Source organism: Cavia porcellus, unplaced genomic scaffold (genome assembly GCF_034190915.1).
Source record: "Cavia porcellus strain 051 isolate PalLab524CR breed Dunkin Hartley unplaced genomic scaffold, mCavPor4.1 scaffold_4, whole genome shotgun sequence".
In the NCBI taxonomy this organism is placed as follows: Eukaryota; Metazoa; Chordata; class Mammalia; order Rodentia; family Caviidae; genus Cavia; species Cavia porcellus.
The window spans coordinates 98,747,908-98,855,082 of record NW_026947487.1 but is presented as its reverse complement, the minus strand read 5'-3'; the positions used below and the strand labels follow the sequence as shown (position 1 = coordinate 98,855,082).

Genomic DNA, 107,175 nt, shown 5'->3' with positions numbered 1-107,175 from the left:
CTAACACACACACACACACACACACACACACACACACACACACACACAAGGCGTCAAGTTGCACCCTGTCAAGTCCCCGCCCCGCACTTAATCCACGGCGGGTGCCCCCACCCCTTGTGATCCAGAAATGCAGGAGTTGGCCTTCCTCTCCCTTCACGGTCTGTCCATCGCCAAGGCCAACGCCGGCCCGTCTTTCTCTCCTTTCCTTAAAACTTTCTGAGGTCTCTGATCACTTCGTACCAGCCCTGGGCCTCCGCTCGCCTCCTTGAAGTGCCCTGAGGGCCTTTTAAGAGCCCTCTAGGCTTCCACCTTGGCAGCCAGGAGTGTGCTTAAATCATCCCGCTCACTTTCACTCTCTTTCAAACAAAACCAAATCAAACCTCAGGCATCCCTTTTGCTCTGGCTCTGGTATAGTCAAAACAAAACCTCTTGTGCCCTTTCCTCCTCTGTCCCTCCTACTACTCCAGCTTTAGATTTTTTTTTTTTTAAACAATCCACGCTCCTTCCTGCCACAGGGCATTTGTACAGACTCTTCTACCTGCTTTGTTTACCTTCTTATCTGATGAAGTCCTCCTGATTCCTCAGTGACTGTGATGCAGGCCTATTTGCTCAGAGAAGCCTTTCCTAACGTTCAGTGTTCATTGGCCAGCAGAGCTAGAGGTCTAAGGTGCATGGAAAATCTCAGCTGTTCCTGGAGGGGGCGGCTAAAGGGAGCAGGCACTGAGTCGTCCAAGGAGTCTTCAGTGCAATGATTCCCGGTGAGGATCTGACTGTTTTTGGGACAGCCAGACAGGCAGTATCCGAGGAAGGAGGAGGGGAGAGGGGCACTGATCTAAAATGGGTGGGCTGGGGTGGGGGGAGACCCTGGCGTTTGGATTTGACTCCCAGGCCCCTGGGAGCAGGCTAGGTCAGCGTTCTAAGAGTGCAAGATTTATGAAAACTATGGTTCTGAACTGCAACTCAGTAACAAGGAAACACCTCGGGTTTACAAATGGGCTCATTTGTAACTGCCTTTGAACAGGCAGTTCATGAAAGGAGATACATAAGTGTCTGATATAAACATAAAAAGAGACTCAGCACCTTTAGGCACTGAGGCGTGCATTAGAGGTTCCTGGAGCCTGTAAAATCGGCTTGATAGCACAAAGGGCTGGGGGTGCTGGTGTGGACGCAGTGTGAGAACTCTCCCAGATTTAGGGCTTTTCTTCACAAGTTCCCTAAGCTTGCTGTATAACCCAGCCCCAGATTATTTATCTAGTAGAAATAAAAACACCTGCCTCTACAAAGACCCATTTCATAGCAGCTCTTCCTTTAGTAACCCAGACTGGAAACCACAACGTGTCCATCAGCAGATTATTAAGGAATAAAGCAGGAGAGAGCCACACGATGGAATAGTACTCAGCAGGGAAAAGGGATGGACCACCGATAAACACCACAGGACAGATGGATTCTGATGAATGAAGGAAGCCACATTGAAGGGTACATACCCTTTCCTCCACTTTAATGAAATGCAGAGCAGGCAGAAATAAACAAGAGTGACAGGAGTCAGATTGGCAACTGCTGGGGCGGGGGAAGGAGACAACAGTCTGGGGTGCTAGGCGTGTTCCCTGCTTTGATAGAGGTTGTGGTTACACAGGGACAGAAAGAGGCGTGCATAAGTCAAAACACATCAGACTGTATATTGAAAGCGGATCATTTTATTTCATGTAAATTATACCTCAGTTTGCAAAAAGGGTTATGAAAGAAAGCAAAACAGGATGTCATAACTAGGGGGGCTGGGAGAGAAGAAGGAAATACTCCCACATGGTGCCTGCATCCCCAGGGTGTCACTGTCCCTGCCTCCTGCAGGATATGACGTCCCCAGGGGCTCATCAGCCAGGCTCCAGCCCAGGGTTTGGCAGCCAGGGTGAAATCTGGAATGAAGCAACGTTGCTGGTTTTTGTTTTGTTTGTTTGTTTATGTTTTGGTTTTTTTTTTTTTTTTTTTTTTGAGACAGGGTCTTGCTAAGTGTCGTAATTGCCCAGGCTGGGCTCAAACTTGTGATTCTCCTGCCTCAGCTTCCCAGAGTCCTGGGATTATAGTCCTGGTTGGCTCTATTTAAAAAAAAAAAAAAGTTCCTTTAAGGAAGATTTCTTCTTCTCTTCCATTTATTACTTTATTCTTTGGATTGTAGTTAAATACTATCCTACTATTTTGTTGGTGAAGTCGTTCCACTTTGACCATTAGGAGCCTCTTCACTTGGAGCTCCTACCTACTTGAGTTGGTGAGAACAGGACTAATTTTCGCTATGGTCATTTCCTCCATCTCCTTATTTGGTGACATTATGAGGTTTGTTTTGTAGTCTCCCCATCCTAGCCCTAGAATCAGCTGTTCTCCCTTGAAGCTTTAGTTCATTGTATTGGACAATATATTTAGAAACCAGGATGCCCCATGGAAATCTGCAATAGAAAATTTGCATTTCTCTAGTTATGAGTGGATCCGTTTGTTCACATGTGTGAGAATCATTTGTATTTCCTTTCCTGAGAACTATTCATATTCTTTGTATATTTTTTGTTGATTTGTTCGTCTTTAAAAACGGATACGTGAGGGGTGTTGTGCTGCATGTCTGTAAATCCCAGTTGCTTTGTAGGCTGAAGCAAGAACATTTCAAATTTCAGGCAAGCCTGGGGAACTTAGCAAGACCCTATCGGAAGATAAAAAACACCGGGGCTGTAGCTCAGTGGTGGGGCACTTGGCTAACATGTACAAGACCCTGGGTTCCCTTTCCAGGATTGCATATGTATTAATTACCTGTATGTTTAATTCTTGCTCTTTGTTTTTCTTTGTTGTTGTTTATTTGTTTTGAGACAGAGTCTCACTGTGTAGTATAGACTGGCCTTGAACTCACTTACATAACCCAGGCTGACCTTGAACTCATGACTATCCTCCTGCCTCAGCCTCCTGAGTGCTGTGATTACAGGTGTGAGCCACCACGCCCGACCTCCTCTGCTTATTTACAAAGGTTTGTTTCTATTTTATCTTTCTTTTTTCATTGTTTGTTACTTTTCCTTTACTTCTTTTTTGTCTCACCCTTCCTAGTTCCCCTTTCCTTTTGAACAATTTCTTCCTATTTCACAATTTCTATTTTAATTTTAGTTCTTATTTACACTTTTAGTTTCTCACACCAGAGAAACAATGTGATATTTAATTTAATAAAATTTATTTCACTTAACAGTATGGTCTTGGGGTCCATCCATTTATAACGATCTCAAGTCTATTCTTCTTTATTGCTAAATAGTACTCCTTTGTATAAAAAACTCCACATCTTTTTTATTCATTCATTGATTGATGGCATTTGGGTTGTTTCCAGGATTTAGCTATTATGAAATGTGCTGCTATGAACATGGCTGGACATATATTGTGGTTTATGCCTAGATGTCCCCCTAACCCTCATGCAGTCTTAGGCTTTTTCAAAGGTGATTGGATCTAGATGTGTGATGCTGGGATAAAGGGTGTGTGGCAGCAGAAGCAGTCCACTGATTGGTTTGGCACTGCCCTAATCCCAGCAGTCTAGACACAGTAGAAAAGGGGCAGAAAGATGCTGATAAGGCCCCCTTGTTGCCTTTGCTGTCTTCCACCAGCGTGAGAGATTGTCCCCTAATCATGAGCCACCCTGCCTTGGAGCCAGCCGATTATGGGCTAAGACCTCTACAAACTGTGAGCTAAATAATCCTTTCTTCAGGTATTTTGTCTCAGTAACAAGTGAAAAGAAACTAAGACAGTATATATTGCTGTGGCATGTGCTTTTAATTCTTTTGGGAAGATACCAAGAGGGAAAATGGGATTATTAATCCTAGTTTTTGGAGGAATCTCCACACTGATTTCCACAGTGTTTGCAGCAATCCACATTCCCAACAACAGTGGAGAAGGGTTCCTTTCCCCCCACAGCCCTACCAGCATCTGTTATTGGTTGATTTCTTTATAATAGCCATTCTTTCTGGAGTGAGATGGAATTTCAGCATTGTTTTAACTTGCATCTGAATTACCTATGATATTGAACAGTTTTTCATATATTTATTTTCCATTTGTACTTCTTCATTTGAGAAGTATGTATTCATCTCAGATGCCCATTTTTGGATTGGGTGTTTAAATTTGGGGGATCTGATTCTTTCAGTTCTTATTACATTCTAGATATTAGTCCTTTGAGGAACAAATGGCTAACATTTTTTTCTCCCTCTGTGGGTTGTCTCTTCACTCTGATGATGGTTTCTTTTGCTGTCCAAAAATTTTTTAATAAAATGAGATCCCTGCTGTTGATTCTTTGTAGTATTTCCCTTGTAACTGATGTTTTGTTTATAAAGTCTTTGCCTATACCAATGTCTTAAGGAGTTCTACCTGTTCTTTCTTTCAGCAGATTTAGTGCTTCTGTTTTAATATTTAGATCTTTGATCCATTTTTATTTTAGTTTAGTGCATAATGAGAAGTATGGGTCTAGTGTTAGTGTTTGGTATGTAGAAAGCCAGTTTTCCAGCACCATTTATTAAAGAGGCTGTCTTTCTCCCAGTGAACATGTCTGGCCCCCTTACCAAAGACAAGGTGATCCAGTGTGTTTGGAGTTTTTTTTTAAATTGGTACTGGGGATCGAACTCCACAACTGCACGCTTGCTAGGCAGGCGCCTATGCTGCTGAGCTAAATCCCCAGCCCTAGAGTTGTTCTTGCATCTTCTAATCTGTTCCATTGATCTTTGAGTTTGTTTTCTTTCTTTTTTTCCCGCTTTCTCTTTTCTTTTCTTTTCGCCACCCCCCTCTTTCTTTCTCTTTTGTTGTTGTTATTGTAATACCATGCTGGATTGTTTGTTTGTTTAATCACAGTAGCTTTGTGGTATAGCTTCTACTCAGAGAAGCCATGTCTTCTGCCTTGATTGGTTGCTGACAATTGTTTTTGCTATTCTAGGTCTCTGGTCCCAAATGAATTTTAGGATGGTTTCCTATAATTCTACTAGCTACGCTGTTGGAATTTTGATTGAGATTGCATTAAATCTGTGTAAGCATTTTGGAAGTATAGCCATTTTCATTATTTTGGTTCTTGCTATCCAAAAAAAGTGATATTGTTCCATTTTCTAGTTTGTTTTTGTTTTGTTTGTTTTTTGTACTCGGAGTCAAACTCACAATCACAGTTGGCAGGCAGCTGCTGAGATATATCCCCAGTCCTCCATTTTCTGATATCTTCTTGAATCTCCTTCTTCAGAATAGTGTAATTTTCAGTATAAAGTTCTTTTACTTTGTTGGATTGATTCCTAGGTATTTCATTGCTTTTGGATGCTATGTAAGGGTGTGGTTTCTCTAATGTCTCTCTCAGTGAGTTTGTTATTCATGTATGGGAAGGCTATTGATTTTTTACTGTTTACTTTGTATCCATCTACACAACTTAATTTAGTTGTTAAATCTAGAAGTCCTTTGGTTGAGTTTTTGGGGTTTTCTATGTAGATTATCATGTCATCTGCAAATAATGACAAGTCTTTTGGTGGAGTTTTTGGAGTCTTAATGCATGTCATCTGTGAATAATGATCTTATCATTATTTCCTATCCTGATTCCTTTTATTTGTTTCCCTTGTTTAAATGCTGTGGCTAAAGTTTCCTGAACTGTAGTGAGTAAGAGTGGTGACAGTGGACATCACTACCTAGTTCCTGATTTTCGAGTGAAAGCTTTCAGATTTTGTCCATTTAGTATGATGTTGGCTATTGCATTGTCATAGATGGCTTTTATCAGATTGAGATAAAGAATATATATTCCAATTTTCTGTAGGTTTTTTAAAAATCATGAGTGGGTATTGGATAGTGTCAAAAACTTTTTCTGCATTTATTGAGATAATCATATGGTTTTTGTCCCTATCTCTGTTAACATGTATTACATTTATTGATTTGTGTATGTTGTACTATTCCTGTATTCCTAGGATGAATCTTACTTGGTCATGGTATATAATCTTGATGATTTGTTACTTTCTGTTTACTAGTATCTTGCTGAGGATTTTTGCATCCATGTTCATTAGGGAGATTGGTCAATAATTCTCTTTTCTGGTTAGACCCTTCTCTGATTTTCATATCAGGGTACTGATTACTTCTAGGAATGAATTTGGAGTATTTATCCCCTTTCAGTTTCATTAAAAAGTTTTAGAAGTAGCAGCATTAAGTCTCCTCTAAATTTCTTATAGAATTCAGCAGTGAATCTATCAGCATTTGGGCTTTTCTTTGTTGGTAGATTTTTAATTATGTCTTAAATTTTACTGACTGATTTAGGTTTACTTAGAATTTTATATCTTTTTGATTCTGTTTTGGTAATTGATATATATCCAGGAATCTGCTCATTTCTTCTGTGTTTTCCATCTTATTAGGTTCTGATACTAGTAGATATTGATGATCTTTTGGGTTTTTGCAGGATCTGTTGTGATTTCACCATTTTCATTCCTAATTGTATGGATTTGAATCTCTTCTTTCCTTTTTTTTTTTTTTAAATAACGTTGGTATCTTTGTTACTTTTCTCTTGTTGTTGGTACAAAATAACCAACACCCAACATGAAGGAAGGAAAGGTTGAGACAGACCCCAGCCTCTCCCCGTGAGTCAGTGTCATTCATGGACCGAAGATAGAGAGAACAAAGCCACACTAGCAAGCAAGCCCAGTCTGGGAACCAGTGTCATGTGCAGGCCACTGCCAGACTGGAACTGACAGACTTCAGCTTCTTCTGGTGCATGGACTGGAAAACAAGAAATCCCACCCCCTACTCCCATCTCCTGCACTTAAGTGATAGGCTGTGATGATAGCTATGGAGGTGAAATGCAATTGGATGCCTGTGGTGCTTTGGTGCTTCACCAACTGCAGATCTATGGCCAGTGGTCTGACCATAGGTTCAGAGGATAGCAGTACAAAGTGTAGCCTCTAGGGGGAGCTCCTTCTGAGGGTTGCAGCCATTGTTGATCCCTATGGTCTTATTCTGAGGCCCTAAATCATTTCCATTGTTTTGTTGGGTTGGGTTTTATTCTCTTTTATTTTGTTTATGTCAAATCTGATGGCTGGAGCAGCTATTTCAAAGAGCAAGATATATTATGGTAGCAATTTTGGATTTACTATAGGCTTGTTTTAAAGTCCTTTATTGCATTCATTGTTTTGTTTTTCTTGTTTCTATTCTATTCTGTTCTGTTTTATTTTTACTATGTCTGAAGTTATCGGCAGGTATTTTGAAGACATCAAAAGGCATTATGGTAACTATTGTTGATTTTGTAATGTTTTTAAGTCCTGTATCTTTCATACTGGTTTGTTTTGATTGGTCTTATTCTGTTTTATCCTCTTTAAAATAAAAAGAAGGGAGGAAAGGTTTGTTTAGCTCACTGTTTATGGAGGTTTCAGTCCATAATCAGCTGGCTCCAAGGCAGGGTGACATGGCACAGGGGCAAAACTTCAAGGCAGCAGCCAGCAAAAGCAGCCAGAGCAAAAACAGAGAAGAGCATGCATATTTTCCTCCCTTATATTGTACACAGGCCACACCGACAGCCCCAGAGCAATGTCGCACTCACAAAATCTCCTTGCCCTCCTTCTGCTCAGGAGGAGGATATTTTCAAAGTAAGAACCCTGGCTCTGAGCTTCTCTATTTGACACAATGTATCAACCATAACAGTAGGTTAAGGGTTTGTCAATTTTATTTAATCTTTCCAAGAACTATCTCTTTGATTCAATGATTCTTTGTATTTTTTTCTTGGTTTCCATTACATTAACTTCTGCTCTGATTTTTACAGTTCCCTATCTTGTATGAGTTTTGGGCTTGACTTTCTCTTGTTTTTCTAGAAACTTGAGGTTCAACATTAGGCTGCTCTTTTGACCTTGTTCTTTATGTAGGTGTTCACTGCTATAAATTTCCCTTGTAGGTCTGTTTTCATTGTGTCTCACGAGTTCTAGTAGGTTGTATTGGCATTATTGTTTAATTGTATGAACTGTCTAATTTCTTCTTTAATTTCATCTGTGACCCATTGGTTTGTTCAGTAGGCTGTTATTTGATTTCCATGTGTTTATGAATTTTTTCTGGTTTTTGTTTTTTTTGATACCAGGCACTTATGCCACTGAGCTAAATCTCTGGCAATGTTTCTGAAATTTTGGTGGTTTTCTTTGTTATTGATTTATAATTTCACTGCACTATGGTCTGATATTATGCATGGGGTAATTTTAATTCCTTTGCATTTACTTAATTAAGCATGTTCTGTGAACCAGCATGTGGTCTATTTTGGAGAATATCTTATGTGCAGCTGAGGAGAATGTGTATTCTGATGTTGTGGGTTGGAACACTCTGTAGACATTTACTAAGTCTATTTGTTCAAATGTTTGAGTTCTAATATTTGTTGATTTTTTTCTGTCTAGTTGATCTATTTATGACAGTGGAGTATTGAGGTTCCCTATTATAATTTTGTTAGTGCTTATTTAATTTTTTCATATTTGTAATATTTGTTTTACAACATTAGGTATTTGTTGCATATATATTTATGATATATCTTCTTGAATTGTTCATATTATAAGGATGTGGCAACCTTCTTTGTCTCTCTGAATCAGTCTTGGCTTGAAATCCACTTAATCTGCAAATGGATTAGCTACCCTGATTTTTTCTGGGTACCTGTTGCATGGATCATTGTTTTCCATCTTTTGACTTTTAGTCCATGAATTTTTTAAATTAAATATGTTTCTTGTATGCAGCACACTATTGGATCTCGCTTTTTTTTTTTTTTTAATCTTTTTGAGACAAGGTCTCGCTATGCAGTTCAGACAGGCCTTGAGCTCACTTTATAGCCCAGGCTGGTCTCAAACTCACAATAATCCTCCTGCCTCACTCAGTCTCCTGAGTGCTGGGATTACAGGTGTGAGTCACCATGCCTGGCTTGCATTTTGCTTCTTGACTGATTCTGCCAATTTGTTTATTTTGATTGGTGAATTGAGACTATCAGCATTGATGATTATAATTGATGGGAGAACTGTGGAGTTCTAAGCAAGCAGGCGGATGCCCACTTTTCCTGGAGCCCAGCTTGTTTGGGACCCTTGCACTTTCTGGGTGCCGTGGAACAACTAGGCGGGTCTGGGGTGCCTGCATCCGCCTCCCCGTGTGCTTGGAGGACTGTCGAGTTCTAAGCAAGCAGGCAAGCGCCACCGGTTCCAGGGGCCTGGCGTCCTGAGGTAAGTGCCCATGCACCCCCCCCCACCCAGCCCAGCTTGTTTGGGACCCTCAAGCCTTCCAGGTGCACTGGAACAGCTAGGCGGGTCTGAGGCACCTGCGTCCGCCTCCCTGTTCAGGCTGTGCTTGGAGAACTGTGGAGTTCTAAACAAGCAGGTAAGCGCCCACTTTCCCTGGAGCCCAGCTTGTTTCGGACTGTGGAGTTCTAAGCAAGCAGGTGAGCACCACGGGTTCCAGAGGCTCGGCGGCCTGGGAGAATTGGGTGCCAGAGTCCCAGGAGCTGCAGGCACAGAAGTGGATTTTCAACAGACCCTGAGGAAGCTTTTGAATAACACTTGAAACACAGAAATATAGGAAAATGACAAAACAAAAGACCAATTACAATCTCAAACCTTCAGCCCATCCAAAGAAACCTTAGAAGCGATGTATATAGAAGAAAATATATGCCCTATACCTCAGATATCGGACATAATAGCAACTGAAATAAACAAACAACTCTGGGAAGGTTTAAAGGAATTCAAACTAGAAATAATCAAAGAAGAAATAATACAAGAAATGAAAGAGATACTGAACATATCTAAAGAAAACACAGTTAAAAAATTGAAGAAACTAAACAAAAAGATAGAATCCCTAGGTGAGCAATATAAGAAACAAACAGAATACATAAAGCAGATGCACAGAGATATACAGGAAATCAAAAACTCCACTGAAAGCTGTAAAAGCTGCCTCAATGAAAGCGAAGATAGAATTTCAGACCTTGAAGATGAGATTGCAGCTAGTGAACAGGAAAGGAAAGATCTTTTAAAAATAACAAAGAATCAGGAAATAACAATTCAACAACTGCAAGATGACACAAAGAAAAAAACATAAGATTGATAGGGATTAATGAAAAAGAAGGAGACAACATAAAGGATGTCAAGAGGATATTTAAAGAAGTAATAGCTGAAACTTTCCCAAGCATGAGATGGGAAACCGACATCAGGCTCAGTGAAGCATATAGCACTCCAAATAGCGATAGCCAAAATAAAAAGACAGACGTATAATAATCACCATCCCAGAAATCCAACATAAGAATACAATATTAAAAGCTATCAGAGAGAAAAGACAGATCACCTATATAGGAAAACCTATCAGAATCACAGCAGACTTCTCAGCACAAACAATAAAGTCAAGAAGAGCATGGAGTGAAGTATTTCAGATCCTAAAGGAAAATGATTTCCAACCTAGAATGATGTACCCTGCAAAACTGTCCTTCAAAATCGATGGAGAAATAAGATAGTTCCATGACAAAAAAAAACTAGGAACTTCATGATCACCAAGCCAACCCTGCAAAGAATACTGAAAGACAGTTTAGATACACTTAGGAAAAAACCACTCAGCAAAGCAGACAATGAAACAGAATGGAAAGATAAAGATTCAACAGCAGAAAGACAACATGTCAATGATAAACCAACATATAACAGTTATAACCATTAATGTAAATGGTCTCAATGCACCAATTAAAAGAAACAGGCTGGCAGAGTGAATCAAGAAACAACATCCAACCATATGCTGTCTACAAGAAACCCATCTAACCCAAAAGGATACTCACAGAAAGTCAAAGCATGGAAAACAATACTTCATGCAGCAGGAACCCCTCCAAAAAAGTGGGGGTGGCTATTCTGTTTGCAGACAATGTGAGCTTCAAGCCAATAATGATCAGAAGAGATAAAGAAGGTCATTGCATACTGGTTAGGGGAAAACTTTAAGAGGAAGAGATAATTATCTTAAATATATATGCACCAAATTCCAGAGCACCCAGTTATATAAAGCAAGTACTAACAGAAATGAAAAACCAAATTAGCAGCAACAAAATTATAACAGGAGACCTTAACACACCATTGACACCAAGGGACAGATCAACCAGACAGAAAATCAGCAAAGAAATAATAGAACTGAATCACACCTGTGAACAAATGGACTTGATAGACATATACAGAGTGTTCCATCCAACATCAGAATATACATTCTACTCAGCAGTATGTGGGACATTCTCTAAAACAGACCATATACTAGCCCACAGAACATATTTAAATGCAAAAGAGTTGAAATTATCCCATGCATGTCATTGGATCCAAGTGCCATGAAATTAGAAATTAATGCTAAAAGATACCTCAAAAATCCCACAAACACATAGAAACTGAATAACACACTCTTGAGTAATCAGTGGGTCACAGGGGAAATTAAAGAAAAAATTAAACAATATCTACAAGCAAATAAAAATTCAAATACAACTTACCGGAATCTGTGGGATACAATGAAAGCTGTCCTGAGAGGAAAATTTATTGCACTGAGTTCCCACATCAGGAAAACAGAATGAATACAAAAAAATAACCTGATGCTACCCCTCAAACATCTAGAAAAAGAAGAGCAAGTCAAGCCCAAAGCCAAAAGAAGGGAGGAAATTATAAAAATCAGAGCAGAAATTAATGTAATAGAGACTAAGAAAACAATCCAAAGAATCAATGAATCAAAGAGTTAGTTCTTTGAAAAAATAAATAAAATTGATAAGCCCCTAGCCAACCTTATTTTAAAAAGGGAAGAAAAAGCTCAAATTCATGCAATAAGGAATGAAAAAGGTGAAATCACTACAGACTCTATAGAAATACAGAAGATCATCAACACCTATTTTGAAAACCTCTACTCTCATAAGTTTGATAACACAGAAGAAATAGATAGATTCTTAGAAACATTTGAAGTACCAAAGCTAGGTCAAGAAGATGTAAAACTGCTGAATAAACCCCATATCTATTAATGAAATCAATAATGTAATTAAGTCCTTACCTACAAAGAGGAGCCCAGGCCCAGATGGATTCACTTCAGAATTCTACAAGAAATATAAAGAAGACCTAATGCTGACACTCCTCAAACTATTCAATGAAATTGAAAGGGAAGCAAGCCTTCCTAAGTCATTCCTGGAAGCAAATATTACTCTAGTACCAAAACCTGAGAAAGACCCAACTAAAAAAGAGAACTATAGACCAATCTCCCTAATGAACACAGATGCAAAAATCCTCAATAAAATATTGGCAAATAGGATGCAGCAAATCATCAAGAAGATTATACACCATGACCAAGTGGGATTCATCCCAGTCATGCAGGGATGGTTCAACATAAGTAAATCAATAAATGTAATCCACCATATCAATAAAGCCAAAAGTAAGAATCACATGATCATTTCTATAGAGATGCAGAAAAAGCTTTTGATAAGGTCCAACATTCATTCATGATAAGATCTTTGCAGAAAATTGGAATAGATGGTCTTTACCTCAGTATAATAAAGGCCATCTATGACAAACCAACAGCCAGTATCATACTAAATGGCCAAAAATTGAAGGCCTTTACTTTAAAATCAGGCACAAGACAAGGATGTCCTTTATCACCACTCCTATTTAATATAGTACTGGAAATACTAGTCAGAGCAATTAGACAAGAAAGAGAAATAAAAGGGGTAAAAAGATAGGAAAAGAAGAGGTTTAATTATCATTGTTTGCAGATGACATGATACTCTACATAGAAGTCTCCCTAAACTCCATTGAAAGACTCTTAGATATAATAAATAAATTCAGTAATGTAGCTGGATACAAAATCAATACTCAAAAATCAATAGCATTCCTATACACTAACAGCAAAATCACAGAGAAATAAGAGAAGCCACACCCTTCACACTAACAACCAAAAAAATGAAATATTTAGGAATTATTCTTACAAAAGAAGTGAAAGATCTATACAGGGAAAATTATAATACACTGAAAAAAGAAATTGAAGAGGATCTCGGAAAATGGAAAGACATCCCTTGCTCATGGATAGGAAGAATAAATATTTCGAAAATGGCCATTCTCCCAAAACTGTTACACAGATTCAATGCAATCCCAATAAAAATACTATCAACATACCTCATAGATCTACAGAAATCACTCCTAAAATTCATCTGGAGTGAGAAGAGACCTAGAATAGCAAAGACAGTTCTAAGCGACAAAGGCAAGGCAGGAGGCATCACAATCCCTGACTTGAAGTTATACTACAAAAACAACCGTAGTAAAATCAACATGGTATTGGAATCAAAACAGAACCAAAGATCAATGGAATAGATTAGAAGATACAACCACAACTACAAACACACTCAACCACCTTATCTTTGATAAAGGGGCCAAACAGGTTCATTGGAAGAATGACAGTCTCTTTAATAAATGGTGTTGGAAAAACTGGCTCTCCTTTTGCCGAAAACTAAAACTAGACCCATGTCTATCACCATGTACTAAATTAAAATCTAAGTGGATCAAAGATCTGAATATTAAAACAGAAACACTAAATCTATTGAAAGACAAATTGGGTAGAAACCTTGAAGACATAAGGGTAGGTAGAGAATTCACAAACAGGACTCAAACCGCACAGGAAATACTTCCCAGAATCAGTAACTGGGACCACCTCTTATTAAAAAGTTTCTGCATGTCAAAAGAAATATCCATCATAGTGAAAAGAAAACCCACAAACTAGGGAAAAAAAATCTTAGTGAATTGTCCCTCAGACAAAGGACTTCTGTCTAAAACTTATAAAGAATTTAAAAAAATCAGACCCCCAAAATTCAAAGACCCAGTCCAAAAATGGGCATCTGAGATGAATACACAGTTCTCAGATGAAGAAATACAAATGGCAAATAAATACATGAAGAAATGTTCAGCATCTGGTGGGTGTGGACTTCCGGTGTCATGGCTGCCCTGACCACAACGTAGTGCTGAGAATTTCTGTCCCGGCTAGACTGCTTACTGAGACTTCTACGGCCTACAGGCCTCATGGAAGGACTCTTACAGACCGGAAAGACACACAGTGATCTTTTAATATATTATGGAGGATGTCAAAGATGTAAGATCTAGCCAATTGCTCAGTACACACAATTAAGTTGCCATTTGACTCTTCCGGGAGAACATGGCGGACAGATAACAGCAACTACCGGCGGCTCTCTGAAAGACTCGGCTCAGAAGCCAGGAATGGTGCGGACTAAGGAGACATAAGCAGGTGGAGATATGCTCTGCTGACTCAGGAACGAACTGGGCTGAGAGAAGCCAACTTGGAATGCAGTCCTGGTGCTAAAACAGGAACAGAAAAGACTCGGTGTGGAGGCTGGAACCGCGCCATTGTAAGCCGCGATTTGGGTTTCCCGCCGCGCAGCGGCTGGCTGCCTCTACAGCGGCTCGGCAAGGGGAGAGACGTGCAGAAGCTCTGAGAACGGCAATCTGCGAACGGCAGGGAGGCGTGCACTGACTTATGGTGAGGTGAGTGAGAGAAACTGACACTTTACCACAGTTTGACTCCAGCAGAGGACTTTCTGGGCCCGAGCAGTCCTGCGGGAGCAGGGCGCGGTGGCGACTCCAGCCACACATCCCCCTCTCGGGCGGGATTGGTGAAAAGTGCCTGGCCTGCGTGATGCTGCCGGCGGACCTGGTAGGCTGGCCCAAACCAGATCCCAGAGCCTGACGGTGGCCGGGAGGGGAGACGCGTAGGCTGCCTGGTCCGTAACTCCCTGGTGCACAGCGGTGAGCAGGAACACCTAACTGGCGCAATTCGATCAGGCTGTGGCTGACTGGGAGAGAAGCTGGGCCTCTTATATAAGCTTGCATATATAAGGAACAGAGAATATGGGAAGAGGCAGCATGGGAAGAGGCAGCAACAAGAAAGTCTCCTCGGCCCCCAATTCTGAGAAACAGGCAATAGCAGACACCGCACCAATACACATAAGGCACCATATAGAGAGCCTCATAGACCAATTCAGGAATGAAGTTATCAACGACCTGAAGCTAGAAGTATGCAGAATAGTTAGAGAAATGCTAAGCACCACCCAAGAAAAAACAGGTGATGGAATGGAAGAACAGAAAAAAAGGGGAGAATTGTTTGATGGAGAAAACAGAGAAAGCATAGAATACGTGAAGCAGGTTCAAAGGGACTACCAAGATACTAAGAAGTCTATCGAAGACTGGCATAACAGCTTGAAAGAAACTAAGGACAGACTATCTGAACTGGAGGGCAGACTTGTAATATGGGAGAATGAAATGAAAAACTTCTTAAAAATAACAAAGAAACAAACAGCAATAATACAAAGACAAGAAGATGATAAGAGGATCCATAACTTAAGGATTAAGAACATAAAAGAAGAAGTAGGGATGCAAACAAGTGAACTACAAAAGCTACTCACAGAAATAATCCAGGAGAATTTTCCTAATTTAGCAAAAGGTAAAGATACTCAGATGTATGAGGCATACAGGACCCCAGCTACCTACAACCCAAACAGAGCAACACCCAGGCATATAATAATAAAAATTCCAGAAATTCAATACAAGAACAGAATATTAAAAGCTGTAAGAGACAAGAAACAGACCACTTACAAGGGAACACCCATCAGAATTACAGCAGATTTCTCTGCACAAACCATCAAATCACGAAGAGCGTGGGGGGAAATAATTCAAGCATTGAAAGATAATAATCTCCAGCCAAGATTGAGATATCCTGCACAACTGTCCCTGGAAATTGATGGAAAAACAAGGTGCTTCCAGGATAAAGAGGAACTGGGGGAATTTGCAACCACCAATTCAACTCTACAGAAATTATTGCAGGATATTCTAAAAAAAGAAAAATACAAAGAACCCAGAAATAGTGGCGGGGAGGCCACAACAAATGGAGCAGAGAACAAAATGAAGAAGACAAACTGACAGCTACTGACAGAAAAAGAGCTTAACAGAAATGAGGCAGAGAAGATTGGATGATAGGAACAGCTATTTTGGAGAAAATGACATCTTAATAGGTAATACTGATTTAGTATCATCTTGTTTTGAAGTCTCATCTAGCTTTTGTCCTTCTGTCTCCAATGGTCTAAATAGGCTGTATCTTATTGGATTTTATTATGTACGATAGTATAAGCAAAAACCTTTTAAAGACAAGGAGATTATACAGAAACCATTGTTCATTTTCTGTTAGTCGATTCTAAATACTCTGTAATGCTGTCATTCTCTTGAATGGTTTTACATTGTTTTGATATACTTAATGCTACAGTATACGAAGTTGTACTCAAGGATTTCAAAGAAAGAAACAATATGGTAACTACTTTTAGGTTAGGATTATCTGGTGGTGAAACACTATTCTGCTTAAATGGTTATGTTTTGATCTGCGCTGTTTCGTTGTTATGCCCTCTTTTATCTCAATCTCCACTCCATTATTTACTTTTTTATCTTTATCCTTTTAATTAAAGGAAAAAAATAGCAGGATATATTATAGTAACCCATTTTGACTTTTCATTACCTTGATTTAAAGCCCTGTATTACTCTCACCATCTGGTTTTTAACTGATGTTCCCCTATTCTGTTTTGCTGGATAGTATCAGGTTCGAAAGTTTAGGCATCAGCTGTGAAGATAATGAGATTCATTATGACGCCCATTCTTGTTGACTTTTAGCTACTTTTGAAGACCTACAATGTCTCCAATGTTTTGGTTTTGTCGGTTTTATTCTTTACTGTTTTGTTCAATTGTATTATAACTAATGATATAGGCAATTCTATTAGAGATAGCGGGAGACATTATGGTAACCATTGTTGATCACCTGTATTATGTTTTTACATTATCTATTATGTCCACCCTTTTGACTTGACCGATTCTGTTCTGTTATGTCACATTTGGTTTTACTCTCTTCCAAAAAAGTAATAAGAACCGTGGGAGCAATGAAACCCAAAATGTGTAATAGTCATGGTACAAAAGAGAGGAAAAGAAAGTACTCTAAACTATATAACTGCATGTATATTTAAGTGTATAAGATAGAAAATGATATCACAGAGTTTTATTGGATCAATGAACAGAACTGTTTGCAGTATCATTGATGGAATGTCCACTTTACAAGCTTTAATTTTGTGACTTGAACAATTATTTCTAAGATGACAATATGTAATCCATTAACTAGTGATTTCCTACTGTTCATTTTTTTTCTGTAAATCTGTATAACTTGTACCCTTTCCCTGCTTTTTTTTTCTTTTTTCCTTAAATAAAATTAAAAAAAAAAAAAGAAATGTTCAGCATCATTAGTCATTAGAGAAATGCAAATTAAAACCACACTGAGATTCTGTTTCACTCCAGAAAGAATGGCCAGGATCAAGAAAACTACCAACAACAAATGCTGGAGAGGCTGTGGGGAAAAAGGAACTCTCCTGCACTGTTGGTGGGAGTGTAGACTGATACAACCTTTGTGGAAGTCAGTCTGGAGATTTCTCAAAAAGCTGGGATTGGAAGTCCCATTTGTTCCAGCTATTCCACTTCTAGGCATATTCCCAGAAGAACTGAAAGCATCATACCACAGTGATATATGTGCACCTATGTTTATAGCAGCACAATTTGTAATTGCCAGATCTTGGAAACAACCAAAGTGTCCATCAACTGAGGAATGGATAAAGAAGTTGTGGTATTTTTATACAATAGAGTACTACTCAGCTATAAAGAAGGATCACATTGACGTATTTATAAATAAATGGATGCAGCTTGAGACCATACTTATAAGTGGAATAAATCAAACTTACATGTATGAATACTGAATAGTTTTCTTATTGTAATAAATGATTCAAATATATAAAAGTATGTGGTAATCATGATTCCCCATTATGTGGCTTTGAAGCCTTATACAGTTTTCACTCATTAATGGAATGGCTTTATTCTGGGTTGTTTGATATTATTGCCTGTGATGAAATGAACAGCTATTTTGAAGAAAACAAGACATCATAATAGCTAGTGCTGATTTAATACTATCTTGTTTTGAAGTCCCACCAAACTGTTGGTCTTCTGTCTCCATTGATTTTATCATGTTGTATCTTACTGGATTTTATTATATGTGATAGTATAAACAAAAATTTTTATAGGCAAAGAGATAATATAGAAACCATTGTTCGTTTTCCATTAGCTGGTTCTAAATACCCTGCAATAGTTTCATCTACTTGAATGTTTTCACACTATCTTGATATGTTTGATGCTATAGTATATGAAGTTATATTCAAATATTTCAAGGAAAGAGCACTATGGTAACTACTATTAAGTCAGGTTATCTTGTGGTGAAGCACTAGGTTGCTGAAATTGTCATGCTCTGACCTGTATTGTTATGTTGTTATGTCTTCTTTTATCTCAATCTCCTCCTTATTCATAAAAAATTTATTTTTATTATTTTTTAATTAAGGGAAAAAATCAAAAAAATTAACAGGATATATTATAGTAACATTTTTGGTTTCCTATTAACTTGATTTGAAGCCCTATATTACTCCCACTATCTTGTTTTGACTGATTTTACTCTGTTCTGTTCTGTTTGATAATAATCAAGTTTGACGATATAGACAACTACTTTGAAGGCAATAAGATTCAGTATGATGCCCATTCTGGTTTGACTATTATCTTCTTTTGAAGTCCTGTAATGTTAGCAATGTTTAGGTTTTATTGGTCTTGTTTTGTTCAATTTTATTATACCTAATGATATAGGCAAATCTTTTTAAGGAAGCAAGAGGCATCATGGTAACCATTGTTGATAACCTTGTACTCTGCTTTTACATCATGTGCTATGTCTATCCTTTGTTTTGACTGACTGCTTTGTTTTGTCATATGTGGTTTTATTCTCTTCCAAAAAAAGTAATAAGAGCTATGGGAGTAATAAAACCCAAAATGTGTAAATTTTGTTGTAAAAAAGAGAGGATAAAAAGTGCTCTAAAGGATACAACTCCAAGTGTGTTTAGGTGTGTTAAGATAGATGACCATACTACTGACTTTTTGTTGGATCACTGAACACAACTGTTTGCACTCTCACTGTTTGAATGTCCACTTTGTATGCTTTAATCCTGTAACTTGAACAACTATTTTTAAGATGACAATATGTAATCTGTTAACTAGTGATTTCTTACTGTTTTTTTATAATTCTGTATTACTTGTACCCTTATACTGTTTTGTTTTTTTCCTTTAAATAAAAAAAATTGATATATATGACTTATCCTTACGAGGTTATTTTCCTCTTGTTGGCCACTCACCCGCCCCATTTAATCGTTTATCTTGTCTGATGGATTTTTTCTGTTGGGGTTCATGGAGTTGTATTCCTTATTATAAATGCCTTTCTATAATGTCCTTCAGAACATTTTGGAATGCTGGTTTGGTGTTCATTCATTTCCTCAAGTGTTCTTTGATATTGAAGTATCTTATTTCTCCATCAAATTTGAAACATCATTTTGTAAGTTACATCAATCTAGGTTAGAGGTTTTTTCTTTTAGGACTTGAAATACTTCACTTCAAGTTCTCCTTGAGGCTTTGTATTGAGAAGTCTGCTGTGATTCCAGTGGGCTTTTCTTTATGGGTGATTTGTTTTTTTCTGTAACAGGTTTTAATATTCTGTTCTTCTCTTGAATTTCTTGAATATTTACTATTATATGCCTTGGTGTAGTTTTTTTCAATCAGGGCTAACTGGAGTTCTGTGTGCCTCACTTATCTCATGTCAGATTCTTTTTGCCTGCTTGGGAAATTTTCTGACATGACTTCTGTGAACAGATTTTTTTATGTCATTTGCACTATCTCCTGCTTTTTCATTGACTCCAAACTATTTTATATTACTGTTCTTTGCATCTCCTAGTAGCTGCTGGATTTTTCATGGTCCCTGACTATTTTTAAGAAATTTTTCTTTTCATTGCTGTTAACTGCAACCCTGTCTTTTATACTTGAAAATTTGTCCTCACATCGGCTCATTCGACTGCATATACTTTCTATCGAATTTTTAATCTCCTGGATATTTTTTTAATATGTTTCATAGATTCTGTTTCTTCCCTATGTTGGGCGTTCATGATTTCCATCATTTTCCTAAGCTCTTCTATTTTTCTCTTACCTGTATGTGCTCTAGAGTCACTAAGCAGGTCTTTCATTGTGGTCATCATCTCTGTAGTTATTTGAGAAATTATTTCTGATTTTTTCCTAGAGCCTCATTCATCTGCTCTGTTGCTTCTGCTGTTACCTGTTGTTACCACTTTAGAGTGTTGGGTGGCTTTCAGATTGTTCCTCCTGATTGCCTTCTGGAGTTGGCTCTGGTGAGCTGAAAGTCTGGGGTTGCATCTTGTTAAAATGTCTTTTCATTTTGTATTTTTTTTAGTTTAATTCCTGGGTTGATTCTTATAAATTGCCTATGGTAAGTAGCTTTATTGCTAGTATTTAGAATCTTTAGGAAATGAGTACTTCTCAGAAGTGCCTTCCAGGTGTGGCTGGCTTTTGTGCTTTGAGGCTTTTGTAAGATCCGACCTCTTCAGTTTATTGGGAATGAGAAGTTGCTGCTTACTTGGCTCAGCCCGTGGTTCTGTGGTTCTTTGGTGCTGGTCTAGTATTTTTTATGACTGTTAGGCAATCTCAGTCTTGGTATACCAGGAAAAAAATTGATTAGAAACAATTATGTCTCCTTGACTAAAGTGTATAGTATAAAAGTGTAAATTATATAATTAGCCATACCAGTAGCATCAAGTACAACCTGAAAAATGATATCACATAATTTTTTTTTCTTTTTCCTTTTTATCGGTACCAGGGATCGAACTCACGACTGCCTGCTTGCACAGCAGGCGCTTATGCCGCTGAGCTAAACCTCCAGCCCCATATCAGATAAATTTTAATATTAACTAATAGAAGATGAATTTTAATCAATGGGAAATGAGAGAAAAGTAAGATATGGTTTCCTATTGAGGATTAAAATGAAATTAATAGTACTAGATAACAGAAAAGTGAAAAATGAAAGAAAAAGAAAAAACAGAACAAAGTAATTAGAAGAAGAAAAAGAAAAGGAGATAATAAAGATTGGGAGTTTAGCTCAGTGGCATAAGTGCTTGCTTGGCAAACACAAGGTTGTGAGTTCAATCTCTGGCACCAAAAATAAAAAAAAATAATAAAATAAAAAATAAAGATTAAAATCCTAACACCCCGGGATTACCACCCACGCTGGGCAGGGTGGTAAATGCTTATAACCCTGGCACACAGGAGGCTGAGGCAGGACGATCCTGTGAGTTGAAGGCCAGCCTGGGCTACGAAGTGAGTTTAAGGCCAGCTTCCACTGTGTAGTGAAACTCTGCCTCAAAAAGACCAAAAAACAAACAAACAAAAAACCCCAAGAAAACTCAACCCTAAAAGGAGCAATGGACAAAAAATAGGAAAAAAAAATGAGTCAATTAAAAACAAATTCCTCTGTGTTTTTGAAAGAGTGGTTTATTCCTAGGATCTACAAGTCTTTGAATCTAGTAAAGTCATGATTTTCTCTGCCTGGCTCCATTGTTTTTAGTACTGGGATTTGAACTCAAGCGTACCGCTCATGCTTGGCAGCATACTGCTGAGCCCTTGCTTGGATTCTTTAAGAAATGTAAAACCAAAAAATGTGAATGCAAATCAAATGCCTTCTGGTGTTTTCCAGTTTTTCATTTTCCTCTGGTCTGTTAGATTGGTTGGTGGCACCACCAGTGTCACCTGGGTTTCTGGTCCCTCAAACTGTTACAGGCAGCTGAGTTAGTTAGAAATACTATAGGCAGTGAGACAGGGCTGGGTCCTCAAAGGAGCAGGTACAGAAGCGCAGACACCTTGCAACTGTGGGGGAGACAGACACCTCCTGTCTTCATTGCTTTTGATTTTCCTTCCAGGCCTCGAGACAAAAGATCAAACAAATAAATTCGTATCCTAAGGACTGATGTTCTAAATAGTTCCCTGTCACCCTGAGGAAGTCCGGAGTCACCATTCCAACGCCCTAGGGAAGAGTCACAGCTGTCCAAGAATGTCTGCTTTCTACTTGACTTGCTTCCCCATTTGTCCCCAATTTAATCAATTTTACCTGAACTATTAATCTTACTGGTTAACCATACTCTGTCCCACCTTATGTCCATCTGCCTTGTGAGTTTCCTAGTTTCCCCACCTCAAACCCATCTCACCCCATGATTTTATTCTATAAAACTCCCTAGAAAAGGCAGAGTCCCTGGCAACCCCCTCGAGACCTCTCTGTCTCTCTCTCAGACAGAAGCTTTCTTTCTCTCAATAAATATATTCTGTTCTTAATCTCCATTGTTCCTAAAATCCATTCTTTGATTTTAGAAAACACAGACTCATACCGGACATAGTAGGTTGAGAGTTTCATTCTCCTGTTTCAAAAGTGTCTGTTCCCCGGGGCCTGTCAGGGCCCACCATTGGCCTCCGCATCACAACGTCCAGTAACTTATGTAGAATGGACCAGACAAGATTTATAAAATCAACCTTTCGGCTTTTGAGTCCATTTACAGAGACATTTCAGGGGCTGGGGATTTAGCTCAGTGGCATAAGCGCCTGCCTTGCAAGCAGGCAGTCATGAATTCGATCCCCGGTACCGATAAAAAGGAAAAAGACAAATAAATAGAGATTTCTCTTCCAAGAAAAGATAGTTATCAATATGGAAAAGAAAACCATTGTAGGAAGCAGACAAGGAAGACAGTGAAGATGTTTTATTGTAAAATACACTGCCATTTCTGACAACAGCGGTTGCATTTGAGTTACTTCTTTCCTGCTGGTGGTTACTTGGCTGCCGCTCCCGGGGCTCCCGCTCCCGGGGCTCCCGGGGCTCCTGGTACATTCTTTTTGGGCTTCTTGCCTTTGAAGTGTCTTCTTTGAAGACATACATCAATGAAACAAAGAAATGCAGCCACAGCCATAAGGATCTGAAAAACAAAAAGATCTTCATTACTTTTGCTTCTTCTTCCAAAGATAGCATATTTCCTTTCTAGTGTCTATTCATCCACGATGCTGCTTAACATATCGCTGCTCAACCCAAAAACTACCAGAGCCAGAGCCACCTGGGCCTTGTCCACCCCTGCTGCCCCTTGGCCACACTCCTCCCCTTCTCTCTTTGCATTCAGCCTTTGCTCCGGGCTCAGCCACTGTAAGAAGGGAACCACTAACTGAGGCTGGCTCCCCCGACATCGTCTTTATTCAAGTGGTTTCTCCACTGGAAACATTTGCCAACTTTTTTTTAAACTTTACTTTGAACTAGGCATGGAGGCACATGCCTGTAATCCCAGTACTCGGGGGGCTGAGGCAGGTGGATTGCTGTGAGTTGGAGGTCAGCGTGGGCTACAAAGTGAGCTCAAGGCCAGCCTGAACTGCATAGTGAGACCCTGACTCAAAAAGGCAAACATAAATAAAAGCAACAACAGCTTTACTGTGGACCTAAGCTATTTCTACAAACAATCCTTTTCCTTTAACAGGGGAAATTCATCTCCATAAGAGGTGAACTCAGAGCAAATCCACAGCCCAAAGGGCAAAGACTCACCATAGCGACAAAGTAGTTAAATGGCTTTTCTACTTTCCTCGAAGCAAAGAATGCGCCACCTCCAAGGAACACGCAAGCAGCCAGGTCATTGAGAAGGTCCTGAAAATAGTAATGAATAAGTTGTAGAAAGAGTCAAGTCCCCATCAACACACCGTGCAGCACAGCTTCCTCCAACAGACAGCTTCCAAACTTCTGTTTGATGTTTAATATATGTATGTCATTTGACAGGGAGGTGGGGTGGGAGTGCTAGCATGTCCCTCCCAAAGAGGGGACAAGTAACCCAACTTGCTCTGTGCAATAGGTTTTTGATTTATCAGCCTTTGAGGATGTTTCATCGTGAGGCCATAGGCAGTTTTATTACAGAGTTAGAAAGTAAGAGAAAATGGAAGAGGGGGGGCTGCAGGAGGCACAGCTCTGCTGTGGAGAATTACACTGGCTCCTTAACGAAGGGAAGGGACCAACTTTTAAGGAACTGGGGTTCCCTAAGTTCTGGTAGATCATTATCACAGTTCTGGTTTTACAAGATGACAAGATTCCTGGGAATAAGTTCATATTACTATAGACAACTAAGTTATTTAGAAATATCGTAGGGCAGCCAGACAGGGCTGAGCCCTTGAAAAGTCAGGGCAGAAGACCTGTGTCAGGAGGTGCATTCACCGAAGGCCAGGCTTCAAGAAAAAAAGAAACTGCGCACCCATACACTTCCCCTAGGGATGAAGACCAGTAACTGATACTCTAGATAGACATCAAAGCCTTGGGGAGGAGCCTTAACCCACCCTTCCAGGATGCTCCTTGTGGCTCCCATGTGCACGTGCTACACAGCTGGCTTCCTAATTTGATCCCCATTTAACCAATGTGACCCAAGCAACTGTACTTGTAATCTTACTGGTTGATCACAGTTTTGTCACACCTTACATCCATCTTGTGATCTGCCACTGGATCAGTATTACCTAAGCAAGTGTACTTGTAATCTTCTTGATTATAGCTCTGTCCCACCTTAAGCCCACTTCACCTTGTGGCTTTGTTCAGTGTTGGTGCACAACCTACTTTCTGGATCCCCTTCTGTCCCTCTTAGACAGAAGCTTTCTTTCTTTGAATAAATTCTTCCTACTTTTAGCCTCTGTTGTTACGATAGTTATTTCCTCAATTTTAGAGAATGCTTACTGAGTCCCCCCCCAACCTTTTATATTTATATTTACCTTTTATATTTTGGAGCCACATTGTTAGATGCTGCTCTGATCAGCTTTCTAGTTGCTGGGACAAAATACCTGACACCTATAGCTTAAAGGAGAGAGGTTTACTTGGCTCCTGGCTTCAGAGGTTTCATTCCATTGTCAGCTAGCCCCAAGACAGAAATATCATAGAAGTGTGTAGCAGAGAGGAGCTTCTTAGTTCCTGGTACTCAGGAGGCAGAGAGTGGAGGAAGAAACTTAGACAAAGAAACCAAGAAGCAGATAATAGATTCCAAGGTGCCTCCCACTTATATCCCCCACATAGGCATCACCCATTAATGAGAGTGGTGTCCTCATAATTCACCTCTCAAGAAGTCTTTGAATGTAAGCTGGGCATGGTGGTGCATTCCTGTAATCCCAGCACTCAGGAGGCTGAGGCAGGAGGATCGTTGCAAGTTCAAGACCAGACTGGGCTACAAAGTGAGCCCAAGGCCAGTCTGAACCTCATAGTGCCTCAAAAAGACAAAAAACAAACAACAACCAAAAAGAAGTCTTTTTAATGTAGTCAAGTTTACAATCAATACTAACAGGCAGAGGTGCATACAAGTTCAGAATTGCTATATGATGTGATTTTAAAAACTTTTTGAATTTTATTAGTACATGTTTTTAGTATACGTACATACTACAGTATTTTTAAAATCCACTTCCTCTTTCGCCCAGCCCTTCTTCCCTTTTCCTCTAATCCTCTATCCTGAATTTCATTTTTATTGATATTATTAACCTTAGCTCATGTTATGGCATATAATGTTTCTACTAATTGAGGTTATTAGGTTCTTATACATGGATATCTTTTTTTTTTTTTTTTTTTTTTTTTTTTTTGGTCTGTTTCCTTTTTATCGGTACGGGGGATCGAACTCATGACAGCCTGCTTGCAAGGCAGGCACTTATGCCGCTGAGCTAAATCCCCAGCCCCAAATTGTGTTGTTATAAACACTGGTATGCATGTATCACTGTAGCAGGATGTCTTAAGCTCTTTGGGGAAGATACTGAGGAGGATAGCTGGATCATATAGAATTTCAAATTTCAATTCTTTGATGTGTAAATTTTTTTTTTTTTTTTTTGTTACTGGGGATATAACTCACGACCTTGCACTTGTCAGGCAGGCAGTGTGCCAACTAAGATATATCCCCAGCTCCTTAAACATTTTTACTTATTTTATTTGTATCTTGGATCAAACTCATGACCTTGCACATGCCAGGCAGGTACTTGTGACTCTGAGCTAAATCCCCGGCCCAGATTTTCAGTTCTTTGAGAAATCTCCACACAGATTGTGCAATGGTTGTTCTAGTTTACAATCCCACCAACAATGCAGGAGGGTTTATTTCTCACCACAGCCAAGCCAGCATTTATTACTGTTTGCCATTCTCTCAGAAGTAAAATGGAATCTTAGCAGTGTTTTAATTTGCATTTCTCTAATGGGTCAGAAATATTGAACATTTTTTCATTTATTTGTTGACCATTTGTACTTCTCCTTCTGTAAAATGTCTGTTAGTTTCTCTTGCCCGCTTCTTGACTGGGTCTTTCATTTTAGGTGATTTCCTTTTGAGGCTGGGGATTTAGCTCAGCAGCATAAGCACCTGCCTGGCAGGCACAAGGTCATGAGTTTGATCCCCAGTCCCATAAAAGAAAAAAAAAACCTCTAATTTATTTTTTTTAGTACTTTATATATGCTAGCTATTCTCTTTGAAGAGTAGCTGGCAAAAATATTTTTACATTATGTAGGTTATCTCTTCACTCTAATAAATGATTCTTTTGCTATATAGAAGCTTCTTGGTTTGATATAATCCCGTTTACTATTTCTTATCAATTGAGGTTCTGTTTAGAAAATCCTTTCCCACATCTACACTGTCTAGTATTTTACTTGTTTGTCTTCCAGTGAGTTTAATGATTTGTTTTAATGTTTAGATCTTTGATCCATTTTGATTTTGATTTTAATCTTTTTATATCTTTTTTGGGGGTGATACTAGGAGTTGAAGTCAGAGCATTCATTCTAAGTTACTTCCCTAGCCCTTATTGATTGATTGATTGATTGGTACTGGGAATCGAACTTGGGATCTTGTACTTGTTAGGCAGGAGCTTGTGCCACTGAACTATATTCCTAGCTCCCTTTTTATTTCTTTACTTTTTGTTTTGAGACAGAGTTTTACTAAGTCATTAAATTGCTTGGACTGGGCCTAAACTTTCAATCCTCCTGCCTCAGTGTGTTGGGATTATGTGTGGGCCCACCATGGCAACTATATTTTTAATATATAAAATTGGTTTAAAGCTATACCAGCTTTAAACTGGTTTAATTGGCATTAAAGCTATACCAGCTTTCTTTTAGTTAGTATTGTCTTATGTTTTCTCAAACATAAGCCTTTATGTGTTCTTGAATTATCCTTATGATTTCCTTTAGTTTATGAATGTTTCAAAGATAGCTGATTTGTAGCCTTTTTTTAGCAAGTCTATATCTGGACTTTCTTAGGAACAGTTTCTACTGACTTCTCTGTTTCTTGTGTATGGACTGTACTTTTTTTTTTTTTCTTGTCTTTTTCCTTTTTATCGGTACCAGGGATCGAACTCACGACTGCCTGCTTGCAAGGCAGGCGCTTATGCCGCTGAGCTAAATCCCCAGCCCCAATATACATTTTTTTTTTTGTCTTTTTCCTTTTTTTTTTATCGGTACCGGGGATCGAACTCACGACTGCCTGCTTGCAAGGCAGGCGCTTATGCCGCTGAGCTAAATCTCCAGCCCAGCTAAATCCCCAGCCCTGCAGTACTCTTTGAACACTTAGGCAGGGTGTTTATACCTTTTTAAAATTTTCATTTTCTGCTTATCAGAAACCTAATGGTCATCCAGAAAGGAAAGCGTGGGGTCTCCTCAGGTCTTCTCTGAGTATGTGTCCAGCTCTGGTAATGTGTGTGGCCTAGATTCCCTAGTCTATATGAGAAATATTTCAAGGCCTCTGTTTCCCTATATCTCCTTTCTTGTCTATAGCTTGCATTTCCTCTTGCTACGGGTGTCTGAGACAGTGTATTTGCCTTCCAATACTTTCAATAAATGCTACCAGGAGACTGTTTCATCCCTAAGAAAGTTCTGAGGTAGGTGGAACAAAAGAAAATGCCTAGACAAATCTGTGATAGCTACCGGCCAGATCAAAACAAATACAGATTCAGCATTCTTTGAGATATGTCCGTATTGTTCTCTCTAACATCACGGAGCTTCTTCAGAATGTGGGCTGCTGTTTTTATCGCAGGTGCCAAACTGAGCATGAGGGAGGGCAGGTGGACCTTAGAATGCACAATGCTCTCTTAGGAACATTCAGCAGCTTCTTTTCTCATTTAGTATTCTCCTGGTTAAAGACTTCAAAACAAAACAAAACAAAAACAAAAGCACCAGATTTCAGAGTTCTGAAAAAGTTGTACTGACAGGGCTTTGGCTGTTCAGTTATTGTTATGTGGACAGACATAATTTCTGACTTTTCTACTCTGCCACATTCAGTGGTATTATTTTCATTAAATCTAGTAAGTTCTTAATCATTATCACCTTGAATATTTTCTCTTCTTTATTCCTTTTAAAGACTTTTTTTTTCCAGTACTGGGAATTGAACCTAATACCTTTGTATTGAGCTATGTTCTTACCTTTAAAAAAGTAAAAAAATAAAAATACAACCTATTTTTGAGATAGGGTCTTGTTAATTTGCCCAAGCTGGACTCAAGCTTGCAATCCTGCTGCTAAGATCTGGGTAACTCTTGAGCGCTCTTATTTCATATTTTATGTTCCAGCTTCTCTCATGTCTTTTCTCTTAGTACTATTCTATGGCAACTTTTCTATGCCTCCAGTTGAAACTCTTCAACTACATCTCTCTTCAAATACATCTGATTTACTTTTGAACTCATCTATTAACATTTTCATTTTAATAACTATATTTTCTATTATAAATTACTTTAGCAATCTATCCTGTCCCCAAAATGTTTGCTCTTAGAGCTTGTATTTTGCTCTATAGTAAGTTTTAAAATATTTATTGTTGTTTCTCTTATTTTTCACCTCTCCTATTACTGAATTCTTAGGGTTATAATTCTTTCATTTGTTATGTTTGCTGATTTTTAATAATTGATCTTGGGGTTTTTTTTATAATTCATGTGTATCATTATTGTGAATTGAGTTCATTTTGACAACTCTTCCTCCCTAGGAGAATCTCTTTAAGTTTGACTGAGGTTTTTGCATATGTTCTTTTTAGGGCTTCCGAGGATATCATCAGAATAGTCTCAGATATCAGTTTTTAGGCTCATTCCAAGGCATGATGGTTTCTAGGCTGCAGGGACCAAAAATTCAAACTCCAGTTCTACACAAAGGACAGGTATAAGATTTGTTTCCCAAAGAAGACCCTCCACCCCACCCCTGCCAGAGATCTGTGTCTTTTTTGTTCCTCTTTCCCTAAGAAGGCTGTCTTCCACAGTGCTAGATTTATATATGGTTTTCTGTTCTAAATCCCTACTTGGCTTGGGATCAAAGCTTCCTCTCTTGAGTTGAAAGTGCATGAAAGCCCACCCTCCAGATTCCTGAGACAATACCTCAAAGGCCATTACCATCTGCATGTCACAAAGTTTGCAATCATAGCTCCTGTCCTGGTTCAGCACCTATGCTTTTCCCCATCTTATTTCCCCCTCAACCATTCAATAGTTAATTAAAGCAATACTGGTTAAATTTCCATTAGGTGAGTAGGAATATTGTGGAAAAACCAGGACCAAATCGAATGGAAGATACGCAGGTACCAAGGAGTTGGAAGGCAACTCTTCATTATGCTAGTGAGCTGAGGGAGACTAAGTTCCAAATCATCAACCCCATCTTGGGGTTAAACAGACATTTATATATGTTTTAAGCATGAAGTACAAAAGGCTGATCGCAGGTTATTTTATATTGGTTACATAGACTGGGTCATATGCTCTCAGACAGATTGATCTGGGCTGAAAGGGGTTTCTTAAGGTCAGGGGCTTAGGCGATCAGGAAGAATCAATCATTGTCTTTAACTGAGCCAGTCTATCCTTGAAGCAAGTTAGCACAACAAGATATGCTTTCTGGATGAGTTATAGCTTGCATTGAAATCCCAAGGCTAGCTGAGTCTAAATGGGCTGGGCTTCCCTTTTCATCTCTTAATATACTGCCAGGTTATAAGTTTTAAAATTTTCCTTTATAGGAAGCTTCCAGGGTTTCATGGTTTTTTATCTGGTTGGAACTAAAAGTATCTTCTCAGATCCTCGCCTTGTGAAAGTGCTTCCTGCCTGTTTTTGTACCTTGTCCTCTGCTTCTCGGTGCTCTAAGAGTAAGTTGTCATCCATCACCTCTCACTTTTTTCTGTTCTGAAGTTCCTCTCTTATCCTACAAGGGTAGCTTATAACAATGAGGCAGGCAGGTTAAGTTAGAGATGTAGACTGTACTGATGAATCTATTTTCTAATGCTAACTAGCGGAATGACCTGGGGCAAATTATCTGGCCATTGAGTTCATTTTCTGAAGTGTAAACTGAGTGGAATTGGAAGTGGTGGGTTCTGGAGGCAGGCTGTGAGCGTGCAATGAACAAGGGGAGCTGGGACTTGGGGTTTTATCAGTTAGCTGGAAGGTAAATTGGATATGCTCTGTGGTTACACAAGTGAAGGCCAGAGGTTAGAGTACATCAGTCCTGAGGCACAATGTCACACACATTTTCCATTTAATCAGTCCCACAAGGGATTATTACTGTCTTCTTGCTCAGATGAGGAAACAGAGGCTGACAGTGACTGGGTAACTTGCCTAGTTCTGTTTCATTTTGTGTAGGTCTGTTTCAGGCTGAACATCCTTCTGAACCAAACATCCTTTATAGGATACTTATTGAAAGCCTAAGGCTGCTTTAGAGATGTATTTTAAAGTCTCCTTTGGCTGGGGATTTAGCTCAGCAGCATAAGCACCTGCCTTGCGAGCTCGCAGTCATGAGTTCGATCCCCAGTACCAAAAAAAAAAAAGTCTCCTTTGGTCTTACTTGATGGGCTCCATCCGTGTGAAGCTCTGCCAGGCTCAGCGTGGTGCCTGCCCAACCTAGAGTGACAGCCTATCCCTTCGATACTGATTTCTGCATTCTTCCAAACTGAAATTGAACATCCCCCTTCCACACGCAGGCCAACATTCCTCCAGACAGCTGTCAATCCGTCATTCTGCCCATGCCTTCAAACTGCACATCCCTGTCAAACCTAATCAAAGCACTGCGTGTCCATCTCTGAGGGATCTTGCATTCTCCTGCAGCCCTCCCTTGCTTGCAATAAAAGCCCCCCCTTTTCTGCTCTTGTGTCTCTAATGCACCAAGAAAAAACCTAAGAGGCGACTAATTGTCTTCTTTGAATTTTGGGATGATCTCCCCAGTGTGTGCTGGCAAAGAGAGCAGGAGGAACAGCTGGTTCACCTCTCTTCCCTCAAGGACAGCAAAACCTTAGGCTATCTTCTACAGTAAGAGACCAGCCCCCTGGGAGAGTCTCGCCACTCCCACGCACAGCTAGTTTTTTGGAGCATTTTTCATTACAGGTACCCCTCCCCTTCCTAGCTGCTTTTGCTTGGGTCCCACCTGAGCCCTGAGTGCAAAGTATGGGAGGTGAGATTGTTTCTCTGTCCGTTTGCTCTCCTGGTGCCAAGCCATATGAACAGCACACCAGGGTAATTCCCCAGGATCTTCACTTACAGCAACAGGCCACAGGATGAAGCGCAGGTATCTATTGAGGACAAAGGTGTAGATCAGAAAGAAGAAGGCGGTGATGGCTAGGTCCATGTAGATGATGATGATCAAAATGGGGTGCACTTTGGGGGTTGAATTGAACAGGTTCAGCGCTGCAATCAGTAAGCCCTGTATGGAAACATACCTTTGAGGCCTTCTGTGGACCTTGGGGATTCTTCAGGGACACCTGCTGCCCAGCCAGATTCCCTTTCCCACCAAGGAATACCAGCCCAGCTCACCAAAGTCAGGAATTTGACCACGCCATGCCCGTTGACCCAGAACTTTCTATTGCCCTCTTTGAGTTCCAACAAATAGTGGGCACATCCCTTCCCGGGACTTAGTTCTTCCGAGGATTCACTCTCGTCTCTGGCAGCTGGTGCCATTGGTGGCCTGATTCCTCAGCTTCCCACGGTCCCTGCACAGGCCTGGCATACGAGTGAGCCTGATGTCTATCGACCTGTTCAGAGATCGAGCTCCAGCTAACTGTCGGGGTGGCCAATGCCAACGCCTGTGCGCTCTCAGCACGCGCAAGCATCACCGCGTGGCGCCGGAGTGGTTGTTTCTACTCATCGCGGGGCATACCTGCTTTCTGTCCGGCTTAAGTGCGCGGATCCCCTCCTAGTTCTTCCGCCTAACAAGGTAGTCCTAGGCCTTTAACTGCGGCTCCTATGGCTGGGTCAGATCGGCAGTTCACTGAGGTTACACAGGGCAGTGCACAGGTTAGGATAATGCATGCTCACAGAAGAGAACCCGGGCAACCAGAAATGTTCCCTCCTCCACAGCCCTGATTTAATGGCCACACTATTTTGGAGTAAGAGCACGCCAGCTCAGGCGTGGCTCTGGACAGTGAGTATAGGGACTTGGGTATCTATCTGTATGGGTGTCAGGGTGGCTTCGGGACCCCGGCGCGTTGTCGTGGCGGGAGATGCTGTTTCCATTCCCAGGGCTCCTTTCTTGTTTGTCCTCATCCTAGGAAGCACCGAGAGACAAGAGACCACACACTCAGCTGCTGAGTAGCGACCTTCCCTGTCCCCACCCCAGGCCAGGCAGGAGCTGGGGAGGAGGCCCCTGGCACCTTCCCGAAGTCCCCTGCCCTCTCAGCCCAATTTTCCTTTGTAGGAAAGGATTTTGCTGGCTTGCCAGGGCCTTCAAGCATCAGGAAAAGACCTCTGAAAGTTGCGGCCCTTTTAGGTCCCCAGGTGGGATCCTAAGAAGGCTTCTTAGTTGAGGGGATCTCAGGCTGGGCTTGAAAGGGGGAGGGAAGTCTGCCCGAGGGGTCCATTTAGGGAGGAGGAGAACTCCAGACTCTGGACTGCAGCTCTGAAGGATCCCATGAGCCGGAGGCCTCTGGAGTGGTTGGGAGGGGACAGAGTTGTGGTTGTGGGTGGTCGGGCTGGGTCTGTCACTATCAAAAGAAGGGAGGAGGGCTGACGCGGTAATCAGTTGCTCAATTGCGGCATAAGCAAGAGCCTGGGTTCCATTCCCAGCGCGCAAACGAACTGCAAAACAAACCCAAACAAAAAAGGAAGAGGAGAGGAAAGGTTTTAGAGTCAGAAAACTCACTTGCAGCCACCAGATGATGAGTGGAAATGAACTGGCCCTGCAGTGGGCCTGAGGGGTTGGGGTGGCTGCTGTAATCCAGCTTGAACTGACGGCAACCTGGGAGCAGAAAGTCCTGGCAGCTGAGTCAGCAGATGGGAACCAGGGGCGACAGCACCTGACGTTTCAGGCTTGCATGTTTTTCTCTGTGCCCACTTAATCCCTATTTGCTTAAAAAACTTTTCCCAGGAAAGGCCTTGCACCAGCTAGTGTGAGCCCACCCCACAGAAAGAAGGGACGCTCCCCAACACTGAGCTCAAGCTTGGCACAACCCAGTGGGAGAAACAAGTGTTTACTCATTACGGAATGAATTCAAAGAATTTAAAATCTTTATTTTTCTGGATTAATTTCTGTCTCGTGGAATTTTAAACCAAAGGTTTTATCCCACCCCCATCTTCCAAGTATTTAATCTACAGTTCGTGGTGGTCTTCCATACGATGTGGGTTTGAATCCCAGTTTGTTCCATCCTTGCACCCAGGAAAAGGTATTTAACCTCAGTTCCTGTATCTATAAAAATGAGAGTTGTAAAAGGTAAGTCAGAGCAAGCCTACTGGGTGCTTCAACTAAAGCACGCTTCCTCCTTCCTGAATAGTCTGACTTACTTCCTTTTGCTAATGCACTTTAAAAAACAAAACAAAACTCTACAATGCCTCTTTTCTTCTGTTTTTAAAATAAAATTCTCTACTCCAGAAAAGTCAGTCCTGTTGGTAGGCAAAAATACTTTGTTCAATATTCCAAAAATAGTGTGCATGAGTCTTAGGAGTTCTGCAGACTTTCATTTTTTGTTTCTATTTAGAGAACTACAATTATGATTTTTACAAACTTAAGAGTTTATATAACTTCGCATCATCTGAAGAAGTCATTGCAAAAAGAGAAAGGATGGCAGTGGGGATTTCCCATTGTTAATGACAATAATGGTCTGCTGGTCTCTCCCTTTCTTATCTTACAATACTAATCTGAAGTGAGGTCACAGATGTCTCTACTTAACTGCTCCAACATAGAATAGATTCTCTCGTTGCCTGGGCAACAACTACTAAAGGAAATGTAGCTGAAATGAAACTGTTGGTAAGGCCCTGTAATACAGAGTTGAAAATTGTCAACTTTAGATGAAAATATAATTTTAGGGCTGTGGATTTTGCTCAGTGGCATAAGCACCTGTCTGGCAAGCACAAGATCATGAGTTCAATCCCTGATACCAAAAAAAAAAAAAAGTAACTTTATAAAATAAATTTGTCAACTACTCATCTAAGGATGGGGTGCATTTTAAACACTTTAAAATTAGGAGGTGCCTCAGAGGCATAATTCTTACCTTTTCCAGAGATATGAATTTATTCAATTTTTTTAGGGTATAGGAAAGTGTTATGGTTTGTATCTGGATGTCCCCTCAAAGCCTCATACAGTCATAGGTAGAGCTTTGTAGAGATGAGTGGATCTGTGATATTGCGATCAAGGATATGATGCTGGGATTGATTCATAGTTCAGTACTAGGATTAAAGCCGCCCTACCCTAAGTGTGAGTAGCCTGGATAGAATATAAGGAACAAAAGAGATCTGTTGCTTGCCACTTGTCACTCGCTGCTTTGGTTCTTCACTGCTTTGTGATGCCCTCCTGCCATGCCACCCTGCCTTGGAGCCAGCCAACTGTGGACTAAAACCTCTACAAACCATGAGCCAAATAAACCTTTTTTCCTTTAACTTTGGGTATTGGGTATTTTGTCTCAGCAATGAGAAAAGTAACTAAGACAAAAAGTGAACATGAAAAAACCTAGTGGTTTAGAGGCTACCCCACAGTGGTCCTTAGTAATAATGATTTTTTTTGAAGTCTTATATTTTGTTAATGTAAATTCTACATTGTATTTCATAACACATTTGTCTTAATGCAAAACTAATTTGAGGCAGGTAAAATTTTAGATTAACATTTTAAAAAATCTTTTTATTGGTACTGGGGACTGAACTCACAACTGTCTGCTTGCAAGGCAGGTGCTTATGCCGCTGAGCTAAATCCCCAGCCCCAAGATTAACATTTTATTGATTTAATTCCACTCCTAAATCTGTAACCAATGCATGGGAAGTTTGGTTACATTTCTGCCAAGTTCATATATCCCAAGGATGCATGAACTCATCTGAGAAGCAGGTCTGATTTACTAAAGTGAATGGTTATGCTGTTGATTTTTTTTACTAAGACATGGCCACAATTAAGTCTCTAACATCTCCAGATTCTTTGTGTCCTTTGTTGTAGATTTCAGTACTGGGTTAACTGCTAGCTCAGCCTGCTTCTTTATTCACGGAAATAAAGGGTCAAGATCAGTGGGTGGGGGTTCTCCTCCGAGTGAGCAGAGACCAGGCTTGCTGACGGAATGATAGTGGTGCTAATGTGTGGGTAGGGACAAAAGTCTGCGGCAACAGAATCATGATATGGCCCACATATTTATTTTGAACAAGTCCCACTCTGGGCAATTTAGATTCCTCCTCAAAATAAAAGATAAACAAAGGGCTCGGGATGCAGCTCATTGCGAAGGCACGGGTTCAATCCATACTACTCCCCACCTCCCAGAGTGCACAGATAATAAACTTCCTACAAGCTTGGGCAGGGTGGTGAGCATGGGGGTTCTTCCTGTTGAGGCTGGTGGACAAGGAGCCACCATGGAATGTGACTTGCCTGAGAAAGTAGTAATGTCTACCGCTTTGTCACCTGGTGGGTAACACTGGAATGGGGATGTGGAGTAGTGGAATGAGGGTTGGACATAAGGCCCAGCAGGATTTTGCAGAATGAACAAGATGTCTGTCTACAGCAGGCAGGCCTGATGCAGGCAGGGTGGTTTGCAGCTTTGCAGGAAGCTTAGCACTTGATTTTTGTGTAAACTGAGATATTTGAAGGTATGAATGAGGACTCTTACAACTAAGGAGCACAGTGTAAGCTTTTAAGCATTAGCTATGGTCTAGATTATTGAGAATTTGGGTGCAAACAATAATGATGCAACAATTATAAATCAAATGTAGACTAGGCTCAGCTAATCTTTTACTGTCATAATTTTATCTCCTCATTAGATCACTGGACAGCACATTTTGCTCTCTGATCATGCAGACATGCTGTCTTGCTAAGAGAGCACTGTCCCTTGCAGCTACAGTTTGCCTTGTACCGTTTTACTGTACTTCACATGTATCGCGCACTTATTTCATGTCACGTACCGTACTGAGGTGTTGGTATGTCATTTGATTATCACAACAGATTCTCCTTATCCCCGGTTTAAGGCAGGGTGAGCAAGTCGCCCAGAGATCACAGTCAGGAAGTAGTTAGACATGTGGCAGTCTGATGTGAGTGCCCAAGGCCTCCTTGATCATCTTCTTTTTACCCTAGACACAGACCTATTGACTCATCTGGACAGGCAGAGAAACATGTTCTCCCCAGTGGCTGAGCTAAAGTTGCAGTCAAGCCTGGCTATGTGAAATAAACATTGTGCTTTCCGTGAACGTCATTCTTACTCCTTAGCTTTTTCTCTGAGACTAAATATCCTACTAACTCAAATAGTGTCCTCTGACTAAAGTGAGAAACAGGTTTTCTACTTTATTATTTTCCATAAGGCTCCCAAATGATTCTTTGAGACATACAAAATTGTGTATAATTGTATCTAGAAAAAATATGCATTTATATCGTATGCTTTTGTTGTTGTTAGTTTGTTTGTTTTGAGACAGAGTTTTACTGTGCAGCTCCAGATGACCCTGAACTCACTGTGTAGTCCAGGCTGCTCTCTGACTCATAGAGAACGTGCTGCTTCAAGTATGCCACTGTGCCTGGGTTAAATGCTTACTTTTATTAAAATTTTGGTACTGGAGGATTGAACTCATGACCTCATGCTTGCCAGGTAGGTGCTTATGCTACTGAGCTAAATCCCCAGCCCCAAATGTTATTTTTAAAAGTCACTGGATTTTGGAAAATTTTGTGACATTTATAGTTTATTTCATACAATGTGTTATTTGAAACAGGGATTTACAAACAATAAACATTACCTGGTATTCAATTAATTGCAACTTTTTTTTGGCTTCATCTATGCCTAAGAGTTCTCCAAACACATGGCAGACAGAGCCTGATCAGAAATCACCAAAATTGTTTCTCATTAATCTTACATGAAGGAAACATTCTAAAGTGGATACTATTACTTAAACATCTGAAGACATTGCCTGCAGTATTGGAATTGTCACTTATGTAGAGTCTTAGGTTAAAATGTTCATTATGTTCTTTTTTAAAATTGCCTTCTAAATTGGGCATGTAGTGCACGCATTATAGTCTGAGCACTCTGGGAGGCTGAGGCAGGAGTGTGGCAAATTTGAACCTAGCCTAGACAACTTGGTGAATTAGTGAGACCCTGTCTCAAAATGAAAAATGAAAAAGGGCTGGAGATATAGCTCAGTGCAAAGGTTAATCCCCAGTACAGAATGCTGAGGAGATTCCCATTGGCAAAAGCATCTTGACCAGAACTCAGTATCTTGATAATGCTGGGTAATAGTTTTTATAACATAGAAGTATAATCTGTACTTTTCTTGGGTATATTGGCAGATGACATGAGACTATGGTACATAAAGTTGACAACCCTAAAAAAGAAGACAGTGACTTCATCACAGTGGGTGAGGAAAGTTGTATTCTCACTGGCTTTGATGCAGAATCAGCCCCTCTGCATCGGGTAGGGACTGAGAGCTGGACCAGCACTCTCCTGTGGTGTTGAGGGGGCACAGAGTTCAAGAAGTGAGCGGTTGTAACTTAGAGACTGAGGGTGGGTCTGTAAGACAGGCTCCATCACTGATCCAGAGAAGGAAACCCTGACAAAATACAGCCCCAGAGCCGATGGATCTCATCAGGTCATCAGGCTATATGTGAAGCCAGCACTCTCCGAGGCTGCCCTGCTGAGAGTCTGAAAGCCTGAAGTATTAGACTTTCTCTCCCTGGTGGAGGACTTTTATCCTCAGCCTTTTGTTAAAGAACAAGAAAGAGAAGTAAGAAATTCTATTTTTCTATGAACTTTTATGTTAGAAATCACCACTTATGCTAATCCAATACCCCTGAAACCAAGCCACACTGTCTGGAAAGAAAGACTGAAAAGAAGTGGCAGTGTGCCTGTTAGATACTCTGGGTGGGGAACAGAGCTTTAAGCCTCTGCAGAGCCCTCCAAACTGTTTCTGAATGAAACAGGACCTGTACTCTGTAGCTGCCAACACGGCTCTTGTGATAAGATCTCAAGTGACTCCTGCAGCTTAATGGCAACACATTTCTAAGTCCCTCTATACTCTGAAGTGCCAAGTCATTCCTCTTGGCACCAGCACTCATGATATCTACCCTCAAAACGTACACAGAAAAGTTGAGTGCCATGGCACATGCCTGTAATCCCAGCACTTTGTAGGGCTGAGGCAGAAAGTTTTCAAGTTTGAGTCCCATCTGGGTACATTTAGTCTGATTGGACCAGCACATTTCCTGTTGGGCCAGGCCTCTCTATTAGCACCTAGTAGTAGCCACCTGCCCTCTGAGAAATGGGACATGTCCTTCATCCCACAGGGTTTGAAAGAAAGAGACTAGAAAGGAGAAGAGAACACAATTTGAGTCCTATTTTGATAGGTCTTTTTCAAAAACTTCCAAGTCAATTTGGTCTCCCATCATCTGATTAACTGTGTGGTTGCTTAGTATGTGTACTACTAGTTAGTCGAGCATCAGAATAACTGGATGATTTTTGTGGTAAGAGAGCTTTTTCATTGTGAAGCTCCGTGGAGTTCACCAGATGTCCACGTGCTGTCCCAGACCCTGACCCACACCCTGGAGAACAGCCACAAGAAAAAGGCTGGGCCTTTGAATCACACTCTGGATTCCCAGAACCATCCTGAAAGAAGGATGCTGTCACTTAAAATATGTATGTAACCAGGGGATCTGAGTTTCTTGGAGCTGATCAAAGGCCTGTCGCTTTACAAGAGCTGGCTTGATCTTCCTTTGACACTGTAGAAGCGATCCTCTCATGGGATGCTTACTGTTCACACTCAGGAGGTTCTAGATCTACTCTTTCGTTTGGGGTACTTTTACACATTTCCCCTGGCCCTATGGCAAAATATGGTGTCTTGTGGCCTTCTTCAATTTTTTGTTTTTGAGATAGGATCTCGATACATTGTCTACGCTGACAATGAACAGATATCCAGCTTTTATGGCAGTTCAACCAGGCTGCATTAGTTCATTCCTCAAAGGCTCTGGACAACAGCTGGTGGCGTTGTGGGGCCTCTAGTCACTTGCCCTCGATGAGACTGTATGGAATATCAGATCACCTTTGGCTCCACATTTTAAGAAAACCATGAGGAAACTGGAGAAGATACAAGGAGGAAATTAAGGCAATCTAAGGAGGTTGTAGAGATGTAGTTCTCCTTGAGTTCCTTATCTAAGGAGGGCTTGGGCAGGATGAAGACAGCAACATCATCTGTTATGGCTTGTGTCTAGATGTCCCTAGTGCCTCGCGGGATGATAGGTGGGGCTTTTCAGAGGTGGCTTGACCTAGGATGTACAACACTGAATTGGTTCATGGTGTGACAGTAGGATTGAGGGCATTAGAATTAAGGGGGTGAGTGCTACCCAAGCTAAGGGTAGGAAGCCTGAATAAGATGAGACAGAAAGAGGCTTGTTGCTTGCTTGCTTTTGCTGTCTTTTGCCTGCCATGAACTGTTTCTTCTTTGTAATGCACATCTTGCCTTGGAACTGTGAACTGAAACTTTATATAAACTGTGAGCTGAAATAAACCTTTCCTCCTTTCACTTTGGGTGTCAGGTATTTTGTCTCAGCCCTGAGAAAAAAGTAACTAAGCTCTCATCTGCCAGTAGAGTATAACATCTGATCAGTCTGAACTTTAGAGTCTAACAGACCAGGGTTCAGACCAGAGTTTGACAGAATATGTGAACGATCATGGGCAACTCAATCACTTCAATCTAATTTTGTCATCTGTTAAGTGGGGATGGGGAGGATTACAATGTCACTGGGTTGTTGTAAAGATTATCTGGCACATGGTGTATGCTCAGAAAAGATAACTGATTTCCCCTTCTTGAAAATTTCCATGGAAAGAGATTTCAGTTTCCCCTCAGAAACTTCTCTATGGCTATAGCTCTCCGTAATTAAAAAGGATCTTCCATATGTCCAATTAAAGTTGCTCATATTTTTCTTTGTTTTCTGTTGCTAGGCCCTCTGAGGAACAGAGAGCTCAGCAGTTTTTTCAGAAAATCCCTCACACTTTTGAGGAAAATATTTGAGCTTCAGCTCCACAGCAAGTGGTCCTCCATCAAGGTCAGAAAACTGTACTATGGAAGTGAGATGTGGTGGAGTCCTGAGCTCTGAATAAGGACCTGTTCACAGAGCAAGACAGAATGGCAAAAGACCTCAGCCACCCTATGAGGTGTGGTAGATTTTCTCTTTTTAGACGCCTCATATTGGAAGTTTATTGTGTGCCAAGTACTAGCTGGTTTCATGCACTTTTAAATGTTTTAGTGGGTGACTGTGGGGTAGTTCCTATCATCCCACTTTTCCCTCCACATCACTTAGGTCAGGAAATGGAAGCTAGAGATCACACATAAGGTGGCAAGGCTGGGAACTGGGCCCATTCCTGCTCTGGGATAAAACTGCACTGCCTCTCTAGTCCCAGATCTGAAGAATTAACTTCAGGAACTTTTCAGCTGCTAAAGTATGTGTCTGGATAGAGCTGTTGAGAGGATGTGCAACAATGTTTTCTGGATCCCTACTGTTTCAGACTACGGGCCCTTGGCACACACAGAAAGGATGACTCCTATAAGCTTTCAGGGTTTTTGAACATTTTCCTACAATTCTGTTGTGTCAGCTCTGCTTTGGAGGGTGGTAGCTGAGCGCTGTTTGAGGAGTATGTAGAAGCAAGTCATGGGTGAGAATTGTGTTTACCCATTGAATATGCTAATTAAAATTTTCATTATGAAAAGCTGAAAAGTTCTACATGTTCAGTACTCTAATGAGATGGGCTTCATACTCCAGGGTTGTTCTCCATCTAAGGAGCCATTCTGGGCATTTAAGTAGTCTCTCCCCTGGGAACCAGGGCAACACCCTAACTCTCATAGCTCAGCCATGGCTTGGTCTGAAAAGATAGCTCTATTGTTGTCCACTTAGAATACTCTTGAGTCTGAGAGCAAGTCTTACATTCAAGTTATAAAAATGAACACTTTGAAGTAAAGGCCAATGTAAACAGGACCGAAAGTGTTGAAGGCTTAGGGTACACAGAGTGAAAAGAAACAGTGGGAAAAAATGATAGCCAGTTGCCCCACAGACAAAAGACTTTTATCTAGAACATATAAAGAATTGAAAAATATCAGATCTCCCAAAGCCAAATACCCAATCCAAAATGGGCATCTGAGATGAATACATACTTCTCAAGATGAAGAAATATAAATGGCAAATAAATATATGAAAAAAATGTTGAGAATCACTGGTCATTCGAGACATGCAAATTAAAACACTGAGATTCCATCTCACCCCGGAAACAATGGCTACTATCAAGAAATCAAGCAATAACAAATGCTGTAGGAGTTGTGGGGGAAAAGGAACTCATCTCCACTGTTGGTGGGAAATGTAGACTGATACAACCACTGTGGAAATCAGTGTAAAGATTCTTCAAAAAACTAGGATTAGAGGTCCCATTCAAACCAGCTATATTCATTCCCCTTCAGGGTATCTTCCCAGAGGAATTAAAAACATCACACCACAGTGATATATGTGCATCTATATTTACAGCAGCACAATTTGTAATAGCTAAATCTTGGAAATAATTTAAATGCCTATCAGGTGAGGAATGGATTAAAAAGGATGTGGTATTTTTATACAATGGAGTACCACTCAGCTATAAACAAGGATAAACTTGAGACTTTTATTATAAATGGATGCAACTTGAAACCACATTCATAAGTGAAATAAATCAGACTCATATGTGTAAACATCATATTCCCTTTTGTGTGAGAAACTGCGAGTAAATACGATCTAAAATGTACAATAGGTATTGTGAAATGGAAGGAATTGTTCAAAAGGAAAAAGAACTAGGATGTGTGAAAGGGGAAAGGACAATGGGAAAAATACGTGAGTTATACTATTAGTGTCTCTTAGATCATTAAAAAAGGTTTGTGCTAATATCAATTGGAAAAATTTTTATGTCCTTGTCATGTACCCTGAGAAACTATTGTTGTATTCTTATTTTGTTACGAATTTTGTTTTACTTTTTTTCCATTAAAAATAAATAACGATGAAGTCAGGTATGGACATACATGCCAGAAATCTCAGCTACTTTGGGGGCAGAAGCAGCACTGCAGTTTGAACTCAGCCTGGGCAGTTTATCAACTTGCTGGGACCTTGTCTCAAAGTAAGAAACACTGGGGACATAGCTCAGTGTGAAGACCCTGGGTTTACTCCCCAGTACCAACAACAAAACCCCCCAAATCAATGAACATTTTCTGTTAGCGTATTAATTTCCCCCCATGCTGGGGATCCAACCTAGGGCCTTAAGGACACCAAGCAAGTGCCCTACTATGGAGCTCATATATTATTTTTTTTCCTGAATTCTATCAGGTTTTCACATCTGTGTTACACTGAAATTAGTTCAGAAGTGTGTCATGCAAGCCAAGGATTTAGCTCAGTGGCATAAACAACTGCCTGGCAAGCATGAGGTGGAGTTCAAGCTCTGGTACAAAAAAAATAAGTGTTACATCATGGGTTTAGAGGTTCCTCCAAAGCCTCATTCCAGAAGTGACTGCATCTAGAATGTGTGACTCATTCATGGTGGAATGCTGGGATGAAGGGTACTAGGATGAGGGTGTGTGATTACTAAATCAGTCCACAGGTTGGTCTGGCACTGCCTTAATCCCAGTAGCCTAGATACAAAGTAAGGGACAGAGAGAGGCATGCCTTGTCCCTTGCTTGCTTTTGCTCTCTCCTTACAGAGGCCCTTTCCCCATCCTTGGTGCAGTCTAGGAAGCTTATATTTGTAATCCCATGGAAATGTTTTTGGAATTCTGGCAAGTTAATTTCAATCTATCACCTCTAGTGCAACCCATGGTGAGAATAGACACTTAAGACATATTAATAGTTAAGGGTAGCCAATGGGTCCTGAGTCCAGTTCAGAGAGGGTCCATAGAACAAAGGCCTTGACCCAGAGCCTAACCCAGATTTTGTTAATTTGGGAAGGGATTGGCTAGAGGAGGAGTGGTGGGAATTACGTAATGAGAGCTGAGCTGAGCTAGCTAGGAAGCCAGAAAACACCTCTGCAATATACAGAGAAGGATGTGCACAAAGACCAACCTGCATAACACAACTGAGAGAGCATTTAGTGTTTAGAAGGCTGGTGCATGTTCTGATGTGCAAACCTTTTCTGCCCTGAGAAGTCATAGCCTCTTATCTCGAGGATCAAACCCAATTGACAGCTCTAGAATATTGGTTGTGCCATCCTGCTGGGCTCAACCATTTAGAGGGAGACACTGAGGCAAAGGGCAACTGTTGCTTGGCTTCAAAGATCACACATTAATACTTCAGCTACCCCTATTTACATTGCTTAGAGCCAATTGAAGGGAAAAGGAAGTAGTTTAGCCTGCTCTGTATAAATCTGTACATGGAGACAGGGCCAAGTTTAGCTAAAGTGGAGGTAATTGCTCTTTATTCAAAGAGAGCTACCCAGGTGGTCTTCTACATTTCCTGTCTTCCATGAACTGCTTCTCCTCTGCAATACCTGGCTGCCATGCCATCCTCCCTTTGAGGCAGCAGACTATGGACTGAAAGCTCTACAAACTGTGAGCTAAGTAAACGTTTCCTCCTGTAACTTGGAGTGTTAGGTATTTTGTCTCGGCAATGAGAAAAACTGACACAACTTGTTTCTTCTTTATTCTTATATATATATATATTTTTTTTTTTTTGGTACCAGGGATTGAATTCACAACCTCATGCTTACCAAGCAGGTGTTCATGCTGCTGAGCTAAATCCCTGGCCCTTTTATATTTTTTTGTTGTTTTTATCAGTACCAGGGATTGAACTCACGACCGCCTGCTTGCGAGGCAGGTGCTTGTGCCACTGAGCTAAATCTCCAGCCCCCTCTTTTATATTCTTGAAAAAGTTTGAGTGGTATCAGAATTACATCCAATGAGGATCTGAAAGAGTTAACCTACAAAAAAATCTGGGCCTTATTCATTTTTGAAATATATTTGATATGTATTTTCTTCTGTGTTTCTGTTGATCTGTTTAGATTTTTCTCTGTATTCTGGGGTCAGTTTTGTTAATTTACATTTTCCTAGCAAATTAAATGTTTTACTCACACTTAGTGATCTTGCAAAGTGCTCTGGTAAATTCTTTTACTTTTATCCATGTTTCTCCCATCCTGCTAATTTTAAAATCATTTTTTTGTGGGGGTAGTGGGGATTGAACTCATGACTTTGCACTTGCCAGGAAGGCACTTGTGCCACTGAACTTAATCTCCGGCTGCATCCTGCTAATTTTAAATGTATTCTCCCTTCTTTCTAGATTATATCAGACAGGACTTACCAATTCATCAATTTAATATGTCTTTCAAATGCTAGCTCTTGATCAAATCTATTAAAGATGGTGGGGTGACAAATTTAGTTAAGGGTGAATGTGGCAGGGCCAGGCAGAGAGGAGTCAAGGCAGAAGTGCATGGTGAAAGGAAGTAGGGAAGCCTTCCCGAGGTGGCATTCCCGGGTACCTACCCAGGCCACACCAGCTCTACTCAGCCAGAGCATCTACTCTAAGCTCACCATCCTCAGGCTAACATCCCAGTAGGTGAGAAGAAAGTCTTGAGGCTATCTGATTTTGAATGGGACCTTGGCCTGACATACTGCACACTTTTTCTTTTTCCTTTTGATACAGTTTTTTTTTTTTTTTTGTCTTTTTTGTTTTTATTGGTATCAGGGATCGAACTCACAACTGCCTGCTTGCAAGGCAGGCGCTTATGCCACTGAGCTAAATCCCCAGCCCCTTGATACAGGTTCTTACCATGTAGTCCAGGCTGGCCTTGAACTCATTTAGGTAGCCTTGGCTGGCCTCAAACTCATAATGATCCTGAGTGCTGGGATCACAGGCCTGTGCCACTATATCCAGCAGTGCAGCAGTTTTTTTGCTTTTTTTTAGGTACCAGGAATTGAACTCATGACCTTACACTTGCCAGGCATGTGCTTTTGTTGGCTGTTTTCATCTGTTTTCCTGGACAGCCAGAGTACAGAGTGCATCTGCTGTGGGCGTCTCATGGGTGTCCTTGACAATGCACAGCTCTCACAGTATTCCTGATACACAGTTCCCAGAAGGCATGGAATGCACCAAACACACCATAGGACTGGAGCCCTGCAGTGTGTGGGGACTCAATCTCCAGGGGTTCCTCTGGTGTCCTGAGATCCCTGAACTGCTCCTGGCCACTACTGTTTGGCATCAGTTCCCCATGGCTGCTGGCCACTGAGCCCTAGTGTGTGCCCTGCTCTCTGCCCTGTGGACTAGCTGAGCCATTCAGCCACCTTTGGTGTCACGTGGGGCAGGGACCATGAGCTCGGCCACTGCCTAGCCTGGGAACTAAAAAATCTCTGCAGCCCACCCCTAGGGGCTGCCAGCCAGCGAGGGAGGAAGGGGATCCAGAGAACACATAGAACAGCACAGACCCTACAGTAAGGCTGTTCAGAAATTTCTTCCTCTAGATCACATATTCAGATTCAAATGAGAACTGTGGAAAATATATGAAAGAATAAAGAAATACATTTAATACTTAGTAACAACTAAAAAGAAATATAAAATTACAAAACTTCTTTTTCTTCTTGAACATTGCTTTTCTGGTAAGGACCACTTGGATGAAACAGAAGCTTCCGGTAAACCAGGAGGCCGTCAGCAATGCAGCACAGTGCTGTCACAAATCCAAAAACCTGGGAAGAAAGACATGCTGTCATTGGCATGGCGTTTTTTAAAGTGCTCTGCCCAGGGGATTCCTCTCCTGCTAGGTACCAAGATTGCTCCCTGCACTGTCACTCAATACCAAAATGGGAAAAGACTTTAGAGATCATCCTCTCCTCTTCAGTGCCAAGATTCCCCAATACCTGCTGACGGGAAAAGGATAATTTGAGAGAACAGAAATAACACAGAAGTAGTGTAGACTCTGTCTTTATCTCTTCATTTGCTCCTGCACATATTCTTTTAAGCCCCATGGACTATAGTTATTTCTATCTGCAATGATCAACTGTTGAATTTCCTGCTGTGAAATTTTACAGGAAAAGAGTTCAAAGCTAATACCATAATCTCAACACTCGAGAGGCTAAGGCAGGATGATCATTGCAAGTTTGAGACCAACCTGGGCTACAAAGTGAACACAAGGCCAGCCTGAACTGCATAGTGAGACCCTGTCTCAAAAAGACCAGAGAGAGAGAGAAAATGAAAGGTAATACCAATTCAAAGCTAAAATCTTTGGTGAACTAGAGTGCTAGGTAAACCAGATGATGAGTGGTGGCACATGCCTGTAATTCCAGCACTCAGGAGGCTAAGACAGGAGGACTGCTATGAGTTTGAGGCCAGCCTATGCTACACAGTGAATTCATTCACAGCCAGCCTAAACTACATAGTGAGACCCTGTCTGAAAAAAACAAAAACAAAAACCAGAAAACAATGATGATACAAAGTAAACTCTCTAATGTTAGGCTACAATATGAATGGGATTCTAAACAGGCCTTGGAAATAAAACTGAGGTAAAGGGAACAAACTAGAACACATGGGAACTTAGGCGGCCTGACAGCTACTGCAATTTGTACCTGGGCCGGGGAAGGGAGATGTCTTTCCTTTCTTGCCATTTGCGCAGCTTCATCCAGCTGTCAGGAAGTCTGGCTTCCTGGCTCAGTTTGGCTTCTTTACCTTCTGGTTTCAAGCCACTGCAGCCTGGTGTCAGATCACTGAATACCTCCTACTGATCTTTTTACACTGCCATTTCCCTGCTGGAACCTTTCTCCTATGAAATAAACTGGGCACAGTGGCTCACGTCCGTAATCCTAGAACTCTGAGAGGCTGTGGCAGGAGAATCCTAAGTACAAGCCTAGCCTGAGCAACTTGGCAATTTAATGAGACCCTGTCTCAAAAAATAAAAAAAGGGCTAAGTTTGTAGTTCAACATGAAGGCTCTGGGTTCAGTCCTCAGTCTTGCAAAATGAAACAAAGCAAATCAACAACCCAATGAAATTGACTTTAATAATATATTTTATGTAGTACAATGCATCCAAATTATCATTTAACATATCATTAGTATAAGAACTTATTAATGAAATATTCTATACCTTTTTTGGAGGTAGTAAATATTTGGAATTCAAGGTATAGTTTACACTTACAACTTGTCTCAATGGAGCCCGGCTACACTGCCAGTGCTCAGTAGCCCATGTGGTTAGTATTGGATAGCAGGGCTCTAGTTTGTCAGTATTTAAGGAATAATTATATGAACTAAAGAGTAAATAAATGAATGAACATAAATTCTATGCCTTTTCCTTAGGAAAAGAAAAAACTGTCTTTATAAAACCAGGATAGGCTGAAGATATAGCTCAGTGGCCCAGTGCCTGCCTGGCAAGTGTGAGGTCTTGAGTTTGATTACTGGTAACAAAAACAAAATAAAACAAAACATAATTGGGAGAAATGGCTGTCACAGTGTTGTCTCATTTCTAGAATTCTAACCCTTCATGAAGTTGCTGAGAGTCAAAAGGAGAAGGGTTCTGACACACAGGGTTCTCTGAACATGGTCAGTTCTCCTAAGTGGCTCATACTATGAAAAAGTAAGGAAGTAGGAGAGAAGAAAAAATGTCTAATTCAATCATCCAGATTAGAACCTAGAAAAATCAAGTGAATCTTGGCAGACTACCAGATGAAAGTTTAATTAAGTGATCTGACCTTTTTATTTTGGTTTGTTTTCCAGGATAAAGTGTGATTAAGTTGATTTGTTTTTCTTTAAGCACTGTTAAAAAAATAAACTTTCAGTTGCAAGGTTTCCTATTACATTCTTACATCAGAACATCTTCCATCTAAAGACAGAACAGTCTGTCTCACCTTAACAAGTGACATGTAACCTTTTCTTTAAAAGGAAAAGCTTCCAAGCATGGTGGCACAAGCCTGAGGTCCCAGCTCTTAGGAGGCAGAGGGAGGAGAACTTCTGTGAGTTAGAGGACAGCTTGGGCTACCTAGATATAAGTTCAAGGCCAGCCTGAACTACACTACCCAAAAGAAAAGAAAAGAAGAAAGAAAAGTAAAAGGGAAAGCTATGAAACTCATCCATCTCACTTTTGTATGGTACCAGGCTAATTCTAGCAGCTTTTCTCAATGTGGTATTACCCTATATAACTGTTAGAAATACGTAGGAACTTCTGTATTTGGGTTACTCCAGTTCTAGTACAAAATCATATTCTTTCATTTTAATCACAGTGTGCATTCACTTACACAAAATATTAAGGTAGAAAGCACTGTACTGGCCTAGGAGCCCCAAGGATGAATATAGTACAGCTTTCTGCATTTATGTATTTTCCAAATAAATATATATTCTGATGAAACCTGAAGAAACTAGAAAGACCCCTACTTACTCCTCCAATGATTATCAATGTTGTATTTTCTTTTATCAGTGCCAACAGAGATACAATGATCATGAATAATGTTGTTACCATCGAGTTGATAATATCCTAAAGACACAGAAAACGGAGTCAGTAAGTTTTACATAAAGACCACCAGTGGATGGAGAATATGGCTCAGTGGTACAGTAGTTCCCCAGCATGCACAAGACCTTGAGTTTGATTCCCAGAACTGCAAAAAAAAAAAAAAAAAAAAAAAAAAGAGGTGGCTACCTATAGTTTTTTTTTGCCATGCTAAGGATGGACCTGGGCCTTGTGCATGCTAGACAAGCACTCTGTTACTGAATCACATCCCTCACCCTCCCTAAAGGTTCTGAATGTTTCATTTTATTAAATATGTTATTCAGCAAACCCAAATGCCACAGTAAAGTGACACTTATAGAGTATTTGGTCTCCACTGACACCTAGTGGTTCCCTTTACTTATAATACACCAATTGTTTAATTGCTTAAGCACTTTTTACATACATATGTATGGGTGGAGTATTTATCTGGTTAGCAAAGAAAGGTAAATGATACATTATGTAGAAGATTTAGGGTACAGTGGATACCTCAGGAAGTCAGAATGCCCAATTTTAAAAATGTATGAGAAAATGTATGAAACTTTATGTTCCTCAAATGTAAAAAAACTCCTGAAAATAGTGTACCCTTAAGACAAAATGGTAAGCCTGGGATTTAGCTCAGTGACATAAGTGCCTGCCTGGCATGCATGAGGTTAGTTTGATCCCTGGTACCAAAAAAAAAAAAAGAGACAAAAATGGTAATTTCTAAAATAATTTCAGATATCATCTATACACAAATGCTGGTCAATTATGTTTATATAGCTCATTCATTTAATACTTCTCCAGAATGAAGCATTTTAGTCTGAGTTGTGGCTTTAAGCAGTGCAGTTTAGTTGCAGATGGTGGTGCACACCTATATCACACAAGAGGCTAGGAAGGAGGATCAAGTTCATACCATCCTGGGCAACTTGGTAAGACCCTGTCTCAAAATAAATTAAAAAGGGGCTGGTGACATAGCTCTGGCCTAGCATATGTGAAACCTGGGATTCAATCCTCAGTACTGAAATAAAAAGAAAGTGCAGTTTACATTGTTGCATGAATGTGCATTGTAGGAAAGTCTTTATTCTAAGATGGTTTGGCTTATGTACATTTTCAGGTAAGTAGGCAGGAAGGAATTAATAAAGAAATACTAACGTTTAAAACTCTGATAACTTAGAAAAGTAGTTATTAAATAGAAAGTAAAAAGGTTTAATGGGGGTGGGACAAGATTAAACATACTTAGAAGAAAAAAGGCTCATCTGCAGGAGATATTAAGACCAGCTATCCTAGAATAACTTTTCTCCATGCTAACTATTTTGCTGTGCTTCAAGGAAACAGACCATAGCACTCCTTACCCCTGGAGGCTCTGCCTCCTGTGAGCAATGCAGGCCATTAATTAATGACTTTGGATAGAGGTGGTATTGTAGGGAGTGTAGAGAATCACAATGAATCTTCCCAGGGACATTATTTAAAATACTGTTTTTATACAAAAACCAAACATCAATATGTCATGTAGTACAATGTAAATTTAATTGCAATGGAGATTTTGAGTCTCAGACCCCTGAGTTGCTCACTGTTTTCTGTCAAGGAACACTTGAAGTAACAGAGACAATCTACTCACACATTGTGTCAGGGACTATAATGTTGGGACAGTGATACAAATAATAAATCTAAGTGCAGATGACCAATCCCTCTCCTCATCAGCAAAGACAGTGGCCATCAGACAAAGTACCTTTTTCCTACCTGCAGATGAACTTGGGACTCTTCAGCCATCACTGTCCTTCATGTAAGTTGCAGTAAAAGCACCACTTGTCAACTTCTTCAGCTGGCTCCCATTTAACTTTACAGAATCTTTCTGCTTAGTACCTTTTCCTATCAGTGTTTGAGTTAAAGCTTGAGCTCCACAAAGCTGGGAAAGCCGGCTTTGACCCCCTATGGCTGCCTCAAGTCTTTACTTTTGACCCCCAGCTCCATACTCCAGCCATTCAGATCTACCTGCAGGTCCTGGAGGGCCATGCTCCTTCCCCACCCAGACTCACAGGACTTGCTACTTCTATGGAGTAAGCCTTCTGTTTCAGCAGGCAGTTGCTAACTACTTTTCTGCCTTCAGTCTTTGGCTCAGGCAGTTTTTCTTTACAAGCCTATTGTCATTTTGTCTCTTTTCTGGCTAGGTGCTTTTACACCATCTTGTGTGCACATCTTATAAATACCTTCGATGAATTCTTGTACTTCTTGCCATACTGAGAGCTTCTCAGGCACAAAAGATTTGCATTTTGTCTTATCAAAGAATAGATTACAAAATCCAGGACTAGCAGTTACTTTAAATTTGAACAATTTCACTAGATCAAGATCAGAAAATACTCTGGCATTCATAACAGTGTAACCACCTAATTTTTCAAGTACTAATTCCAAGAGGTTATAATACTGGCAAAGTGTGATGCCAAGAGATTTGAAGACTACTCCTTTCTGTATGCTGCATAGACTATGGAAAGTATTCTGTTGAATGGAAGCTTCAGTGTTATTACTGGCTCATCGAAGAAGTTTGGAGAATGATTTCAGTTTAAAGAAAAATATTAAAATGTATTCATTTTATTAACTCTGGAGACGGGGAGCATGTACAGGAATTATATACTTTTTGAGTAAAAGATCAAGAGAATGTGGGTGAGATTATCTCCCTGAAGAAATTCTTAGAATAATCTAACTTAGCCCACTCTGCCACTAAGTGAGGGCCAGCTGAAGAATGCCTTGTAATCTCTTTCCCTAGATCACCTCCAAACAGGTCACAAAATCTAAAGTTCAGATTTTGTAGGAATTTTGAGAGGTGAGAGACTCTATTTCCCAGCTTTGTCCTTGCCGAGTTTTTGAGCTTATGCTTAGCCTGAAATGCTCATCACTGGTCTCCAAAGATAGTCCCAAAAGGTCTCCCTTTAAGGCATGCCTGAAGTTTGAGAGTAGCTCTAAAATTCTCTCTTCTTAATAGGAATTATCACGTTGGATATAAGCACTTTGGAATTCGAGAGCGTAAGATCAGGGCAGAAGAGGAAAACATGGCAGCAGTCACCCCAACCAAAGAGAAGGAGGGCAGCAGGTGACATAGGAGGAAGACTTATGGAGGCAGGGCCTGGGTTATGCCTTGAAAGAGGGAACAAAAGGTGAAGTTGAGCAATTTTTGCTACACTTAGCCTCTACTCCAGGCAGAAGGGCCACATACATCTTAATTAATAGCTTCAAACTTCCCCTCTGACAGTTTCTTGAGCTACTTAGATATTCTATTGGGCAGTTATTTTTAATGTTATATCAGGCTAAAGTCCCTATGGCACAAAATAAGATTCAATAAGTTAAATTACTCAGTACTAACAACTGTAGACATTTCCCAGTAACATCGTACTTCATCTATCTTTCTCAACTATTCTGATTTTCCATTGGTGATAATGCAAAGATAGATACTTGTGTATCTGTTTCCATCTCTACTCCTCAATTCTGAGGCTACTTCAACATGCATTTAAAAAGAACGTAAGATTAAGATGTTCTGTGATTTTATTAATGTGATCCTTGTGCCACATCTATGGGCACAGAGAGGAGAATACATGTTTTGTGGCTGCCTTGGGACCCAGAGAATCCTCCAAAGACAATACCAAGTTCCTTCTTCATAATCCTATCAATGACTACCTTAAGGTTTAAGAGAACCAAAGGCTGGAGTTAATAAATGTTTCACTATGGTAGGAAAGAGTAGTTAAAGCTTAAGAATGAAACTGAAAACTTACAAGCAAAGGCCAAAATAACCATTTCATCGTTCGATCAAGTCTGAGGATATATAAAATTATGAAAAAGAAAATAATAGTGGCTTCAAATCCAGTGATAACAATATATGGTTCAGGGGCTTGTGCAATAATAAAAATGGTCATAGATGTCACAGTTAGTACCTAGAAGAAAAAAAAAAACATGATTACTGAAAACAAGATTGAGCTGTAAAAGTCATTTTTAAGCAGGGGCTAGGGATTTAGCTCTTGCAAGCATGCAGTTGTGAGTTTGATCCCCAGTACTGATAAAAAAAAAAAAAAAAAAAACTAAGCGGGTTTCTGTCATTTAAATACACATTAGAGAGGCATGCCTAAAATGTATGGATATCGACTTCTCTTGTGTTTTAGAGGACTAATGTCCTTCTCAGTGGTAAGAATAGCTACCCCACTGGTACTTCTGATACTATCATCTAACACCTGTTCTCTTGATTTTTTTTTTCTGACCAAATACCTGCTCCCCCATATCTTTACTTTGGCCTGCTCTGCTAGCTCCTTTCTTACTACAAACAATATCTAAGTTGTCTTGTCTTACAGCACACACACAGACAGACACACAGACAGACAGACAGACACACACACACACACACACACACACACACACACACTTTCGTTTCATGCTGCTCCCCATATAAAAATTCCTGTTCTGTTTTCTTGTTGTGGTGCTCAAAAAAGTTTCTAGTTTCTACCTATAGTGCATCCACTTACCATTCCTTACCTCTTGGCAAGCTGGAATCACTGTAAAACGTAAGTTCAAAGTTGCCATGAAAAATATCAAAGGGGACCCAGGTGTGGTGGTGCATGCTTGTAATCCCTGCACTCACAGGCTGAGGCAGAAGGACTGCCAAGAATTCAAGTCCAGCCTGGGCTATGTAGTGAGTTCAAGGCCAGTCTGAACTAGTTAGCAAGATCTTGTCTCAAAAATAAACAACAACAACAACAATAAAAACAAAATACCCAGGGTGGATTTTAAAACACACTGTCAGAGAAAAGTCTGTTGTTTAACAGCTTTGTTATTAAAATAACTTTTTAATAAAAATACAATAACAAACACAATGCCATCAAAACAAAAATATTTTAAGAGAAGAACAAATCCTAAAGTAACCTAACCCAATTTCTTCATTTCCAAAGGAAGACAAAACATAGCAATGTTAAGTGTGTTGTTGAAGGGAAAACTAAGCAAGTGGACCCCAGGGAGTTCTGTTAATGCCATATATTTAGGAAATACATCTCTATTCAAAGTCTCTTTGTGTTTTTTGCTAAGTGGTTTTGTTAAGAGTACTCCCTGGAACTAACTTTCATAATTCACTTTCAGCTGGTATCACCTAGGTACTCTTTAAAAATAAAACAAAACAAAAAACCTTTTTAACCTATACAAGCTATTCATTCATAATTATTTCAATTTTATCAGTATAAAAATACCCTGCCTTTGAATCTCTAAATAGGTTAGTCTGACTACCAATACCTAGCTACTAACTAATTCCATTCTTTTTATTGGTTTTGTTTTGAGAGAGGGTCTCACTATGTAGTTCAGGCAGGCTCTGAATTCACTTTGTAGCCCATGCTGGACTCGAACTTGAAGCGATACTCCTGTCTCAGTCTCCCAGGTGCTGAGATTACGGGTGTGCACCACCAGGCCCGGCCATTCTTTATAATATAATAACTATTAATAATGTCATCTCAAACCATTCCATTTATTCCACTTGACTCAGGTCTTATTAAGTTATGAAGTCAAACTTTCAATTTTCAGTCCTTTTCGTTTGTAACCTTTTTGCATCATGGTTATTGGAACTGGTGACTACATTTTCTTAAAAATTCTCATGGTTCTGACACACTGGACTCTTTGATTTATATTTATAGCTTGTTATGGTTGATACACTGAGAAATTTAGAAATTTAACTCAGAGACTCAGTAAGGAGTCAGAATTCTTACTTTGTAAATATCCCCAGCCTGTGCAAGAGGAGGCCACAGAGGTGGTGTGAGTGTTACACCTGACCTGGCATGGTAGTGGGGTCAGGTAGCCTCCTTGCAATATAAAGAAAAGAGACTTGTTCTTCCCCTTTTTCTGCTCTGGCTGCTTTTGCTGGCTGCTGCCTAGAAGTGCTGCCCCAATGCTATGCCCCTCTGCCTTGGAGCCAGCTGATTATGGATTGAAACCTCCATAAACAGTGAGCTAAATAAACCTTTCCTTTCTTCATTTTGGTTTTCGGGTATTTTGTCCCAACAAGGAGAGAAAAGTTATCAAGACACAGTTGCTGTATGTTTTCTAAGCTATTGGCCTTATTTCTATGTCACATTTCCTAATTCTTATTCTCTGTAAATGCTCTCTTGGTGGGCTCCTCTCTTCACTACCTCAATTGGTGTTACTACAATTTACCTTCTTATCCATACTAGGAATCTAAGTCCACTGCTTAAGTCACTTCTCACAACTAGGAATAATCACATCTTGCTGACTTAATGCCTAAATATATTTGGTATTTCTTCATCTTATCCCTACAACTATTGCTCTTCAGTGTCTTTTACTTAAACTATCATGACAAAGATACTACTGTCAAATTACTAAAATGCAGATTTGTTATTTGTTTAAAAATTCTTTAAATACCTCTTCCTGGTCCTTAGAATAGAGCCTACTTCTCACCATATACTTAAGAACTTTTATGATTCTACCTTTCACCACATACTTAAGAACTATGATTCTAGCTTCTGTACACTTTTCTAGCAAAGACTTGTCTCACAATTTGTCCACAAGATAATTCTAATGTTTATTTCTCAGTCTTCATCTTACTTGAATTATTATCAGTGTTTAACACAGTTAGTAACTCTAACCCTAAGCCTAAGCCTAACTCTCAAAGTGTTTTTGCAGTTAGTTTTAAGGAAAAAATACTTTTGGTTTCTCCTGCCTCCCCAAATCCTCTCTCTTCTTTTTTAAAAAAAAAATTTTTTTTTAGAGAGAATAAAATCAAGCAAAATAAACCAGAATAAAGCCAATCAAAACAAACCAGTGTAAGTGACACAGGACTTTAAGACAATAGTAAATCCAAAATGACTACCATATCTTGCTATCTTTGAAACAGTTGCCCATACCATTGGATGTAACAAAATCAAACAAAACAGAATAAAACCAAACCCAATCCAACAATGAAAATGATACAAGACTTCAAAACAAGGTAATAATAGAGAATTAACAATGGCTACCACTTTCAGAAAGAAATCCCCATAGATGCCACACTGCGTACCAGTTATCCTCTGAATAGATATCAGACCCCTGGCCCTAGAAACACCAAACACCACAGGCATCAGACTGCATTTCACCTGAACCGCTGTCATCACAGCCTCTGTTTCGCCAGATCAGCTGGTCTCTCATGGGGCAAGAGGCTCCCTCTTTTTGTACTTCATTTTCTCCCTGAGCCCCAACATCTGAAGTGTTTCAAGGCTCAATCCCATGTCCTCTATTTATACTTCTTTCTTGATGACCTCAAGAAAGAGGCTTTAAACACTTCTATCTCTGAAGCCTGATCTCTCTGCCAAATCCAATCTTGATTACCCCAATTTCCTATTCACTACTGCTACTTGGATGTCTGACAGGTACTGGACCTAACAATAAAATCCAAAATTAAACTTCTAGTCCTCTCCTCACTTTTGCTTTACTTACAGGCCTCCCAATCTCAGAGGACAGCATTTTCATCTTTTTAGCTGCTTAGATCAAACACTTTGGTATTATGCATACTGGCTTCCTCTCTCTTAGTCCAGGTCTGATTCATCAGTAAATCTTGTGGGGCTACTTTCAAAATGCAGCTTGAGCATCCCTAATTGAAAATCTGAAATGCTCCAAAATCTAAAAATGTTCAGTGCTAACAAGTAGAAAATTCCATACCTGACACTTGATTGTTTAGTGTCCTCAATTTATTATATGCACAAAAGTATTAAAAATATTGTAGATGGGCTGGGGATTTAACTCAGTGGCATAAGCGCCTGCCTGGCAAGAGCAAAGTTGTAAGTTTGATCTCTGGTATGAAAAAAAAAAAAAAAAGAGTAGAAAATCACCTTCAAGATATGTATATAAGATACTTACATATGAAACATAAAATATCTCATTACGTACATGCAAATATTCCAAAATTATAAACACTTTTGGTCCCAAGCACTCTGGATAGGGATAAACAACCTACACAACTATTTCTCAGAATCACAGACATTTGTGGTGGGAATAATCTTATATGTGGTTTGTTCTCACTCACCTCAAGTTTGAATCTCTTTTATAACACCCTCCCCAAATGTTCATTTGTGATTATTACTTTTGTTAGTGAGAACGCAATCCCTTCCCAGGTGACCATTTAATTGTGGGACCCTTTCTAAGATAAAATTTTTCCTCATATTATGTGGAAATGTTTCCCTGTAACTTTTAACTACTTCAGCTTCCTCTCTCGTATGTCAGCTCTTTAAAATTTATTTTTTCCTCCCCTTGAATTTTCTTGAATTCCCTCAACTGCGATAACTTTCAGTTCTCTAATTAGCGAAGCCTGTCCTTCAAATGGTGATTCACTCCCATTTCCCCAAACTTCTGTTTTAAGAACTGATAGTAGGGCTGAAAGTCTGAAGGCCTACATGGAGGCCATCTCGTTCTTTCTTTGTCCTTGCTCCGGCCTTATCTTACTTTATCCTTGAGCTTGGTCAGATGAAATGCCTGATTTATAGAAAATAACCATATCACCCACCAAAACTTTTAAGTTCAAACAGCTGCAACCAAATTAAATGTTATGAAAAGCTTTATAATATATTTGAAATGCTATAGATATAAAAATATACTGTTGATATAAAAAATTCTACATGATAAAAGTCTTGTCCTGTTAAAAAGATAAAAATAATAAGATTAAAAGCTTATACATGTTAAAAAGCTTGTAAAAATAGTTTATTAAAATATATGTGGTAACTTGCTAATTTGATAGAGCGCAGGTTGTTCCTTCTAAAAAAACAATACCCATGAGAAATGATCAAATAAATGCAAGATTATCAATCAAATAATAACCTTTAAAAACTTACATGATATATATGCTATGTGTTACTCTACTTGATAGATATTTAAATACTATATATATATGTACATATACATATATATATATATATATATATATATGCACTGGAGATTGAACTCATGACTGCACACTTGCAAGACAGGAGCTTATGCTGTTGAGCTAAATCCCCAGCCCAATATGTGGGTTTTGATCTCAGGCTTTCTTTATAAAACTATATAACTGCTATCTGTTAACATTTTGCAGGGACTCAAGTACTAAGACAACCATAATTGATAAAAATAAGTCTTTTGCTATACTTTATATTCAAAATGCTTGATATTTAGATAAAGTTATAGTAATTAAACCCACCAATGCCCCCAATCAGTACACTTCAGTTTATTAGTGGCCCAGGGAACAGTTCTGATCCAGATCCAGGTGCTTCTGTCTCTTAAAAATGGCTGGTCACTATGATGATAGACTGTTGAACTGCAAAATATTTATCTCTTGCCTATAAAGCCAATTCAAGATCTTCAAGTTGCCAGTTCACTGTGATTATCCTCACCCTCTTGGACTGCTCTAACTTCTATATGCTAATTCAGACTGTTCGTCCTAGGGAGAAGCCAGTCACATACCTGTCTAAAACATTAAATTCAGTGTTGAAAAAATAGCCTCCATGTTTTCAGGTACTTGTTGCAACCATCCTCTTAATTGAGGAGACAAACAAATTGATTTATAAAATAAATGGTCCTTGATGATTATAAAAACAATGCCCAAAGATTTAAAAAAATGCCAAAAAATGACTGATAGGCAACCCCAGCAGAAGGCCCCAACAGAGTGGAAAATGATCTCTTTAGAGCCTAAAGATGTCTCGCAAGCTTGAAAAATAATAGACAAAAAAATTCTTCCCCTTCCTGTAAAACAGCAAGTCAAATGACTTAACCTTCACGGAAAAATAGACCAGCTACAACAACAGAAAAACCCTTGAGCAACAACTAGCTGCTATAGAGATCAGATAATATGAAAAAAAAAAACCTATAAAAACTAACTATAATATATTGGTTAGTGACAGACTATAATAAGTTGGTTAGTGACAGCAGCTTGCTGAGTTAAAAAGAATTCAGGTGACCTGCTGGAACAAGTCACTATCTGGACCTAATAACCGTGCTAAATTAACTAGACATACAGCAGATGATGTTTATACTATAGTGCCATAGCCCAAATAAAAAAAAGCTGAACATATAAGGACACAATCCTGGCGAGTGGGCTAACTAGCATGTTTGGGTCAATAACAGCCCTTCAGACCCCCTGTACAGATAATGCTATTGATACCCTGGTCACACTGAGGGACAAAAACAAAAACAAGCAAACTATAAAAACTACACTGACAGAAAAAAAATGTGTGTGTGTGGGGTGGAACTCAAGTGGGGCTATAAAGCCACTAGAGCCAGATCTAATAGACCTGCTGGCTGCCATAGATAAGTTAGACAGGTAGCCTTTAAATATGTTGTTAACTTTATGGAGACAGTTATGCCCTAAAAAACAATACTAGACAATGAATCAAAGCCAAAAGGCCAAGTCAGCCTCAGTAAAACAAACAAAAAATAACACTGGCCTCCTTTTACCATAATTAAGAGGCAAACCCAGGAGCATGGGTCTTGGGGGTCCCAGATGACCAGAGGTAACATATAAAATTGACTATTTACTGGTCTCCCCCCAAAATGTTAAGTGTCTATTAATATTAATAGATACCAAAACGGAGTCAATGCTAATACAAGGCAATACAGACTGTTTTATAGGACCTCCTAAATACATAAAAAGATATAGAGGCCACTACATCATGATTCAAAAGGCCCAGATGACCTTGGGTATAAGGCAATTTCCTCATGACTGTATGATATTACTAAATACATACTAGTGTGGGGATCGTACAGAAAAAATTTCAATTACAAATTCATGCAATAAAAGCTATAGTCTGAGGTCATCCACATCATGCACTGCTAACTCTCCCACAAGCCATATGAATTGTGTGCGTAAAACAATACCACTGCCCAGAAGCCAAAAAGAGATCAACTGTGTTAAAATTTAAAAACAGGGATGATACGCCCTTTAGAGAGCCCTTTCAATTCCCTAGATGGCCCATATAAAAGCCAAACATCATAACACATGACTATAAAGACTCACCCTGACTCTAGCAGTTGAGACCAATTTGCCATCATCAAAAAGACAAACCATAGATTTTCCAGATATTTTCATGAAGCCTCTTGCATAGCCCAATTTTGTGTCATGGCCCAGTGGTCCAGGACCTAACCACCTGGGCCAAGCCACACTCTGTGTCAGTGTTACATATTAATATTATATTAACCTGATTGACTTACAATTTTAAAAGCCACCATGCACTGTCTAAAAAAACATTGTTGACATGAAAATAAACTATAAACAAAAACAAGAACCAGAGACCTGGTTTGTGTATCAAATTCTTGGATGTTATATGGTAAGATCAGACCCACAACAATACACCAATTGCAGGCGTACACAGGCTTTGCTAGGTTTTTGGCAGGCATACCGAACCTAGTTACCCTGCTGTGCCCTTTATATCAGATCACCAAAAGGGGTCACAACATGAGACTGGACAGATGCAACAAAAGCTGCTTGCCAGATACAACAAAAGTTGCTTTCCAGGACTCAAAAGACAGCTATTACATAGATGCCAGCCCTATGAGTTATTAACACCAAAGTGCCATTTATCCTTCAATGTAAATGACAACAGAGTTGGCTGAGACCTATAACAAAAACAAAAAAACCCAAAAACAGCCTGCTGAGTTTTTTTTTTTTTTTTTAAATCAGTACCAGGGATCAAACTCAGGACCACATGTTTGCAAGGCAGGCACTTATGCTGCTGAGCTAAATCCCCAGCCAGCCTGTTGAGTTTTAATCCTAATTATAAAGGAGAGCCCAGAGCCAACATCCCCTGATTAAAATACAATAATTTTAACTGTTGCTTTACATGCCTATAAAAAAATTATGGGATAAATTAAAAAAAAAAAAAACCAAACAGCCCATTCCCAAAATAAAATGATGCAAGCTCCCACTCTCACACTTTGAGACATACCTTCAACAACAGGCTTTTTTCTCAGCTAGCCTATTAGCAGCCAAATCCCATAATATACATGACCCCAAAACCCATTCAAAAAGTCAGACTACTTGATATGAGCTCAGTCTCTATACAAAAAAACCACCCAACCAACCAACCAAACAAAAAACACCTCTGGCTGACACCAGATATACTAGTAGGTCTAGCCATAACTCAACTCCAGAAGAGACAATGGTCATTGTCCAGCCTAAAACAGAAGTATTCTAATTTAAAATTAAAACAAGCAATTCAAACCAATAAAGTTATAGACAATATAATGGCTTATAATAAATTTAAAAAACCCTCCTACACAGACAGGTGGACCACTTTTATGGGGCTAACATTCTGGTTGTTGGCTTGGGCAACTCAAAAACAATAGATAAGAAACCAAAAATTGACAGAGATCCAGCCCTAAATTCATCACTCCAGAGTTAAAAGGGCCCACGCCCATTCTGATGACCGCTGAAAGGCCAACCTCAACAAGACAACTCCCTAGACTACCCTAGAGAGACAACACACTCAAAGCCCTGCTGACTAGTTAATACACAGCTAAATATTAAGTATACACCATACACTAAAATATCTCTAGTCCTAATATACTTCTGATCTATTAAATTCCTGTTCTTTTCCTCCCATTAGTCTTAGTGTTTGCTGCTGCATTTTATACTGTGTCCCCAAAAGATTAAAAAAATTCTGGAAAGGTTACTTTTGTTCTTTGCTACCTGGTTACAATTATCAGACTAACACCTCTTACCTATTTAAAGTAATTTTCCTGTGGCTAACCTGCTTAAACACCTTAAAAATAGATGGTAATTCAAGACATTAAAAATTCAAAACTCAAATTTATGATTCAAATCCCATTGTAACTCTTTATCAGACAAGATAAAGTCCTTCCCAACCTAAAGCATACCTTTAAAAAAAAGTATACCTTTATTTTAATGCATAGCCAGCTCAAGGTAAAACAATAAATTTTAAAAACCATCACTACTTTCACAAAATGTAAAAAATTAAGAAAGATATTGCTCCAACAATAAGTCTGTCTACAACAATGCAAACCAACAAATATCATGAACTTCCTTTTTTATCTAAATTCTGTCCAAGGTAAAACTGTGTCATAAAATAGATTAAAACTACAGTCTTATAATCCAGCTTCCCTCAAGTCCAACCTGCTGATAAAAACCTTATAACCCCCCACAGTACACTATTTTAAATCCCTTCCATCAAGACTGGACATCAGGTCACCAAATAAGAGTTCAAATAAACAGACGGAGACAAAAATCCATAAATTGTTTAAAAATCATAAAGGTCTAGATACTCTTATCTCACATTAGAATTCCTTTTCCAAAACCTCCACTGCTCCCATTGGCTCCTGTCTCTGTTGCTAATCACATAGGATCTAATTCCTGCTCTCAATAGCACCCTCCAGGTTCTTCAAACTACAAACTCAGTTATATAATGATTGTTGGCTCTATATAACCCTTGCAGCCTTTACCTATCAATCTCTGGGCCTAACTCAAGGGGCCCTAAACTCAATTCTACAAGTGCCTCTAATCACTTACTTCAGCCTTATCCCACAATGGTATAAAGAAATACCTCCTGCTTCCTGGGTTCTTCCAAAGGCCAAAAGTCTCTCCTGACTGAATAGATGTGTTAACTGTTACTTCGTTCTCTAACAGCTCCCCATAAAAGTTTCTTTGTTTGCTCTGATAGTTCATTAAATATTTAATAATGCTACACAGTGAACCTCCATACGCTTGCTTTTTTGGTCCCTAACCTCTCTGTTTACTCAGGCCAATAAGGCCCTACCCACACCCACCAGTTAGGTCAAAAGCATAACCCTGTTATATTGCCCATTCTAACAGGGACAACAATTACAGGGAGCTTAACCCTTAATGCTACAGCCATAGATACAAGACAACAATACTCACAATTAAATAATCAAATAACAAGAGATTTTGCTAACATACAAGCTTCTATAGACACACTACAAAACCGAATAAATTATTTGGCTATCGTTGTCCTGCAAAATAAAAGGGGTTTAAATCTTAATAGCCCAACATAGACGTACCTGTCTTCTAAAAAAAAAAAATGCTGTTACTATACCAAGTCAAAAATAATAAAAAAGAACTGCCAGCTCCACAAGCATGTAAAACAAAAAACTACAAACGCAATAAGAATTTCTTCCTAATAAAGAGTCTCTATATTTTCCTTCCTTCCTTCTTGGGCAAGAGGACTGAGCCAATAGGACCATAGTGACAATTATGCTTATGCATCCATATATAGTTCAATTTCTGACTCAGTTTTTGTCTAAACACAGTAAAGCCATACATCAGGAACTTCTCTTACAGGTTACTTCCTCCTATCAGTTTCTTAAAACTAAAAAAAAAAAAAAGTTTTCCATGTAAAACCACAAAATAATGTAGAAGCTATTTTAATGCAGAGAAAATTTTAAAACTTGTATTTCTAATACTAATCATATTTCTAACACTGTTCAAAGATGAGATTGGATAACACAACCTGTTTCCATGGTTAAAAAGGTATAAACTTGCCGAGCTTTGACACTCGGGTTGCCAACTACAAGATAAATACAGTTCAGCAAAAAAAAAAAAAAAAAAGTTTCTCTTGCTTCCTAGTGTCAAAGTTACCACTACAAAGACATCTCTGCTCAGCCTCAAACAATAATAAATTCTTTCTGTATGTTAAATAATAACCTCATTTAGTCGCTGTTTCTATTAAAAATAAGTTCTGCCTCACAATGACAAAGACATATACACCCAACCATAAAATATTATGTTATCTGCTTTTTATACTACCTTTTAAAAATACATATAGAGGCTGGGGTTTTGGCTCAGGGGCATTAAGAGCCTGCCTAGCAGGTGCGAAGTCCTGAGTTTGATCACCAGTACCAAAATAAATAAAATAAAATAAAAATACATATAAGCAATTTAAAAACTGCAGTCACTGCTGGTGATTTAAAACTAAAATTCCCATCAGCCCGCTAACACAACCAAGGTGCTTCTAAACTTGCCCTGGAGCCGTGTCTCCATTTGGCCAGGTCTTAAATTCTGCATTGGTCCAAGTGCAGCTGCCTCGCCTCCTCATCAGGACACCAGGTCTTGTAGAACATTCAGGTAAATTTGCGCACTTTCTTTAATAAATGGGTCCATATATTCTCAGGAGAGAAGGAAATTGCCCTGTGGCTTTTCTGCTTCCCCCGGGGCCCAAAGGAAAGGTTCCGCCTTTGGGGACGCCCCGATAAAAACCGGGCTAACCAGCTGGCTGGTCCAGGGGGTTCGCCCCAGGACCTCAGCGCTTGGAAAGTCGAGCCCAGAGGACTGCGGAGGCCGCCTTGAGATACACACCGTAGCGAGTTCCAGGGCGGCCTGGGATACCTAGCGCGACCCAGTCTCAAAAACCTACAAAAACAACAACAAAAAACAGAAGTCCCCCGCCCACCACAAAAGACACGGCTGGCCGAGCGCACAGGCCGCCCCGCTCCGTACTGCTCGGCCAGGCATGTGTCCTCCAGCAGTGCGGACCCCCGCCCCGTCACCCCAGCCCAGCCCTCACCAGCCGCAGAATCTTCACAGGGCCTTTCGCGCTGAAGCAAAAAAGGCGAAACTCTGCTTTCAGCCGCGCCTCAGTAGCCATCTCGCTCGTCCGCCGGACCCAACAGCCACACCTCTCAACTCCTCTCAGTGCCCCACCCCGCCGGCCGGCCTCTACGGTCCTGCCCACTAAGCGGTAGCCTAACTACTGCTCCGCCGGCTTCCCGCTCGCGCGCGCGCGCATGCGCACCGTACCACGACCTACCCCGGTGCGCGTGCGCTCTATGGGGGAGTGGAAGGAGACCACTGTTTTGGGTCGGTTTGCTAGCAGCGCAAAAGCTCAGCCGGACCCAGGACCCACTGCCCCACCTGATCGCAATAGTCGTAGCACTACGGCTTTCCCATCCTGAGGCGTTGGCAGGGTTGGAGCTTGTTAGCCGGACAAGCAAGGGAGGGAGGCAAGAGGGAAAGGGAAATTTCCCTCTGCAGAAGTTTTCTTGGTGACTCTGTCAACAGTAGTCACCATCACTGTCCTCAGCATTTCTCGCTAGCTGATGTAGATCATAAGAATGTCACTTCCGTAGGGAAAGACTGATTAATAGGTACGAAACTATAGTTAGGAGAAAGGTTAGTGTTCTGTTACACAGTATGGTGACTAGAGAATGATAATGTATGTACTGTTTTGTTTAGGAATTATAAACTAGAAGACAGGGACCAAGATTTAGCTCAGTGGCACAGTGCCTACCTGGCAAGTCTAAGATCCCGTGTTTGATTTTCGGTAGGGAAAAAAAAAAAAGCCTCTGCTTTAAGCATTCTAGGAGGCTGAGACAAGACTATGGCAAAGTACAGTCCAGCCCAGGCAATTTAGTAAAAGTGAGACCATGTCTAAAGATAAAAAGGGTTGAAGGGCCTGGGGGACCACAGTTCAGTGCAAAGGTCCCAGTTTGCCCAGTACTGCAGGCAAAACAAAACAAAACTCTAGCAGAAAGGATTTTGCTAACTTTCCACCATAGAGAAGTGACAATTGCTTAAGGGGATAATTGACCCAAATTCAAATACCTGTATTGAAACACATAAAACTGTAAATACTACATACTGTTTTTATGTAACAGTTACAAAGAAAGGACTTGTCTCTCTCCCTGAAAGGTCCCAGGATCTGGTGACCTGTAGATGCAGAGTATGTGTAGCCTGAGCGTGGGACAACCTAAGCATAGTTTTACTTTTGCTTCCCTCTGATGCTAGTTTTCCTGTAGGTAGAACAGTCTGAGTTTCTTTAGATTCTTGAATTCAGGTTGTGTTTTTCATAAATGCTCCAATGATGCAGAGCTATACCATCTTGGAGGGTTTCTTTTCAGGAATATGAAGTATGTATCACACTTTTTATGTGAATTGTTTTTTTTTTTTGGTACTGGGGTTTGAACTTTCCACCTTGTGCTTGCTAGGCAAGTGCTGTGCCTCTGAGCTATATCCCTGGCCTGTGAATTAAATTCTGCCTTGGATAATTTGGCCATTGCTCCCATCTGTCCATTTGAACCTCTTTGCATCTTGTCCATCACAGTCCATTTCATTCCACCTAATCTGTTCAGCAGTTACCCTCAGCAGCCTTATCCCTTGTTGCCTACAGAAATGTTCACCTTAATATGAAGCATATTTAATACAGAGAGTACATTTGCCTTTGGTAGGTGTGTGGCAGGTAGGTAGATCAACACAAGATGGAAGGGTAGCTTTCAGATGACAGATCTGGAAGCTAATATTGTAAGCAGTTAAGTTAGAAATTATGATACAGTCAAAAAGGGACTGGGCTCTCAATAAAGTCAATAAATGATAGAGACATCAGAATTGTGCCAGACACATCTGAAAAAGGCAGGACTTGCATACTTCCCTAAGGAATGAATGGGAATTTGAGATTATATTATAATTGGTAGTCCCTAATCCAGATACACATCAGTCAACCAGGTGGGTGACCAGAGCACCTGATGCATTCCTTTCCAAAGATGCCTTTGTTCTTCCTATGAAACCATGCCTATGCGACTCGCTTCCCTATTGGATCAGTATTAGCTCAGTGACTATACTTGTAATCTTATTAGTTGATTACAGTTTGACTCACACTGTACTCACATTTGTGACTTTGCTGTATAAATTATACCTGACGCAAGTCCTCTGTGGTAACTCAATTTTGGGTCCCCTCCTTTCTCTCAGGAGCTGTCGTCAATAAATGTTTCCTACAATTTTTTTTTCCTTCAATCAGATTTCAGTAGTACACTTTATTTTATTTTTGTATCGGGGATTTGAACTCATGACCTAGTGCTTGCCAGTCTGGCGCTTACACTGCTGAGTTAAATCCCCAGCCATCAACCCTAAATGTTTCCTACTCTTAACATTCCTTGTTCCTTAAAATTCATTCTCCAGTTTCAGGGACACAAACTCAGTGTATCTGACATCTAGCAGGTGGGGAGTTAATATTTTTTTCTGAGCTTTTTTTTTTTTTTTTTTTTTTTGCGTACCGGGGATCAAACTCACGACCTAGCACTTGCTAGGCAGGCACTTATGCCACTGAGCTAAATCCCCAGCCCTATATTTTTTCCTATATTACAACTGAAAATAGTCTTCTTTTCCTTGTCCAATAGTGTCTATTAGCATCTTGCACTCTTAGGTGAGGTGGAAAACTTGCTGAGCAAGGAAACTCACATTGGCCAGGATTTGCCAGCTGGAGTTACTGGCCGTGGCCGAATGACTTACAACACCCCATCTTTCCCATATCTGGGATGAATATTCGTTACCTGACAATTTACAGGTTTATATTGTGTCTCCACTTGTCTATCCAGTTGGAATACTGGTTGTGTCTGCCTGAAGGATCTCGAACACGTATGGAGTCCAGACCCTGGAAATGTCAAAAGTTCAGAGGAAAGAGGATGAGGGCAGATCCCACCTCTCTCTTTGGGCAGCGCAGGGGATCAAACCCGGAGCCATTTTAATCAAATTGCTTCATTCTTCCAGGAGGGACTTGCAGCGCAGAAGTGACAATTTCTACTGGCTGGGTTCTTTAGGGCGAAACACGACCGGGGCTCTTTAAGGACCGTCCTACCAGGGGCCGGGGCGGAGCCTGCGGCGGGGCGTGCGGCCTCGCGTGGTGAGGAAGCGGGGGCCGCGCGTGCCAGCCGTCAGGCCATGCTGCTAGGGTCGCTGCGGCGCAGTGCAGCCCGGATGCTGCGCCGCGTGGGGCCCGGGAGTCCCGTCAGCCCCGCCTCGGGCGCCAGGCCGCAACCCAGCGCCTGGCCTCCGGGTAATTCTCACTTTTGTTTCACGTCCTCCTCGTCGTCGTCGTCGTGGCGGCCGCTGCTTCCTGGACCCCGGTCCCCGGTCCCGGCCGGCAGGGCTGTGCGACCCCGAAGCTCCGCCTCCGCGGCGCGGGGCTTCCTCGGAACTGCTGCGCGGGGCGGGGGCAGTCATCCGCCTCGGTCTGGTCGGCGAGCGGGTGGCTAGCGGGTGGGGTCAGGACCCGGGCGGCGTGGAGGGATTCACCTCAGGCGCTGGGGCTGCTGTGGCCTTCCGGCCGTGGCCCGGGTCGGAAGGGGACTGGGAGCTGCATTTCACAGCCCCCGGGATCGCAGTTCTCAGCGGGTGGTGTGGAGAAGGGAGGCTCCTGGCGGCCTTGGGCCCTTGCCGGCAGTGAGTACCCCCACGCCCCGAAGGAATGGACCACGCCGTGGTATTCCCTGGCGCCTCAGAGACTCCTGTGAATTGGGTGGATGGTGCTGTCTGTCCTGGCAGGCACAACAGCCTGGGACCCTCCCCAGATTTAAGCTTTCCTTCTGCTTTGCTGGAGAGGGCTGAGTGCAGGCTGCTGTGCCTGTCCAGTGAAAAGATCCAGTGGGAGGACTAAAAGGAAGCATAACAGGCAAGAGGAAAAAGTCCGAGCAGTTTTCAAGGCCAGATTTACACACACAACCCAGTTGCATGATGTCACACATAGGTGGATGGGGGGCACTATCTTTACCCACCTACTGACATTCCCAAGAGTGGAAAGCATTTTTAGGTACTGTTTTTGTGATCTTTTAGCAAATTAGCACAGAGAGGAGTAAGTAATTTAAAATTGAGTCTAAAAGTTGATTTCTTTTCTTTTGTAGATAAAGACAGAGAAAACGAAAAAGAGAAAAAATCAGTGGTAAGTCCTTGTGTGCAGTCCCAGGTGTGGGTAATTTTTGTTTATTTTTTAAAGAAAGCTAGTGTACAGAGTAAAAAGCAAAAATACAAAAGGATCTTCTTGGATAAGTATTTGTGGGTGCCAATGATACAGGGGAATGAAACTCCCGATCAGCTACTAGTCTTGTACGAGTTTCTGTTCTCTAAATCGAAGAATGAATTTTAGGAAAAACGGAGGTTAAGAGTAGAACGTATTTTTTGAGAGATAGAAAGCTTCTTGTTACACAGAAAGGGTCCCGAGTGGGTTGCCAAAGTCTGTCTTTTCTATGGACTTTTATAGAGCAAAACCACAAGATAAGATGGGTGCAAGCTGGGGAAAACATGGGAACTAGCAAGGCAGGTGGGCATGAGGGAGAAAAAAACTATGGTCAACCAAAAAGATTAATTGCTCAGGTAAGATTGACCAAACCAGGGACAAATGAGGAAGCCAGTGATGTAGCAAGTAGACAAGCTTCAAGAGCAGTGACTCTTCCTGTGGAGGGTTGGGATGGTAACTCCTGGCTTCCTCAAGGTGATCCATACCTATTTAGAATATCAATCCCTGATATTTATACGTAGGGTGTTTGTTGCATTTGTTTTGCCTTTTGTTTTGAAATCTGGCCCTCAGCAGAGGTGTCTGTCTCCTCCAGGGTTGCAAGGTATCTGGACTTCAGGATTGGTTCCTTCAAGGGCCTATCTCTGTCTGACTATAATATTTTTAACTAACTCAGCTGCTTGTTAACACCGTGACACACTTACATAATCCCAGTGGTTTGGGAGGCTGAGATAGGAAGATCATACATTCAGGCCAGGTCCATTTACTCAGACCTTGTCTCAGAAATCAGAAAAGGGCTGAAAGTGTAGCTCAGTGTGAAGATGTTGGGTTCGTAAACAAAACAAAAGCAAGACAAAACAAAAACATCTATCTCCATCACTGAGTCTCAGGTCCATTGTCTGAAGGCTGCCTCTGTTACCAAGTTCTTGTTTGTCCTTTTCCAGAGTCTACATAGGTAGGAGCATATATCTACTTTTATCTTTCAGCTAGATTGGATTCCCAAAGGTAATCCTTCAAGGGTAATTGTAAAAGGATTGAAAAGTGCTCATCTTGTGTAGGGAAGGTTGGGTAGAGCAGCCAACATGTGAGGGGAGTATGCTGGTCACTTCCTGTAGTCCTGTGCTCAAACTGGTAGATGGGGTGGGACCAGAGGGCACCCATGAGGGTCTTCTGATGTGGATTCTGTCATGGAGGTGATCTGAGGTGCTGGCTCTGAGGTGGAGCTGTGATTGGTGTGAGGCTGGAAAGCAAAGGAAGTTCATGTTGGACATGCTCATGGGAATATCCCTGGGTGTTTAAACTGGCTGGGATTGGGGCCAATATTTTGGTCACCTTCAATCCAGGAGCTAAATTTCCTTTTTCCTTTTTTTGTCTTTTTGAGACAGGGTCCCCTATGCAGTTCAGGCTGGCCTTAGGCTCACTTTGTAGCTCAGGCTGATCTTGAATTTGCAGTGATCCTCCAGCCTCAGCCTCTCAAGTGCTAGGATTACAAGAATGTGCTACCATTCTGGGGACTAAAGTTCTTAAGGCAGTGGGAAGTGCATTATTGTAGTATTAAGTAGTTAGCTAATATCGATGTAGCTTGGCCTTGTAGGTGCTTCGTGGATGTGGTCTGACCCCTGCCCTCTAAGTAGGAGGTGGTATGGGCTCAGTGATGCCCCTAACTGTTTGATTCCTATGAAGTCCTGAGTGGGAGTCCTTGAAGGAGTGGCTTGGTTGTGGTTGTTCCCTTGGCCAGGCTTTACAAAGGGTGGAAGGTGTGGTAGACTCCTGGCATCGCAGAGTGATGGAGAGGGCCTAGGAGGGAGTAACTTCATAGGAAGAGTACTAGTGATTGAAATGATTGAGATTAATGGAAGTTTAATAAGACTGGAGGAGAGGATAAGGTACAGCAGGCAGCACTGTAGATAGAGAGAAGGACACAGAGTTAAACTGGATAGGAATTAGTGCATTATTGCAGTATTAAGTAGTGAGCTAATATTGATATAGCCTGGGCTTGTAGGTGCTTTATGGATGTGGTCTGACCCCTGCTCTCTAAGTAGGAGGTGGTATGGGCTCAGTGATGCCCCTAACCATTCAATTCGTGGGGAGTCCTGCGTGGGAGGTCCTTGGCTAGCACATGAGGACCTGAGAATCAGCTCTTGTCATTAGGGAGGGAGATGGCAGTAAAGAGGTCAATGGTAGATCTAGGGCAGCTGTGAATTTGGAGACTGTAAGAAAGAGGGCTGACCCGTTAGGGAAGCTTTGAAAAGCCTTACTGTTTCCTGAGAGGTGGAGGAGAGTTGGAGGTGGAAGAGTTGGAATAGAGGGAACTGAGGTACAGGTGCAGGTCACAGAAGGAAAAGAACTTGCAGGCTTGGACTTGTGGCCAGGACCTAGGGAGGCGGCTGGGCTTGAGGGTATGTGGAAGTGTTGGGAATAGATCCTAGCACACAGGACCACAGTAGGACTTTAGCCTCTGTCTTGGTTTTCTGCTGCTATAATAGACTTGGCTAGCCTATGATGGACAGAAATTTATTTGGCTTGTGTTCTGGAAGCTAGGAAGTCCAGGATCAAGGGTACTGCATCTGGTGAGGACTTTCTTATCGCATATGCACTCTTCTAATCCCATAGTGGAAAAGAGTCAGAATGAGAACAAGGGAAAAATAGAGCGAGAGAACTCCAGTTCATCCTTTTATCAGGAACCCCCTCCTGCAATAATAGCATCAATCCTTCTGAGAACAGAGCCCTTATGACCTAATCACCCCTTGAAGGTCCTGCTATTTGGAGTTTAGGTTTTCAGGACACTAACTATGGGGGCACATTGAAGCCACAGCACTTCCATGCAAATATGATTTGGTTTCCTTGTAGGGAGAGATGGTGGTAGACCATGGTGGAGGGTCCTGGAAGTCAAGACTGGAGGTGGTGAAGCCAGCAGGAGGCTGCTTCATCAAGGAGTAGAGCATTTAGCTAATGGTTGGGAGATGGACACAGATATGAAAGATGATAGGAGGTAGGGCCCAAAGGAATTACTGGTTGGTAGGTGTTGCTGGGTGAGGAGAGATGGCCAGGATGTTGAAGATGCTTGTCTTGTGTGTAGCTGTCACATAAGACTGTTACAGGATCCAAAAGTTGAGCACCACATCACAGTTTATAGAACAGTTGACAGAGTGTAACATCCACAGTAGTATTGTAATACCAGATATTGAGTACAGTTATCCAAGTATTGTAATCCCTTTTCCAGTTTTCCTCACAATCCTAAAAGTTATATTTGTAATTCCATTGAGACATTATTGAAATCCCAGCAAATTAATTCCAATGTACCACCTCCAATGCAACCCACAGCAAGAGTAAAGACACCAAGACACATTCAAAGTTAATGGCAGCCAAGGGGTTCTAAGTCCAGTCCCCACGAGGATGTGCAGAGAAAGGCCTCGATCCTAGGCCTCTCCCAGAATTTATTATCTTGTGAAGAAGCAGGTAGCTCAAGGATGAGTGACAGTGAGAATGGCCAGAAATACGCGAGGAACTTGAGCTGGCTAGCCAGGTAGGGAGAAAAGCATCTCTGCAAAATTCAGAGATATACAGAAGGATCAATTTGTATAATTTAATTAAGCAACTAAATTGTTTTAGGAGGCTGCTGCTTAGGTTTCTGATATGTAAACCTTTGTACCCTGGGGAGTCATAGCCTCTTGATCTTGAGGCTCGTACCCAGTTGACATTCCTGGAGCCGACTGGCTCTGCCGTCCTGCTATGCTTATATATTTTAGAGAGCACTATGAGAAAAGAGGAGACTGTCTGATGGCTTTAGAGATTACATACCAGTACCTTGGCTAGCTTTATTTGCAATGCTTAGAGCCAATTAAAGAGAGAAAAAAATACCATAGTCAGCCCTATACATACCAGTATAAAGAAATAAGTCTTCATATAATCAAAGTTGCAGCAGTCATTCTGCATTCAAGGGGAGTCACTCAAGTTGTCTCCCACAAGTATGTGTTAAGCTTTTGATTTAGAGTGTCCCCCCCAAAAATCTCATGTGTTCACAGGTGGGACTTTTAAAAAGTGAGTGAGTCATGGTACTCATGAGTGAATTAATCTGCTGCTGCAGACATGGCATGTGTCATTAGGAGGTGGGGCATGGTTAGAAGAGGTGGTCACTGAGGATGTGACCTGAAAGGGTATCTCTCCCTGTCCTTCACCTCTCTGCTTCCTGGCTGCCGTGAGTAAGTTCCTTTTCCTTTACCATGCCCTTTTGCTATCCTGTCTCTGCCTTGAAGCCAGCAGACGAGTGACTGACTGGTAGTGAACCAAAATAAGCCTGTAAGTTGGGTATGGGACTGTGTCTTGAATACTCAGTGCTTGACACAGAGTAGCCTTCACTAAGCAGTTGAAAGACCCAAAGATAAGCAATATGCATGGGTGAAATAAGCTGGAATGTAACAGTGTTTGTTTCTTGGTATTGAGATTATATGTGACATTTCCTACTTTATGGCTTTATTTCATTTAATGGGCATGAGTCCTCTTAATATTTTTAGATAACGCTTTAAAGCAGAACTGAAAGCCTTCTTTTTCTTGACTTTATCCCATCTGTATTCCTATTCCTCATGCCTTGCTTGCTCTAAACCAGTAGGAGGTTTAGTTGACCTCATTCCAGATCATTTTCCAACTCTTTAAGGCTTCACAGTGGGAATAGGGACAAGTATTTTGGAAGAAGGCCTCATCTGAACAACATACTAGTTACTGCAGTGCACAGGAAAGAAAGAGTCTGTGTAAAATGATGTCTAGGTTGAGCTCTTTTTAAATATCCAAGAAGAGAAAAAGTAGTTTTCTTTAGAGATCAGCAATAGAATAATACTAAATCCAGTAATGTTGTAAAGGACTCTCTTTGTGGCCTTTCGCACACTACCTTGGGCTCATTTTGTGGTTTTGGGTTCTAAAGGAAGGGGCTGGCAGTGACCTGGGACTGGAAGGTGGCCTAGCATCTATTGGAAGGGTGATTGTCAGTCCTCCTGGATACCCATTAGGATCATGGTAGGAGAACTTCACTGCCAATGACAGATTTCTGCCTGCTGGATTCCACTCATAGTAGGTATAGTGGGTGTGATAAGGTGAGATGGCCATTCATGGCCTGTTTTATGTAGAGCGACTGGGGCTCTACTAGGGGTTGAGAGAAGGGGCCTGCCTGGCCTAGATGTGAATTCTTTGTGCTTCCTCTGCCTTGTTTAGTATTTTGGATAAAGCCCAAGTGGCCCACATTCCTCTAGGTGTTTCCATCCCGGGTTTACATAAACCACCAGGCCACCAGGCAACAGGGTGCTTCCTACTGTTAACTCTGTGCGCCCCACAGGATGTCTGAGTGTTCTCAGGAGCTGGTTTGTCTTCTTACATATGTGGAGATGCCCACTCCTTCATGTGCTGTGCTAGAGCTGAAGCCATTTGTCTTATGTCACCGGCAGTGCCTGGCTGAGCCAAACCTGGCCAGCAGTGTAGGACAGCTGGTCAGATGACTTCAACTCAGAGTCTGGTGCTACCTCATATTTCACAGGTCCTCTCTGGCTGAGGCTGGAGTTCAGTGGTAGAATGCTTGCTTATTGAATTCAGCACCCTAGGTTTGATTCCCAGCACAGCAAATCAAAACTGGCTCTGCTAGTGCTTCTGATGTGTCAGGAACTACACACTGTGAAACTCTACTCTAGTCCTAAGGCACTCAGCCTTGCCTGTACTTGAAATCACTGGAGGGGCTTTAAAAGTTATTGAGAGGCTGCCGTGGTAGTACATGACTCTAATCTCAGCATTTGGGAGGCTGAGGCAGAAGGATCCTAAGTTGAGCCCAATCTGGGCAATTTAGTGACTTAGTGAGACCCTGTCTCAAAGTAAATAAAACATTTAAAGAAGTCTAGGGAGGCCAGGGATTTGGCTCAGCGGCATAAGTGCCTGCCTGGCAAGTGCGAGGTTGTGAGTTCAATCCCTGGTACCACAAAAAAAGAAGTCTAGGGAAAAAGTCAGATTGCACTTCACGAGAATCAGCCATACTGGAACTGGGAGGAGCTGACCAACAGGCCAACTAACCAGCCTTTCTGGTAAGCTATGCAGCCTAGGAAGAGACAAGTTAGTTAATGCTTGCTGTGAGCCTATGCACTAGGGCTGAGAATCACCAGCTCCACGCCCTACTGCCCCATCCACTTTGGGGGCTGGCTGGCTGGGAGGACAGGCTGAGTTGGTGGCAACTGAGGTACAGCGGACAGTTGAGTGCTTGTTCTGTTTGGTTGACTTTGCAGGCCTGGGGCTGGCAGTTTGAGCATCTATAAGGAGGATAATGGTGTGCAGTTTAGCAAATGTGGGGGATTTCCTTCTATTTTGTTTTTGTAATCCAATATTGTTCTCACTGTTTTGTTTTGTTCCAGTTAGTTCTTTTGCTTTATTCATTATGCTATTTTGATAGGTTTTATGCTGTTTTGTTTTGGCTTGGTTTTGCTATATCTGATGGAATGGACAACTGTTGTGAAGATAACAAGATATACTATGGTAGCCATTGTTGTTTTCCTATTGTCCTGCTTTGAAGTTCTGTACCAATTTCACTGCTGTCTTTTGATTGGATTTATTCTGTTTTGTTTTGTTGGGTTTTATTATCTTTAAAATAAAATAAAACAATTTTTAAAAAGGTTGGGGACAGGGGCTGGAGATTTAGCTCAGCAGCATAATTTCCTGCCTTGCAAGCAGGTAGTCGTGAGTTCAACCCCCAGTACCGGTCAAAAGGAAAAAGACAAAAAAAAAAAAAAAAAAAAAAAAAAAAAAGGGGGTTGGGGATGTAGCTCACTATGCAGATCTTAGTGTCCTCAGTATCACCAAAGCAAAACAAAACAAAAACAAAGGAAAATTTGCTGGCCTGAGTCCTCTCTTCACTGACTGTGGTATGATTGGTCTGGGTTGTGGCTTCCTTGTAGGGCTTTTTAAAGTTTCCTGGGTAGTTTTTTTTTTTTTTCCTTATCGGTACCAGGGATTGAACTCACGACTGCCTGCCTGCCTGTAAGGCAGGCGCTTACGCCTCTGAGCTAAATCCCTAGCCCTTTTCTGGGTAGTTCTAATCCATCACCAGGGCTTGTACCACTTCCTCAACTGCCTTCTGTCCGAATGGTGAATTATTTGGAGGAGGTCCTTGGTCTTTAGTATAGAAAGATCCCAGGTGACTGGTGGCACTCCACCCACATCCTTCCCAGGTGCAGTTAGCATGAGCCTGATGTGGGTTCAAGTGTCCTTGCATTGTCCTCTTCTACAGGTCTTTTTGGGAGGTTAGATGTGATGTTATATATGTTGTCCATCTTATGGCCTGGCCTCTGACAAAAATTCTTGTTGTTTTCTTTTTTTCTAATACTTTCCAGTCCTTGACTGAGTGCTTATTTATTTATTTGTATAAAGCCATGAGTTAGATTCCAGATAACATACATGTGTATCTCAGTTACTTTTTTTTTTGTCTTTTTCCTTTTTATGAGTACCAGGGATCGAACTCACGACTGCCTGCTTGCAAGGCAGGCTCTTATGCCGCTGAGCTAAATCCCCAGCCCTCAGTCACTTTTCTCATTCCTGAGACATAATACCAGACACCCACAGCTTAAAGAAGGAGTTTACTTTGGCTCTTGTTTTCAGTCCACAGGTGGCTGGCTCCAAAGCAAAAAGAGTGTGGCAAAGAGGCAGAAAAGTTGTCCATCTCAAGGCAGCCAGGAAACAGAGAGAAGGGAGAAGGTGAGGAGGGAGAAAAATACGCCCCTCCAGGTCACACCCATAGTGATGGCCTCTAGCCAGGAGTCAGCTCCTGGAAGTGAGTTGGGAGTAGTAGTGCCTGCTAATCCAGTCACTTTCCACGGCCTTTCCTTTGAGGCATGAGGTTTGGATGGACCATTCTCTGTCTAAATCATAACAATGTGTTTCCCAACCACAAAGCCATTGATTGGACTCTAGTTAATGGGGTGAGGTGGGGGGGGGGTGCTTCTGGGAAGATGGTGGAGTGGTGAGCAGCAGAGAGCCTGACTTGCTGCCAGACACTGGAATATAGCCACATAAGGAAGACAAGAAGGAGGGAAGTGGGTCCCCTGCACCCAGGAAGGATCTGAAGCAAGAATGGATGCCCGCAGGAGTTGGGGAAGGACGACTCTTCCAATGAAGAAGGGGGTAGTTATTGAAGCCTTCTCCCTGAGTAGGAAATCAGTGTGTGACAGGGGCGGTTCAAACCTGCAGACACAGGTGATTACTGGCACTGGCACCACCAGAGGCCTCCATGGAGAGAGACAGCAGTGGAAGGGAACAGTGGTGGAGAAGCACTACAGTAGTTGGGGTGAGTGGTGAGAGCTGGGAGCCATTTTTGAGGGGGGCCAACTCAGAACAAATACAGGATCCATCTAGCAGCTCCTAGCTGAGTTCAAGCTTGCAGAAGCAAAAGTGAGCTGACTGCTGCAGGCTGGATGGGTTTGGGCTCAGCTTCGTGACCAGAATCCAGCCTGAACTTCAGGGGAAATAAAGGTGCAGGCTCACTGAAATCATCCATTACCCTGCTGTAAAGCTACTGCTGGCTTGTTGGGATAAATCAACACAGATCTGGACTCTGTCTTCACACTTGTCTACAAGTGGCTGCAGAAACAAAACTGAAGTGGATTTTTTTCCCTTTCATTGATTGATCTTGTTTTCATATGAGTGTGAATATGGTTTCTAGCTCCTTTGTTCTTATTTCTTCCTTTTCTCCTTCCCTCCTGTCTTCTGCACCAGTTTCCCAAAGTTTGCATGATCCCCTTTTGTCCTCCAGCCTTGTTTCTAACTTTTTCCTGCTTTTCTACTTCTCTGTATTTTCCTAGCCCCTTTTAAATTTTCTCCCCTGAAGGCAAAACATCATTGAGGACTTATTTACTTCATATAATTTTTTGGTTTGTTCTAGATTTTGTTATGTAACCACACATCTAGTTCAGATAGTTAAAAGTGGCAAATTAGCAGTTATCTCAGTTTGTCTTTTTTTGTTTTTTGAGTCAGTGTCTCACTATGTAATTCAGGTTGGCCTTGAACCTACTATGTAACCCAGGCTGGTGATCCTTCTGCCTCAGCCTCCCAAGTGCTGAGATTATAGGCACAAGCTAGCAGTTAGTCAATTTCTAGGCTGTGTTTGATGCTATTGTTGTTACTGATTATACCACTATAGCCAAAGTGACATAATTGTTCTAACCAGCTGTTAATTCTGCTGTTCCAAGACTGAGGTTGTCTAAGGATCACAGAAAGTACTGTGGGCCAGTGCCAAAGAATCAGGGACTGGGCCAACCAGGCAGCAACTTCTCATCCCCAACAAATTGAAGAGGTAGGATCTTTCAGCAAACTGGAAACCCCAAAACCAGCAACACCGGGAAGACACCTCTGAGAAGTAGTCATTTCCTAAGAGTTCTAAATACTAGAAATGGAGCAGCCTGAAGGGTAGAATTAGGGAAGGGCAGAGTGGGCTGGGTGGACAAGGTGTGTGGGGTAGGAGTTGATATAAAGGGTCTGCTCTGGAAGGACCGTTGAGGTTGGCACTGGGTGACTTGGTGGGGTGTGGTTTGTCCTTACTGTGGGACCTTAGAAGTTTCCTGAGGAAGGGTTTTGGTTCCCTATGCCTTTGGACAGACCCAGTTAGGCTGTTCACCTGAGCCTTTCCCTAGAAATTGCCTCATGTTTTCTTGGGTCAGTGATGAGAACTTTTTAGAGACCACGTACCAAAATTGTAACCTAAAACCTGCTAATTTATTAAAAAATGCCAAAACTGCAATTAAATCTGAATGCTGAGGCCTTAGTTTAGAAAACACAACTCATACAATTCGGGACATCATTGCAGAGATGCCTGCATTGCCTGCTGCTGCATGCGTGCTGCAGGTTTGTCACCACAGCCTTAGGTGCTTGGTTTCTGGCTCTGATACACATTTCTTTTTTGTCAGATCTGTGTCGAGGGTAATATTGCAAGTGGGAAGACAACATGCCTGGAGTTCTTCTCCAATACAACAGATGTCGAGGTATGACATTTATACGAGGTTTGGAGAAACCTGAAAAGGTTTGATAGGATAATTTATAGAGGAAACAAAATAACCTTGTCCAATAGGAATTAATGTAAGCCATATATGTAATTCAACATTTCATTTTTTTTGTTTGTTAAATAATAGTGGGGATTGAATCTAGGGCCTTGTGCATATTAGGCAAAGATTCCACCACTGATCTATATCCTTAGTTGTAATGTACCATTTCTTTTTTCTAATTTTTTAAATTAAAAATTTGTTATTTTTTTAAAGCTTTAAAACTTGTCTTTATCTTTAATTTACTAGTTTTTATTTTTTATTAGGATGTGTTTATGGTATGTAATGATCACATTCCTTATAGGCAGTTGCTACACGTACATAATACATCTTCTTTTTTCATACCCTTCTCTTCCCTTCCTGCCTCTCTCCCTCTGTCTCTTGGTCCCTTCCCATTTGCAAAATATCTAGCTTTCTGCTTCTTATTATTTAATATATAATTTAACATCTTTAATAGTGTCAATTAAAAAGAACATTTTATTTTATTTACTGTCTAAGAGCATTTTATTTAACAAAAGATAGCCCGGATATTATCAGGTCAACATGTAGTCAAGATTAAAAAAAAAAATTGGTCCGCAGTTTAGCTCAGTGGCACAAGTACCTGCCTGGCAATCTTGAGGTCGTGAGCTCAGTCCCTGGTACGAAAACAAACAAACAAACCAACAAACAAAACCATTGAGTTTTCTACATTCTATTTTTTCTACTAAATCTGGAATCTGATATATTTTGTGCATCCTGCATCTATCATTTTGGACTACAGAGTGTCTGCAACTTAAAAATGATTTGACTTGAGATTTTATAACTCTTCAGTGGTGCTAAAGCAGTACACATTCAGTAGACTACTCTGATGAGCAATAGATTGAGTGTATTAAGTGCATTTTCAACTAGAGGTGTTCTTAATTTAGGATGGATTTATTGGGATATGACCTCATTATAAGTCAAAGAGCATCAGTAGTCACATTTCAGGGTTATAACAGAAATTTTAAAAGCATAATAAAACTAAAACGTAACAGCCACATGTGATTTGTGGCCAGCCTACACTAGAAAGTGCTGGTATACAGCGCCTCCCAGTCTGGTTAGGAAAAGAGTCTACATTAAAAGAAGAAAAATCAGATTGTTGAGTAGGGCTAAAATGTTACAGTGTGATGTCTGAGATACTAGTGTCCAAGGAAGGGGATATGGAAGTGCAGCCACTTAAAATAACCTCACAGATGTTTAAAAATTATTTCTACACCAGGCCTGTGATCCTTCTTCCTTATTCTGGAATTTAGGGGTGTAATCTTTGGCGTCTATTTATTTATTTTTTGATACAAGGTCGCAGTGTGAGCACAGGTTGGCCTTGAACTCAATCCTCTTGCTTCAGTGTCCCAAGTGCTGGAATTGCAGGCATGTACCACCACACCCTGCTAACTTTTAAAAAAGTACTTGAGATCAGACGTGTTTCAGGCTTTGTATGTTTTTAGATTTAGAATATTTGCATATACTTAATGAGGTGTCTCGGGGAAGGAACCCAAGTCTAAGCATGAAATTAATTTATATCATATGATTATGCAGTACATGTAGCCTGAAGGGAAGTTTATATAGTATCTTTAGTGTGCCTTCCTTTTGTCTGTAATCTGTCACGTGAGGTTAGGCATGAAATTTTCCATTTGTGGTATCATGTGAGCAGTCAAAAAATTTTGGATATCAAATTTTTAGGTTAGAAATGACCAGACTGTACCACAGTTTTCATGCAGTTACAGTCATTCTCTTTGCTTCATTCCTTGTTTTTATTCCCCAGTCTTTACTTTATTAAAATAAAGGTTTGATAAAGATAGTAAACATTATCTTGTGTTCAGTGTTACCATGTAGAAAGTGTTGATAGTAGAGCCTAGGACTGACCGAGACTGTTGGCTGTACAGAGGCCTGCTTACAAAACTGGCCCTTGGCTAGTGAATGGGAACATAGATCGTAGAAAGATTCCCACCAGTGAGGATACTTTTTTCCTTCAGAGATACCTTTTCTCTTTGCTGATTTGCTGTATCTTTTCATAGTAGTAAATCCTAGTTGTGAATGTTGTATGCTGTGTCTTGTCTTGTGAATCATCAAACCTGGGGAACAAGGAGTCTTAGGGACTCCCACTACCTTTTCTGGTAATTTCTGGTAATATACTCCCTGAAGACCCTGTAAGGGCCAGTTAACAGTGATAACAGCGGTTAACATCTGTACCACAAGTACAATACTATATGCCAGGCAGTGGACTATTTGTTCATCATATTATCTAATTGATTTCATTCTTACCTGAGTAATTTCTCAAAGTATGTACTTTTGAGACCTAAGCTGCAGATGAGGAAACCAAGGATCAGTGAGGCTAATTGACTTACAAATTTTACATGTGTAATAGTTAATTTTAGGTTTCAGTTTGAAACTTAAAAATGATTTGACTTGAAGTGTTCTTAATGAAAGAATATAGTAGTCCCTCCTTTATCTGTGGTTTCAGTTATCTGAGGTCACCCACAGCCTGAAAATATTAAATTGAAAATTCTGAAATAAACAATTCATAAGGTTTTGAATTATTTACTATAGAAGGATGTTCTTGAAGCATCTTTCTTTGTCTTACTCAGGACATGATTATCCCTCTGTCAAGCATTTCCATCCTATAGTGTATGCTACCTTCCTATTACTTAGTAGCCATCTTGGCTATCAGATCAGCTATAGTTAGTTGTACTCCAATGCTTATATTCAGATAACCCTTACTTAATAATAGTCTAAAGTACAAGAGTAGTGATGCTGGCAATTTTATTATAATACATTACTATCGTATTTTATTAACTGTTAACCTTCTGTTGTGTCTGATTTATAAATTAAACTTTATTGTAGGCATGTATACATAGGAGAAAAACCACACACACACACACACACACACACACACACACACACACACAGATGATTCTTTTGTTTTGATTGGTTTTATTTTGTGTATATGTGTATATATATATTCCTACAAACATATATGTATGTAGGTATATGGTTTGGTAATAGCTACAGTTTCAGACGGTCACTGGGGTTGTAGAATATATCCCACATGACTAAGGGGGACTAGTAAAGAACTGGTAAATCATTGTTTTGATGTATGTTGGGGGTGTTTCCAGGTAGATTGATGTGTGAGTCAATGCACTGAGTGTGACAGGTCACATCCAGTTGGCTAGAGGCCTGGATAGAGCAAAAAACGAAAGAAAAAGATTCCCTGTGTCTCTGTCTTGGAGCTTCTTCCTACCCTTGGATATCAGAAGTCCAGGATGTCCAGTCTTGGGAGTTCAGGCCACACTTACACCAGAGGCTGTGTGAGTTCTTGGGCTTTCAGCCTCAGACTGAGAATTACACCACTGACTTTGCTGATTCTGAGTTTTTGGACTTGGAGTGAGCCATGCTACCAGCATTTCAGGGACTCCAGACTCCAGCTTGCACATTGCCTGTCATCAGGTAGGGTTTTCAGCCTCCACAAGAAGCAATTTCCTTAATTAATTCCCTCTCATATGTCTGTTTCTTTTTTAAAAATTTACATTATAATTTTAAAGAGAATAAAATAAAACCAAATGAAAAAACAAAACTGAACAACACAAATCAGAACAGAATAATGCAAGCAACACAGCACTTGAAGACAACAGGAAATCAGCAATGGTTACCATAATGTCTCTTATTTTCTTCAAAATAGCTGTCTATACCTTCACATGTATTGAAATCAAATCATAGAAAACAGACTAAAACCAATTTAAAAAAAAAAAAGAAAAGAAAGCATTATGAGACTTCAGAGCAAGATAATAGGAAATGAACAGTGGTTACTGTAATGGCTCGTTTTCTTCAAAACAGTCATCTATACTATCACACAAATTAAATCAAATAGAATACAACAGAATAAAATAAAAGAATCAAAGCATTATAGAACTTCAAAATAAGATGTTAGGAAATCAGCAGTGTCTTGCTACCATAATGTCTTGTTTTCTTCAAAATAGCTGTTTTTACCATCACACATAATAAAATCAATTCTTATAAACTATATAGGGGAAATTCTAGGATGTATAAGCCTATACATATATATCTGTCCTTTCTGTATTAGAGAGAAACACAAAACAAAACAAAATACAAGAAAAACAAGAAACAGACAAATCAACAACAAAAAACCCAGACAGTAACAATGTAGGCTTTCAAAACAAGGTGGTAGGAACTTAATGAAGATTGTTATTTTGCATAGTTGTCTTCAGAAGAGTTTCTCCAATATAGACATGCAAAATTGATCTAATCCAATGAATATTAACTGTTTTGTTTCAAAAACTAATAGAATTAGTTTAGGTACCTTAACGGTATGTATATATATATATATATATATATATATATATATATATATATATATATATAATTTATATCTTTTTTCTTTGCCCTTTTCTCCTTTTTCCCTGAGTTATTTTTCTTCTTTGATCAGTTTCTTTCCCTTTCACAATATTTATTGAAGATTTTGAATCTTATTTACTCTTTCATTCTGTCACACTAGGAAGACAATACAGTATTTACATGTGTGAATTTGATTTATTTCACTTATGAGTATGGTCTTAAGTTGCATCCATTTACCTATACAAGCCTCAATGTGATCTTTCTTTATAGCTGAGTAGTACTCCATTGTATAAAAACACCACATCTTTTTTAGTTATTCCTTGATTGATGGGCATTTGGGTTGTTCCAAGATTTAGCTATTACAAATTGTGCTGCTATAAACATGTGTGCACATATATCACTGTGGTATGATGTTTTCAGCTCTTCTGGGAATATACCCAGAAGTGGGATTAGCTGGGTCAAATGGGATCTCCTGTCCCTCATCTGTCTATTTCTACGTTCATCTTGTTGGTCCTGCCTTTCTGGAGAACTGTGACTGGTTCAGAGTACACATGGTTAGTGTGTGGTAGGGTCAGATCCCAGCTCAGGATGTCTGGCTCAGGGACCTGACCTCTGGTTCTTCTGTGGTATGGGAGCAGGTCAGCTTTAGGTAGATCACTCATCCTTTGGAAATTCCATGAGGAGCTACAATTCCATATCTAGATGGAGTTGTAGCTTCACAGAGTAGGTTGCTCAGATGTTTGAGCCCAGCTTGGTCAGCCAGATCCTGATAGTGCCTTTCTCTCTCTGTCAACACTTGCACACTATATCACAGGGCTTAACTGGGCTAGCAGCTTGCTCAGTGTTTTCTTTTCTTCCAGGTGTTAATGGAGCCTGTGCCGAAGTGGAGAAATGTCCATGGCCACAATCCTCTGGTGAGTAGCTTCTTGTGTGGAACTCAGGTTTAGTGGTGGCAAAGGTGGTGTATGTACTGTGTTTTTTTTTTTTAAACAAGAGATGTTAATGTAGTTAATATAGAGGGTTTTTGTTTTGTTTTGTTTTTGATCTTTTTGAAGCAGAGTTTCACTATGCAGTTCAGGCTGACCTTGAACTCACTTTGTAACCCAGGTTGGCCTTGAACTCATGGTGATCCTCCTGCTCAGCATTCTGAGTGCTGGGATTGCAGGTGTGTAGCACCACACCTAGCTCTGTAGAATTTTTTTTTTCCTAAACTAAAACCTCAGTATTTGGGTTTAATTGCAGTGTTGCAGTCTGGTACTCAATTTCTAAAAGATTCCCCAACACTGCTGTAGCTTCTCCTTAAGTACCTGGGAAGATGGTGCTAAAACTTGAACCCAAGTCTGGGCAGACATTTTTCTCATTATTAGTTGAGTTGGAGGAGAACAGAAGGGTCGAGCAGAAAATAGTGGTATATTGGGATTCTGAGGTTGCAGATCTCTGAGGTCCGGGCAGGTGTACAGAGCCAAGGCACCTCTTGTTAGATTTCTAAAATTACCCTTAGGCCTAACCTCCCAGGACCAAACTCTTAATTAAGAAAAAAGGTGTCTTAATTTTCTTGTTGCAGAGACAAAATGCCTGACACTCAACGTTAAAGGGGGAAAGGTTTATTTTGGCTCACAGTTTGTAGAGGTTTTAGGTCATAGGTCCCTGACTCTAAGGCAGAGGGGCATTGCAGAGGAGAAATAATTCATGGAGGGCAGAAGGCAAGGAGGCAGCAAAATAGTGAAGTAACAAGCAGCCAGCCATAGCAGCAGCCCTCTTTCTGTCCCTTATATCCTATCCAAGCTACTGGTATCCAAACACATGCCATTAGGATGGGTAGCATCACTCAGGGTGAGCCTACCCGTTATCCACACCAGTCAGTGGACTAAGTAATCACACATCTTTAATTCTAGCATCACAAATGCCAGCATCACACACTCTAGAGCCACCTTCGGAAAGCCTCATCTATGACCATATGAGGCCTTGGGGGGACATGTAGACACAAGCCATACTACCTGGTTCATTGCTGAACCCTGGATTTTGGTTTGTATCTGGTAAAATCCAGGAACTGGCTGCCTCTTATTCTTCCTGAAGCCATCTGTGTGCTTCTCAGTGTGAACCCATAAAGCAGGGGTTGGAGTGTGTATCTGTCCACCTTCCTTTCCCATTCAGGAGGCTCTGCTCTGCTTCCTTGAAAGAGATAGATAGAACCTGGTTTCTGCCCAAGAGGGCTTAACAAAGAGATGTTGGTTCCGGGCTTCCATTGTGTAGGAATAGCTAGCCTTCTCAGTTAGGGAAACTACCACTTAAATAAATTGTCTAAGGTCACACTTCTGCTGTATGACAGGTACACGTTTGAGTCTTGGGCTTGGAGACCTGTGCTACCCATTCGTTTTTAGTAGTGCAGTTGCCATCTTATGTGGTTTATTAGACTCTGAGTTCCCCTACAGGAAGGGCCTGTATCTGCTTTATTCACAGTTGTTTGCTTGAACATTGAGTCTTAGAAGGTGATTGCCTGTTCATTCATTCAGCCAATATTGATTGCATACCTTCTGTGTGGCAGGTACTGTTCAAGATTCTGAGACAGTGAGCAGTTCAAGCCATGTTTCTCTCATGCCTAATATTCTAGTATGGGAAGGCAGGAGGCAGATGTAGACTGTGGTGGGTGGTGATAGGAACTATAAAGAAAGCTGAGGCAGGTAAAGAGATGTTACATGAATAAGGCAACCTCTCAGAGCTTTTGAGTAAAGAATCCCACAGAGATATGAAAAGACTTTCACCTATGTGCCTGTGGGAGCAGATAGAGTGCCAGTGTAACAAAAAACATTCTCTAGGAGCCAGGGAGGAACCAGGGTTTGATTATTAGGTAAGACAGCTAGAGTTGCACATGTCAGGGATTATAGGTTCCACATCACTGGACAGAATCACAGCCTCAGGGGCTGGGGATTTAGCTCAGCGGCATAAGTACCTGCCTTGCAAGCAGGCGGTCGTGAGTTCAATCCCCGGTACCGATAAAAATGAAAAGACAAAAAAAAAAAAAAGAAGAATCACAGCCTCAGAAGGCTGAGTATCCTTGATACAAATAGCAGTTCTTACAAATAGAAGTATCTTAAGTTTGCATCAAGAAAACAAAAGCAAAACCCCCCAAAAAGGACAGAGTAAGATTAGTGTGGATTGTGGAACAGAAGGAATTTTGCATCTACTAGTGTTTGGGGTAGGTGGGCTTCTCTTTTAGACAGGACAGTCTGATAAAGTGACATTTGAGCAGAGATCTAGACAGGAGGGAGGAAGCACTGCAGGCATCTGGAGGAAGAATTCAAACATCAGGAGTGGCAGATGCAAAGGTCCTGAGGTGGACCATTTGGCATGTGTGGTTGGAAGCTGACTGGCCAGAGAGAGAGAATGGTAGGAGATGAGCAAGGATGGCAGTGAGTCTCAAGGTCCTGTGGACTGTGATGAGGAATTGGGTTACATTCTGAATGCAATGTGGAGCTGCCTGAAGGTTCTGAGCAGAGTGAATGGTAAGAATAGGTTAACCCACACATTTTGTCAGGTAGGTAGAGGACAGACCCCAGGAGACTCAGAGAACTTTTATTAAATGACTGAATGCATGGCCCCTGGGGAAAATTCTAGTCTAGCTGTCACTGGGCTGTCCTATAATTATAGTGTCCTTTATGAGGATTCTGCTACTGTTCTGGGTTCACCTCTGGCTCCAGCCCAGTCCCATGTAGGTTTCTTGAACTGCTTTTAGTAACCGATAGACCAGGGTCCTGCAGGTGCCCCTTTGCGGTAAAACGCCATGTTGTCCCTTCTGCAGGGTTTGATGTACCATGATGCCTGTCGATGGGGTCTGACGCTGCAGACATATGTACAGCTCACCATGCTGGACCAACACACTCGTCCTCAGGTATGTTTCGGGTACTTGACTTCAGCCTTGCTAGATAAAACTTTCTTCAAATTAGGGGTTTGTGGTTGCTGGGAGGAAACTCTACAAGGTGCTGCACAGCCTCTCTGTCTGGCCCAGTATCGCTTGTCCTGCAGCATCAGCTGGCCAGGTGGCCATCCTAATACCATCCTGAGCTCACATCTTCATGACCGCTGGGCTTAACATTTGACTAAGTTCTTATCAGAGTTGGTATGGGCTGGTAGTGACAGCAGCATTATACTGAGAACTTGTTAGAAGTACATAGTTTTCTGTCCCCAGCCCTGAACTGCTAAATCAAATTCTGGAGATAAGGCCTAATGTGTTTTGTCAAGCTGTCCAGTATACACTTTGGATGTCTGTATGTTTGAGATCAAATTTTCTTGGCTCTGGCTCTTAGTGCAGATTCTTGAACAAATCTGATTCAGCCTGGGCCCATGGCCAGCCCTGGCTCACTCAATTGTTGAGGCAGAGCGCAGGGTAGGCAGCACTGCTCAGGTCAGTGGGGTTGTGACTAGGAACAGACTATCTTAGAAGAAGGATGTCTGGGAGACTCCGAATGTACCTGTGGCTCAAAACTGTAAGCACAACCTAAGACACCATTGTGGGGCTCTTCATGAAAGGTGCAGGACATATCTGTAGCCAGTTAGGTTGGTATAGCCACTGGGCTGGGCAGTTTGATCCAGGTTTTAGCACCCAGGGCTTTAGTTACCATTCTTCTGTTAACGCAAATCTGTGTCTTTTATCATTGGAAGATGTGAGAAGAACATTTTTGGTGAATATGAATTTCTCCCCAAGTATGATACAGATCAGAAGATCTGCAGGTAGTGCTTTTCCTCTTGGCTTTCCCCTTTTTGTCTGAGTGGGCAGTCAGGATTGAAAACCTCACTTGTATCTAATAATATCTAACTACAGTGAGACCCCAAGTGGAAATCTCCTGCTAAGGAGGCAGAAACAGACAGAGGTAGGGGAATGAACCAGGGGGAGAGCCAGGAAAAAGTAAGCAGAGCTGCAAATACAGAGAGAATGGAGAGGAAAATGGTGCATAGAGGTTTGCAGGGACAGGGAGAGAATTAGGGGGCTTCTGGGTTATGCCTCTGAATGTGTCTCTGATCTGCTGGTCCAGGTCCCACAGGTGCTGTGAGCCATGCTCCATGAGAGAAATTTGTCCACTTGGTATTAAGGGAAGGGGCTCTCCTCTTCCCAAAGGGACACTGGGTGAAGGGAAGGGTCATCTGTGGAGGGTGCAGGTACCTTGGCAGAGAGAGGCAATGTCCTGTCATCCTCCTCAAGTGTGTGATAAGACCTTCCCAGTTTCTACAATCAGAGCTCCAGGAATACCAACCCCATCCTAGTGCTCTTGCATCTCTATCTCTGGCATACAGCTGTTGGAGTCTTGGCCTAGCTCCAATCTCCTAAACAAGTGGACAGCAAATGGCTTAAATAAAAAGAGACCAGTAGTGTGATTTTCGGAGCATCTGGGAAAGTCAGAACTTTCTCTCAGAAGTGAAGACAAAGAGCTCCACTGGACAACCCATGTTTATTTGGTTTTCAAACAAGGAAAGGGGATACTGAAGCAGGAGTGGGAACTGAGCAGAAACTCAGTTCAAAAAGTTCTCCAAGCAAGCCGGGCATGGTGGCTCATGCCTGTAATCCCAGCATTCGAGAGCTGAGGCAGGAGGATCGTTGAGAGTTCGAGATCAGTCTAGACTACAAAGTGAGCTCAAGGCCAGCCTGAACTGCATAGCGAGACCCCATTTCAAAAAAGACAAAAAAAAAAAAAAAAAAAAAAAAAAAGTTCTCCAAGCAGTAAATTTTGTCAATTAAGAGAGCTATTTGATCTCTAAGGCTGGCAACTTTATTGCTCTGGAATAGGAGTGTCAGCAGCCCGTGTCCTTGGCTGCCTCAGCTGTGGTGTTAGGGTGACTTCAGAGCACTGTGCATGTGAGCTTTTCCAGCACATTCTGAAGTTTTTGCGTCCAGCATCTTAACTCTGTACATCCTGGTCTCCAACACTCAGGAAGTCTTCTTAAAGCAAATCACCCTGTTTAAATCCTTGATACCCCACTCCATCTCATAGTGAACCTCTGTGGGCAAACTTGGCAGTTTCACCAGGGTCTCCCATGTTCTGGTTGAAGCTCAGCTCTCCTGGGAAAGAGACCTCTGTAGATGAGCCCTCAGCCCCTGTTCCTGCTTTGTCCCCACAGCTTTAGGGAGGGGTGCTTAGGCAGAGGGAGGAGCACAGCTGATCCTAGTGTCAGACTGAGCTTTTACTAGGTCTTGCCCCCTTTCATCACAGCCCGTTGATTCTTGTATTCAGCAAAGTTGAGTGGATAATACTGGGGTATGGGACAGGCCTTTAAAGGCTTCCTGACACTCTCGTTTTCATCTGAGTTCGTGAATCACTTTTGGTTTTTCTTTTAGATGTCACCAGTGCGGCTGATGGAGAGGTCGATTCATAGCGCAAGATACATTTTTGTAGAAAACCTTTATAAAAGGTACGGTAGTTTTCACCATTTATAGTTTTTAAAAATGAAGTTGGAACTTGTTTGTTCAGTTGACAGATACAAGCACCTGCTCTACTGTTTCAGTTATCTGTTGCCACTGTGACACTGGGTGACAACACAAATCTCAGTGCAGTGGCTGCCTGCATTTGTTGCCAAGTCAGCTAGGGCTGGTGACTGGGCAGCTTGCTCACTTTGTGAGATGTCTGGGCTCAGCTGGGCTAGGATGGTCTTGGGCAGGTTAACTGGGGCAATGCTGGTCTCTTTCTCATGTCCATCATCTTCCTTCTGGGGCCAGCAGATGAGCCTGGGCATTCACACTCGGGGATGGCTGAGGGAAAGAACCCCAGCCAGCATGCACGACTGTTTCCTTGGGCTTCTGCTTCCAATCTACTAGCTTTCCACTGGTTGCGCGGCCATAAGAACCCAGGGTTAGGAGGTGGGAGGACCTTGGGGTCCTCTGGCAGAGTGCAGGTACATAGAGAAGGACGAAGAAATGGGGAGGTTGAGCAATCAACCCCTGCCAGTCACCCCATTTCACCACCTCTTCTTACTTTTAGTTTGTCCGCTGCTGTCATGTGTGGAGGAGCTAGTTCCCATGTTGGTGCAGGGCTTCTCCTCCCACTCTGCATGCTGCTCCCTCCCTCCCCACCCTGCTGTGGAGATGGGTTGGGCCCCTTGCTCTGTCCTCTTCTGGTCTTCTCTGATCTTTTCTCTTCCTTCTCTTCCCTCTTTCTCTCTCCCTCCCTTCTTCCTTTCTTTTGTGATACTGGGAATGGAAGTTGGGGCCTCATATATGCTACGCAAGCACTCTACCACTGAGCTACATATACCCCCAGTCCTCCCTTTGCTGTTCTTACTGACTTACTAGTGATATTTAAGATATCTGCATAAATTATTAACATTTAATGAATTTTAACCTGTGAAATGGCAGGTTCAGCCTAGTCTGTTTTATTTAAGTGTTCATTTGTTCATCCTTCACTGGACCATGTACTCCTCGTGTCCTCCAAGGACAGGGACTGCATCTTGGTTACTTGTGTAACTTGGGTCAATATAGAGCAGGCTTCTGATCAGTATTCTTTCACTAATTACTTGATGTTCTTTGGTGTGTAGTGCAACTTATCCCCCAGACCCTGGCTCTCTGTTTCACATGGATTCTTTTTAGTGAACCACTAAAAAGACGGCTGCCATTCCTGAACTGCCATGGATTGTGTTTGGAATTTGTGTGACTCCCAAAAAGAGGTGATCTGCCCTAATCAGATTTAGGCAACTTTGAATATCAGCCGATGCTATGGGTCGGGGCAGGCAGCTAGGGCAAGTTCTGATAGTAGCTTTGTCCTTTGACCTCACACCTTTTGGATGGGCTCCAGCTTGCCCTTCCAGCAAGTGGCATTCCTGCTGCTACGCCCTCTCCTCACCAGGTTGGTTTCTAGTGGATATAAGGTGCCTGGTGCCAGGTTTATCCATTTCCTTTGAGGGCAGGCAAAAAGAAGGGAGTTGAGAAAGGACAGGAAGTCTTTGTGATATTTGTGTGCCATTCTGCCAGCAGTAACTTGAGGAGAGACCTGGGCATTGGGGTGGGATTTCTTGTGACTCTTGAGTGGCAGGGATGTCTCTGTTTTCTGATTCCCATGAGCTTGGATAGTTCTTTTAGTGGTTCTTGGCTGGTTCTTTAAGGAGGTTGACTCGGAGTAAAATGACCAGAGCGAAAAAGTAGAGTTGGGTGGTATCTTAGTCATTTTCCTTGTCACTGGGGCACAATACCCAATACCCACAACTGAAAAGAAGAAAGATATATTTTGGCTCACGTGTCAGTCCATAGTCGGCTGGTACTAAGGCAGAGTGGCCTGGCAGAGGGGCATGCCAAAGGAAAACTGTGCCCCTGATAGCAGCCAGAAAACAATGAAGGGTGGAGCCAGGGAGAAAAATAGACCCTTCCAGGTCATGACCCAGAGTCCTGCCTTTTCTGACCAGACCCCACCTCCTAACATCTAGTCAGGTTTGATGTCCCCATAATCCAGTCATCTTCCAAAAGCCCAGCCTGTGAGTGAATGAGGCTCTTGGGGATGTGTTGACATGAACCATACCAGGTGGGTCCCAGTCCTGGATGGAATTCATTGTGAGCATAACCAACATTCTAAACTCTGAGTCAATTTCTTATTGCTGACTCTTATGGTCCACCTCTGAATAGCCTTTAGGCCAATTGCCTTGGTTGAATCTATGACCCTGTGGGGTTTGTGAAACCTGCTCTGAAACAGGCACGCGTCCCAGGAGCTGTTTTTGCTTATCCCAGGGCACAGTCTTAGCTGACATCCGTGGACTTTGGTGACTCATCACTACATTTCATCACATGCCTCTGATGAGTCACTTCTGTATTTCCTAACCACTGTAGCTGTGGTGTTGGTTCAAATGACACGGGCTCTGCCCTGAGCTATTTTGTGGGTAGTACAGAGAGAGAGTAACTTTTTGTATTTTATCTTTGGCTATTTTCCAGTCATAGTGACTTCATATTTATGCTTCCCTTGACCTCCCAGTTCATCTGTGGGGGCACTGAATCACAGAACCCCTCAGTGCCCGTTGATGTTCTTGATTCTGTTTAAGGTTATACAGCTTCCAAGGCACATAGATTTTCCTGAAGACTTGCTAGAGCCTTGAGATCCTTGAAGAAGCCAAAGGCTGTTGGCTGGCATGTGACCTCAGGTACTCCAGAGGCTGTTGGCAGTCCTGTGGCACCCTGGATAGTGTGGCCATTCACCACAGTTTCGGTGGGCTTGGACCTTTCTCTGACCCTTTCTCTGAAGTTCTCAGAGGCAGAGGAAAGCCCCCAGGGATGCTGCCTCCCCACCTTACCATCCCAGCCCCTACGGCCCAGAGCAGCAACCTGCTAACAACCTGGAAATGTCTTCTAAGTCTTCTCTTTTGTTCTGGGAATTCATTTATATTTTCCATTCTATTCCATAATGTGTTTGTTCATATCTGTACTAAATCTGCACTCAGCCACATATCCCAGAGTCCCCATGGTTGGAAGGAAGAGAACCAAGGACAGGAAGCATTGAAAAATGCTTTCCCAAGGCAGGCAGTGAACAGGGCCAGCTCCTGTGTTCCCTGGACATGGGGCATTGGCCCATGTGGTTGAGGGTCAGAGTAAGGACCCAGGGATAGGTGCTGTATTGGTTATTGGATTGTTGGCTCTGTGTGGTAGATGAGAAACAGAAGGGATTACAAAGCCAACTCCTTTCTGAAAGTGCAAGACTATTACAGGCAAGGGAAGGTTTTCTGCAGCCTCTATGTGGGAAGGCAAGGAATGAGGAAGTGGTGAGATACTCCAGTTCTCTCCCTCTGGCCTAAGGTGCAGGGCCTGTTGGGGCCCTAAATGCTGACAGGCCTCAGGTTCAAGCCCCTAAGGAAGACCCTATGTCTTTTTTACACAGGCTTGCTACTGGCCATTTGTGCAACCCACTGAGGTGCAGGCTGTGCTTCAGCACTGCTGGGTGGGGTCTAGATATCTGCATTTCTAGCATTTCTACCAGGGGAGGTGTTCACAAAACTTCATTGTTTTCTGGCTGCTATCGGGGGCACAGTTTTCCTTTGGCATGCCCCTCTGCCAGGCCACTCTGCCTTAGTACCAGCCGACTATGGACTGACACGTGAACCAATATATATCTTTCTTCTTTTCAGTTGTGGGTATTGGGTATTGTGCCCCAGTGACAAGGAAAGGGTGGTACCTTATTCAGGGGAACAAGGCCCAGGAGAAAACAGCTGCCAGATGTCTCTAGGCAGCCTTCTGCCCGGACACCTTGACCCTTCTCCTGGAAGTCCTCCTCCTCTGGCTTTCTTTGGGCCTCACTAGACCTTTGAGGTCAAAAGGGCAGAGCCTCAGGATTGAGGACTTAACTGCAGGATGTCCTGTTTCTTGCACCTGGCCTGCAGTTTCATTCTTCGTTTCACAGTTACTGCTATAGGTATTGTTTGGTTAACTTTGTTTTGAAAGTTTCCGGTTGATTCCCAAGTCTGGAGTAGGCCAAAGAGTCCGTCTCAGTCTGTCTGTGTGTCAATCTCTCTCTCTCTCTTTCTCTAGTGTCTCACAGTGTATTTCAGGCTGCTCTTAGCTCACTGTACAGCCCAGGCTGGCCTTGAACTTGCAGTGATCCTCCTGCCTCAGCTTCTTAAGTGCTGGGATTATAAGCATAGGGCTTCTCTCTAGAGGTACAATGAAATGTATTTTGGCCAGAACTATGGAAGCATGAATAGGAAGAAGAATAGCATTTGGCATTTGGGCTTATGGTTACTCTCTTTCCAGTTCCTACTTCCCTCAGCACAGTGGCTCAGCCACAGGAAAGTGCTGTTGAGAAAGTAAACTTTTTTAGAGGTTTCTGTTCTTCCCTATCAAATACAGAAGGAAAAGAAAAATCCCAGTATGTGAGAACCAAGTACCAAAGTGGACAGTGCTGAAAGAACAAAAAAAGAGGCAGATGTATCCAGGATTATACAAAGTACAATTTGTTATGAACTTTTGGGCAGGAGTATATTTTGGGCAGTGGCAAGACAGGGGAGTGCTCATACCATAAGGCAGGAGAAAGAGGTTATTTACTAAGTTAGACAAAGATAGACCACTGTCAATGTACCTGGCCTTTCTCAAAAACCGTATGTCCAGTGCCAGTTAAGAGACAGTCTGGTGGTCAGTGGCTGGCTTACCACACTCGGCTGTCTTAATGATTTTATTTGTCCCATTCAGTTTGGGATGCATGCCAGGGGTTCCTGGTGAGCAGAATGATACTTGCAACCAAGATGCCTGTGGTCATATCAATCTGAATCTCTATAGTTGTTGTGAGTCTAATATACCAAATATAGTGTAGAATTGAGATTAGCTGGATTCTTTGCCCAACCCAACCTGGAACAAGATGATTTGTTTCCTGCCTGTGGGAGTTCAGCCAGGTGCTGGCATGAGTGGGACATCATCTCCTGCTTGGGAACTTGTTTCCTCACTTCCTGGGATGCTCAAGGCCAATTCCTCTTAACATGCTGTGATTGGGAGCTTTTTCACAAGGTGGGGATGGGTAGGTGTGTTGCCACAACGCCTTCCAGTGTGGGAATTGATTCTTTTCTCAGAAGCCCAGGAAATCTTAAGGGTCTTTGGGGCTTGGGCAAACAGGAGTGTGGCAGGTGTGGCCTTGCTGTCTGCAGCCATGTGCTTGTTTAGAAAACCCCATGTGCACACAACTGGAATTCTCTGTTTCACCAAAGCAAAATTTCTTGACGGACTTTCTTTCTCTTTGGCCCTTGAGCAAGAAAGAGCTCACCTGGGGAGAGACCCACCCCTGCCTCCTCCAAAACCCTCCAGCCCAGCCCCATCCCCAGCAGCCCAGCAGCGGCGCAGTGGGCAGACTGTGAGTGCGCAAGGTGCTGCGGTCCGGGGTGCGGGAGGGTTATATTAACTTCTGAAGAGGAAGATTCTGGTTATATGGTGTCCTTGAAGATGGAAACTGAAGGTTGAGCACACTGGGCAGAAGTGAAAAGCTGAAAGTGAGAAAACTTCATGTAGCTAAAAGTGGCCGCAAGGCAGTTATACAGTGTAGCCCTGTGGGCTGAGTAATGAAAATAAAGGTTTCACAATATTGCCTGGCCCTCCCTTTCTAAGAACCGAACTAACAGAATTGAGTGGGGCCCAGCTAGGTACATGGAAACTGACTCACCTGGCATGTTGGAACAGCACAAAGGTCTTCCCACCTCCCCACCGGCCTTGGGGCTTGGACCCTCTCTTGCTCAGTTCAGGACCACAGACCCCGAGCTGTTGTCCTTGAGTTTAGAACACCAAGCTCCATCTAGGTCGGCCTCATAGCAGCTAGACCAGGGAGGGTGAGTGGTGCCGTGGAGATCAGAAGCCTAGCTCAGACAGAACTCGGCCTAATTTCTCTGGCTATAAATTGAGACCCAAACTAGCCTCATAAGGTCTTGCAAAGCAAAAGGAAATCATGTATACAAGACAGCTAGTGCTTGAGTGTAAGGTTTCTGTTTTCATCAATCTTGAGCAAACTGGGGGCTTCTGAGGCCTCTGGGGAAAAGTTGTGGTAAATTGTGCTAAAAAAAACCAGTTTATAGAACTCAGATGGGTCTCCGATTTTCCATCTTGGGATGGGGAAGGGATTGCTGTGAAACCCCTAGGTGTGCTGTAATGAGTCAAATCTGGTGGTTTTACATGGAGAGGAGCTGCCCTTCTGTGGTCTGCAGGGATAGAGGCAGTGGGTGGTCTTAGGCGTCTGGAGCCCCGTGTTGGAGGCAGACATGGGTGGGGCTGGGCACAGTGCTAGGAGGAAGCTGCACATGTGGATAAAACAGTACCACCACCTAACACCTCAGAATCAGAGTCCAGGCTTCTGTTTTCTCCTGTAGCTTTGACTACCCATCAGGATCCTCCAGCACGTGGCTCCTGGCAGTCTTGGAAGGCTTTTCCTGGGTCTGGTCTGCTGCCTCTCAGGGAGACCATCCTGTAAGAATCTCTTCTTTTAGAAGAACATTGGGAAGGAAGGGACAGCCTTGTGGGAGAAGCCCTTGGTTTGGACTGGGTTGAGGGTGAGGGGGGTGCCCCCCCCCGCCCCAGCCACCAAGTTGGTTTTGTGAGACTCCCGGAAGTCTTTCCAGGAAAGCAGTGGCTCTGAGGCTCCAGAACCCCCAGCTCCAACTAGAGGTGCCCCTCCCCGCTTGCTCTGGCTCTGTACCTTCATGTCCACGTGACATTGTGCTTCCTGTGTCGTGAATGTGGTCTACCACAGTTTTATGCACCTGCATAAAACTCTAGTTTTATGGTTGACTCCGGGGATTTGCAGCCTGTGAGATGACCTGCAGAAGCTGAGTTTGACAGCTCTCTGCCCAGCTCCAGTAACTGGGGAGATTGTGTTTCTTGGACAGCTCTACCTTCTCCCCCTGGTTGCTAGGTGGCCCAGGGCTACCAGTCAGTGTGCTGGATGGAGTATGGGAGAGGCTGATCCGCAGCTTTGTTTGTTGCAGAACTTTACTTCCTCATAGTGGGTTTTGTTTTGTTTTTTCCCAGAGATGGGAGATATGCTGGGTGGAAGTGATGACTTGGTGTCTTGATATCAACTAAAGTACTCTCAGTTGCGTTGATACCTGACTCAAAGGAGCCTGAACAATGAGGCTGCTACTGGTTGTTAATTTGGCAGCTCTGGCTTATTCTGTGTATTTTTTTCCCTGTGTCTTTTTCCTGTCCACTATATGATTTCTTCAAGGTGACAAAATAGCTGTGGCATCGTAAGGCTTCTGAGTCAGGGCATGTTCCTGGCAGTGGTTTTCTTGAGTGAGAGGACCCTCCTTTCTCTAAGCCTCCGTATGACCTTCCTCACCGCCATGATTAACTTTGGTCCCCTAGGACACTGGATAAATCTGTTGACCTGGCTTGGCTTCCTGAATGCATCATTGGGCAAGGGAGAGGACCGCCCTTAGACCCAGGGGGCCTACTAGAGTGTAGGTGGGGTGCATAAAGGCCTGTGGGAGGTAAGAGGAAAGAACAGCAGGGGGCCAGCCAGCTGTCTTCACCCAAACAGCCAGTGGCACCAAGTCTTTACCTTCACTGTAGGGCCAATGTTTTCTTGAGCTGGGGTCCCCTCTGCAGTGTTGTAGGACATCCTCCCCTTTCCCTTGTGTCCCCCAAGTCCACGCAGTCCCACACCATGCATTTTCCCCAGTTTGGGTGGGTTTCTTGGTGATCCTGCACTTTCTTCACTCCTTGCCAAAGACTGCTCATTAGTCCTGCTGCTCTGTTTAGCTCAGCTCTGCCCTGGGCATCAAGGTGGTCTCAGGCATGAAGGGAGAACGTTATCTTCAGTCTGTGCCAGGCCTGTCATTTGGTCCCAAAGCAGTGCTACCTGTGCACTTAGTTTCCCAGAGCGCTTCCCTCAAACTATCCCAGCTTTTTATCACCTTCCACAATCCCTACATAGGCTGGAGTTGGGCCACTGCTGGTGTCTTAGTTACTTTTGCTGAGACAAAATGCCTAGCACCCAAAGTTAAAGGAGGAAAGGTTTATTTTTGTCCACAGTATGTAGAGGTTTCAGTCCACAGTTGACTGCACAGCACCGTGGTGTGGCAGAGGGACATAGCAGAGGAGAAACATTTTATGGCAGCAGAAGGCAGCAAAGTAGTGAAGAAGCAAGCGGCAAGTGACAACAGCCCTTATGTTCTGTCAGGGCTGCATGCCCTGAGGGTGGGTAGCATGCACACTTGGGGTGAGCCTTCCTATTATCCACACCCAGCGCTATGCCAGACCCTCAGTGGACTAAGTTAGTAATCACCTTAATCCTAGCATCAGACACTCTAGATCCAGCTGCCTTTGAGAAGCCCCACCTATAACCACATGAAGCTTTGGGAGGACACAAGCCGCAGTAACTGGGCAGCAAGCAGCTCCATACCTGCTCTGCCCTTCTCTCCTGGCCTTGTCAGAGCAATGAGCAGCCCCTTACCTGCCCTGCCCTGCCCTGCCCTGCCCTGCCCTGCCCTTCTCACCTTGCCCAGTCAGAGCTCCCCAAAGCAGCCCAGTACCTCCACTCTCCCTCTGCACTGCAGCCATACCCAGAGCTGAGTGGACCCCCATGAAGCTGCAGGTGGAGGATGTTAAAAGGAGAGTTGCTTTCCTGGGCCTTGTGCCAGCCACCTGCTGCTACTCCTGTCTCTTCCCTCTCTGCATCCTCTGAGGGCAGAGCATAGCCACAGGAGTGCCAGTAGACACAAGGCTTCTCCTTGCCCTTTTCTTGCTTTCCTTCTTATCAAGTTAAATTTTAAAAATACAGTAACACTGTCTACTCCCATTCCTGATTTGAGAACTAATATATTGTTAAAATTGGGAAAATAAAGATACAAAGAAGAAAAAGTCTCTTATAGTCCTACAGCTTAGGGAAATTTCTTTGTCATCATTTTAAAACATGTGGATGAATATTTTGAAACTATGGTCAAGGTCATATTGTGTGTAGATTTATATCTGCTATTTCTCTGAACACTAGATTTAAAGTATTTTCTGTGTCATTATTATTTAATATCATCCTTTGTATGCTAATTTCTTCATACATACATATACCAAGGTTTAGTTTTTCTTTATTTTAAATAGCATTGTAGTTTGTGATTATTTTTACAAAATAAATTTCTAGGGATGAAATTGATTTGCTGATCCATCTCCCAAGCTGAATACTGCCTGGGAATACAAACTTTGAAGTATCTTTCTACCTGGAGTTCATAATCCAAATGCCTTTACTGTGGATCTTGCTGCTTTACACCATAAACTAATCGTGGTAAACCTATGGTGCACCTATTACTGTGTTTTCTTTTTTTTCCTTTTTTTTTTGTATTGGGGAGCAAACTCACGACCTTGTGCTTGCCAGGTAGGTACTTAGGACACTGAGCTAAAAACCAGGCCCTTTTTTTTTCTTTTTTTTTTTTTTAAGACAAAAAATGTTAATGTAGTTTGTTTTTCCCTAAATTAAAACCTCAGTATTCGGCTTTACTTTCAATGTTGGCATTTTGTGACAAATAAGTGGATTTTGGGTTGCAGTTTGACACTCGGTCTCTAAAGGGTTCACTGCAATAAACCATTGCCAGGAAATGGGAGGTCAGGAGCACTTAGGGTCCTGTTGTCACTCCAACATCTTACAGACCATCTTGTGGTCTTGGTGGTACCTTTTTAATGAGCCCCATTTGTAGGTCTTTTTAGGGGAACAGCACAGCCCAGTGACTTGCTCATGAGTGAGTGAAACCCCTGAACTCTCCCTGCAGTGGGAAGATGCCCGAAGTGGACTATGTGATTCTTTGTGAATGGTTTGACTGGATTGTGAAGAACATGAATGTCTCTGTTGACCTGATAGGTAAGACGGGTCCTCCTTCCCCTTCCTGCTTGGGCACTGCTGTGGAGTCCAACCATAGGGTTATTAGAGGGCACTTGCCTTTGGCGATTCCTTCCTCATCAGCCTCTGTCTAAGAGCAAATAGCATTTTGGGAGTTTCTGGGCTCTCACAGAAAAGAGCTCTGGCCTAATTCCTTAAGCTGCCCTCCCCCGAGTCATCTACTGTCAGACTCGGATCCTCGTGATTTGATGGCTTCCCTGGGTTGTGAAGAGGAGGAGGGACAAAAACTGAACATTTACCAAGCCTGTCATGTGCCAGGCCCTGTGCCAAACCCGGTCTGTGTACAGCATTACGCTCAGCCTCACCATGCCTGTGTGGGGCTGGTGACTTAGAAAAGAAGTCAGAATTGGAGGCTGAGATGCAAGATACCCGTTTGGTCCATAACATTTGGTCCATAACAGCCATTGGTCATGCTCAGTGTGGTCCCTGGTCTGTGTCTCTTACTTGAAGCTGTGGCTGTGCCTCCTTATACCCGAGCCATGTGCCTTTCCTAAGCATTCCTCCTAAGCTATGAACAGAGTAACCACAGTCACATGTTTTAAACCTCAGTTTATCTCCGGACCAGTCCTGAGACCTGTCACCAGAGATTAAAGTTGAGGTGTAGGGAAGAGGAGAAAGTCATTCCGCTGGTAAGAGGCCAAAGACAACCAGATATCTGCTCCTACCCTTGCCTCTCCCCTGCTGCCTCTCCCTCTCCCCCGTCCTGGCTCCTTCTACCATGACATGATTGTGTGTTTGTCTTCAGCGAGGGACAGGAACAGAACGTGAACTCTGATTTCCTCTGTGGCTGGGAACCCTGAGGATGTCCAGAGCGGTTTCACTTCCTGTGGTTCCTGACTCAGGCCTTAGCGCCCTTGTGCAGAAGCACCTCTTCCCTCCATTCCCACCCCACCTTGGCAAGGCTAGGGCTTGCCTGTCCCACCTCCTGAAGATTGATTGCATCTGTGCTTTCTGGATCTTCACTGGAAAGTGAGTCTCAGGAGGACTGGACCAAGCCTGTGTCTCCCTGATGCTGTGCTCAGTGTATCTGAGCGTGGAGGTGTGCTTGGTAGTGCCTGCCCAGTACTGGGATACTTTGCTATCCTGGGTTCTAGCTTGGGGCCTCATCAGCTCCATTTAGGACTGTTGTACCCTTAGTCCCCACATCTTTCTCTAAAGTCTGTCCTCCTGGCTGCTGCATGGGTGCTATTTCCAGTATAGAACAGCACTCATACAGCTTTCCAGCCCAGGACCCATTAGTCCGAAGTCCCTACTTGGTTGCATGGCATGGGGGACCCTACTTTACCTTCCCCTGCCCCCTGTGTTCCTCTTTGGTATCATCTCCCTTCATTTCCTGCCTTCAGTGTTCTGGCCATAAAGAACAAGTTTGGCTGAATATTTATATGCAGGGCCAGTGATCACAGTCATGGAACCCTTGAAGTAATGTAGCTGTGCAGTTTTCACAGTGGTTCCCCTGTACTTCAGAGTTTAGCTCAGATGTCACATCCTATAGGAAGCCTTCTGTTCCCTTCCCTCCATTGAACTCCCCAACTCCCTGCTCACTGTGATGATAGCTCTTTGGACAGTGGACCAACAGTGTTTCTTTACGCCTTTGGTCTCCAACTCTCACTATGAGCCTTTTAAGATTTGATGTTGTTCCCTCTTCCTCTGCAAGTGTCCTTGGGCCTGACACTGAGTAGTTGTTCCGTTAACACTGAATTGAATTCCTCCTGGGAGCAGCTGTACCTGGAAGTGTAGAGAGCTGGGCAGGCATTTTAGTGCGCTGTCTTGGGGCTCTGCATTTAGGATGGGGTGGACTGCGGCCCCTGAAAGGACTGTCTAACTAGCACCTGAGGCCTTGCTTGGCCTGGTTTTACCCTGGACAGCGAGGTACATTCTGGCCATGATGGGCAGCTCTCTTTGAATCTCAGAGGCAGGTGACATTAGAGAATGGAGCACAATGAATCAGGCCCACATGTGGTGACCCGGATGTTCTCAAGTCTGGAGTCCAAGGCATTAGCCAAGCTCTTGTCTTACTGATTTTTGATAAGATCTGTAGGACAGCTGTAGCTCCTGCTGCCCTGGGAGAGCTCAGTGGTGGGTGAAGCAGCAGCCTGGTTTATAGGAGGCTTCTGGGTTGGTGAGTAGCCACTTAAGGAGGTGCCTGTGGGTGCCAGCACATGCTGGCTGTGTGTGGGAGATTGCGTGTGCCTAGGGCTGTCCAGTGTGGAGGCCTGGTTGGCTTGGGGAAGCGTCTGTGCCCCTTCAGCTCACCAGGCTCCCTATAGTGGTGTCCATGGTCTGCAGAATCTCTGTGACAAGTGGTCTGGTGGGTGGGAGCAGTAGGGGGAGGGTCATAGTGTGCTGGGTGGCCAGCTAGAGGGAGGTGCAGAGCCTTCCCGGGGCTGAGTTGCCTGCTCACCAAGCAGCTGTGGACACCTATATGATGGAATTGGGGCCTAGCTGCTGGAGAAGCGGCAGGAAATGGGAGAAGCCAGGTGAACAGTTCTGCCTTTAATTTGACTTGACTCAGGCACCAGAGGCAGGGCCAGTGATCACAGTCATGGAACCTGAACAGAACAGAAGAAGGTAGCTGGCAGTGCTTCTGAATGTTTGTTGGATACCCTAGCTGCCCTTCTGAGCCAGGTTGACTGTTGCAGGTTCTTTAGCCCAAGTTGCTGCTGTGTGGTCACTGAGAGCTTTGTCCCACTTGCCGAGGTCCTTTGAGGGAGAGCTTTGGTCCCAGCTCGACTCCCTAGCTCCTGACAGCCTGTACCTTTGTGTCTCTTTGGTAGGAGTACCTGGAGGCCATTCACCAACTCTATGAGGAGTGGCTGGTCACAGGAAGCCTCTTCCCTGTGGCAGCCCCTGTTCTGGTAAGTCAGACCCCTCACAGACAGGAGACTTCTGCTGGGAGGAGTGACCCAGGGCACGTCAGCCTCTCTGCAGATGGGGGCAAGGTTGAGTCTTTAGAGCCAGAAGGAGGAGGTGGGAAGGCTGGAAAGGTCTGTCTGTCTGTCAACTTCATTCCTGGATTGAGTCTTAGAGTGAGTTGGACAGATCTGAGAAGGCCATCTGTCCCTGTGCCATTGCAGCTAGTGATGTGTAACATGTGACTTACCCAGCATTGACCCAAAAGCCCCCAGGTGCCCGAAGCCTCTGAACCTGGGTTGGAGTTTGGATCTTTGGGGATTGTGGTGCCTCTGATGTGACCTTCCTTCTTCAGTGGATTGACACAGAGCCTCAGTTCACCTTGGCTCAGTGACTCAGGGCCATCAGAAGGAACATGAGCTGCTGTTCTGGGCTGTGACACGGGGATGCCCCTGGGAGGTGCTGAGGTGTGTAGGACTGTGTGTCCTGGTGACTGCTGTCCTTGCGTTCCTGTGCTGCTTTTCACAGTAACCTGCTTCACTTACTGATGCGTGTCATTTCTAACCAGTACTGGTATGTCCGTCCTGTCAATGTTTCCTCAGTGCCTGTGCCCTTGGGTTCAGATTTTTTGGGCCAGGTTTCTCCAGCTAGGCAGGTGGTACCTAAGGCTGTTACTGTACTGTGGGTCATGAGCTTCCCTGCATGACTCTGGGCCTCACACTCTCACAGCTCTTGTAGGTAGTAAAGCTGCAGGCAAGGGTGATACCACTATAGTGGAATTTTTTTAATTTTTTTCCTTTCTACAAAAGTAGAAACTACCAAATTATGAGGAAAAAAAGCATTGTGCAAAGATAACTGTTGTGGACTCTTAAGTGAAAATCTAGTTGAGAGCGCAGACCACCCTAGAGTTGGGTGCTGTTGGACTCTAACCTTCCTGCACTCTTGGGCTTCTTTCCCTTTTCCTGCCTCCCCTGCCTGCCTCCATTTCTGTCTTCTTTTGTGAAGGGAGGGAGATGTGGAGGTCAGTGCAACTGAAGTAGTGACCTGTGTGTTTCATTTCCAGGTGATTGAAGCTGACCACAGCATGGAGAAGATGTTACAACTGTTTGAACAAAACCGGGCCCGGATATTAACACCAGAGAACTGGAAGCACGGCCCATAGGATGGGAGAGGTCTGTGGGATCATGCTAGAAACGTGCCGTAGCTGCCAAGTCAGCTATTAGGAATTGAGAACAGTCTGCTGTTACAAGGCCTTTGATCTGGGCAGATCTAGTTCCCTGATGGTCCTTTCCTCCTTAGCCAGTGCCTTCATCATGGGTCTGTGGCCCTTCTAGGTAGATGACAAATGGGACCAATGTTTGTTGCCACTTGCTGTATGTAGCCTGGTATTCCCCTGGTGGCTTTTCACTACTGGATCCCTCTGCTGAATTCCTTAAGAACTGACCCTTCTTTGTGTCTGACGTTGTGCTAGGTTCTGTGCATTCCAGTCACTCAGGAAAGTGAGGTGGTGGCCTCACTTCTCAGGTGAGGAATTTGAAGTTCAGAGAGATTAAAGACTCCTCAGGTTCACATAGCCAGTGAGCCATGAAGCTGACAGCATTCATACTTTTGGTCCAGGCTGATCTGCCTTCAGGGATTAAATCTTTGTGGGGAGAGCTGGCAGGGCATTTTCTTGTCATTGAGCAATTTTCAAGGACAGTCAGGATTTCTGGACTTTCACAAAATTGTGCTGTTTGGCTTGAGCCCACTGTTAAATGGTTTTCACAGCACGAAGGCACTGTGGCCTCTACCCATTGTCACCTGGACTTCAGCGATCACAGGAGAATCACACATTGACTCCTGAGGGTTGCCCGGACTCCTTGGGGATGAAGGTCCTGCCAGCTCCACATCAGGGAAAGTGTTTGGGGCCTGGCCAGTGTGCCTAATGCTGAGCTGGGCCAGGGGTGCCGAGGCAGCTTGTCCTGGTTTCTGAGGCTTCCTTCCTTTGTTCTTGTGTGAAGAGTTTTGCCCTTGGAATTACTTAGCATTTATGATCCACAGAGAGACACAAGTGACCTTAAGTCTTTTTGAAAGATTTTCCCATCCATGGAGATATCTTGAACCACAGAGCATGAAAACATCTTTACAGTTCAGAAGATATTTTGCATTGCTCAGCTGTGATAAGGCACTAAAGGCCCAACTGCCTCTTAAACCAAGTCAGAATCAAAAGAGAGGAAGAACATTCTGTGAGAGCAGTCTGAACAGCAAAGTCAGGGTTTGCAAACAAAGGCTGTGAAACCTTTGCTGGAGGTGGGCAGAGAGCACCTGGAGAAGATTTGGGCACCAACACGGTGAGTTACAACTCTGCAGGAGCACAGCTGTGGTCGGTTGCTGTAAATGAAAGTCACCTCATGCCCTGTGAATGTGGCTCCTGTGCATCTACAAGTGCCAGCAGTTCCAGTCCCTGAAAGAGTGCTAAGAAGTCAAAGACTCCAGCTCCTACTCCTTCCTGTTTGGGCCAGTTCTTGGTCCTTTTCAGCTGAATGAGAGCCAGCAGCCAAGGGCAGTGTGGGACTGTGTCTATCAGCACCTGTAACCAATGCTGGTAATTAACCAGGAAACTGGAGAAGTCGGGCACTGTTGCTATCAGGAATCTTGACGTGCTGAGGCAGTTTTGGGGAGTTTGTAAATGAACTGTGTAATACTTGTCTCTTGGCTCAGTTGTAAATGAACAGAGCAATATCTTTCCCCTTGGCTCAATCTGAGCATCCTTTTTGGGGAGAAATGTAATTTTACCCTTGTGATAGCCAATAAATCCTTTATCTAAATCCTGATGTTAGTTTTTGAGTTCTTTGCAGTACTTTACCTTCCTGCAGTATCCTTTTGCCAGTAAGATAATGTATTTTTAGTTTTTAAACACTGTTTCTTAACATGGAATACACAGGGTCAGAAAGCCCACTGGTGCTTGAGAGGAAGCTGTGTGCATCAGCGGGCCTGAAGCTGGTGGCAAGATCTTTGGGACCTGAAGATCACATCTCAAATGGCTGTTGCCAGCTTACGCAGGAGCTGCTGTCCTGTGTGGCAGGCAGGACACTACCATGAGTCAGGGCTAGAAAAGGGCCGAGGGCACAGGGCAGGAATAACAGGCCTCATCCTTAGAAACAGCATGGCCCTTGCCACAGCCTCCCAGGAATGGCTGAGAGGAACATGTGGGGCTGGCGTTGCAGAGAGAATAGAGGGGCAGCCTGGGGCAATGTCATTTCATGACTGCTGGTGTCACTCTGACACTGAGGATGAGTGGAGTAAATATAGTCAGCATATTCAGAGCTGCCTCAGCTGCTCTGACTTCTGGAAAAAGGTTTTTTAAACAGTTGAGCAGCATATAGGTTTTTTCCTAGTTGGATTTTTCCTGAAATAATTGAAATTTACATTTAAGCTTTTTGGTTTTACATGCACAGTGTATGATTAGAACCATTCGGCATACTTTATGTTCCTAGTAATTAAAAAGTAAAACCAACCTATAGGATAGAAACTGATTTATCTTTCCTGTGGAATAATTTGTAGGCAGGTGGTCTGGCAGGGAGGAGGTAGTGGCTCTGTGGCTGTTGTAGTTCAGGTTGTTTTCTTCCTATCTGTTCCTGGATCCTGGAGGTTTCACTACCTGGGTCATGGCTTTCCTTCTTCAGGGGCCTAACTGTCCAGGATGGCGGCCAGAGCTCTTGTTTGACCAGTGTTGGCAACAGGGCCTGCTGCTCCCCCTTCACACTTTAATTTGGATAATGACCCTTTCCAAGACAACTGAGATGTCAGAACTTTGCTAGAGGCCTTGGGGGGAAGTGGTGTAGCCAAGAGGCTGCTCAGCACCACAGACTGGGCCATGTGATCCGACGGCAGCACTTGGTGCCCCCTGGGCCCCATGTCACATCACCCTCCCCAGTCAGTGCTGCAGTGTTGGCTCAGCCACCTCTTGTACTAGGCATAACCCAAGGGGAAGCGAGACCACCTTGTCCTTGTTCCTATGATGCAAATGACCATAGATGGTGCTGAGAGGACTGAGTAACCATTGAAGAAGATAAAATAGACCTGTATGTCACATTATATTCAAGAATAACTCAAAACGGTTAGGAATCCAAATATGAAAGAATAAAATTGTGCAAATGCCAGATGAAAATATAGATGAATTCTTTAAAATGTTGATGTAGGGAACATTTCTTGAGTCAGAATCCAGGTGCACTAAAAAAATTGATAAGTTGATCATCTAAAAATTTTTAAAATTTTGCATAACAAAAGCCAGCATGTAGTCAAAAACCAGTTGACAAAACTGGGAGAAAATGCATAGCCAGCAAACTAATATCCCTACATAGTCACAAATATTTTTAAAATGAAGGGCAGAGCATCAAAATTTCAACAGAAAAATGAGAAAAAAACATTCACAAAGTAAGTACAAAAATAGCACTTAAACATGAAAAATATTCAGGTAGGGGAATGGAAATTAAGGGAACACTGAATATCATTTCCCATTACCAGACTGGCCAAAAAATTTTGCCTTTATTTCAAAATCTTGTGTTCATTAGGTTATACTCATTCATTGCTAGTGAGCATACGATTTTTAAATGCCTTCTTAGAGGAAAGTTAGCAACATTGTGTTGGAGTTTTCTAGAGGAACACAGTCAATGGGAATATATATATATATATATATATATATATATATATATATATATGAGAGAATTTATTAGGGAGGTGTACAGTGTCAGAGGCAGGACAGTCCACAGTGGCTGTGCACTGGAGAGCTGGAGTATTCAATAGTTACTCAGGTAAGGTGGAAGCCAAAGAACAAGAGGGATCAAATTGCAGCACTAGTCCAAGATCAAAGGCCTAGAAGCTCACTGAGGGGTTGCTGGTGCAAGCCTGGGGTTCATGGTGGAAGATGGAGGAAACTGGAGGCCAGGAGACTGATTTCCAAAGCCATTGCCAATGAAGGATAGACCTTCTCAGGAAGATAAGAGCACGTCCCTTTTTATTGCATCCAAGCTACAAGCCTATTGGATTGGCATCACCCACAACTGGCTTACAAGTCAGACACCCACAGACACACCTATAACTGTGCTTTATTAATCTAC

The 107,175-nt window shown here is 42.1% G+C and overlaps 3 protein-coding genes across 15 annotated transcripts; 1 reads left to right on the top strand and 2 right to left on the bottom strand.

Moving 5' to 3' along the window:
* Positions 1-22,690: 22,690 nt before the first annotated feature.
* On the bottom strand, positions 22,691-45,680 carry Cmtm2 (CKLF like MARVEL transmembrane domain containing 2). The gene is made up of 4 exons (XM_003471940.5): positions 31,719-45,680; positions 31,447-31,608; positions 23,530-23,628; positions 22,691-22,918 (listed from the first exon to the last, which is right to left on the bottom strand). Exons 1-4 carry the CDS (start codon positions 31,860-31,862, stop codon positions 22,775-22,777), a joined length of 549 nt encoding a protein of 182 aa, XP_003471988.2. The 5' UTR covers positions 31,863-45,680; the 3' UTR covers positions 22,691-22,774.
* A 145-nt stretch (positions 45,681-45,825) lies between these two features.
* LOC100727126 (chemokine-like factor) lies at positions 45,826-67,668 on the bottom strand. Of its 7 annotated transcripts, XM_063247456.1 has the most exons (5): positions 67,548-67,668; positions 67,034-67,134; positions 52,531-52,689; positions 48,683-48,778; positions 45,826-46,007 (listed from the first exon to the last, which is right to left on the bottom strand). In XM_063247456.1, exons 3-5 carry the CDS (start codon positions 52,669-52,671, stop codon positions 45,882-45,884), a joined length of 363 nt encoding a protein of 120 aa, XP_063103526.1. In that variant the 5' UTR covers positions 52,672-52,689; positions 67,034-67,134; positions 67,548-67,668; the 3' UTR covers positions 45,826-45,881. The 7 variants fall into 7 exon arrangements, with proteins under 7 accessions (XP_063103526.1, XP_003471989.1, XP_063103528.1 ...); XM_003471941.5 differs by lacking the exons at positions 67,034-67,134; positions 67,548-67,668 and adding an exon at positions 64,276-64,488; XM_063247458.1 differs by lacking the exons at positions 67,034-67,134; positions 67,548-67,668 and adding an exon at positions 64,276-64,452 and having other exon boundaries at positions 52,531-52,715.
* On the top strand, positions 67,349-104,883 carry Tk2 (thymidine kinase 2). Of its 7 annotated transcripts, XR_010047001.1 has the most exons (13): positions 67,349-67,536; positions 68,381-68,418; positions 76,114-76,209; positions 78,414-78,488; positions 83,774-83,827; positions 86,713-86,802; positions 89,242-89,315; positions 99,099-99,187; positions 99,776-99,855; positions 102,001-102,081; positions 102,432-102,543; positions 103,140-103,248; positions 103,844-104,883. XR_010047001.1 is itself a non-coding variant. In XM_063247453.1 (12 exons), the coding sequence occupies exons 1-11, from the start codon at positions 67,422-67,424 to the stop codon at positions 103,236-103,238; spliced, it is 891 nt and encodes a 296-aa protein (XP_063103523.1). In that variant the 5' UTR covers positions 67,355-67,421; the 3' UTR covers positions 103,239-103,248; positions 103,844-104,883. The 7 variants fall into 7 exon arrangements, 5 of the variants coding, with proteins under 5 accessions (XP_063103523.1, XP_013010367.1, XP_063103522.1 ...); XR_010047000.1 differs by having other exon boundaries at positions 103,140-104,883; XM_063247453.1 differs by lacking the exon at positions 102,432-102,543 and having other exon boundaries at positions 67,355-67,536.
* The last annotated feature ends 2,292 nt before the right edge of the window (positions 104,884-107,175 follow it).

Bases quoted from the DNA above. Each gene is read 5' to 3' on its own strand.
- Cmtm2 (XM_003471940.5), bottom strand. From the start codon at position 31,862: ATGGCACCAGCTGCCAGAGACGAGAGTGAATCCTCGGAAGAACTAAGT. The intron at 31,609-31,718 runs GTGAGCTGGGCT...GTTTCCATACAG, and splicing joins TGGTCAAATTCCTGACTTTG to GGCTTACTGATTGCAGCGCT. The intron at 22,919-23,529 runs GTGAGTCTTTGC...TTTGTTTTTCAG, and splicing joins TTAACTACTTTGTCGCTATG to ATCCTTATGGCTGTGGCTGC.
- LOC100727126 (XM_003471941.5), bottom strand. From the start codon at position 64,356: ATGGCTACTGAGGCGCGGCTGAAAGCAGAGTTTCGCCTTTTTTGCTTC. The intron at 52,690-64,275 runs GTGAGGGCTGGG...TTTTTCTTCTAG, and splicing joins CTGTGAAGATTCTGCGGCTG to GTACTAACTGTGACATCTAT. The intron at 46,008-48,682 runs GTAAGTAGGGGT...CTTTCTTCCCAG, and splicing joins CATTGATAATCATTGGAGGA to GTTTTTGGATTTGTGACAGC.
- Tk2 (XM_063247453.1), top strand. From the start codon at position 67,422: ATGCTGCTAGGGTCGCTGCGGCGCAGTGCAGCCCGGATGCTGCGCCGC. The intron at 86,803-89,241 runs GTATGTTTCGGG...TTTTTCTTTTAG, and splicing joins ACCAACACACTCGTCCTCAG to ATGTCACCAGTGCGGCTGAT. The intron at 99,856-102,000 runs GTAAGAGGCCAA...TCTCTTTGGTAG, and splicing joins AGGAGAAAGTCATTCCGCTG to GAGTACCTGGAGGCCATTCA.